Source organism: Sphaerulina musiva (genome assembly GCF_000320565.1).
Source record: "Sphaerulina musiva SO2202 unplaced genomic scaffold SEPMUscaffold_7, whole genome shotgun sequence".
Classification (NCBI taxonomy): Eukaryota; Fungi; Ascomycota; class Dothideomycetes; order Mycosphaerellales; family Mycosphaerellaceae; genus Sphaerulina; species Sphaerulina musiva.
The window spans coordinates 170191-295147 of record NW_016017389.1 but is presented as its reverse complement, the minus strand read 5'-3'; the positions used below and the strand labels follow the sequence as shown (position 1 = coordinate 295147).

Genomic DNA, 124957 nt, shown 5'->3' with positions numbered 1-124957 from the left:
GACGTAAGTAAAAGAAAAAAAAAAAAAAAAAAAAAAAAAAAAAAAAAGAAAAAGAAAAAAAAAGTCCGGTACGACTAGTTTGTTGAACTAGAACTTTCGGTACAGTATACTGTTTTGACCGGCAGAGCGTAGCGTAGTGTTTACCTAGGTAGTTACTAGAAGGTAGGTACAGTACTTTGAGACAAGAATACAGAAACACGGAAACGGGGTTACGAGAACAGACTATAGAAAAAGAAAAACAACAATAACAGAGTATCGGATCCCGTCGTCTCTTCTCCGCCGACGAAACAAACAAAAAAACGAAAATCTTTTAATACAATAAAAAATTAAAAATAAAAAATAAAAAGTGGAAAAGGAAACGGTTGTAAGCCTTAGCATCCGTTTTTTTTTCTTGTCTTTTAGGTTTTGTTTGTATAGTCGTCTTCTACCGTGTCTGCAGGATAGCTGAGTCGGCAGGATAAGGTACATGTATCTTGGAGGGAGGTAGAGGTATAATAGAGTGTATACTGTACTGTACTGTACTGTAGCGTAATACGTAATGCAGCGTAGTATAGTGTAGGTCGGTGCGGGTGCGGTATATAGTATAGTAGTGGTAGTGGTAGTACCTCCTAGCTACATCCTGTAGGAGGTAGGTATGTACAGTACTTGTGTACACGTTGCGCAGAGGTAGATGCAGAGAGTCCGTGACTCCGATACTCCGATACTCCGTCCGTCTCACTCCTCGTCCGTCACTTTCGTCCGTCTCTGTCGTCCCTACGGTTACACACGGTAAAGCCAAGTACCGAAGCCAGGGAGAGACGGATCTAAGAGGTAAAGAGAGAGAGAGACAAGAGGCAAACGGGGCTAGCCAGCTAGCCCAGCCCAGCCAGCCAGACATTTTTAGAGTTTGTGCCCAAATTCAGCATCACAGGCATTGGTCACTATTACATGTTTATGTACCGACTAGGTTAGGAGGTACCCTTGCCTTGCCTTGCCTCAGGTACTACAGTACTGTACCTCCTACCTCCAGTACCTCTACTAGGAGGTACTTTTTTCACTCACTCACACACATACAGGCAAGCGGGCAGGCGGGTGGGTTTTAAGGTTGGAACAAACGGGTGATGATGATAATGATGATGATGGTCAGCAATTCAGCAAGGAGGAAGGGAGGTAATTAAGGTAGGTCTCATCATCGGCCCTAGGAGGTAGCAGCTAGGAATAGTTGAATGAGGTACGTGGTAAACAGAGACTAGTGTACCTCTGAGATTGAAAGTGGGTGGTTGGGTGGATGATGAGAGAGATTGAGTGACGAGGGAGTTGGAGTGAGTGAGTGGCTCCAGCGGTAGGCGACGAGGCGGTAGGCGGTAGGCGCCGGGTGGGCGACTTCGACTCACTTCGAGAAGATGGGTAGTGCACCGCAGTTAGGAGGTAGAACCGGGGTGGCGTTCTCGTATCCTCCTCTCCTACTTTTCCTTAAAGTGAGTGCTGTGCTGCTGCTGCTGCTGCTACCCGCAGTGCTACTAGAAGGCACTAGGAGGTGCCTCCTACAGGAAAGTGTGGACTCTTGTCTGGGCTGGGCTGGGCTGGGCTCCTGCTCCTGCTGCTGCTGCTGGTGGGCGGATGAGTAAGGTGGATTGGCTTAGTTTAGTGTGTGGACTAAGCGCGACGGGGCATGAAGCAAGCAAGCATGATGAGAGAAGGATGGGAGCACGAGTGGGCATGCACGGAGCTCGTAACGCCCGGTAGGATTTGTGCTTCCCGCTTGGGTCTCGGTTGCAGGTAGGCGCGCACTCTCGCACTCTCCCGCACTCTCTCTCCCTCTCGCTCGCACTTGCAGGAGCAGGTGGTGCAGGTTGCAGGTTGCAGGTTGCAGGTTGTTGCAGCTTGAAGGTTTAGAGGTACCTGTAGGTTGCAGCTTGCAGGCCGGCCGGGCAGTTGCACACGACAAGAGCCAAGATCGTGGTCGCTTCCCATGCACAATTCACACCTCTAGGAGGTAGCCTGTCCCCACTATCGAGGTACACTTGTACACTACCCGCTCGGAGCCAATGATTCACGTGTGCCCCCGACTTACGAGCCAATCACAGCCACGACAAGCACGACCACCTGGGAGAGTGGCGAGTGGCGATGCTGGGAAGGCGCTTGCTCTCGAGCACTCTCTCTCACACGGCCTCTCTCGAATTCTCTCTCTCGTTCTCTTGCAGCCTAGCAGCCTGGCACCGACCCGCTGGCTAGGAATAACGCTCGCGGCCACGCTTGTAGCTGCTGCTGCCACTGCTGCTGCTCATCTCATCTTCCATCATCATGATCATCGCCAATCATCATCCATCACCCAATCATCATCCATCATCATCATCATCATCATCACCATCAGCACCAGCATCAGCACCAGCATCTTCATCATCACCACCAACCGTTGCTCACCGTCACCATCGCCATCGCCATCGCCCATCACCGTCGCCCCTCGGTACACCCGACGCCTCGTCTCCCCGCCGACAAAGCCACTGAGATGGAGGAGACTGAGACTCGGAGAGAGTGTGTGTGAGAGTGTGTGTGAGAGTGAGAGAGAGTGTGTGTGTGGGCGGCGTCGTGTCGTGGCAGCCGCCGTTGCATCCTGCCAGGCAGTGCCAGCACCAGCACCAGCACCAGCACCAGTACCAGCAGACGGCACAAGGGCCTGACAAAAGCCGTGGGACGCATGCCGTGGACGGTGGGTGGCGTTGGCCCGTCTGTGATTTGCTGGGTCCTGGGAGTACGCACGCCTCGCGACCCGTACAACTTACTCTGCACCCATGAGTGAGTGGTGGCATTAGCGCATCCTGCGAAAGCCAAGCTCGCGGCAGAAGCAGCGTTGGTGAGAAAATATAGGCGGCATGACCTGAACGTGCATGGAGCTTCACACTAGCCATGCCGCCCAGGGATCATTGCCGCTAAAGACGTGTCGCGCTTTGACAGACACCCTCCCCTGTCCTGCTGGGTGCTGCGTGCACTGGCCTCTGCCGCTCATTCAGTGGGCTGTTGCTGGCTGCTGCGGGCTGCGGGCTGCTGGCTGTGGGTTGCGGCTTGCGGGCTGCTGCTTGCCCTGGGCCATATTCCGCCTCGAAAATAATGGCTGTGATGGATCCTCTCTGATGCACCCTGGTCACTGCTGTTCGATTGCTTTAATCCTCCACCCCCCAAATACTTGCCAGGGTACGCAGCCTTTATCACAACCACTATCGCTCTGCCATTGCTGCCTTGCCCTCGACTACCTCAAACCGGACGACACAGCCTGGCACCTTAATACCCAGACCATATCAGCATCATCATCGTCACCTGCTGCACTTGCGACAACTCCGACTACTACTACTACCACCACCAACCACCACCACAACACCAACGCTCTCTTCAACTAGCCAACCACCACACACTCTCTCTCCTTCTCTCTCTTCCACCTTCCCACCACTCTCTTCCCACCAGCACTTGCTCCCTTCACCACTGTTCCCTCTTGCCCTCTAGAACCCAGCTTCCTATGAGTGTGTGCACCCTGTGAGAGAGATCCGGATCCTTTTCTGTGGCCGGGAACTTCCGTGCACTCCACCATGCTCCCCACACCTCCGGCTTCTCCCACCCCATCTGGACTATGCCGTCCCGATGACAAGATTGGGCACACGTTGGCCGGCAGCATCCAATTGACAGGAGTTCTTGGCGTGGGCGCATATGGTACGGTGTACAAGGCAAGAGACCTCGTCACCAATGCCGAGTATGCCGTCAAGGCCTTGAACAAGGTCGGTCTCGATGCCCGACAGAGGACCTTTCAGGATCGCGAGATTCAATTGCACTATGCTGCCAGCCAGCATCCCAACGTCGTTTCCTTGGTCAAGATTCTGGACTCCCCAGAATCGACCTATGTGGTGCTGGAATACTGCCCCGAAGGAGACTTGTTTTCCAAAATTACCGAGGATAGCCACTACGTAGGAGATGATTTCAAGGCCAAGCAGATTTTCCTGCAGCTCCTGTCTGCGGTCCAGCATTGTCACGCCCGAGGCATCTTCCATCGGGATCTCAAGCCTGAGAACGTGCTTGTCATGGACAATGGATGGACTGCCAAGCTGGCCGACTTTGGACTTGCCACTCAGGATCGTGTCACTTCCGACTTTGGATGCGGCTCGACATTCTACATGTCGCCAGGTGAGTGGATGCAGCTTCCTTGGCCCGTCAATGAGGCCATGATGCTAATGATTCGCAGAATGCCAAACACCCAATCCGAAGCCCAATGCCTGTTATGCATCCGCGCCCAATGATATCTGGTCCCTTGGCGTCATTCTGGTCAACCTCACTTGTGGTCGCAACCCATGGAAGAGAGCCTCCATGGACGATTCCACTTTCCGAGCTTTCATGAAAGACCGCAGCTTTCTGCAGTCCATTCTTCCCATCACCGATGATTTTAATGAGATTCTTCAGCGCATCTTTGATGTGAACCCATACCGCAGGATCGGTCTAGAGGAACTTCGCAACATGATCTTTCATTGCCCACGTTTCACCACCCAGGAGGCTTCTAATCCCACTTCGGCTCCCGCAACCCCCCCGTACAGCCCCGTGGTGGAAAAGGCCATGGACTCCATCTCCGTCAGCGCCGCCGCTGCTGCTGTGAATTCGTACGAGCCAGTTCCTCACCTGGACTTGTCTGCGCAGGCGTACCATTCGGGCACTCCAGACATGATGGCACATCCCGCCATGTTCACACCGCCAGCAACAGGCCCCTGTTCACCTCAAACGACCCATTGCGCGCCACAGCCCAAGTCTGTAGGCCCATCCATGTACCCAGGACCGTTCTTTGGCAATTTTGCCACTTTTGGCCGATGTGGTCAGATGTTTGCCAACTTCAATATGCCCACACATGCCTGGGCCTCCACTTTTTAGAGAGGTGTGACCCACCCTTGAGACCGGTTTCATTGGAATCCTACTGGGCAGCCCCGGTGGACAAACAACAATGACCGGGACACACCTGGCCGGCCATGAGAGATATTGAGAGCGCGGACCTTGCAAGCGTTTTGTTTCGAAGAAAAAAAAGGACACTGTAAAAGATACCCCAGCTGTTTTGTTTTAGCGACTGTTACCGGGAGGACAAATTTGTGTTTTCAACATCAGGAGTTTCCATCAAAAGGGGGGGAAATGTGAGCCACAGACGCAGGCCACGGCTCATCAGTCGAGCAGGATAGAAAGGAAGGTTTTTTGCTGAGCATTTACTCGGGCGTATGGGAGGACGAAGTTACACGAGACTACAGATCAATGATGGGATGTATTATGACTACCTAAAAAACCTTCTATAGCATACTTGTGTGTCTTGATACACCTTTCAGAATGTACTTGCCCGATACTGGCATGATTACATGAGAACTTATTCCACGTCTCCATCTCTCCACGTTTCACTTTTTAGACTTGTTCCGACATATTCAAGGATAGGTGGTTAGCAGCAAACATGTAGTTGCGTCGTACTCGTACCTACATGTAGTCTCGTACCTGAACTGTGGAGAAATATTGTAGATTATGTCCGATCTTGTAATGTCGTTGGCTGTTGGAAGAATTCAGGTTGAATTTTGACCTGGTTGTAGGTTTCGTATGTACTAGAGTAGAGAGAATGTAGAAATGAGAATGCAGAGATGAGGAATAGAGGAGAAGTAGAGGAGAAATAGAGGAGGAGGTAAGGCGATATTTACAGGATAAGGATAACCTTGGGAAGGAAGGAAGGAATGTTAGTGAATCAGGTACGTTGGAAATGGAAAGGGAAATGGAAGGGGAAAAGGGAAAGGATGGAAAGAAAAATATACAGTACATATATGTATAGAAGTATAGGAGGTAGTAACTGAAGTAAAAGGAACGGACCTCCTACGTACCTACCTCTCTCTTTCGGTCTCTTTCGGTCTCTCTCTCTCTCTCTCTCTCTCTCTCTTACGATCTATACAAGAATAATGTATCTATCATCTATCCATACATGTAGCTACATGTACCTTTAGGTATACATATGTACCTACCTCTCCGCGAACCCGCAAAGAAGCAAACAAAGCAAACAAATAAAGCAAACAAATAAAGCAAACAATTGAAGCAAGTACCTCCTAAGCAAGCAAACAAGTAGTACCTTCTACCTTACTACCTAACTACCTTACTGCTATACCAAGTCATGTCCTGCTCCAGCTCTATTTCAATGACTCTTTGCTGTACATGCGTATGTGGAGGAGGGTGGGCTGTTGCTATGTCATTCAGAAAAGTGGCTTGCAGATATATTGCATACATACCTGAAAAAGGTAGATCTAATGTATATGTACTTCATGTACTTTAGCGAGTCAAGTAGGCACAGGTACCTTACCTACATGTATTCTGGCAGCAGCAGAAAAGCTGATTTGACACATACCTCACACTTACTCACTCCTCCACCACCACCACCATCATTCTATTTTTCTGACCGCCTTTTCATCTCAAGTGGCAAAGCAAAGATCCGCAGTCGAGAACCACGACATTTAGCACGACAGACTGGACAAGGCAAGGCGGGAAGGAACATGTACAGTACCTAGTGTGCAATCATTGTTCCGTTATGTAACCATGTCAGGGCCCACCACGGTTTGGATAGAGAGCTCGATCCATGTGACGTGCTCGCACTATCCCTCCCTCCCTCCCTCTATCTCTCCTTCTCATCGCGCAGTGCCCGCTCCCCGTAGAACTGGGCCCTGCCCTTCTGTCCTGCCTAATTACATACAATGCCTGTTCTCCGAGCTACTTACATTCCATGCCTGTTCTCTCCGAGACGATCTCTTCGTCCTGTTCGCCCACGGGTGCCATATCTGAAGTTCGTGCTGGAGGGAAGTTGTGCAAAGAACACGTCGTGCATGCCGGGTGTGGGTAAATGCACTATCGTATTGAGCAAACTCCGCCATGAAACTGGCCGTATCTGAAGTTCATGCTGGAGGGAGTTGTGCAAAGAAAGAGTCGTGCATGCCGGGTGTGGGTAAATGCACTATCGTATTGAGCAAACTCCGCCATGAACCTGGCCGTATCTGAAGTTCGTGCTGGAGCGAAGTTGTGCAAAGAAAAAGTCGTGCATGCCGGGTGTGGGTAAATGCACTATCGTATCGAGCAAACTCCGCGATAAACCTGGCCGTGTAATCTGAGAGTAGTGGCGTACATTTCGACTGGTCTCGCGGTGACTGGTATATATCGCACAGACATGGACTCGTACCAGTCTGAGTGACATGCTACCGAGTCCCTAGCCCGCCAGTTATTGGACGACCATCGAAAGTGTATGAAGTCTTCACTGAATTATGTTTTCGGATCTCTTCCTTCAAATAGCTCGCTGCACTGCTACTGGGCGGAATCCTCTTGGCAGGGTAGCAGACGAGGATTTGGCCTTTGATGGCACAGTCTCTCGCATGCCGCTGATGAACGGGTGTCGAATCGCATCCTTGGGCTTGATGCGCTTCTCGGGGTCCAGCTGCAGACACTTGTCCAGTAGGTCGACAAAGGCGCTGTGCAACTTGAGTTGAGCCGCGTCCATCCTCTTGATATTAGCACTGAGTCTGGACTTGAGGTCTTTTCCGTTGACGCCTTGGGAGAAATGCATCGGCTTCGCCACAACGTTGCCCGTAATCTTATCCCGCTCGAGCCCGTGGAAGACGAGCTGCTCATCGAAGTAATTACCAGCCAACTGTGATTTCTTGACCAAGCGATTGGGCAGCTTGCCGCGACACTCCTGAATGACGCGGAGCATGCTGTTGTTGTTGGCGCCATTGAACAGTATGCGGCCCGTGTACAGCTCGTAGAGCGTGCATCCGATAGCCCACATGTCGATGGCATAATCAAATTCCATGCCCATGATGACCTCGGGAGCACGATAGAATCGTGACACGAGATAGGGCGTGAGTTCGGCATCTTGCTGCAGCGTAGCAGTTCCGAAATCGCAAATCTTGATCAGGTTCTTGTCGGCGCTCACGAGAATGTTATCCGGCTTCAGATCGGCATGCAGCACCTCCAAGTTCTTCATATGCAGCAGACCGAGAAACATCTGTCGCGCATAGACCTGAATCGCTTCGGGTCTGATGCCAATGTCCCTGCCGAATTTCTTCAACGTCTCGCGCAAATCCATGTCTAGTCCCTCGAATACGAGGCACAGATGTCCTTTGTGCATGAAATCTGCCAATAACCGAATGATGCACTTCTTGTCCTCCGGATCGGCCTCGTTGAGTCGGTGTAGAAACTGCATCTCCTTCTGACCAGCCTTGAACATGGTATCGTTGCGACACGCAATCTTGATGGCCACCTGCTTGCCTGTCTGCGCATCCTTGGCCCTCACCACAGTTGCAAACGTACCTTTGCCAATCTGTTGCTCCACCGCATAGCGTCCATCGAGCAACTCTCCATTGATGATACGATAGTGTCCGTCTGGGTAGTCCCAGTTGTCCAACAAGCTCTCGTCGAGCGCCTTTGCTTCCTTTGGTACACCGTGTGCTGAGGCATCCTTGACCGCAAACATATCGTCATCATCATCGTCATCGGCGAACATGTCGAAGTCATCTGATGATCTCTTCTTCACAGCCGGGGCAGTCGCCGTTTGCTGCTGTGCCTTTGTCTCAGTACCTTTCTGCTCTTGCTGCTTGTGATCCGGTCGGTCTTCGTTCACGTCTCGACTGGGATCGTAATCGGCGGCTGACTGGCCAAACTCATCACTCGGTTGCAATTGTAGAGGGTTCGCGAGGTCGGCGTCGGTGATGACATTGGGCGACGCTGGCGAAGCAGGAGAGTCGGGAAATGAGACGTCCATGGGCGTGCGGGGCGAGTTGATGGAGGATGGCGGCGACTGCGGTGCTGAGCCCTGTGCGCTGCTCTCATGATGTGGTGTGGTGGTGGCAGTCGATGGCAGGTTCGATTCGAGCGTCGACCGTAGCAAAGAGTCGTTGGCGGCTGCGGCTGCATGCTTCTTTCTGATGGCTTCGCGCTTCTTGCGACGCTCTTCGATCAGCTCTGCTTCTGACAACTGCTTGACCGGCGACGCAGCATCTTCAGCAGAGGTTCCATCCGCCGCTTCTTCTGCGCGGGTAGCGTGTGTTTTAGTATCAGTCTGCGCATGACGAGGAGTGGGGGCGGACTCGCGGTATGAAGTGGACGACGCGGTGCTTGCGCGTCTGCCAGCTTCTGATCCTGCGTTTGCCTGGACCGAGGAAGCCTTCGCAGAGGCACGATATGGAGAGCGACTGCGGTCGCGCCTGGGAGCGGCATTGGCTCTCACGAAATCGGTGCGCCCAAAGTCGCGATAAGTACCGCGCTGCTGCTGAGGGTGGTGGTGATCATCGTACAGCTTGTGTCGGCGAGAGTCACTGTTGCCTGTACCGTAGTGATCGTCCAGTCGACGTCGCTTCTCACGTCCATCATCTCTGTCCGCGCGATAGGGCGATCTGGAGCCCGAGCGGTCTCTTCTGAACGGCGACCTCGACCTCGACCGCTCGCGACCTCGACCATACCCGTTGTTGTAGTGTGCATTCGAATCAGTCATCAAGGCTCGACGGCCGGCGTAGTGCGCAGGCCGAGATGAAGACGAATGTCTGGCCGATTTGTTAACATTGGTGTTTGAGCGGTATGACGATGCGTTCGTTGTGACCTTCTCCCCGTCCACGCTGCTGATCTCACTTTCGGACGGCGACCTCGAATAGAGAGTCATCTTGTGCAGTGACGCACCCGCCGATAGTGGTGGTGTGAAAGTGTTAGCGATCTGTGCTAATCTGCTGTCTCTCGTGCTGGTGGCCCGCCGGTGGCAGAGCCAGAACCAGTATGGATGGCAATCTCACTGAAGGACTTATGTGTGCAACTCCAGCAAGCGGGGACGCTGGTGCGAGTCGAGTGAATGAAGTGGTCACGAACGCAAGATGTGTGTGTGTGTGTGTGTGTGTGAAGTTTGAGTGCAATGGGAGAGGGAGGGAGGGAGGGACCTGGAGTGAGGTAGTCCAGTGTTCTTGCTATCGGCGGGGGAAACGAAGGAACAAGGTGAAGAGGTGCCGTATCGGCGGCAGAATTCGAAGGAGTGGACCCTCGGAAGTAGCCGCGAACCGAGAGCGCGTGACATGATGAAAGACGACCCTCTCCCTTCTCCCCTTTTCCTTGTCCGCTCACTACACCTCCTTCATGTACATACCTCCTATCCGACATGTACAGGTACCCTTCTCCCTCTGCATCACTTGCAGCGCAGCACCACCACACATTCAATGCCCATCGCTTGCGGCAATGGCATGGCAGTTGACCCACCAGGTCGTCCGTTGGTATACGGAATACTCTCCCCCACGCAATGACGACGAGGCTCGGCACTCTGTCTGCGATGGTGACCATATCAAGCATAGGGCCCTTATCTTGGCCCTCACACTAAGTACTTGGTGTCACCTGCAATACAGTCAAAACTAGGTCCGGTTCAGGTCGCTCCGGCTCCGCTGCATATCTATCTGAAGAAGTGCACCCACATATGTCTGCAAGATACCCCATTCTAGAGATCGCTCTCGAGCCCGCGACGTCATGCTCGACACGATGCGTCCGATATATCTACTCTCCCTGGTTCGATCATGTCGACTTGCTGGTAATGTGCCTCCTATCTCGAACATAGGCGCGTTTCATGATCGCCCGTTATTTTGTCCAGTACCAAGTGCGAAGTACCGTCACGTATGTACATACCCAAGGTTGTAAGTATAAGACGACGTATCCAATTGTGATTCGACTCAGCATCGTTCTCCAAGTATCTCGTCGTTGTTCTTCCCAATCTCTGCTGTACAGTCCCCTCGTTGGATCAGGAATCCACATCACACTCCTTCACACTCCTTGAAAGACCGTCAAGCTTCCGAGAAGCTAGATCAAGCAATACAACTCCCAATACTACATCATGAAGGCCTCTATGATCATCTCAGCGCTTGCTGCCATCGCAGCCGCAGCTCCTTTTTCAGCACCAACAGCTTTTCCAGCCCTGAGCGGCCAACCTCCGCCGATTCCGACCGGAGGACCTCCATTTCCTCCTCTATCAAACAACGGCAGTTTTGCCCAACCCACAGGCCTAGGCCGTCCTCCAAGACCATTTGCCTCCGGCTCTCTACCACCATTCCCTAACGGCACTGCTATATTGCCTATTGGCACTGCTTCAATGCCGATGGGTACTGCTTCAATGCCTGTTGGTACTGCTCCATTACCCATCGGTACTGCTCCGTCTCTCAATAGCACTGCCCCGTTGCCTGATGGGATTGTTTCCACTGTTGCTGCAATCCCACCACGTCCTACCGACGACACTGGCTTCATGAAACGTCAGTTCGCTGGTCTGTCCGGAATTGCGTCTCCAAGTGGCTCAAGTGACTTGGGCGGCTTGGGCTCTCTTGGCTCAGGTTCAGGTCTCAGTGGATTGGGCAGCGGCACTGGTGCATCACTCCCAAGCTTCTCGATTCCAGCAGGTCTGACGGGATTTGGCACGACGGGTGCATCATTCCCAAGCTTCTCAGCGCCGGCAGGCCTTTCAGGCTTTGGCACAACAGGTTCATCAGGCTCCAGCCTAGGCTCCTCGGGCCTGTCAGGCCTTTCTGGCTCCTCTATTAGCATCAATCCCTTAGATCTCTCCAGCTCTGGTCTCGGGGCGCGTGGGTCTGACGCTGAGCCTTTGGCTTCTCTCGCTACACCAAGCAACGCTCTCTCTGCAAGCCCGCCTTCTGTAATTGAGCCCGTCAACGCTCCATTGGATGGCCCTGCTGCTGCCATCTAGTGGCGTAGCGCCTCTGTCAGGGCTGAGAGGTATTGCCGTGCCGGCTGAGGCTATCGGCAACGATGAGGCCGCAAGACTGCCTGGTGCAGAACCATCTGGACGCCTCGTTTGATGGAGCAGGGTCCATATGCATATCAGTGTATCGGCAAGGTAAACCAGCAAGGCAATACAGCTTGTACGTTCGAGGCTCGAATCAAGCAGTAGTCCTTGCCTGCGCTTACCTGCAACTATTACAAATAGGGGGAATATGTTTGCTACGCAGGACACTTAAGGTATAAATACCTGCAATTCGAGGCTGACGCTCGTTTTATATGTACTTCTTCTTCTTCTTCTCCGCGAATCTGGACTGTAGCATTAGTATCTCCATAGTATAGTCGGAATCTGCTACGCCAGACTGCCGAAAATATGTTCTTCTGAATCGAATGCTAGTACGAGCCTTTGCAATTCGCATTGCGTTTTATAACTCCCGTCGTTCAGGCAATCTCCCGAAGTACAGATGAAGATGAAGATGAAGATGAAGAAGAAGAAGATGATGATGATGATGAAAACTCGCCCTTTGTTTCACAACAGTTCGACGCGAGTTGCCTCTTCCCGCAGACCGAACCTGGAAGTCGTTCACCTAAGATTGACAGATAAGGTATATATTTCTTGGCATCCCCACTTAATTCTCTAGCGCGATAGGAGGTAGGTTAGTTCCCTGACACTGATTACCTACCTCATCGACATACTTTTCGGTATTCTTGCTCAACCTCCGCCGCATTACCCGACCAAGAACTTCCAGTGTCGTTGAGAGAGCCACATGCGATTCTGGAGTCTTATGTTCCAGGGAGGCTATGCGACTTGAATGATATTGGAAAGCATAAAATTTTCATCTCTCGGAGGCGCCAAAACATATATGCTCGCTCCCATGGAAATCCTGCAGATTTCGAGGAAGCGGTCGACCATCGTGACGACAATATATTCTGCCTGAGCTTCCAATTCGTATGTTATAGAGGCTAAGGAACCCCAAGAAAACCTCTTTTGCTTCCGGTATGGCACAATTCTCACAAAACTGTTTTTCTCATTGGCTAACGACGCTGCAGAAGATGATGCGAGGAGCTGTAGCACTCGAAAGGCTGATGAATTTGTATGCAGGAAGAGTGTGTTCTAGGTCTAATTCCATTCGTGTTTTCACTGGAGCGGAACTCGCTTTGATATCGTCTCATGACGAACTTCTTTTTAGTTGGTAAATGTAGGGTTGGGCCGGAAAAGCGCACCAGTCGCCGAATAGAATGCATCTCTCGCGACGTAAGTCATCTGATGACTTACAAACTTTCCAGATGTCCGGTTGGTGGTATGATCGCGACTTACTTGCTCCATCGGGTCAAAGACGTGATTCGTGGCGCCATAAGCTCGCCCTAGCAGACAACAGCGAAGATGTGAGCATGATCAGCCAAACGGGTTGCACCGTGGTTGGTTGATTGCCATACGCATCCAAACGAGGGTCGAGAGAGAAGAGCGGCTGTTCTAGCGTAACATTGGTCTATCTTCACCTGGGTGTACACCTGATGTCGATGAGAGTCCTCAGAGCGGCGGACCTCTTCTCGAGTCGTCTCCCCGGGCCTCCTCCGAAACGCCTGTCCCTCTAGTACCCACAGACGGCGACTTCATCACCCCCCAGCCGACCGGGGTTACCCTCCACGCCTAAGCTCAGCTCTTATGGTTATCGAGACAACGTTGGTTCAACCTCCAGTAAGTACCCGACACTCCAGAAGATAATCGCCGCATTTCGAATGGAACGACGCTCGCAGGTAATTGCATCCGTGCCGCGTCTTCGTGACCTGATATCCCAGACGACCGACGCCGGAATCATACATCTCAGAGACGAGATTATCGCTCATCGACGTGATTGGCTAGAAGAGCGACTTCGGATCCCAGAAAGATCGACCTGTTCTTCACAGAGAGTGAATGTCGAACTAGAGATACGAACGTTGGAAGACAAGCCAGGAAGTCTGTCGTGATGCAATGCCTCCGTTGTGATAGATTTCTTCCAGGTCCATCGACGAATGGTTACAACCCCGTCATACACTGACGAGGATTCCTGAAGAGTGCTCGCGGGCGGTTCAAGAAGCACGCAGCAAGAAAGCAAGCAAGCAAGGTAAGTATATACACACATATTACATATCCACAAAGAATCAAATACAACACATCAGCACCATTTTCAGCACACACACCAACCTTCAACTCACGCCATCTCCCAACCGCATCATCTGAAACCTCATCGCCGACCTCCTCTTCTTCCCTCCCATCATCACCGCCATCTGATGCGCCGCCAACACCATCGCCAAACACATCAACTCCAGCTTAGGACCCAGATCTACCATGTAGTCCAGCCGACCGATTTGCTCCAGACTGACGGCTTTTCGTAAAGGGAGATATGCTGCCAGTACCGTCTCGCGGTCGCTGGAGGTCACGAGTTCGATGTCGTTTTGCTGCATGTCGTCGTCTTCGTCGTTGGTGGGTTCGATGAGTGGTCTCCTGGTTTGGGGTGGAATGTCAATGGAGTTCATCTATCAGCTTCCTTCTTTTTTTTTCTTCGTGTGGGGGAAAGGGGGGGTTAGGGTCGGTACGAACTTTCGCCAGATATACTTGTGACCTTCATAAGTGAAGGAGAGAAGCTCGGAGGAGGAGGTTGAAGAAGAAGAGCTATTGATGGGCGTCCAAGTTTGTTTGATTCTGCTGGGGTCGCCTAGCATGACTTTACAGCTGCCGGTGCTGGGTTTGAGCTTGGCTGCTGCTACGATTGCTTCACCGTCGACTTTGGGAGTGGTGAGGATCAGGATGGGACTTCCGATCATTGGTCTGCTGGTTTGGCACCATAGCGCCGTTCGGCCTTTTTGTTGAATTTCTAGTACGTGGACGTTTTTTGGATTGCTGAGGATGTGATGTGTGGCTAGCGGTTCTTCGATGCCAATAGAGGTGGATCTTGTACGAGTGCGGAGTGCACCAGACATGCACTCTTCTGGAGAAGATTGTAGTGATACGAATGTTCTGAACATGATGGTATGAGCTTCCGACAATCATCAGTCACGCTGAGGTCTACAGGGAAAGCCATAAATGCGACCAGAGGGGCAATATGTACGTGTTTTTCCAGACTAGAACCCTGGAGCGAAGGATGTGTGTATCACCCGGCACAGGGCAGTGAGTGGAGGAAGAGGCAGTGGAAGGGTTGATCGATGCATTGGAGAGGCATGTTTCCTAAACAAGAATGGTTCCTAGAGGAGTACTACGGTAGCAGCGTGTACGCCAATCCTTTCAATCCTTTGATCCCTTTTACGCATCTTCAATAGACGCCGAGTCAGGGCTCCCCCTCAGACTCGGCGACGATTAAAATGAGAGCTGCCCTTAAACTCGGCGTTCAACAATGTACACCCGGTACAAGGGATGGAAGCAGAGGAGATACTTCGACACGACAACAAAAAAAGGAGCTGCCATTAGGAGGTACCTATTAAGAGGTAGACTCAGGGCTCGATGATGATGATGATAGATGATGCACAGCCAACACGAAGGATGGAAGCAGAGGCTGTGGAGGCGAAGTCAAGATCCTTTCGGAAAAGTCGGATACCTGTCGGAGTCAATGTGTGCCTCAGGCCTGTAGTGAGGCATGCGGGCGGCGGCACTCCCGAGATATGTTTCGACATTCGAAGTCGCCGACATCTTTCTTTCCCGCCAGTTCAGTTCGTTGTCATTCATTTCTTCCGCCATGGCGCATCGCATTGTGACGCAGGTGCTTGTACGTGATCACCAGGACGGCACGCAGGGATTCACGCTGATGTTCTCAGGTCACTGGCGCGCGAGTCTTTGGGCGAGCGTTTGGAGAGGCGTATGTCTAGAAGCTTGATGCTGGAGGCGACGACACTAACAGAAGACAGATATAAGCAGGCTTCGGCGTCGCAAGTATGAGAGACTCCTTCCCAAGGTCCATCAGCATCTTCTAATGTCGACGTAGAAGTACCAGCAAGCCATGCAAGGCAACCCCACGGCATCGAACACACTATCCTCCGCCGGCCTCACCCTCGACGAAGCATGCCGCATACTGAACGTGCCACCTCCGAAGCAGGGGCAGGCGGATTTGACCAAAGTCCACGATAATTTCAAGCGACTCTTCGACATCAATGATCCTAAAAAGGGCGGTTCATTCTATCTGCAAAGCAAAATCCTACGAGCAAGAGAGCGGTTAGAGCTGGAGGTACGTGAAGCGCAAGAGGCGGCAGAGCGTGAAGAGGAGCTGCGACGAGGTTGGCAACCGAGGATATATCGAGACTAGAGGGGTACGTACGTTGATCAGCGCTGACGGATGTGGTTACAGTCGCAGAGGCTGAGAGCGCAAAGTGCAGACACGCCACCGCCGTCAGAGCCACCGAGTAGCTGAGCTGTGAAGAGATACCCACGATAGATATGGATTGATGGCATAGCGAGGCGTTCTGGGATATTTTGGCATTTGCATTCGCGGAAGAGAACAGCATGGCGAGAGAGGGTAGTGGAAAGGGAAGGAAAAGAAAGGGGAAGGAAAGACTGGGTGGAACCATACTTCTCCGCTCATACGGTGGTCTTGCTGCGGCGGCAACGTGACTACGATGCCTTCGCCAGATCATTGCAAATGCTCAGACCTCCATTGGCTAATGAGAGTGCCGTGTATTATACCATCGGAATGTACAAAGTTGCAACCACATGACAGAAACACCGGAGCTCAGCGATCAGATGGCGAATGTGTGCAGGTATTTGAGGTGAAGTTGAGGAAAGAATGGCGGAAAGGAGGGTCCAATCCTGTCCAACAGTGCAAGGCGCGATATTGCAAACGAGATGCCACGACAACAACCACCCGACACTATCACTGACACTGAGCCTGGCACTGACCCTTCCAGCAATCAGATCTTGCTCCTATCGATGTTTGGCGACTTCAAAGACGGCTGCTGCGACCAGAGCTCTGCTTCTGATGAATCGGATACATTCTCACCACACCTCGATGATATCTTACCTATCTGGTTGGCCGCGATCATGGAATAGATCATCACAGCCACTCTGGAAACACCCTCAACTGGGGCACGTACTGCCGACTATCAATATGCTGCAGGCTGAAAAGAGGGAAACACCCAAAACCGAGGTGTTACACATCTATTTGTTATGAGTCTTACGATTGATACCATCCAATTAGCAACCCGACCCATTCGCTTGGCGGCGTGTAGTTGGCAAGTTCGGCATGGACCTCTCGACCAGATGCACATTTCATATCACAAGACATGTTCAGAGCCTCTTCTTGTTGAAATCTCCTCTGCACCACATTCGGCTGGATCGTAAAGTTCATTGAACAAAGGGGGATTGCCCACGCAAGTCAGAGTCGTGGATCGACACAGACAACATCGGTGGTCATTGGGACATATTGTTGACCATGCACAGTGCAGGTACAGACCAGTCAAGTCATACCGTGATCCTAACTAAACGTTCATCACCTTTCTGCGCTACACAGCAGAAAACGGTTAGTTAGAACTACCTCCATCGAGAGCAGCTGCAGCCATTAGCCAAACTGTGTTGGGGCTTGACTCTGATCCATAATTATTGTAATTTTCGGCAGCACTGATAGCAAGGTGCTATGCTGTGCTATGATTGCCACCTTCTACCGGGAGCGGCACTGGTGGATATGCCCTTTGCCCACTGCGCTGGGCGTGGCGTGGCGTTGCGTGTCGTAGCGGGGCAGTTTGCCCTCTCGCAAGTGAATAACTTCAATGCCGGCAGATCTTTGTGTGCTAGGAGGTAAGGGAACCGAGACCAGCCGGGCTTGGCAGTAGAGCGGAGTAAAGAGTTGAAAGGCCTGAGGCAGAAAGATGGGCATGGGGGGTGGAGCTGACAGGAAGCTACATACTCCTACCTGAGCTAAACATACGCGCTTCTTATATATGTACTTTCAGATATATTCTCCTATATAAAAAACTCCTCGTATAGGCAAGAAGGAGAGGAGAGAGAACCTCCCCTTGTTCCAATAAAACTCTTCCCAACATCATCATATTTGTATCCCTATACCCAACGACGAGAAAGTCTCTCCCTCTCTCTCGCCTCCTCGGTACGTATCACACCGAAACCTTTTCCGACGTACGATTTTTCTCAATACCTGATCTTTTTATACTCAGGTAGGTACTTAAACTTTCTTCCCAAGGAAGCGATTTAACGTAGGGCTCCCTACCTAAGGGGGAGGTACTAACAGCTTATGAATGATGTGTACATACATAAGGTACGTTCTTGTTAGTAGTGTAAATGCTCTCTCCCTCCCTCTCTGTATATGTGTTTATAGCTACAGGTAGCTACCTTGGTCCGTTGGACTTTTCGAGATTATTCCTTGTTTACATACTAGGTCTATTAAACGTGCAGGTAGGTAGGTACATGTAAATTGGTATATCGAGATACTAGGTAGATACAATCCATCATCCATCGTAACCAAAATCCTTTCATACTTCAAGAATATATAGGCTAGAGAGAACCAAAAAAGTTGTACCTATTCAAAATTCTTCACTCCTCCAGCGGGATACAATCCCGTCCATCCCGTCCGTGTAAGAAGAAGAAACAAAGCAGCCGAAAGAATTGAAGTGCCGAATGTGTAGGTCCAGCTAGGTAGGATTCCATGTTCGGCATATACAACTAAGTAAGAAAAGGTGGGGTGGGGGTGTGAGATACGGGTATGGAAGCTCCCCTCCTCCTCCTCCTCCTCCTCCTCCCCTCCTGCACCCCCTGGTTGGAACACAGCCGGGTTCACAACATCTCACCCCTGGTCAGAGAGCTTTGTTTGTTTGTTTCGGCATACCTGATTTGTTGCGTTCCGCTAATAGCAAGAGAGGGAGGGAGGGAGGGAGGGAGCAAACAAATAATAAAAATCGAATTCCCGTAGACTTTTTGTGTTTTTGTGCAAAGTGGTCACCTCACTGTCAGCCCATTTTCTTTTTTAGAAAAAGGGCCAATTGACTAGATATATCGTGTTTCCCTCCCTCCCTCTTGCTCTTCATCCTCATTCTGCTTTCATTGTCACGATTTCGCCTTGTCCTGTGCTATCACATGTACACCACCAACCATTTGAACCCCATCTAGATCTACCAAACCACTTTGTTTCTTGCACAGCACCGTAGAGTTCTCGAAGAAGACGCAACAACCATGACGACCGTCATGCAACCCGGGACCACCATCCCTCATCCTCACGACATCACTCTTCCCCGATTCGCAAAATCCACAGAAGCAACAACCTCACCCAACCAAGCCCCCGAATCTCCTCAAGCCATTGCCTCCCAATGGCTGACCGCCTTCTCCGCCATCCTCGCCTCCAACTCCACCTCGCAACTGCCCTCCGTCATCCACGAAGAAGGCTGGTGGCGCGACCAACTCGCTCTGACTTGGGATTTCCGCACCTGTCAGGGCCTGTCCAAAATCACCAACGAGCTCTTCCCGCACCATATTCGCAAAGCACATTTGCACAATTTCCAGATTGTGCCCGAGGGGAAATTCGTGCCGCACAAAATCGAGCCGCTGCCGGATTTGGAATGGGTGGAATTCATGGTTACGTTTGCGAATGATGTCGGCACGGGGAAAGGCATGATTCGGCTGGCGTGTTGTCCCACGACCCATGTGTGGAAAGCTCATATGATTTATACCGCATTGCAGACGCTGGATGCGTATCCCGAGCACATTGGTCCGTTGAGGCCCCACGGCGGCACAAATTCGCTCAAGGGTGGTGTGATTGAAGGGAATTGGTTGGAACGTCGAGAACGACAAGTGCAGTTTTTGGACGAACAACCTACTGTTCTGATCATCGGAGCGGGTCAGTCAGGTTTGAATCTGGGAGCGAGGCTGGGGGCCATGGGAGTGAGTGCGCTGATTATCGATCGGAACGAGAGGATTGGAGATAATTGGAGGAAGAGATATCGCACTCTAGTGACGCATGATCCGGTGCAGTTTACCCACATGGCGTTTATGCCGTTTCCGGCAAACTGGCCCTTGTTCACCGCCAAGGATAAGTTGGCGGATTGGTTTGAGATTTATGCGAGTGCCATGGAATTGAATGTTTGGTTGCAATCGACGATTGGCAAAGCCGAGTTTGTGGAAGATGCGCAGGAGTGGGTGGTTGATGTCGTGAGAGGCGACGGGACGGTGAGGACATTGAGACCAAGGCATGTGGTCATGTGTTCTGGACATGCGGGAGAACCGAGAATTCCCACGTTTCCCGGTCAAGATACCTTTAAAGGTGTGGTGTATCACGGTAGCCAGCACAAAGATGCCACTACGCAGGAGAATGTCGCGGGGAAGAAGGTCGTGGTGGTGGGCACCGGGAATAGCGGCCACGATATGGCGCAGAATTACTGCGAGAATGGAGCTTCAGTCACGATGCTGCAACGCAGAGGCACGTATGTGATCCAAGCAAGCAAAGGCCTGGAGATGGTTCATGCGGGCATGTATGATGACCACGGACCTCCGACGGAAGACGCAGACATTGCTTGGCAGAGTTTGCCGATCCCCGTTCAATTCGTGCTCAGTGCAGGTCTGACGGAGAAGATCAAGAGCGTCGAAAAGGAGAATATTGAAGGTTTGACCAAGGCGGGATTCAAGGTCGACTTCGGACATGACAATAGCGGCATGCATCGCAAGTACATCACCCGTGGTGGAGGATACTACATCGATGTGGGCTGCTCCCAGCTCATCGTCAATGGCAAGATCAAGGTCGTGCAGAGTCCTGATGGTATCAAAGGCTTTACAGAGCGGTCTCTTGTTTTGGCGGATGGCAGGGAGCTCGAAGCAGACATCGTCGTGCTGGCCACAGGATACGACAATATGCGGACCACTGCGCGTAAGACGCTGGGTGACAAGGTTGCAGATCGATGTAAGGATGTCTGGGATCTGGATGAAGAGGGCGAAGTGAATGCGGTATGATCTTGTCCACCTTCACCATCCATTTGAGCCCGTCGCTAACTGATCTTCAAACAGATGTGGCGTCCTTGCGGCCACCCGAAGCTGTGGTTCTTGGGAGGTGCTCTAGCCTTGTGTCGGATCTACTCCAGGTTTCTTGCCATGCAGATTGTTGCGAGTGAGAAGTCTTTGTAGATGTGCACCCGAGGTTTTGTAATTGATGGTTGTGGTTCTAGTTTTCGTCGGATAGATGTCTAGAATTGATGACAGACGGCCGAGGTGGAGTGAAGCGCAGTCTCTTCTCTTCTCCTCTCCCAGCCTCTGCCATCTGGAAATGCATGAAATATCGTTTCAAGTTGCTACCATATATGGAGGTGACACGAGGCTGTTCTCGTGCACACCTCTCTCACCACGTGTGTGTTTCTACGGCTCGTCGGCACCGGGCAAATGCTGAAGACCTTGTACGGATGCCTGACCGCACCATGTATGAAATGTAGTAAGGTCTTTCCAGCCTGAAACACATCGAGGGACTTCTGTCGGCCATTGCAAATTACTGTATCCTCCCGATGTTGTCCTCGCTTACACGAGAGAAGTGAGCCCGGAACGTCCGCTGATGAAGGGCCCGGGAATGTCTATAGCAGTAGACTTGGGCGCACGAGTGCCTGACGCCATGACCAGACGGCCATATCGATAGCAGCTGGTGGATCTGAGCCGCGTTGCGATGATGGGACTCCTGTGTCTTCGTCTCAGCCACATCAGATGGCTCCTCAAAAGACTCCATCGTGCTCGCCAGGCAGCCGCTTGACGCGCTTCTGCTCCCAATTATCCAGGTCCTTCGCTGCGAGTTTCTGTATAGCATATCAGTCACGTGCGCTGTATGTACAGTATAGATGGTGGGAGAGTGAAGATACATAATATTCCTCTGCCAGATCAATCCGCCTCTTGTCCTTGCCAATGCCCAACTCCTCGTCCTTTGTCAGCTGTCGCACCTTGCGGTCATGGCGTTCGTAGCGCAGGGCGGTGGCGGGCGTGAGGAAGAAGGAGCCGAGCAGCATGGTGGTGATGAAGGGCAGGCCGAAGAGCGCGAAGGGATGTCGGGCGAGGAGGACGCGGTAGCGGGCGGCGAAGGATGAGTCGTTGGACGAGCGGAACTTGCGAGAGGGGAAGACGGCCATGATGGTCGATTTGCAGCTGTATCGGTGTGCTATTGCACTGAACTGTTCTGGACGGACCTGGACTGTGCTGTGCTTCTAGAGGTACGGCTCGTGTGTCTGTCTGTTCGGGCCGGAGCTGTCGGGTCATGATAGACGATGGAAAGAAGGGTCGGGCCGTCCGAACTCCACAACATCTCTTGGCGGGTCGCGACGCACGTCCCTCTCCCTCTGTTTGACGCGACGCGTCGGGGCACCAACGCCACAACTCCGACTGCACTTTGTACCGCACTGCCTTCCTCCGGACTACATATACCGCATCTTCACCCACTTCCTGTCCTCATGCTGCCTCTGTCGATTCGTACCTGGACTGCCCCATCTGACAGTCTCGAGACAGAATTGTTCTAGAAGCGAGGAATGCCCCGGCACATACTCGATGCGAAATGACCTGACCAGGATAGAAAGAGCCTCACTATGGCTCGCCGACAGCATGCCACCAGCAACGGGAACCACCTCCACACTGATCCTCCACCGCCGTCCACGCTGGCGGCCCAACTTGTGCAGAATCAGACCAGACAGCCGACAAGCCAGCACCAGGAGGAGGTCGCCAGCTTTCGAGACCTCCTCCACGAGATCCTGCACAGCAATGCTGCAGCCCCGGAGACAGATGTGGGCGTGAACGCTCAGCTAGTGAACGTGGTCATCCAGGCTGGCCTCGTCCCACTCACACTGGACAATCCCTTCGCCGATTGGGATGTACTCCTTCCACAGGCAATGGACAGCGTTGCCGTCATCGAGTCTACCATCAAGCGACAGCCAGACGTTCTGCTTGCTCAAACCTCCCCTGATGGCCCGAAACTCATCTTGAGTATACTTGCTACTTTGATCGCTCTGTGTGGCAGACCCAAGTGCGAGCAGCTGGCTGTACGGCGTCTTTTGCTCTGCTCGTTGCAGTCTTTAGATACTTCCATACACTTATGGCAACATGCTCGCGCCCTCTCCGAAGTGTTGCAGCAATGTGTAGACGGTATGTCGTGCATCCGCAAGGTAAGTGAATTCTAGCTCATTTCTTTCACAGAAGTACTGTTTGCCTTGGAGGCGCTACCCGCTCATCGTACAATACTCAATCTCAGCCTACCTCCTGCACGAGGTCTTGCCAGCTTCTGGCCACGATCAGAAGACAGTATTGCATTACCTCCAGGGAGCACGGCTGTTGTCACAGAGGCAGGACGCGCATATTTCATCGCCCTAGAGCTGTGTCAGCTTTCGGCTCTTGATGCCATGTGGAGACAAGAGACATGTTTGCGCCTGCAGCGCCTGGCATATCCTCTCAAGGCACCACTGGCAAAACTAGCATTATGGGAGGCAGCTGTGCAGCAATTACTCAACCTGCCGTACCATTCGCTTTTGATATCCGCTTTCTTGGGCGATTGTGCAAGAGCGCCACCGTCGACCGCTATACAGAAGACGTTAGCTGCACGCCTGACTACTCTTCTGAGCACGCAGTTCGAGGCCGTCAAGGATACGATCATGAATGCCATGCCAGGAGTCATGTCGGAAGAAGTCTGGCAATCATTACATGAAGACCTGAAGATTGCAATCGCGATATGGCTGTCTCGTGTGGATCCAGAGGGCCGTGCTCCCGAACACATTGCTACATTTCAAGAACGGCTCCAAGCAGGTGATGCAATGACTGACAACGAGTTGCATGCCAATTTTCAACAGCTCAGCACTGCCAAGACATGTAATGGGAGGCGACCGAGACTCCGTAAAAGACGAAAGGTATCCGTAGACAAAGCGGAGTCGCGGAAGGCGGACGTGATTAGACGCACGTCTTCGCTGCTGACCGGCGTCGATGGCGAAGATCTTGCCGTTCTGCCTGATGTGGTGGTTTCGGTTTACGCAACGCTCCAACAGGAAGCTCAATGCGCTGCATGGCAATCCCTGGCTGAACTAGCAGAGTATGAGCTGAACATCACGCTACTCACAATCTCACGGCTTCTGGAGGTTGGCGAGCCCCATGAAGATAAGAGACAAAGAGTGCTGGCCATGTTAGCCATGAGAGCCTGCATTGAACGATCAGATGATGCGACATATGTCGATGTCAGAACAAGTCGCTTTGCGCAACACTGTCTCAACTCGCTTCGAAGCTCAGTGCGTGAGCTGAGGACGGCTGCTGCACAGACCGTGTCATGCCTCCTTCGAGATAGTCTGCCAGAGTCCTTGAGATTCCCAAATAGACAAGTCGTACTGGAGCACCTTCGGAGTGCGTCCACTCGCGACGTTGCCAGTGAACAGGAAACACTGGTCACAGCATGGGGTCAGGTCGCGATCTCGTGCGGCGAGAAAGAGCTCAACCTAGCATTGCTTCAGTTGGTTGAATACCTCGGCCATGGTAATGCCTATGTCTGTGCTTTGGCGTTCTCTGAACTGGAATCCATTGCGACATACAAAGGCCTTTTGCCCAAGGAGCTCTTCCAGCCGTTCTGGCGCTCTATCGCCGTCGCAGTAGTACAGGAGCTACACAATAAACCACAAAAGGCACAACAGCTTAGCGACTTGTTGAGCATGGACATCAATAGCTTCCTCCTGCTGACGCAGCGTGAGATACTGCCATTCCTGGTCTTGACCAAGAGAAAGGACGTCTTACAAAGAATTGCAAACGCACGAGGCAACGGCGCCACCATCGAGGACATATGCATGCAGCCTAGCACGAACTTGGCTGCCATTCTGGCTTTTCTGCTCTCGCAGTCTTCACATGAAGCCGAAGATTTCGCCTATTCGTGTCTCACTGAGGTTGCGCCAGAGTTGCGAAATACAGATGTAGTAACCTTGGTGGCCCAGGTGAATCCAGTTCTGGTGGCGTGCGAAATGCTCAAGCTCAGTGGTGAACAAAGTCCGGACAGAAAGTCCAGAGCGTATCAGGCGTTCCAAACGTTTGCCACCATCGCCGAGAGGCTACCTGGCCAGCGCAAAGTGCATGGGAAGGCTTCGAAAGCCGTGAGCACTTTCTTCGAAGATAAAATTCTTGGTATATTGACGTTATTCTCCCTTACGCTGGAATGTGGCACAGGAGCAGAATCCACAACGGAGAAGATACGCTGCTTGAAAGGCCTGGCGGACATGCTCGTCATTGCGAAAGGTCAACTTTCTGCCGCGCTGCCACAGATCCGTGGATGTTTACAGTCAGGTCTCGAGCAGCCAGCGCTATGTGAACTCGCGTTTGGCACGTGGCTGACCCTAATCCCATTACTGGACGAAGACGATGTCATGTCGATTGTCAATGAAACCTTTGTCCTCATCACGCGGCACTGGTCACATCTCACACTCGATACGCAGCAAAAGACGCACGAGATGCTCAGTCAGCTTGTCAAAACGCACAACACGCTGTTGCAAGAAAATAAAATGACGCTCCCATCACTGCAGGGCATACCGCTTCTGTCGAAATTCGCCGCCGAATTCGACCGGGTCAGATCGCAAGAAGACGTCGAGACCTTCTGCAAAGCATTCACGAGACGGCTGAAAGACGACAGCGATACAGTCGTGCTCCAGTCACTCGAGGAGCTGGTTCCGTTCTTAATCTCTCGCCAGACATTCATACACGAAACGGCTGCAAGCGAGCTGCCCTCGCCGGTACTTTCAGAGTTACTTTGTGCTCTCCTCGATGTTACAGTCAAGTACTCCAGTACGAAGCCAGAAGCTGCAGAATTTTGTGGTAAGGCGCTTGGCATCATTGGCTGCCTCGATCCCAATCGAGTCGAGGCGACGCGGAGGAAGGGTCATATTCTTGTCTTGTCCAATTTCGAGAACGCAGGTGAGGTAATTGATTGGATTGTCGCATTACTGCAAGACGTCCTGGTCAAATCGTTCAATTCTGTTACGAACCCCAAGGACCAAGGTTTCCTCGCATTCACCATGCAGGAGCTACTCAGGTTTTGCGAGTTCCCTCAAATTGCAGAATTGCGACCTCGCGCATCCCAGGCCCCAGAAGCTGCCGCCAAATGGTATGCCATGCCTGAGCATATCCGTACAGCTCTTACGCCCTTTTTGAGTTCCAGATACGTGGTTACCAGTAACAACCCCGTGAATCCACCAGATCGGATCTATCCTGGCTTCTCCCCCGACGCTTCTCACAGTTTTTGGCTGAGGTCCATCACCATCGACCTGTTGATTAGAGCAAAAGGCGACAATGCAAAAGCAATCTTTATGCTGTTTGTACGTATCATTCGTGCGCAGGATCTAGCGATTGCTCGCTTTCTCTTCCCGTACGCGGTGCTCAATGTGGTCATTGGAGGCACTACTACCGAAATTAAAAATCTCACAGATGAATTCATGGCTACATTGCAGGCAAATTCAGACCATGCCGCTCAAAAGGAGAATATCCGGCTTTGCAGTGAGAGCATCTTCTCGGTCCTCGACTACACATCGACTTGGCTGCGCGAGAAGCGCAAAGCGTTCAACGAGATCCGTAGTGCAGCTTACAAGACGGGGATGTCGCCCAGCGAATTTGACGAGGCCCGTGACATTGGTCAAATGGAGACAGTAGAGAATTTCCTGGCCTCTATACCCGCGGAGATCATTGCGAACCAGGCGATAGAATGCCGATCGTATGCTCGTGCACTCTTTCACTGGGAGCAATACATACGACAGGAGCGAGATCTCATTCCGACCCAAAAGATGACGAAATATCACGAGCACATGTATGATCGATTACAGGACATCTACACGCAGATCGAAGAGCCCGACGGGCTCGAGGGCATTGCCGCTCATTTGTCTCTAGTTTCGGAACAGCAACAGACCATAAACCATGCCAAAGCAGGACGTTGGACTGCTGCTCAGGCATGGTACGAGCTTCAGCTGGCAGAAGATCCCGCAGACGTTGATATCCAGCACCAAATTTTGCTATGCCAGAGGGAGACGGGACAGTATGCCACCCTTCTTCGTTACGCCAACAGCTTCCTCGATCCTGGTCAAAGTCATGATAATATGCCCGCAGCAATACAGGCACATTTGCCGTTGGCAGTCGAGGCATGTTGGATGACAGAGGACTTCGATGGCCTCAAGCGACGACTGCTCATTCGTCCCGAAGAAACCAAGGTAGATTTCAACCTGGGCATCGGCCAGGCTCTACTCTATGCCGCAGAAGACTCTGCAGTCTCCTTGCAGGACCATATTAGGAACAGCCGCACTTCCATCGTAGAAGGTCTTTCCATGGCTAGCACTGGCTCACTGCAAACATGCCATGCAGATCTGATGAAGCTGCATGTGCTTTATGAGTTAGAAGCACTTTTCGCAGTCCAGCCTTCTGACGCTTCGCGCTTGATGAAAACATTTGACAAGCGCCTGCTCGCTGTCGGAGCATATGTGCAGGATAAGCAGTATATTCTTGGTGCTCGTCGTGCTGTGATGCGACTTCTGCCAGAATCATTCAAAGAAAGGTACTCAGGCGCATCGTGGCTCACCACGGCCAGACTGGCTCGACAATCGAAGAACATCACCAGCGCCTACAATGCCGTCCTCAAGGCCTACGAATACCACGAGCGTGGGGCGAAGGTGGAAGAGGCAAGATTGTTATGGGTCGAGGGCCACCAAAGACAAGCTATACGAGCGCTAGAAGCGGCCATTGACTCTGGCGTATTGGAAGTCGAAGATCCCGATTCGAGCGTGCCTGATGCAGTCAGCGCCACGACGAATAGCATGAGCGAGATCAACGGCCACAAGCAGAGTCCGCTATTGGGCAAGGCACTGCTCCTTCTCGCCAAATGGCTCGATGCTTCTGGACAGAGCCAGACCAAGGACATGACGGACCGCTATCAATTGGCCGCTCGCCGCCATCAGCGATGGGAGAAAGGGCACTACTATCTGGGCAAGCACTATAGCAAATTGCTGGATGTGCAGAAATCGCTGCCTCGAGAGAAACAAATCGCAACGTACTTGTCTGGTGAGCTGACCAAGTTGGTCATTGATAACTCTTTACGCTCCATACCGTTCGGGAACAAGTACTGGCATGAGACTATCCCGCGAGTTCTCACTCTGTGGTTGCAGCTCGGCATGGACTCGCTGAAGGCAGCTCGCGGAGAGGACGATGCCATCTTCCAGAAGCGTAAGAAATCGCTGCAAGCGTGCAACAGGCAATTGCAGAAATACTTCGAGCGCGTCCCTCCATACGTCTTCTACCACGCGCTTCCTCAGCTGATTTCGCGAATCACTCATCCACATCCTGACGTGTGGCACCATCTGTGCAACATTCTCGTCCGGATTATATCCACACACCCAAGTCAGGCACTCTGGAGTATGCTTGCAGTGCCCAAAGCGACCGACAAGTTACGGATAGAGCGTGGCAAGGAAGTCTTGCTGAAGCTCAGAGAGCAGAAGACTCAGCCCAAACATGATGCATCACACGTAGACCTCAAAACGCTCATCGTGCACAGCCAGAGGCTTTGCGATGGACTGCTTCTTGCTTGCGAACAGCCCATTGAGGCTCGAGCGGTCCATGTCAGCTTGTCCAAGAATCTGGCATTCAAGCTCAACCTGGCCCCCAGCAATCTGGTGGTGCCTGTGGAGTCCACGTTGACCGCATCTGCTCCCGCAGCATCCAACAGTGACTCGATTCGACGGCACAAAGCGTTTACGCAAGACAAGATCACCATCCAAGCCTTTCAAGACGATGTGCTGGTCCTCAACTCACTACAGCGACCCAGAAAAATCACGGTTCGTGGCTCCGATGGCAAGCTGTATGGACTCTTGTGCAAGCCCAAGGATGATTTGCGCAAAGATCAACGTCTGATGGAATTCAACGGTATCATCAATCGTGCTCTGAAGCGCAATACGGAAAGCAGCAAGCGTCGTCTGTTTATCAAAACATATGCAGTCACACCCTTGAGCGAAGAATCCGGCTCCATCGAATGGGTCGAAGGCATCAAGCCCATGCGCGACATCCTGCTCAGCGCGTACAACGGCAAAGGCATCCGACCCAACTACAACGAGATCCGCAAAAGCCTCGAAATCGCCTCGGCATCGGAAGAAAACGCGCACATCTTCACCGAAGAAGTACTCTCCCAATTCGAGCCCGTTCTCCACGAATGGTTCACCGAAACCTACCCAGAGCCTGAAATCTGGTTCCACGCTCGTCTCCGCTACGCGCGATCCGCCGCCGTCATGTCCATTGTCGGCCACATTCTCGGCCTCGGCGACCGGCACGGCGAAAACATCCTCCTGATGGAAGACACCGGCGGAGTCTTCCACGTCGACTTCAACTGCCTCTTCGACAAAGGTCTCACTTTTGAAAAACCCGAACGTGTCCCCTTTCGCCTCACTCACAACATGGTCGACGCCATGGGTCCCTATGGCTACGAAGGCCCCTTTCGCAAATCCTCCGAATTGACCCTCGGTCTCTTGCGCCAGGAACGCGATACCCTCATGACCGTCTTGGAGACGTTTGTATACGATCCCACGGCGGATTTTGTCGGGAAAAAGAGGAGAAATACGCCTGGTGTACCGGATACTCCGGCGGAGATTTTGGAGAGTGTCAAGACGAAATTGAAGGGGCTTTTGCTCGGAGAGACGGTGCCGTTGAGTGTGGAAGGCTATGTGGATGCTCTGATTCAACAGGCGACTAGTCACTTTTTGTTGGCGAGCATGTATATTGGTAAGTTGCTGTCCAACAGTCACCCCCTTTTTTTTGCCCGCAGCTTTCTCGGACCAAGACCCCATGCTAAACTAACATTGTTCGACTTGGACAGGCTGGTGTTCATTTCTGTAGATACACCCTCCCTCACTCTCTCGTGTGAGATCCAAGCTGCATGGAACATATTTCACGACGACGACAATGATAATGATTATGCATTATGTAGGTACTAAAAATTCACTCCCCCATAAAAGCTTTGTCTCTGTTATGCCTCACACGCCCACCCACTTTCTCTGTCTCATTTCCCTTCCCTTCCCTTCCCTTCTCTTCAGACATACTCGGCGCACGAAACAGGCGAGCGCAAGTCCATGACATCTCCAATCGTCACATTCGGCACCATATCTGCCACCCACAAGACATGATTCAGCGTCGTCTCCGGCCCATCATCACCACTATAGTCCGTCCACTCGGGTCCGGGCGTAGCCCACCTATTGGCTGCGTTGAATTCCTCACTCGGTGTATTCGGTCTCCCCATTTCCATCAGACGTTCAGGCGGCCCTGACGATGTCCACTGATACCACAACCGGTCGATGTTCGCATGATGCAGAAAGAAGATGGGATCCCCCGGGGCCAGCAGGGCATCGGCCATGACCTGTCCGACACCCTCGTGTCCTGCAATGTGAAGCCAATTCTCATAACAGCCACTGGCGCCTGCCCAGTTCCGATTCCGCAAGCAGATATCAATCTCACTCTGTGCCGCACGCGCGAACTGGGTGGAGTTGAATTTCCTTCTAAGACATTCCGGAGTCGCCGGCATCCCATCGTCGTTGAAGGTCAAGGTGAGGTTGGCGAAGGGACCGTCCATCACGCAGTTGTTCTCACCGTGCCCATCACCGCCAAATCCATATCGCGGATCCCATACTTCTGCTCCTGCGAGATTTTCCACGTCCAAAGACATTTCCCAGTACCTGTCACAAAGAAAAAGGAAAAAGGTCAGCGACATCGATTCACTGAAAACAAAGACCCTCATCCCCTCCATACTACTCCTGCCTGCCTGCTTCTTCTTTGGGGACCCGGTGCACTCACGGTACGCCAAGAGTATAATTGCAATGCTGCGACAACATCATCTCATGCGCTCGCAGGTAATATCGATGCCACGGCAAAAACGCCGCGACACCATGGATCCAATTCTTGCTTTTGATATGTGTCCATTGCAGTTCTTCCCATACGGATCGTGCACCATGAATTCCGTAGCCTGGCGCTGTCTCTTGTAGACATTTCACCGCATTGAGGTATGAAAGCTTTTCTCGGTTACTCAACGCCGTCCTGTTTTGAAAAAAGTAGTTAGTTTGATTTTTGTTTCTTTTGCACTCTGCTCTCTCTCTCGCTCTCTCTCTCTCTTTCAAAAACTTCTTCTAGCTATTGCGGCTGCTGCTAGTGCTGCTGCTGCTCGTACCAAGATCGTCTCTGTACTGGTGACTGACAAGTTGTTGCAGGTTCGTACTGTCTTTTGAGATACCGTGTCGAAGGAGAGGCAGAAGCAGAAACAGAGGCAGCAGCAAATCCCAACACCAAATTCGCCACAAGCAAAATGCGATGTAGGCTTAGTGCTGCTGCTGCTGCTCCCGCTGCGGCAAACATGATGTTGCCTTTGGACTCCTCGTGTCCTTTCGGAGGACGAATAGAGAGAATAATCTCTCTTTCTCAAGAGAAGACACCTCTCCCGAGGGAAAAGAGGGAAAAAGGAAAAAAAAAGAGCAAACGAACGAGTGGCTGTGTTCCTCGAAAAAAGAAATCACCAAAAAAAGTTGCCCTCTTCCTCCCTCAACCACGCACACACACGCACAAATCCACACCTCCCCAAAGAGCAAAGAGAAACAGAGAGTAAAAAAGAAAAGGCTCCTCCCACCCCCTCTTCAAGCCCCGAGCTCACCCACCGAATTCCAGTCCAATCACAGAACTCTGTATGACCTATGTGTACAACCCATCTCGTCAGCAGCCACGAAACATAAAACCAAACACAAAAAATCCCGTCTTCTAGCTGTATAGCAATGACGCACAAGACTCTCTGAACCGTGGCCAGTAGATACCACCTAGGAGGTCGTTGTGCAACAAAACGGCAAAAAGGGCAATAATCTTTGCGTACCTCTTTAGCTGCACGGCTGGCTGGCTGAGTGTGACGCCCTCTTTCTCTCTTCTGTCTCTCTGTGACTTTTCCTCTGTCTCTCGGTTTCTCTCGGAGTCACGCGGAAAGCTACAGCTCGGTTTTGCTGACTGACTGATTGATTGACTAACTGTTACCAGCTTGTCACATACCTTTCAGTTGAATGGATGGATGAGAGAACTGGATCGGGTCGGATGCGGCGCAATATAGTTGGTTGGATAGCCGTCGTCGTTCTCGTCGTTCTCGTCGTCGGCGGCGGCGGCGGCGTGCTGATATGAGGCGTGCTGAGGTGAGATGAAGTCGTACTCGGTGATATGGCCGAGACAAAATGAATATATTTCTCTCTCTCTCTGACTGGTTGCCCGGCCGTGAATTCCGTGCCCGAAATTCCCTTTCGTGGCGGGGAGGTATACCTTTCTGTGTGATGTAGTCAAGGAAGAATGGATGGATGGATGGTCGCTGTCTTTGATTTGACTTGTGCGTTATGCGTGCGTGCGTGCGTGCGTGAGACAGCGCGAGAGAGATAAAAATCGTTTTTGTGTAAGGTACATGTACCTAGCATGTAAAGTAGAATCGCGAGAATTGGTAAGTCCCGTCTTTTTTTGTTTCTGGTTTCTGGTCGATTCGATTCGTTTCGATTCGTTCGTTTCGTTCTTACCCAACTTCTTTTCACTTGTGTTTGTTTTTGTTTTGTTCCGGGAAGGGAGGTTGATTGTTTTGTTCCGGGAAGGGAGGTTGAGTGTGGGAGTGATCTTACCTTACACTGTTTCACCTCGAAGGTACAGGTACTACCTAACCTAAGGTAGGTAACCTACTACATGTCGTGTTAAGAAGGATGAAGCCAACCAAATCAAGCATAAGGTACATACATATACTTGAAAGCAACCTAAGCAGAGCAACAAAGAATTGAGATGAATACAAGTATACAAGATTGTAGTAGAGGAGAAAAAAGGAAACTGTTCATACAATAATATCTATCCGACTTTAAAGAATCACTCAGACTCTTAGGGGGAGTAGGATGTTGGGGCTAAAGCTATCGTCGTTCAATCATCGTAGCAGAGCAGAGCAGAGCAGAGCAGGGGGGCAGACAATCTTCTTCTTTCTCTGCTGCTCGGAATATAGAAAACAAAATCGTACAAAAAAAGTTAAAAGCTGCTGCTGGCTGCTGCTGCTGATACATAGAAATTAAAATATCCTCCTCCTCCTCTTCTTCGTAACTACCTATTTCTTCTCTTCCTCCTCCTCAAAAAATGGAAAATGCGGTGACCTCGTCCGATAAGGCCTAGGACTACGCACAGCCGCACGAACAGCTAGTCAATCCTCATCAGCATAAGCGAGCTGAGAAGCCGTACGAGCAGGCGGAGGAGGACGACGAAGTTTCTCTCCCGCGGCACTCGTATTCATTTCACCCGAGACGCGAGGAGTTTCTGCAGCAAACAGCTCCTTCAATCCGGGCGTAAAAGGGGATGCAGAAGTTTCTTCGTCGGGCGTTTTGGGCCCGGATTCGTCTTCTTCGTGGCTTTGGCTGTCGCGGCTGGCGGTCGAGGGGCTGGACATGTCTGAGAGGAGGGAGCCGTGTTTGGAGTCGTGGGAGTCTGATCGGCCGGATTTATTGGGTGATGAGACGGGGGATAGGACTTCGACGTTGGCGACTTTGGGGGTGGGGGCTGTGGACTTTTCTTTGCGCTCGGCAGTCACGGCGCTGATGGTGGGCAGGTTCAGCTGGGAGACGGTGCGAAGTGGTGATTCTGCAGTGGGTGTTTGTGCAGAAGGTGATTCGTCTTCCACTGGCGTTTGCAGACCGGTCTGGAATCCGGACTCACTTGGCGAAGTTGCGCGGCTGTGTGAGGAACGTGACGTGTTGGGAGTTTGCGCTGCCGAGTAGTACGTCGATGCAGGCCGCGTCGAGAGAGACTCTGCTTTGGGAGTAGCAAGTACGGGAGTAGGCTTGGACATGCCAACGAGGTTGCCAAGCGTCTTCTCGTCCACTTGCTTAGCATCAGACTTGTTCTCGGCCTGCGCTTCGTCGTCACCAGAGTACCTATAAGGGTCGTACTCTGCATCAGGAGCCGTCTTCTTTGCCAGTTGAGTAGGAGGCACTTTGACTGCAGCACCCACAAAGCCATTCGTGTCGACGTCTTCATGCTGCTCTCCCGCTGGTACCTGGGAGAGGAGGGCGTCTGCAATGGGGTCCTGTGCAGCCTCCGCTGTCGTCGACGGCTCACCGTCAGGCTTGTCCGTAGCAGCCTTCGACATCCTGGGATTCTCGACCATGGGGCTCGTGGCCATTTCAACCATAGCTGGCTTCTCCTCGGCTGGGCTGGGTGCATCTGCAGCAGGCGTGGCTGGCTCGTTGCGAGGAGACGCGACCAGAGACCGGGACATGTGTGGGTTATCTTCCATTGGACTCGTGGCCATCTCGACCATGGCTGGCTTCTCTGCCATTGGACTCGTTCCCATTTCAGACATGACTGGTGCTTCAGCTGCTGGGCTTGTGGCACTATCAGCCATGTCCGGCTCAGCTTCACTCTCGGCTTGCGACATGAACGCATCTGCGACAGGGTCGGCTGTAGGAATCTCCGTCTGCGATTGCATGCTCTCGAAAGATGGTTCGCCTGTGGGAGACAGAGCACGCTTTGGATCGGGCGATGGCGAGCGAGCTGGCTGCTCCGACTGTACGAGGGAGTCGACGTAGGGGTCGGCATTTTCGGCCTTCGCAGGCTCCACAGTGGATGGTTGCGACTGCTCAGGTGCTGTTTCTTCTGTAGGCGAAGGAGATGGCAGACGAGGTCTGACAGTCGGGTTGTACCAAGACTCGGTGTTAGCTTCACGATTAGGTGGAGTGTCTTCGTTTGACGGCTCTTCGAACGATGGTGCACGGGAAGTGTTTCGAGACATGGGCATCCGCGACGACTGTCGTGACTCTGCGCGCGACCAGAGAGATTGCAACGCAGCTTGGTTTTCACCTGGGGTCGTCTCGGTCGCCACCCTGCGTGAAGCTGATCGTGTATCTTCATCGGTGGTGTCAACGACAGGCTCAAAGCTGCGGCGTGGCATCTCTGGGCTGGAGATAGCGACTGCTGAGCTAGGCTCGGTGGATTGGCGGTATCCCACACTGACTGCTGAGCTCGGTTCAGTGGGTTGGCGGTCTGCCACACTCACTGCGGAATCTGGCACCGACTGGTCGGGCGCGGCCCAAACAGCAGGACTGTCGGAAGTCATATCTGACAAAGTAGGAAGGTCGAGCTGCGACACTGGACGCGTAGGTACAAAGTCCGAGCCAGGCGTACGGCTCTCTTGAATATAGCCATTGTCGAACGAGTCGGTGTGCGAGAGAGGTACTCCCTGGCCTGGTGACTGCACGGGCGATACCGAAGTACTTCGAACGGGACTTCTAGGTGGAGATTGGTCTTCACCAGGAGTTGTAGGCGTGCTGTCGTTGTTGTCGTCTAGTCCTGGGCTCACGACTGGCAATGGTGGTGACTGAGGAAGCTCGTCCCAGTTGGTGGCACCCCAGTTGGGCATACCTGTCTCATTCTCGGGTGTGTCCTGTTCGTACTGCGGGCTCATGGTCTGCCACTGCCTGTCATGCACGCGAGCAGATGCAGGGCGAGACACCGAACGAGACACCGAACGAGAGATGGAGCGAGAGTCAGAGGTGTTCATGTATGCGAGTTCAGCGCCATATGGGTCAGGCGAATCTTGATGGCTGGGAACGTCCCCGACACCGATATCAGGGCTTGCATTACTCAGTGCCTGTTGGAGACGGGCAGAGGAGGGCTCCACCGAGCCATCAGCGCTCAACGCCGCAATCTGTGCGCTGTACGGTCGTGGGGAATTGGTATCGGGCATATCGGTTCCATCGTTGAATTGCCTGTTGAGCTCGTTGCGTAGCATGTCGGGATGGATTGGATCCGGGTTCACCACATCAGGAGATCGCATGCCTGTAGCGTTACCAGCAGGAGATTGCAGACGCGAGTCGTCATATTGGTAAGAATTGTGGCGAGCAGCACGGTCTGCCTCACGTGCGACAGCAGACGGAATTGGGACCAATGGAGACTGTTCATTTTCGAAGACATCTGCAGCAGCAACTTCACCAAGGCGAGTGAGCTCGCGGTGAGTGGGTGAAGGTGAGCGTGTGTGTTCCCGACGGCCTTGTTCTGCAGCTTGGGCAGCGGCTCTGACCATATCATCACCCTCAGGCGACGCTGATCGTGACCGAGAGAAAGAGCGGGAGCGGGAGCGGGAGCGAGAGGGCGAGCGAGAGGGAGACCGAGAGGGAGAACGAGAAGGAGAGCGAGAGGCCGAAGCACTGTCGTCGTCTCGTTCTGGAGGACCAGCCAGTTGAGCCAAGAGTGGCGACGGAATACGAGGAATATCGTAGTCACGTCGAGGTGGCCATTCTTCCTCATCGTCTTCGTCATCAATTCCACGAACAGGAGAGTAGTCGCGATCATCCTCGTAGTCATCGTTGTTGGTGTCGAACTCGTCGGGGAACATGGGCATACCAGCGGGGTAGAAGTCATTGCTGTTGGCTCGCTCCTTGAAGTGCTCACGCTCACCGAAACGTTGCTCGAAACGACGATCGAACTCTTCATCGTCCATGTCCACCGATGGCATACGGTCAGGACCCAGGTTGGGGCTCATAAAGTCATCGTAGTCCATGGGTGATCTGGGCAGCTCGCGTCCACGGGGTTCAGGCACGAATGCAGAGTGTTCAACAGAAGGCTGATCGTACGGCGACTGAGCACCGCCATCCGACTCGTCGACACGGTCCAGATCTGGAGATTGATAGCCCTCGGGCGACCAAGTACCTTCGATGCCGGCAGCTCCCATAGGCAGGGCCATTTGCGACGGTCGTCTCTGGGGAGGCTGAGGAATTTCTCTTCGACCTGCAGCACCAGCAAACGGCAAATGGGTATGCGCAGGAGTGTTCTCGTTGGAAGGTGGCTGCGAGCGAGAAGACCTTCGCATGGGCTGAATGGGTGAGAGAACTGGACGCCGAGCAATATCGCCACTGCCACGCTTCCCAGCAGCGTCGTATTGGGGGGACGGTTCATCTTCGTTGTCACCCCAGTCAGACATGGGCGAAGTGCCACGATCGGCCGACGAAGAGCGCTGCTGGTCGACATCACGGACCGGAATGGGGTCTACGTCAGATCCCACAGTGGTGACCGACGCAGAACGCGAAGCCAAGCCGGGAAGAGGTGATTTGGGGCTGTTCGTCTCCATGGGCGACGTTCCACGATCGTACGAAAGCGAACGAGGAGCCATGACATCGGGAGACGCCGCGCGTGGAGACCGCTCAGGCGACTCTTCTTCGTCGTTCCAGTCAGACATGGGCGATGTTCCACGATCCGCAGAGCCGTCTCTCTGTCGCTCAATGTCGCGAACAGGCAAAGCACCGGCTTCCACGACGTCGGCCTCACTCTCGCTGTCGCTTTCAATGTAGGGAGACATGGGCGATGTCGCGCGGTCCGCAGAGACAGATCGTTGCTGCTCAATGTCGCGGACGGGGTACGCTCCCGCTTCAGCGACATCAGGTTGGTCGTCATCTTCCTTGAAGTCTGACATGGGAGATGTTCCTGCATCAGCAGAGTGGGATCGTTGCTGATCGATATCGGGAGGAGAAACGATTCCCATGCCCAACATCTCGTCTTCACTCGCGTTCGACATGGGCGAAGTGCCAGCATCAGCAGACTCATAGTGAGGCGAGTCGATGTCTCGTGGGCTGAACATGGGCGCACCACTGCGGTTTGGCGATGGACTACGGACTGGCGAGGGGCTGCGGACGGGAGACTTCATCGACGCACGACGGCTTTCGTGGTATTCTTCAGGAACCACACCAGACATCATTGCCGTTGGCGAAGGTGGACGAGGAACGTACTGATCAGAGCCTGCCTTGGAGAGCGGAGGTCGCATCTCGTCGTTGAAATCCACAGGTGGCGATGGCGACGGTGACGACTGAACGCCAGCCATGAGTGCAGTGGGCGACGCATCTCGGCTCTTCTCGCGCAAGCTGCCCATCATGGGAACCGCTTGTGAAGATGCAGTGCGGGGCGAATGACTCTGATCAATGTCCACAGCCGGCAATGGCATGTGCATATTGGATGGAGGTGTGCGACCACGAGTATATGATGGACCAGCTTGTACTCCCATGTCCGTTGACGGCTCTGGCGGCTCTTCGTTGCGGTTGGCCATGTCCACGTCGATTCCCATGTGCGGCGAGGCTGATCTGAGGCGAGATTCCGATCGGGAGCGGTCATCATTGAAGGCAATTGGTGCCAGCATCTCTCGAGACATCGAACGGTTGTTGTTGTTCTGATCTGGATAATCTGGGAATGGTGTTCGGGACACCGACCTCGCTTCCTGGTTGAGATCTTCGGCTGGAGTCTCCAGTTGTGAAACGGTGCGAGATAGATGCCAATCCTCTGCACCTCGAGGGATCGATGGAGTGCGTGGATTGTCCGTCTCTTCGCCATCGGTGCCTGCTCCCATGTCGCGAGTGGGCAAGGCTGGCGAGCCGAGAGCTGTCGAAGATGCAGTGCGAGGGCCATTGTTAGGTGGCGAGTGAAGAGCTGCCGACGACTCTGAGCGAGGAGCGTTCCATTTGCTTGATTGCGGTCGTGGTGGTGATCGTCCACGCGGCGAGAACATGACCTCGTTGCTCATAGGATTGCTCGAGCTGGGGTCTGCAGTCGTTGGCAGAGGTGGCGACATTGGTTCTGACGAAAGCGGCTCCTCAGCATACTGATCTGGCGGCCCTGAAGCTGGCCGTGACATGGACCGGACTGGCGATTTGCCATCGAACTCATATGGATCTACCATTGGAGTGCCGACCTGGAGCGAGGAGTCGCGATAACCCTTGCGTGCTGGTGGTGCTGGAGCCGGCGACTGCGAGTAATCACGATCGATTGCAACCTGGGGCACATTTGACTGCAATGGTGGTGGCGATGGTGCTTTCAGAGACGAAGGAGCACGCATGAATGGCTCTGGTGGCACTCCTGGCCCTGGCGATGTGCCGCGCTCTTTCGATTCGGATGGCAACTCCCACCGGCGGACTGGAGATCGCGACGTGTCGGGCGTGACTTGGGTACCACCGTCGATAGAAGCACGAGGCCGAGGCGACAACGAACCTTCGTCGACTTGGGTCGATTTGGAGGGAGATCGAATATGCATTCCAGCGGGTGTCGTGGATCTCGGAGTATACACGACCTCCTGTCGCTTGATGGGGAATGTGGCAGATCGAGGTGTCTCGTCGGTCCAAGAGGTGTCATCGGTCTGAGTCGTGATGGATTGAGTCGAGCGCGAAGTAGGAGGAGATGGAGTCTTTGCAGCAATCTCCATGGCCTCGATCGTCCCACTGGCCAACGAGATGGACCGTGTGGCCGATAGACGGGTGGGCATGCTGGAGTTGCGTTTCGAGCTCATACCATTCATACCCACAAAATTACCATTGATAGACTTGAAGCCGGATGGCGAGAGCGGTGGTGATTGCGGTGTCGCAGGTGGCGAGATGGATTTCGGCAAAGCAACACCTTGACCTTGCGCGTCTGAGCTCCGGACGGATTGGTCTGCATCACTCTGGATCGACTCCAGGCGAGATCGAGACTCGTCGCTGTTCTCCGCTTCGGCGAGCGCGCCGAGACCAGAGGGCCTCGCTTTGCCCGTGCTGTGGACTGGGAACCGCCCGTGAGGAATGTCAGTGATGGTCACTTCGTGGTATACGTCGTTTTCATCGCGATACGCCAAATGAGCCTCCGCAGGCTGTGAGGGAGGATCGTGACTGATTTCCACTTTGTTGTTTCCCCCCGGCAGCGGTCGAAACACCAGCGCAGTAGCTTCGGGGTTGGTCTTGTCAGTGAACAAGGGCGCCATTCTCTTGCCGCTACTGCTGCCAGGCCTGTGACGCTCCAGGATGTCCGACGTGCTTTCGGAGCCGATCGATTTCATGTCAATGTCGCCAATCTGGGACGTAGTAGATTGACCATCGAATTGGCCGTTGCGTGCCACGCTTTCCACGTCGGGAAGGTCTGTTTGCTGTGTCATTTCCGTAGCGGTAATGCCTGGCGTATCCATGTCGGAGTCGTCGTCGCGGTGTCGTCGGAACACGCGCTGAGCGGCGACAGAACCGTTGGCGTAGCCTCCGTCGGCAGATCCAAGCCTGCCACTGGACAAGCGCTGCATGAAGCCCGTGACTGCTGGTGCACAGATGCAGATGATGGACAGATTGCCTTCAATGGTCGACCACAATCCGATGTAATGATAGGTCCAGGTCACGTTCATCCGCCCGTCTGCGTGTGCCACGTACGAAACCCGGACGATGGCTGCAATCGTGACCACCAGTCCCACGAAGAACAGTGCGTACACACCGAGTTTCTTCTGCGTTGCAATGTTGAGCTGGAGCAAGCTGTAGATGGGCAGCAAGAAGACGATGAAATCGTAGAGGATGTTCAGCGCGCCAAACGCGTAGAGCAAGGAATAGGAGTCAATGCATGAGCCCGTTTGGCCACCAATGTAGTTCCAGTAATGACTGACGGGAGAGCATTGGAATATGAAGGCGAAGTCGAAGGCGAGTGCAGTGAGCACCACTACTCCAATGCCAATCCAGCAAGCCAACCGGAACGCCTTGGTGATCGACTCGGCCGTCCAGATGCGGAGATAGAGGAGGATGACGGCAACTTTGGTGGCCATGACCGTGGTGATGTAGAATATCTCCCCCACGTAGATCCATTTCAGCACATTCTCAATGTCTCCGACCGAGTTGGTGTACAAGTCGGTGGCCAGACCGGAGCTGGTAGCCCGACTGATGCTGGCATCGAGCAGAATGACCAGAACCAGCGCCAAGAGCACCACCCAATCGTCCCAGCTGTATCCACTGCCATTGAGACCTCTCCATCGCGATAGCAATCTCAGCGCGACAAACACGACGGCGACGGCGAAGAAGACCCAGGTGACGGCGTATAATGTGCTTGTTTTATCGCGAACGGGTCGGTCGCACGTGGTAGCTTGGTATTGTTGACCATCTGGGATGTCCCCTGTGAGCTGAGAACCCTTATAATAGATATACACATATACCTTAGGTATATCCTTTATATTGAAAAAGATCGCGTCAACTCACCTAGTTGATCCTGCGTCGATGAACACGTGGACGAGAGGCAGGATTCGTACGATGTCCGCACCGAAGACGTGCAGAAGCACACTTGGTCTGCCTGGCAGTTGTTGGGAAGCTGTCCCAGACATGTTTGCGCACACGATGCCAGCGCATTCTGTTGAGCTTGTCGCACAGTGAGAGTCGTGGCCTGCGAGTCGGAGCCTACCGTCAAGGCCAGCAAAGGCAAGACGAGTATGCTCGAAACCCACCACATTGTTTGTCGTGGCGGCCGTAGTCGTGGATGGCCGAATAGAAGAAACACAACACAAAACGAAAACAGGACATGCAAAAAAAAAGGCGCGCGCGGAGGGTCTTCTGGCTATACACGTGCTATATTTGATGGCATCGAGATATGGCGCGCGTCTGGCGACTCATGGACCGCCAAGCAGAACAGAAACTTGAGTGAATATGCCCAATGCTTTTTTGGACCGGTGGCCCTGACAGAGAGGCAAGGCAGGCTCCGATTTGATTGTGGGTGACTGTACAAACGTAGAGTGGTGAGGTGAGCTAGGATCATACGGAGTACGGAGGTGGCATGCAGCCCCCAATGTGGTTGAAAGTGTCGATCCGTGGGCGTCTCTGACTCGGGCTCGCCGTAGCCACTGCATCACTGTGCAGTCGGTCACCACGGCGCCAGAAGCAACACGATTCAGGGCTGCTCATGCGTTGCGCCCATTGGATGGTTCCCTTGAATGGTCCCATTGTTCTCGCCTGTGGATAGGGCGTGCGGTGGTTTCTCGCATGCCAGAAGACGACAGGACAGACGATCTCGTCCGTCTGGTGGATGATGAATCGGCCTCTCGTGTCGCCGGCGAGAGGCATCGAGGCATAGGACGTCATCCATCACGATTGATCACACACTCGGGGAAGAATGCGAGGCTCCCACGGGTGGTGGGAACAGAACAGGTCGGTAGCGTAGGTAGCTCTAGAACGATGTCTGGACTTGTTGCCTGGCACTCTTTTCAGTGTACATGTAGCTAGAAGCTACCTCCTAGGAGGTAGCAGCAGCAACTCTCACTCTCACACAGCGGCATGACCGCATTGTGCTTCTTTGGAGCAATGCAACAACGTGGTAGCATTGATCGCTTGTGAGGTGAAGTCCGAAACACAGCCAGAGCGAGAAGCAGGACAAGCCTGTCCAGACAGTTCTGTACTCCTCTCGTTCCTGAAAGTCTAGTGCTAGACCGAACCATAAGACGGGCCAATGCAGACCGGCAACGCGCTCCGGACGCCTCTCAATTCCAACCACCAGCAACCAGGGCCGCCAGCCGCACTGCATGAACGCCCGATGAGAGAGCAGTTTCGATGCGAGCAGCACTCTCCGATCGTGAGATGTGTTTGCGCTGGAGCTAGGCGGGACTTTGCAAAGCTGCCAAATAATAAATCCCGATACACTCGGCGCCCTTGATTGCACGTGCCCATCGAAGACATTTTGATGTTGTTTTCTGCTGTGAGTCCTGAGTCCTGAGTCCCGACTCGAGGGAACGGGAGAGGGAGAGGAAAGGGAGAGGGAGAGGGAGAGGCTAGATACTGTCTCGGTTCTTTGTGTCCAACACCAAGGGACTCTTTGCAATTCTCATTCTCAACATATACAAATCAGAGACTGCATTGTTTCAGCGGAGTCGTCGGTGAGGTGGTCGTAGACTGGTAGACTCGTAGACTGGTAGTATTATTTCTAAAGAGCATCCTGTCGCGCGGGAGTAGATGGGTAAGGTATCTGGCGTGGTATAGAGAGCACATTCAGCGTCATGAAGTAAGTATTGTTCACTCCGGGGTCATTGCATCTGGTGTGTGTCAGTGTGTGTGATGAGGATAGTGAATGAATTGCCATCCCATCCTGTGATCCCCATGGCAGATGTTGGCGCAGATGTTGGTGGCGGGGAATGGCTGGTCACAATCTCTTCGGCGGCGTTGAACCGTTGAGTCTTGGCCAAAGAGAGAATAGTGCACAAGGAGATTGGGTGGCTCGGTCACCATCATCACCCACTGTTTCTGCCTGAGGCCTCCAGAAACTACATATATACATGTACCTACAACGAAAGTACTGATGCAATTTCCAATCGTGTTCACGATGATGACAATACAATATCCCCATGCAACAAGACGGGGATTCTCTTCTCTCCGTCTGGTACCGGGGCGGAAGAAGAAGAAGAAGAAGAAGACGGGGAAGCCAGCAGAAGAAGTACATATACATGCACTCTCCTCTCCTCGATCGACCATCAATGAACCCCGTGATCATTCAACTCTCATGGATAAGAGCATCTGTTGATCGATAATAACGCAATAGGAAATTCCAGAAGTTCCGCATACACGATCGAGAGCAAGGTAAGTACATGTACCCCCCGAATCCACGTCACAGTTCTAAGCTGTTCCTTGTCTGAACAAATCCCCTTTACTCGCCGTATGTTGCCTGCTGGTTACAGAGAATATCGTAACTAATGACACAGGACAGACAGTCGTTTTACTCTACTCATTTTCTATTCATAAATCCACTATTCAGTAGAAACAATCTCGACAAAACACACAAATCATTATAACAAGATATCTCCCCTCACTACCACCACCAAAAAAAAACAATCAAACCCATCCTTTTCTCCTCTTGCACCTCCTACCTCCTAGCCCGGTACAAGTATAAGTACAAGTACAACTACAACTACAGCTTCACCCAGTCAATTCAAAAAATCCCAGGAATAAAACGGAAATAGACGGCGACTACCTCCTACCTCCTAACATGTAATCCTACCTCCTTACCTTAACTTTAAACTCTCCCCCGCACGCGATCGATCTGTTTGTTCTTGTGAAATAAGTTCGAGGACTTGCGTGGTTCGTTCTCGATGAGCAGATCCTCGGACACGCGTGCGTGGTGTTGTCTGCTGGTATATCCTTGCATACATGAGATATCTACAAGTGAGTCCAGCCCTAGGTCGATGATCTGTGTTATGTGTAGTCCCGTCACTAAGCATGGTGTTGATCTGTGATTGATCGGAAAAATTGGGGGGTTGTATATCGTCGACGATGTTTGTTGGATTTCGTTGTAATTGAGATGCTTGCTGGGTGTGTTTATGTGTGGTATGGGTTGCACGATCGTATATGGCAGCTTGAGGTGTTGAGGGAGAGAGAGGATGATTGTACCTTGGTCTTGCGGTTTAGAGATGAGTGAGATAGATTGGTTGTGGCTGTACTGCAAAGACGAATTGAACACTGGCGTGATGGGAAACAAAAAAACCGCCTCCTTGCACTGATCGATTCCCCCATCCTCCTCCTCCTACAATTTCATCTCATCTCTGATACATTCTGCCCGCTCAGCTCCTCACATCCACTCAATCCTCCCACCTACTTCCTCTCCACCTCCTCCAACCGAATCTCCTTAATCCCCTTTTCCACATTCCCACCCTTCTCCTCATCCCCCAATTTCTCCACATCAACAGTAGTCTGGCCTCCAATGACCGCATTCTCAAATTTACTTCCTCGTTTCTCCGGGCCAACTGCAGCAGTCACTGCAATTCCCAATGCGATGATGGCCGTGGCCACACCCATGACGGGACCGTATGAGGGCACGTCTTTGCCTTGGCCGCCGGCGGGTCGAATGAGATGGGATTCGGCGATGGCGTTGACGATTTGTGCGGAGGGGCTGGAGATCATGTTTCCGAGTTGGTACTGTGGTGGGTGGGGATTTATTAGTCAGAGGTGTTTTTTTTTTCAAAGATTGTTGAGGAAAAGAGAGGGCATACTGTAAGTCCGGGGAATGAAGAGCGGAAAGCTGGTGGGGATAGCTCGTTTAGATGGATCTGTAAGAATTGATCAAGTCAGTATATATATAGACACAGAAATTGATTTTGTAGGGCAATTAAATTGCACACACTTACGGGAATTACACCCCAGGCACCTTGAATGAAGAATTGAATCATGAATCCAGATGCAGAGAGTCCTCCTAGCGATGTGGGCAAGATCCAGGCGGGGATCATTAGAGCACTCATTAATGCTGCTACGACCATGGCTCTTCGTCGGCCTACCCATTGGCTAAGATATCCAATGATGGTTCCTCCGACACATGCACCCGTTTTCATGAGAATGCTTGCGATGGAGGCATCGTGGTTGCCCATTCGTTTTTGGGTCTTCATGAAGGTTGTGTAACTGTCTTGACTGGTGTGGGAGTAGAAGTTGAACCAGGTCATTAGGACGATGCAATAACTAGAAGAAGCCGAGTGTTAGTGAATCAGTCAACCATTCCATCAGCATAATAATGGGAAGACTTCCATCCCCCAAAAAAAGAAAAGAGAAGAAGAAAAAGAAAATACTAACATGCACATCTTCCACTCCCTCGCCAACATCTGCTTCGTCTCCTTCCAAAACACCCCCGGAGAAGCACCTTTATGACCCGCAGCCTTCCTCTCTCGAAACTGTTGACTCTCCGGAAACCCGACTCGAATCAATCCCACTCCAATACTCAATCCCGCCGCAATCCAAAATACCGTCTTCCACGACTCCGTCGATCCGCCGACGCCCAAGTTGGCGCACGCCGCACACACGTAGCCGAAAGAGTAGCCTTGTTGGAGAATTCCGGACATGAGACCTCGCGCGTCTACGGGGCAGTTTTCGAGGGCCTGGGAAGTAAAATGTTAGTTAGTTGGAGATAAATGTGCTGGGTAGAAGGGAGAGGGTAGAGGTGGGAAAGGTTTTACCATGGCGATGGCGTTTCCGTAGACTCCTCCCATGAATAGACCAAAAATGGAGCGGACGGCGAGGAATTGGGAGAATGTGGTGCTGTAGATGGTTGCGATTTGTAGGACGCCGAGAATTATCATGTTCATCACCTAAAATAAGGTAACCGGGTCAAGATTAGTATTCAGTAGCAACAACCAATTAACGAAAATCCCAATGTTCATCATCAACTCTCAAGATATCAAAGCATCCATCTATACTTAATTCGGCAATAACAGTATAGTTCAACACATAACATACCATCGGCCATTTCCTCCCAAACTGATCTCCGAGTAGACCAAAAACTGCCGCTCCGACAGAACGTAGCAGCAGCGTGAGAGTAATGGCACTGGTGATGTTGGTATTGGTGGTATCGTAATAATCAGCCAGTTTGGTAGTTTGGATGCTGAGGGCGTGGAAGTCGAAGGCGTCGGCCTAGATGGAGGACAAGATATGGAGAATTGATTAGCGGGGGATTTTTTTTTTTTTTTTTTTTTTTTTTTCGAATACGGTGATGGTGATTGGAGTGTTTTTTTCTTGGTTGTTTCTCTTTTTGATGAAATGGGAGAGGGTAGGTATGCTTCTTTTCCTCTTTCTCTCTCTCTCTCTCTCTCTGTTACACAAACACACACACACGTACCGTCCACGACGCAAAGCCCACAATAAAAAACACCCAAGCCGTCGGAGTCAGCTGGGCCAGCAACGAAATGGGATTTCGAAGAGGAAGTGGTCGTTGCCATTCCGTTCGAGATTCTCCATATTCATTGGTAATTTTGACTCGTTGCTCCCACTTGAACAAATCGGAAAAGCTTTGTTTCGCCGTTGCCCAGACTCCCACGGCGATGGGTTCCGCAGGGCGACCTGTAGACTCCATGATTTTACGAGCCGCTGCAGAGAGGATCGATGTTGTTGATGTTTGATGTTGATATGAGGGAAGTATAATATCAAAATCAATAAATGTAGATGAATGGTGAGTAAAGACCAAGTAGGTACTACTACTACAACCACTACTACTACTACTTTTTCTTCTTCTTCATTGCCACTTGGGTGTGCGACATCTGGCTGCTTTGTACTTTTTTTTTGCGCGTGAGTAACGTGGGCGTACAAGGCTTGGTTCCGGTTCCTCTGCCTTGACCATGCGATGCTGCGATGATACCTAGCCGCCGTCGCCGAGACCTTGGCCATGTGACAAGCCCCCCGGGGGGACTGGAGTATGTACCCTTGCACCCTGTCGTGCCCCGCGTTGGTGAAGGAACTCAAGAGAGAGAGAGAGAAAAAAAGCAAACTTATTTTCTCGTCTCGTCTTGATGGTGTGTTTTGTCGTCTGACATCTGCATGTACAATGTACTCGAATAACGATCGATACCCGCACACGGATACTGGGGTTCCTCCATCTACCTTACTGGCCCAATTGGTCGCTTTGTCGTTTTCTTTTCTTTGCGTCTAGAAGCAAGTTCACTATTGGAACTACTTTACTGGTTGGTTGGTTGGTATGTGTGTGCGTGTGAACCAACCCTGCTCCTGGAGGAGGTAGTCTACCGCTCTCTCGAGTTACATATTTCCCTCCGCCCGCCCGTTCCATTCACTCCTTCGGTTCGAATATGCTTTCTACCCACATGCACATGGTGTCCAGGTCAAGAAGCATAAGCGGTCTTGGAAATGGGTCAAGATCGAGCTTGGCGAGGCTGGTCATTGGCTTTGAATGCTTCCCTCCTCGCTTCAGCCGCCCGTCGCACGCCTCGTCGAGTCTTAGCACCAACTTATCCTTGTGATCGCGTGTGCATGGTTTTTGGTTTTTTTACTTTAGTGTGTTTAAGAGTGAGTGAGAGTGAGAGTGAGAGTGAGAGACAGAGAGACTAGACTCCTGCTCCGTTCACTTCCGATATCTGAATAAAAAGGGGAACCATTGTTCTGGGGCCCCCATGGGGTTTGACATGTGCCGTATCCATAATTCCCCCAACAATATGTGGGTTTCATATACTGCCAACTGCTATCCGAGCATGCAACCCCGAAATGGACAGGAATAAATTCTTGGCGCGTCACGAGGTGCGCCACCGTATTCCTTCGGCTTGCTACCTTGGGGATTGCACCATTTTCCGTTGGGATTGCTTCCGAAAGGTCTGAAAGTGCGACAGGTCTCGAGTTGCCAACAAGACATAGATATTTCAGGGAAAGAGTACAACGTTCGTCAATCGCTACGAAAAAGTGGTGTTTTTCGTTGGGAATTGAGGCCTGCTCTTGGCTTCGCTTCCACCATTCCTATCGACGGGAATATACGGAGGACTCTGCGGCGGGTGAATACGGAGGGATCAAGGGCCACAGCGTGTTTTCTGTGCTGCCGCTGTTGAGCAACTTCATCCCACTATACCGTGCAATACGCGCTTGATCGATGCGTTGTCCTACTGGGTAGTAGATGATGCATTCCGAGTCATCATCGGGTTTCCCGCTTCACCCGACACCCATGGCATATCCTGCGTGGGGACTGTATCTGTCATGTCCGGCCATGAACAATCTGTCATGTCTGGGCATTCTGGGCATGAACAAAGAGACATTCGCTCCCCAATTCTGCTGCCGCAGTGTTTAGCCCCTCCTGCGTTCAACCAGCCTCGTTCTGTATCCCAAACCCACTCAGAGCGTAAAATTTTGCCTGACAAGCTGCGACGGACCTGCGCTGTGGAAAAGCAGCGGCAACCTGGGCCCATGTGCGCCCTTTTGCTCTCAAATCAAAGAGCATATCAACATCCTCGCTCGTCCACGCTCGTTCCACGGGAGCTTCACGATACCCCATTTTCGACGCTCGACGTCCGATTGATGAAAGAGGTCTCTCGGGCATTCTCGCGTGGATCTCCTTGATTGTCTTGCCCTCTTTCAAGAGATTCATGATCAGCTGATCGTCGCTGGCAGAGTAATATTCATACGTCCTTGGCTTCTTCTGGGCGCCTTGAGTGTGCCGGTGCATTGCAGCCTTGACCGTTTCATAAGACCGATTCAGCTCTCTGGCGATCTGCGCCAATTTCATGCCGGATGCGTGGAGCTCCACCATACGATCCTGCTCAGCCTGCAACCATTTTCGCCGCCGAGGTTTCGTGTAGGTGGAGGGCGGTTTATAGATGCCCAGGCGCTTCAACGCAATGATTACACTGGTCTGTGAGCGATTCAGCTTTGCCGCGATCTCTGAGAACGTCAGACCGGACGCTTGAAGCTCTCGTAGACGATCATAATCAGCCTGCGACCACAGCATTTCTTGGAGAGTTTCGCCAGGCAAGAGGATGCCTGTGCGCAGCATGTAACTTCTCACGCCGGTTGTTGAGCGACCGAACTTTTTCGCCATCTCTTGGAGACTACAGCCGGACGCCTTCAGCTCGTATAGATGATCGTACTCCTCCTGCGTCCACGAGTGAGAATGGCTTGGAGGTCTCTTACTACCTGGGCTTTCCGACTCGATTTCGGACTCGAGATGATCGCGGAACTTTGGAATATCCTGCGGACGCTCGGGCGTATAGTATCCACTTTTTGCAGCGTCGTACCTACACACCCGCGCCACATGATATGTGGTCCGGCCCATTGCGTCGGCCACCTGTCGATAAGTCTTGCCCTGGCCCAGCAATGATCGTAACTTGTCCAGTTCTTCTTGCGACCATATATGCGGTAGCGGAGCCGGTGAATCCCGAGCCCGAGACGTGCAATGAAATGGTCTCAAAGCACGAACAATCCGATGTGAAGTGAACGGGCAAGCGGTAGACTGGAGGGACAGTCTTTGTGGCGAGCTTCTGCTGCCTAGGCTATGGATGGGGATATGGACTGCTGCGTTGTCCACCACCAATCCCAGAGTCGGCCGCCACATCAGATGCTCCCCTGTTTTTTTCTCTCTCCTATTGTCTCCTATTCTGTTCCCCGCGTAGTTGCGACATTCATGTGTCCAGGTCTGATATGATGATAGGGGAAGTCTGATGGACATCGAACAAGGAGTGAATCTTTTGGTCTCTGCTTTCGCGGGCACTGGCTTCGGTTTCGCTTTCGGCTTCGATGATAACGGACGGGAGTGCGGAGCGGCCCCACTTTCCGGCAAGCGACTGCAGCTCCTCCATTTCGTTCGTCTTCTCTCGTCTCTCTCTCTGTCTCTCTCTCTCTCACACTCACTCACTCACTCACTCACTCACTCACTCACTCCCTCACTCACTCACTCACTCACTCACTCACTCACTCACTCCAAGAGACACTTGCATGGCTCACGCCTTCTCGAGCATACGGAAGCTGGTATGGCACAACATAACCCGCATCAAAGGGCTTGGCGAATGTTCTGCTTCGACAAAGAAGTATCTCTGTAGCTCTCTCTGCTTATTGCGTGCCTTCGCTAGCGCTCGCGAGAGCAGACCACCAAGTGCTGAGCGCAAAGGTCGCTCGTGGACGCAAGACGAGTTGGACCAATTATGGCAACTACACTCTGCCGGCAAGAATGTCAGAGAAATCCGTTCTAGCCTGAATACCCGTAGGTCCTGGTCGGCTATCAACGAAGTGCTACGGAGCTATCGACGATCGCCTGCTACAATCCGAATGAATCCGTGGACACGAGAAGAGGAAGATTTGCTCGTGATACGCCGTCAGCAGGGAAATACCTCCAAATCTATCGCTCACGAACTCGGCCGATCTAGAGCTAGTGTCAGCACAAAATATAGCATGATGCGCCCGCGGGAGGCAGCCCCGCAAGCCCGAAGGCGCAGGTGGACCCAAGACGAAGTAGATCGCGCGCTTGTCATGAGGGCTGAGGGCTGGACCCATTACAGCATTGCCACCGTTCTGGGCAGATCCTACGAAGCTGTAAGGCAAAATCTAGCGCGCCAATGCACAACAGATTCCGATGTCGTGAATTACAAAAGACGTTTCACATCCGCAGAAGACGAAAAGTTACGAAGCCTATGTGGAAAGCTGAGCTGCTTTCGACATGTCGCGGACGCTATGCCCGACCGCTTGTACGGGTCGTTGATGATACGCGCGAAAACGCTGGGCGTATGGAAGCCTTCCGGTAGGAGAGTTCCTTGGACTGCGTCTGAGATCGATCGTTTAAAAGAGCTCCGACGCCGGGGAGTATCCTATAAGTTGTGCGCTTCGTTATTACCGGGCAGAACAGAGGACGCCATTCGTGTCCAATTTGCAAGACTCTGACGAAGGCATCATTTGCTGTCTGCCTGTCTGCAAACGGGGAGTATGCCAGGTGACTTTCCAACTAGACTCTGAACCGTGAAACGTGAGACCTTAGATCAGCTTTCGACTAGACCCTTCCGCGATATTGGAAAAGCTGGAAAAGTATGAAGGGTATATAGTATGTCAGAGATGGGCCAGCCCTGTCAATCTGGTTCGTCCCTTGTATCACGCACCGCGACATCTGGACCAGCAGTCACACGGGAGACACTCTACCAGCAGCACACACACCACACACATCCTCCTGTTGTCCCTTCTTTTTTATCTACTTCTATCAAACCGAGTTGGAGAGTTCTGTACCGCTTCAATCTTTGCTCCGGTTCTTCCACATTCGCTAAAAGTTTCACCAGAAGCGAATCACGGACTACCTCACCAAACCTCGCCAGCTCTATTTCCAAGGTACCTAGGTAGTTTGTCCCACGTAATTCTGTCACAGCAGATCACGCGCCTATGGTTATATTTTTCAGTCATTCTAGACACCTTGTCAACAGAGAACCACGATTACGCCCTTAGCTACACTATCCCCAAAAGACCTACCTGATAGGAGGGAATGTGTCAAATCACAAGGCTCGACCTTGTCCTCTTCGTTACCTACTTACATCTATACGGAGCAATTCGATTCCTGTGAGAAGAAAGAACTCCCCCTCTATCTACTCTACAAACCAATCTGTCTCGTATGCTATTAATACAATTAGGTATGCTTAATTAGGAGCAAGGCCCTCCTCATGGGGCGTCTTCGCTACTGTAGGTAGAGTATTGAAATCCTTGCGAATACATACCTTACCCTTGGAATTGATAACGGATCGCGCCTAGTCTTAGCGGCTCTGAATATCTACATGTAGCGGGATATAATGACAAGATATTCTTTGTTTTTCCTTAGAAAAGAAAAATCGTATAGCGAAAAGATCAAATCAGAGTAAAGGAAATCATCATCTGATATTTCAATTGAATCTTCTTGATGGAAGTATTGACAAGAAAGAACCCTTTCCCCCTTTCCTAAAAAAAAAAGGAAAATAATAAAGCACAACGCCGCCGCGCAAGAGGTATCTCATCTCATCTCGTGTCATCTCATCTTCTTCTCCATCCATTGTAGCGAAATCCCTTCCGGTCCAAGCCAAAGAAGACCAAAAAAAAAGAGAAAAAAAGGAACGCCAGGCCGGTCGTCTCATCGTCATGATAATAGCATCGATCCCAATTCCTTGTCTTCTTCCTCTTCTCTTTTCTCCAATCTGTTCATTGCGAACGACGAAGATGAGGAGAAAAAAAAGAAGAAGAGGCAATAATTACTCCTCATCCTCCATATCCACATCTTCCACGCTGCCAACCATAATCCCCTCTTTCTGCTTCATCATCACCTCCTCCCCTTCCATCTCCTCATACTCGCGCTCCACCTCTTCGGCAACAAACTCCTCAAAACTCTCCAAACTGCCCTGCACGTGAATTTTGAAATCCACCACCGTCTTCAAGATGCGCTCCAATTCCGTGTGCAACTCTTCTCGCAATTCTCCACTGCGGAAACATAATTGCTCGTATTCCAAATTCACTGCCATTTCCTTTTGCTCCATCAATTGCACGTTTTCATTCAACCCTAACCGCACTTTGTTGAGTTCTTTTTCCATGCGCTCGATTTGGGCTTCGGAAGCCATGCTTTGTGCGGAGGAGATTTCGCGCGTCTTTTCGAACTCCTCTGAGGATGCGGAGACGCGATGTTTGAGGGTTTCGAGTTCGGAGTGTTTGTCCTCTAGGGCTTCGCGGGTCTTGTCCAGGATATCAATCTTGGCCATGTCTTCTTCGAGATTGGCGTTGCGACGTTCCGAAATGGATTTGCGCAATTGTTGCAGCGAGTGTTTGATTTGTTTCAGATCGGGAGTGGGGAGGAGGAGATGGGGAGCGTAGCCGTTGTTGGGATCTTGAAGGAGACGGTCGTTGGCGGAGTCAACGCTTGCGGATGCGGAGAAGTCGGGACCGGAGTTAACCTGTAGGCGCAATTCGTATTCGATTCCACTGGCATTCTGAGCCGTGGAGGGGATGACGCCGATCTGGTATCCCAGCGAGTTGTAGCGTTGTACTGTGCTTTCCAGTTCGTCTAGCTTTGAGCCTGTCTCGAGCTCTTTCTTTCCTGTGCGGTCTTTGGCTTCTTCTAAGCGGATCTGAGTGGCTTCGACCCCTTTGACCAGTCTTTCCCGCTCGGTATTCATGCGATCAATGTCTTGTACCGACAGTCCTTGATCATCCACCTTTTGCTGCAGATCATCCCGTTCTGCCTCCGCTTCTGCCATTTCTGCTTCGCATCTTTCGATCTCCTGCTGCAGTAGTTCGGCTCGGTGAGCATATTTGTCGACCTTGGCGTCCATACTGGCATTGTACTGCTCGAACTTCTGCTTGTCCTCCTCCAAGATTTTAATCGTCTCATCCAACTTCGCCAATCGTGGAGCAGACTTGCTCAGCTCATCGATCTGTTCTTGCAACTTCTTGGACTCTGCCTCCAACTCCTTCACCTGCTCTAAGTTTGCAGCATTGGCCTGTTCGAATCTAATAGCCATGGCTTCGATGTGGGGTTGAATCCTCCTCTTCGCCTCCTCTTCCTCATCATCGTCATCCTCTATCGACAGCCACTCTTTGTATGCGTTGGACAAGAAGTCGAAAGTAATGCGGTCGGCAGATACGTCAAAGCCCGCCTCAGCACATGCATCGTCCCACATTCCCGTGCTATACTGCTCCATCATCTTTGCAAGCTGCATCATCCAATACAGCAATCCCAAAAAGGTGCTCCAATTGTTGCCTCCCACAGCTGCCAGCTGACTTTTGCTGATGTTCTTCTCAAAGGGGTATCTCAACTGTTTCAGTAGAGGAGGTACCTCTGCGTCGATGTTCTTCTGAAAGCGGTATGCAGGGTCGATTTGGTGGTAGAGAAACTGGAACATCATGTTGAAGTCCTTTTGCGTGGGCGAAGTCATGGTCTTGTGGGTCAACGAGTGCTTCGTCTCCATCTCGAAGTTGCGCTGGGTCAGGAACTCCATAAGCTCCTGTCCCATCACTTGTCGAGTCTGTCCATCTCGCAGCCTTCGCGGATCGGTTGGAATGCCATTGACGGGCGGGGCAGTGGCGAAGAAAGACTGATGGGCTTGAGGCCCAAAGCCCGCCGAAGGCCGCGCGCTGTAGACGGAGCTCCTCCTCTGGGTACTCGCCTCCAATTGTATGGGATTGGCCGGGGTGGACGTCACGGGCGCAAAGCTCTTCCTGCCTCCGCCAGTGCTCTGGAAGAAGTTTTGCGTGCTCGGTCTTTGCACAGTACTGAATCCGCCCATTCCTGCCAAGTTGTCGCCCGAAGAGGATCGATGGAACATGGGCTGCGACGGGCGGCCGGGCGCGAGGGACATTCGACTTCCCGACGTCGAGCGGTGGTGTGTCGCGGTGGCGGGCACATTCTGATAGTGCGACTGACTGTTGGATCGCTTCATGGCGGAGGCGGGCATCGGTATGGCGGAGACATTGTGAGAGACGGGCGCCAGGCTCTATAGGTAGCATCATCAGCCTCTCTCTCTTTCTCTCGTGTGTGTGTGAATGTCGCATCTTACCTCCCGTGGGCGGCGCACCGAGAAGAGGCCCGGTTCTTGCGACATGGTCTGTCGGCGGGTCGAGTCCATGGTCGGGTGTGTCGTTGTGTCGCGCGTGTGCAAAAATGCGATAATGCGACACGTGCGGCGGAGTGGTGTAGTGTACCTAGTTTTAGTGTTTGGGCAAGAGTAAACAAAGGCCAGGGAAGGAGCAACCGGCTATGCAGGGATCGTCGGCAGCATCCATCCCCACTACGCTCTCGGGACGGGAGAACTCCCATGCCGATTCAGTAAGCCGAGGCCTCTCTCACTTCCGACATCTTGTGAGAGCGACAACAAGAGATACCTCCTAGTACCTGATGTAAAGAAGGAACGACTGTCTCTTGCTGCAACATCATCGTCTTTCCCTCCCGTCCCAGTGACTGTCTGTCTGCCAAGATGGTCCGCGAGGACCTGGTCGAAGGCGCCATCTCCTGTAAGTAAGCCCACCTCATTACCACCTCCACCACCACCATCACCACTTCCACCATCACCTCCACCACCACCTACACCACCACCACTTCCTCCTCCTCCTCCTCCATCCTAACACCGCTCCGCCCCCCAGTCCTCCAAGATCCCTCTGTCGCATCGGCGCCCATCGAGCAACGCGTCGCCTTTCTGCGCTCCAAGAACCTCACCCAGGAAGAAATCGACACTTCTCTCGCCCGAACAGGCCAATCGCCTTCCCCAGCCACATCGACAACCTCACAACCTCCACCACAATATCGACAACAACAGCAATACCAACAACAACCACCCTACAATAATGCCTATCAACCCTATGGGACTTGGCAACAGCCTCTCCCCGAACCTCCGCGCCGTGACTGGCGAGACTACTTCATCGCCGCGACCGTCGCTTCAGGCATTGGCTACGGCTTATATTGGACTGCCAAACGCTATGTCTACCCCTTGATCGCCCCTCCCACTCCACCTCAGCTCGAACAAGACAAAAAGAGCGTGGACGAGTCCTTTGAGAAAACATTCCAACTCCTCGAACAACTCTCCGCCGATACCGAGGAGCTCAAAAACGCCGAAGCACAGCGCAAAGAGCGACTAGACGCAGCCCTCTCGGAAGTAGAGAATGTCATTGGTCGGATGAAGCTCGCCAACGAGGAGCGCGAACAAGAGGCGAAACGCAACGCCCGAGAATTGGGCGAACTGCGAGATCTGATTCCCAAAGCCATTGAAAAGGAAAAACAGGCGCAAGAAGAGCGATTGAAAGAGTTGGGTACGGAAATGAAGAGTCTGAAAACTCTGGTGCAGAATCGCATGCGAGATGGTGTAGGCTCGACTCCCCTCCGACCTTCCACGCCGAGCTATTCATCTTCACAACAACAACCACCATCGCAAAATGGCCAAGTGCTAGGAAATGGTACTCCTGTGCAACAATCGGACGACGTTCCCTCCCCCTCCTCCTCCTCTTCTCCTGCTGCCGAAAACAGGGGAAATTCCTCGCCATATACTGCTCCCGCGAGCACTTCTTCCTCATCAACAACAAACTCGAATCCGTACCAATCCCGTTTGTTGGGAAATAGTGCGGGCAAAGCTGCGATTCCCGCGTGGCAATTAGCTGCGAAGAAGAAGTCGGAAGATGCAAAAGCTGCTGCTGCTGCGTCAAATTCCACTACTACTACCACCACCCCCACGTCAGGCACACCAGCGACGAGTGATGTAAAGGAGAGTGGGACGGTGCAGGATGCTGTTGATGGCTCGTCTGCATGATTGATCATGCGAGCATGTACTTTTAGAATTGCTTCTTTAATTACCACCACTTCCACTGCTACTGCAAGACCACCAACAACAAAATCTCCACGTCCATCATCTAGTCAAGCGTCAAGCATAAAGTGATCCTCGAGCAGACTCTTGCTGGCCACGAAACTGAATCCCCCAAAGGGATCGGCTTCCGCACTGGCATAGGGATCGTTCGAGTGAGCCAAGAGCTGGTCGTCTGCCAACTTGCCGCTGTTGCGAGACACCACGGGGCTGAGGGGAAGATCGGTGAACTCTTGCGCGAAGTTCTCGGCCAGCTCCGGATCCGTAACCACGGGCTGAATGGGCTGTTCAAGGTACACATGATTAGCGTCCAGACCATCATCATCATCACAAAGACACTTGATACTCACAGGCTCCATCTCTCTCCTCTCCAGTTTCTTCCAATCAATCTTCTTGAAGAAGCGGTGTGCCTTCAGCTCCTTGACCCCTTTACTCGTCGTGCCACCCAGACGCTTGTGTGGCTCCTTGCGCAGGAGGCGCGTCAGAATGTCTTTGGCATCTGGTCCCAGATAGTACGGAAGCTGCAGCTTTTGCTTGACAATGTTGTGCTGAATCTTTGCGTGATTGTTCCCACCGAAGGGCGGCTGACCCGTGAGCAGGTCGCATCCTATTGCTCCCAAGCCCCACCAATCAACCGAGAAATCGTATGGTTTTCCCTCCACCACTTCGGGAGCCATGTAGTCAATCGTGCCCAGGATGCTGTTGGCGCGATCGTCCTCCTCCGCCGATACCTTGGACAGACCAAAATCGGTGAGCAAGAGATGACCTTCGGCATCGAGCAGGCAGTTCTCGGGCTTCAGATCGCGGTAAATGACACGAACTTCATGATGCAGGTGCTCCAGCGCCAGTATTATCTCCGCCATGTAGAATGCAGCAACTTCTGCCGTGAACATGCCCTCCAAGGCCAGGTGCGTGAAGAGCTCGCCGCCCTGCGCATACTCCAGGATCAGGTAGAGCTTCTCCTGGTCCTGAAACGCATAGTAGAGCTTGACCACGAAAGGGTGGCGGTTGACGGATTCGAGAATGGTGCGTTCGGTGCGAGTCTGCTCGATGAGTCGCTTGTGAACCGTGAGACTGGCCTTCTTGAACTGCTTCTGTGCATATAGCTTGCCTGTGCACTGCTGCTTGACCAGGTGGACGGTGCCGAAAGCGCCTTTGCCAAGACAGCGCAGTGGTTCAAAGTCCTCGGCATGCATCTTCCGATGCATCGAGCCCGTTCGCAGCCCACCCTCCACAGCTTGGGACGCAAAGATCGGAGTGTGCGAGCCCGCCAGTGGACTGATGAAGTCAGTGTCCAGAGGAACATCATATGCTTCCATCTCGGTGCGGTCACCATCGCTGCCTGCCGAGGAAGGGGTGGCTGTCGCAATGGAAGCGTTCGACATGACGCGGGCCAGACTAGGCCTCATGCCATCCAGATTGAGAGCGTCGAGTCGCTCGCGAAGAGAGCTAATGCCACCTTGCGGAGTAGCTGGATGCAACGCGGGACTGACGGCACCAAGGCGAGGGGTGTTGACTCGAGAAAAGTCCGATTCCTCGCCATCCGTGGTCACGGGCGTTTCAAAGCCTTTGATGACATTGACAGCAGGCGCAGCAGGCATCATGGCCCTCTTCTTGTCCCTTTGGCGTTGCTTCTTGGCCTTCTTACGAATGGCTTCATGGTCGAGTTTCGGGACGGACTGGCGCTGTTCGGTCTCAGTGTCTCGTGCGGTCATCCTCGGAGTGCTGATCTGCATCGGTGGAGAGCGCTGAATGCCCAGGTCGGCATAGCTGGGCTCGATGTCCATGGCTGGCATACTCGATTTGCTCCAGCAATAGGGAATGGCAGTGCCTCAAAGTGGGCTCGTTCGTACGTCCTCGGCCGCACAGTGGGCAGCGTGCGCAGCTGTCACAGTGCGATCTGAACTATGCAGTATGCATGTGACGGTTGGCGGTGTGCAAAGGTGCGGCACTTGGGAACTTGTGTGCAGTGTGGCTCCTCAATCGAGCCTTGTATCGTTTTCGCCCAGTTTCAGGTGTCTCCTTACACTGGGCCCTGAACACCTAGCCAGTCCAACGCGGCGAAGCTGGAATCGGTGCGAGACAGTCCTGCAATGCCGCCGGGGAAGATTGCGACGAATGCGCCGGAGTCGCTCGTGGATGTGGTAGCGGTCGGAGCGGAGTAGCCCATCGACGGCGACGTGGATCTGGTGGTGCGTTTACTGAGGCCGTCAGAGGGGATCCGACGACGGGAATGATACGGCGAGTGGTGTGTTGCGGTGGTATGAGGTGTTGATGTAGGAGCGAAAGAGGACGACCTCAGCTTTCGACAGGACACAGAACCCGGAATTGAGGGTCGCGCACCGAACCGCTCAGAACTAAATTCGGTACGACACTAGGTGCATTACCTACTAGCTTACTCAGATGATCAGCCGCATCCACGGTTCACAATGATCATCCGGCGGTGGAATGCAGAGTGTTCAGCAGCGATGTGATGCATGGCTGCATGCGCGTGATGCTCACGACTACATGTATATGTAACACTGCTCTTCATTGTACGTTCTGCTTTTAGGTAGACTAATGATGGTCCGACTCGATGTAGACATACCCGAGACTACCTTAGGTATTGTTGCTCAGCCTTCGAGTGCCCACGAGGTATAGACATGTAAGATTATCCGACGGACGCAACACGAAACGCCGGGAGTTGTAGTGACCGGAGTCGAGTGCAGCACAACGGAAGATTATGCGCTGCTATCACCCTGAGCAATACAAAGCACCTGGTGGACAAAGGGGTTCCAGCAGCAGAGACGGGCAATGTGATCATGCTGAGCAGTCTCTTTGATCGAGACAGGACAGTAGTAGGTACAGGTACCTAACATGTAGTGGAGAAGCTGCTATTACAGCTTCACTGGGCTGTCATTGCTTTAGATCGCGATTCTGAGCACGGCCCGCTCTAGTTTATCCATCGGCATTGAAAGGACAGAGGAGACTAGGAGGTAGTGGCCGAAGCCAGTGCTCTCGTCTATACCCTCTCACAGTGCTCTCGTCCATCTACCTTCTCGTCTATCTTCTCAAGTAACCTGTCGATCTCTTGTGGCCTCTCTGGCTTAAACTACAGGTAGGTAGCGGGATCAGGACATGAAATGAGAAAGTTGGGTAATCTGCCAGTCTGTGCCAGAGCAGCAGCCGTAGCAACCCGTACGCTGCTACTCCGTCCTCCCGATTTGCGCCAAGCAGTTGGGCTGAAGGTTCGTTCCTAGGATTGCGGCCTCACTTGGGTCAAAGCCGTCGGGCAAGGGGTCGCAGCACGGTATGAAATAACAAGCGTTCGATCTGCTCCAACCGTCCACTGGTGCAGGGCGGAGGCTCGAGAACCAAAAGGGGAAAAGGCTCGAAGACTCGAAGGCTACCTTAAAGTGATTTAAAAAAACAAAGTGTAACTTAACGACCTTCTAGGAGGTATGGAGTATGGACTTGTGGAGGATTCACTTGGAGGCTGCTGAGTCACGGATTCAGGTTCGGCAATGAATAAGCAATCCTTGCCACTGGGTTGAAGAGAAGAAGAGCTTTGTCAGATTATTTTTTGAGAGTGGAGCGCCATTGTCCAATCGGTAAGCTTGCCGGACTCTAAGCTCGTCGGCCAGAATTTGGAGTGAGTGGATGCGGAGTCCAAACAGTCATTTAGGTATTTGGTAGTTTTTACCGACCAGCACATTTCTAATTCTTGTCTCTTCTGTCCATCCTTCTTGGTCGCCCGACACACGATCGACCTGCCCTTCAGCGTGCTGTCATTGGCACTCCAGGAGTCTTCACCGCCTTCAATCTAACCCAGCTCCTGGGGTCGCCTCTCCTCGACCGCCGCTGCCTCCGCCGCTGAAAAGTCACTACCGGCAAACAACACGCTCGACATTTCTTCGCGCAACAGCTGAGTCTCTGCACAAAGATGACCTCGCAACAGAATGGCACCGCTGCCAATGGAAAGATGGGACACACTGCGAAGCGGAGCTCAGGACGAGTAGTGCCAGCCATCCCCTTCAGCTTGATCAGGCCAGCGCACCAAGTCAAATCGCTCCCGAAGCAGCACGATGGCACTGTGAAAGCCGCTCCTGCGCTCACAGACCCGCAAACTGTATCTGAGCAGGGACAGAATGGCGGAAGCGAAGTTGAGCAGCAGGCTCGCGGTGTTGAAACGCAAGAGGCGGATCACTCAGTGAGAATCGAGCAGAAGCAGCACCAAGAGCACGAAGGGCGGGAGAAGACACGGTCGTCGACAGAGACGCCTATATCGCGAGGCAGCGCTGTCATGTCTCTGTCCAACGGAAGCACACCCGAACATGTGGCTAGCCAAGTTCTCGCGCAGCGCGATGTGCTTGCAAACGGCCAGGCGGCAGCATCCAGTCCTGCGACCACATCCAGTCCGACATCAGGACGATTTGACATGCGTCAGACCAGAGCCGAGTTACCGCCTGCCTTCATTCCGTCAGCAGTACAAGAGCTTTCCGTGTCCGCTGCGTCTTCACAGCGTCGTCCATCGAATCTGTTCCAGGGCCTCCCAATTCACCCTGGCACGAGCAACATAGTCTTTGGTGGCAACGAGTCCACAGGATCTTCGCCAGCGCCTCCTCCTGGTGCAGGTTCTGCCTTCGTGCCTCCACCAACCATGCACCATGGCCATGCCCATCATGCGTCTGTACCACATTCCCAACGCTCCCAGAATGGGAATCACGCCACGCCGTCATGTGCAGCACGACAAGTTGCTGGACCACATCGTCAGTCAACTACCCATGTGCCGTTCCATTATTCATCACGCGATAATTTCGCCCCCAATGGGCATGCGGTAGTAAACGGATACGGACCGCGGTCTCGTTCTGGCTCTCACGCCTCGTCCAGAGCTGGCGTCGAATTACAATCACCGTTGTCCAACGATGTGGATCGATCTATGGACAGCGGCAAAGTCATGTACCCCGACAGCAAGCCACTTTTCGCCAATCGACACTTTTCGCCTTCTTTCCAACAGCACATGCAGCCAGCTCCGCCGAACTTCCCACATCCCGAGATGGCAGCTGGTTTTGAGAATGCGGAGTCCATGCGAGATCATGTTCTGTCACAGTTTCAGAATCCCGCCCTGACCGATTGTAAGCTTTTGGTATTGGAGCACGATGGATCTGCGCGCTCCGAGCTCGACTGCCATAGGCTCATCCTGGCCCGCAGTCCGCGACTACTCGAAATCATCATAAACAACTCTGAGGGTCCTCATGAGAACAAGTCACAAGTGCAGGTCCAGCTCACAGGCCCCCGTGTACGCACAGGGCCTTTCGTCGATGCTGTCCGATATCTCTACGGCGGTCAACTTCCACCTTACGACCTGTACAATCTCGCACCGACCGCTTCGACAGAGGACCGAGTGGAGGTTGCCTTGCAGTACATCGCGACAGGAGCGTGGCTCAAGATTCATGCTGTAGCTCAACGTGGAGTGGAAATTGCTTCGAGCCTGTTGCAATGGGATACCATCACGCGAATTCTCGCTTTCGCTCTCGATGGTGGACTCGGCCAGGGGTGGCCGATAGAGTATGGTAGCGAGAAGATGGGCACATCTTCAAGCAATGACCATTTCGCCAAACCGGAAGCTGGTGGCTCCCCGATCCACGAACCACACTCGTCTGCTCTGCTTGGCAGTGTGCTCGAGTTTGCTGTGCACAATTTGCCCCCCAACTTCTATATGGACTCTTCTGCACCTCAGTCCGACGCGTGCCCTCGATTGCCATCCTACCCACAGCATCACGAGAGCAAGACTTCATTATCCGATCCGCGATTGAGCAAGATCCGCTTTGGAGAGATGTCCAACGAGAACGACGGTCACCAACGGCCGTCTTTTGCGACCACTATTGTTTCCAGCATCTTGCTTTCACTTCCATTCCCTCTGCTGAAGTGTCTCCTGGAGCATCCTGCCCTGGCTGGCCGTCTCGGCACCGACACTGTGGGCAGCATCATGCGTCAGGTCGTCCATGAGCGCGAGAATCGCCGACGAAAGACACTCAAGAGCCGTAATTCCAGTCGCATTGACGAGACTGCCGATTATCAGCAGGTCCAGAATCTGTACTGGGAAGAGGTTGTGGAGCCGTCCCCTCTGACACGAGCCGGCTTGCGTCTGGCACGCCGCCGAAGAGGTATTGACACACCTCCGAGCTCTGCTGATACGGATGTCGCTCAGTGAGCAATTTTGCTCGATTTCTAAAAGAAAAAAAAAACAAAGCTTTAGTTTGTGCGTCGCCATGAGTGCGATTTGTCTGTTGCATAGCAAGCGGGAGGCGTTACATGATGATGGGACGGGCTTTTTCAAGATACCTATATGCAGCGCTGCGACTGATGCTTGGATGATGAATTAGCGGCGTGCATATGGGAATGGAAAAGAGATGATATTGGAGCGTTTTGAACCACCACATGGTTCGGGAAGGGATGTTGGCGCGGCAAAAGTGTTCCAGGGCCTCGTTTGGGCTTCACATGAATGACAGGGAGGATCGCGCACAGGCTGCATTGTATGCCAATAGTAATTGCTCTGCTTTGTCTGGGCAGATGGATCAAGCTACCTCCGTTTATAGCACATCAAACCGATCAATACGGCTGATTCGGATAATGAACGGGGTTGATAATACCATCTTTACTGGTCGAAGTTCGCGCTACTGTGACATTGATGCTATAAGGTAGGCCGGTATATACGATCGCTTATACGATAACTTATACTGCCCTCGAGTTCCCCCCTTCTGCTAGATTGATGGGCACCTAGGTAGGTAGTAATATATCGCTTGGCGCTGTGCCAAGTCCATGGAAGTCCAATGACACGTGAGGTCAAAAACGAATGCTAACCTTTTCGGAAAGTGAATCTTCTCTTCCCTTTCACGACCTGTACCTGACTTCCCCTCATGAATCCCGTCCATTGGCCCCTGTTTTGACCTCAATCACGGGTGGGAGGCAGGCAGAGTGTCCGGTCCGGTCATCTGCACGCCTGAGAACATCCACTGCTGTGATCAACCTGTTTCTGCTGTGAACTTTATCAGAATGACGTACAGCTGGTTGATGTATCCACATCGAAATGGCCAGTACATCTAGTACATACCTATATGAATACCAGGTACATACCCAAGATAGGTACAGGGTATATAACAGGTAGGTCGATATTATTTTCGGAGCCTTCGAAGCAGTTGAATCTCCCTTTTTTTTCCTTTTCCTCCACACTTGGGAGACAAAGATGTCGTCGGATCAAGAGTCCTCCGAACAGCAACAGTCTCAGCAGCAGCAGCAAGACGAGCAGCAGCCAAACCTGTCTCGAGGAAATGGTCCATCAGAAGCTGAAATCAGACAAGAGTCCTCCCGAGCTGCCGAAAAGGCGCTCGCAGCACAGAATAAAGCCAACGAGCTGAAAGAAGCTGCCAAAGGAGCAGGCGATGCGGACGAGCGCCAAAAACTCATGGAGCAGGCCATCGATAAGCAGATTGAGGCAGAGTCGCTCGGCAAGACTGCAAAGTATATGCGAGGAGGTGCTTTCCAAGGCATGTGTGTCGGTGCAGGTCTGGGAACAGCACCAGGACTCACGCTGGGAACATTAACGGGCACGATCGTTGGGGGTCTCACATCTGCACTATTGGGAGGTCTGGGAGCCGGGGTGGGAGGACTCGTCGGATGGGCTCATGGGCCGTTTTGGAATGTGGGTGAAGTGCTTGGGAAAGGCATTCGAAAGGTTACGGGTGATTTGCCGAGCTGGAAGGCTACGGAGGACCAGAAGAAAAAGTTGGAAGAGATGATTGCACAGGCGAATAAAGAGGAGATGCCAGGTACGAAAGAACTTAAAAGTATGGCAAAGGATGGTTGGGACGGTGCCAAGCACCAGGGGAATTCGTGGTATCAGACTGGAGCGTCGTATATGCCTGGAAGTCGACCTGATGCTACTGGCAAGGCGCACGATGGAGCCGGGCAGTCGAATGGATCCGCCAAGCAGGATGATGAGCCAGTGCGTGCGAGTCCGGATACTGTTGAAGCTGTGAGGCAGGCTAGTACGTATTCTCATAATACTGGAAATCCTCGGCCAGATACAGCCCCTAAACCTGGAGTGACAAAGACAAACACTTCTTCGAAGCCGTCGCAAGCGGACCCGGCGCATGCACGAAAGCAACCTCGAAAACTGGAGAGACGGTCAAATGGATCCAGTCTACAACCAGAGCAACGCAAACCCCGCAAGCTCGAGGTTCGTTCGCATTAGAAGGCACTCTTTGGGTCTCGTTCATATATCATCATCAATGCCGAACAGACGATGCACATCTTCAACGACATCCATCGGACCGTCCATCTCGGCGACAGGATCGGCATCGCAGGTCTGGAAAATCCAGCCTTGTGTCGCCGGCAATGTGACATGTCGCCGCGGGCTCCACAAAGCTCATAGTTACACACTTTCGGCGCTGTGACTTGACATCCTCGTGCCACGATGTGACTGTACTCGCAACAGGCAACCGAAGAATTCGAATCTCTTATCATCGCGATACAAGTTCTAATCACCGCGTTGAAGAGTTATGAAGGTGCGTGCCATTATGGTGGTGACGCACGATTCGCTTCTTCATGAAGTTGCGTTTTTGAGGGGACTTGCATGGAGAAGGGGGAATTGGCTGTGAGTAGCAGACCTGATGATGAAGAGAAGAGTAGTGAGGATGACGAGGCGGAGGGGCAGAAGAGGAGGAGAAGAGGAGGAGGAGGAGGAGGAGGAGGAGGAGGAGGAGGAGGAGGAGGAGGAGAACAAGAGTCCTGTATCGTCTTCCAAAAGGAAAACCTGTCAGAGACATTCAGACTCGAAGGAGATGTGGAACAGTATGAGGAGATTACTGCGCAGAGCGCCACGAAGGTAGGAAAGAGGTGATGACTTTCCCGCCATTTCTCTCTTCCCCTTCCAGCTGCGTAGAAGTACAATATCTATATCAGCAGGTATCTCCTGTTTCCACCATTTCCGTCAGCTTGTCAGATGCAAGAATAGGAACTACCTAGGTACTGTAATTGTCAACTCACGAGGTGGCTGTTCTTCGGCTCAGGTAGGTTGAAGCAAAAGCAAGTCCCTGTAACAACAATAACAACAACATCAACACACTAAACTGTTGACATAACAACAGCAATAAGAGATGAGGAAGGTACGTGTAGGTAGCAAACTTCCACACATTAGCTTCGAGATGTGACTGTTCGAGTGAGTCAAACAAGAATCATAACTACAACGTCAACAACAACAACAATACTGAAGAGACGGACACAGACAAGGACACCAACAGAATCAATCAATCAACATGACATCCCCATCCACTTCCATCACCTCCACCTCCTCTGCAGGATCTGCAGTAGCAGGTGATGACATGGTTGACGCGTTGGAGAACCTTGACCTGGATCCATCATCAGCATCATCAGCATCATTACTCTTGCGCGATCGAGAGGATAGTGGCCAGAATTCTACTACTGCTATCGGCACCGATACGACGAGAGTGGTGGAATTACCTTGTGGTCATGAGATTCGGATGACGAGGGAGGAGATGGAGGAGTTGGAGAGGCGGGAGTTGGAGAGGGGGGATATGATGGACGAGGATGAGATGGACGAGGATGAAGGGTTTCGATGTGAGGAGTGTGGTGAGTTGGACTTATTTTTCCCTCTTTCTTTTTGTGTGTGTGTTCATCTTCTACGACGACGACAACAAGGAATGATGCAATGTTTACTGACTTTTCGATCTTCTTTTCTTCTTCTGTCTCTTCTCCATAGATGAGCGAGAAGCATGGAAGAGTCTCGACGGGGAATTAGACAGCCTTGAAGTCCAAGTCATCAACACGTGCGTTCTTCGACGAATTCTCCCTGTTGCAGCGGGGAGTTTTGGGCCATGGGAAGACATCTTGCCGATGATGATGCAGCAGCAGTTCGCGGAGATGTGCACGACCGCTCTGCATGCAATGGGGCAAGGGCTTCACGCCAAAGACGTTCTGATAGGAGCGCTACCAGCAGATTTGAGTGCGTGGATGGAAGACTTGAGTCTGAGGGCACTTCCTCCTCCTCCTCATCCTCCGCCGCCGGGTTGGTGGAGACAACTTTTGCAGGCCTGGATCCGGCGGAGCATCAATTTCTTGATTCGGAGGCGTTGTTGCGATGCGTTGAGCAGGTCGCCGGGGCATGCGGGTGTGCATTGGCATCTGGATGACCGTCGGATTTGGTGGACTGATCCGATGCAAATGGAGCCGATTGAGCTGTACTATGATCCCGAATAATCAATGGGAGCGGGAGCGGGATGCGTCGGATGATGTTGTGAGGAAGCTGTGGTGCTCGCTCCTGCTTTGTTTGTACACGCGCGGTGCAAGCTCACTCTCTCACTGTACTAGGTTAGGAGGTACAATACCTAGGTACCTTAACTTCACTTGCGAAATTCTGGTCAGGGGTACGCTTTGGAAGGTGGATCCAATTCTCGATGGCTCGTACCGGGTGTAGATAGGTATGCACCCAGCAAGTGCTCCATTATATCAGGTAGGTAGACGTGTGAAGCCTTGAACAATGGAAGAGAAGAAAAGGTTTCGGCGCATTCGGTGAGACGTGGAACATGGGAAAATGGGAATAGTGGGAATAGTGGGAATACCTTACCTATTCATCCTCGCCGCCTGTGCCTGATGATGATGACTACCTGACCTTATGTACAGTCACATACTGCATCTTGGGCGAGAAGAACAGGAAGTGATTTCACATCATCCCATCCATCCATACATGATACATTCGGTCGTGCAAGGGTGTCTATTATTACATTAACTGTACGGTACCTGTACCTATTGGCGGGAGGGCCCTGGTGATAAGAGTGACGCACTTTTTCATCTCTGCCCAAGGCAAGCCAGATTAGTTTCTACATACCTACCCAAGGGTACATGTATGGGCTGTATTGAATTTTGTATTGACGGGAATATTGAATGGCGGCATCTGCGGGGATTCAATGCAAAGTGGAATGCGCTGGCACGAAGCAAGTGAGTTGTAAGAGTACTACTGTACACGTCCTGCGCCGAGAGGTAGGAGGGAGAAGAATGGTAGATGTACGGTAAAAGTTGTTGATGATGGAGCGGAAAGTGGGACAACTGGGACGTCGTGAACTCTTCTCCTTCTAGAACTACCTACCTCCTTGACACTGTAGTCTGTGCCTAGAGGTATACCCGACCAGTGACCTACCTACCTACCTACCTACCTACCGACCTACCTACCTGTACCTACCTAATACCTATTACCACACTACCTGACCTGAACTGATCTGACCTGACCTTACCGACCGACCGACCAACCTACCTGACCTCGTCACTTCTACCACTTACTACCACTGCTACTACTACCTGTACTTACTACTGCACCACTCAATCCTCATTGTATGCCGTCCACCGCCGTGCTGCTTCAAGGTGCCGATTGCGCCCGCCTTTGTTCGTCGACATCACTGCTGCTCGTGACTTTCCGAAGTTGATGCGCTCGACTTCCCCATTCCAGGTAGCACGACCTCTGTGATCCCCCTCGCCCGCCTCGCGCAGCTCCGCCCTGCCTGAATCCACGCCGCGGTGCAGTGGAGCCAGCAGCAGCAGCAGCAGCAGCAGCAGCAGCAGCAGCAGCAGCAGCAGCAGCAGCAGCAGCACTAGCAACAACAGCACTACTAGCAACAGCAGCAGCAGCAGTGGTGTCGGCGCTGCGAGTTTGCGCCTGTGCAAGGACAACAACTGGTCGAGCAAGCGCTAAAAAGCGTCAGGGTACGGCCGGCCTTCATCTCTGGTTCGAACCGCTGCGCTGGGCTGAGACGACCGACTGAGACCACCGTCTGTCAAATGGACGTTGCTTCTTTGGAAACCACCCATAGACACACCCTCTCCGCCCTCAACCCGCCGCTGCCGCCCCCGCCCACCGCCGACCCGCCCGCGACCACCATTCCGAGCGAGAAGCAGCGCTATGAGAGCCAGGTAACGGCGTCGTCAGCGAGCAGCGAGCCCGTGCAGCAGCACACCCCGCGAGCGACAGCCTCGCAGCAGCACCAACAACAGTCTCCCACTACGCCGTCTGCCCACTCCAAGTACGACGACGCCTATCACCAAGCCTCGCAGTCCATCGCCTCGAGGGCGGCGTCTATGAGCATATCCACGCCCACGTTGCAGCATCACCCGGCGCGTCAGCGTTACGCGACAGACATGGACTACAATGGCAACAACCACATGGATGTGGATATGGATGCGGACCCGTTCAACCAGCAAAAGTACTCGCGTCCGCCGACCAACTCGAGTGGACTGTCCTCGCAGTATTTACCCGTACACACACAGGATGATGGCAGCAATCGGGCGCGATACTCGCCCATGAACACGTCGCCCACCGCATTTACGAGCCCTCCACAACAGCAGCAGCAGCAGCAGCAGCAACTGACGCCGAATCCCGTGCAGTACACCTCGTATACACCCCAGCAGGCCGCGCGTCAATCGCCTCATAGACAGAGCCAGAGCCAGTACGCTTCGCCCACACAGCAGGGAAGATACTATGCCTCCCCGCCTGCCTCAGTGCGAGCGCACACCAACCAATTACCGCCACTGCAATCGAACTTGCAGTCGCCGACATCCTTTTACCCACAGTCTGCTACGCAGCAGCTGAATGCCGTATTTGGCCACGACGCTCCCGAACCGGAGAAGAAGACGCCGCAGCAGCAGCAACAGCAGCAGCAGTCAGCGCACGGCAACAGCACAGTTCCGCAGTTCTCTCGAATATACAACGCTGCTGACTTGCATTGCCAAGTCAATGCGCAGCCTCCTTTTAGGAGAGCGAACCCAGAAGGTGGCTTCATCAGCCCGCTGCAAGCACTGACGACGCACCTACCGGCGACGTATCGAATATGCAACCCGGCATTTCAGTACGAATCCTCACGAAATCCGCGAAGAGTGCTCACGAAGCCGAGCAAGGGTGTCAAGAATGATGGCTACGATAATGAGGACAGTGACTACATTCTCTACGTGAACGACATCCTGGGGTCAGAAGAGACGAACCACAAGAACAGGTACTTGATTCTTGATGTGCTAGGACAAGGTACTTTCGGACAGGTGGTCAAGTGCCAAAACTTGAAGACGCAGGAAGTGGTGGCTGTGAAGGTCGTGAAGAACAAAACGGCATACTTCAACCAGAGTATGATGGAAGTGTCGGTGTTGGACCTTCTGAATGGCAGAATGGACAAGAATGATGACCACCATATTCTGCGCTTGAAGGACACCTTTATCCACCGACAGCATCTGTGCTTGGTCTTCGAGCTGCTGTCCGTGAACTTGTACGAGCTGATCAAGCAAAATCAGTTCCGAGGGCTGAGCACCACACTGGTCCGGGTGTTCGCACAGCAATTGCTCAATGGACTGTGTTTGCTCAGCAAGGCAAAGCTGATACACTGTGATCTGAAGCCAGAGAACATTCTGTTAAAAAAGTGAGTGCGCCTCCGTCCCCCCCACCCCCGTTGTTTTTTGCAAGCAGCCGCCGCTGACACATTGGTGGGTAGCCTGGAGAGCCCGATCATCAAGATTATTGATTTTGGGTCTGCCTGCGATGAACGACAAACCGTATACACGTACATCCAGTCTCGCTTTTACCGATCACCAGAAGTCTTGCTCGGTCTGCCCTACTCTGCCGCGATCGATATGTGGTCGCTGGGTTGTATCGTGGTGGAACTGTTTCTGGGTCTTCCATTGTTTCCCGGTTCGTCGGAATATAACCAAGTCTCACGAATTACGGAAATGCTGGGATTGCCGCCCACGTGGATGCTCGAAGTCGGCAAGCAGTCGGGAGAGTTTTTCGAAAAAGTACACGATGAATTTGGGCGGAGAACGTACCGACTGAAGTCGATGGAGCAGTATTCTCGGGAGCATGGTACGAAAGAGCAGCCGAGCAAGAAGTACTTTCAGCAGACACGGCTGCCAGATATCATCCGAGCGTACCCTATGCCCAGGAAGGGAATGAAGCAGAACGAGATGGAGCGAGGTATGTTTCTGCAGTGAAGAGAAAGAGAGTGCCTGAGAGCGAAGAGATTCTGACAGTGTGACAGAAATGGCCAATCGTGAGGCTTTTATCGACTTCGTCCATGGTCTCCTCAACATTAACCCACTCGAGCGATGGACGCCGCAGCAAGCACGTACGCACCCTTTCATCACACAGCAGAAGTTCACAGGGCCTTTCCAGCCACGCATGGATCTCAAGCCGACATCGCGGTCGCCCGCACCGGGTGTGCAACAGCAACAACAGGCGGAAGCTCTGTCCAGACAACGGCAACAGCAAGCGCAGGCGGCACAGGTGCAGCAAGCTGCGAATGCCGCTTATGCAAATGCTATGCATGGCATGACGCCCAGTTATCCCACCACTCCCACCGCTGCGCAACAACAACATCAACAGCAGCAGCAGCAGCAGCAGCAGGCTGCGATGTACCAGAACATGTACAGCCCGAGTCAACAGGGCGCCCCTCCACCGTATCCTTCCAACCCCCCGGTGCAATCTGCCTACGGCCAGCAAATGCCCATGATACAACAGCCGCCTCCTGTAGCCGGCATGAATCCTTATGCGCAGCAACCCCCGCAGAACCTATATGCCCAAGCTACCACTCGGGCCGGTCGGCAACGAGCGAGCACAATGGATGGAAACGGGAATGTTAATGGCATTCCCTCTGCGCTCCAACGAGTGGTGAGCCACCTGGACCCCAACCAACCTATCAGGTTGCAACCCAGTCCAGCATACTATCCACCGCCCCAAGATGGACAATCAGCAAGTGATATCGGTAGTATCGGGTCGCGACGACGAGCGAGCCGAGCTGCCGGAAACGGCAGACAAGGAACAAGTGGTCAGGAACGCAATTTTGTGAGAATGCTAGAGGACCGGACGTTGGAGGAAGGCTGGAATGGCAAAAATGCGCAGTGGCCGGGCAGCAATGTATGAGTGACACAGTGAACGAAGGGCGCTTTATGACGAGCATGACGGAAATAATCGCATGACGGACAGCAGAATGAGAGATGAAGATGGTGGGTGGGGGAACAGGTGCTGGATGGGACAGCTATCATATCGTGCTATCGCTACCTTACCGCCGAGGCAGGACCCTGATGCCACCCGCGAAAAATCTCTCCATCACCGCGACGATAGCGAAAAGACATGATGGGAAAAAAAAACCTCCATCATATTCCATCATGGACGACGTGTGCAGAGACGCATGTTCGGATTGATGCTCTGCTCTGCTCGTGCGCCCAGGAGTGGATGTGAGGTGGTGGCTATAATGTATTCTCATGCTCCATGCTCCATGCTGGCGGCGACATACCTCAGGTATATATAGTAGAACTACCTACCTACCTACCCATCATCCATGCCTGGTGAAGGAGGAAGATAAGGAGCCCGGAAGAGGAGTAGAAGGAGTAGTTTGTGGATACGATCGAGTCAAGAGACTAAAAGACAAAAGACGTGGCGGTAAACAGGCAGACAGGGGTCTGGCACATGTGATTGATTGCCAGTCAAGTCAGTCCACCACTCCACCACTCCACCACTCCACCGATACCACCACCACCAGGAGCAGCAATTCGCATTGCTCCGGAAATCTCATTCTTGGTACTTGATACTTGAGTGAGGATGGCGAAAGAAAGGCCGAGAAAAAAAAAGCAGAAGCACAGCGGATGATTATCTCTTTTTGCCCCAAGCGAATGAAAAAGCAAGAAATGGGGGAGAGGGAGGGAAAGAGAGAGAGAGAGGGAGAGAAAGAGAGAGAGAGGGAGAGAAAGAGAGAGACAGCAAGAGGAAAGAACCACCGTCAAACTTATGATTCTGGGTGTTGTATTGGTAGTATCTTGTACATGCATGCTACAGTACGCATGCTTCTCCCTCTTGTTTCCTGCTCGTCCCGCCTTGAAAGCTAGAATTTCACATGTCATCGTGTCCACTTCAAAAAGACCCGAATTCGTACATTGTGTGCTTCTGCTCTGGTACATAATCTCAGGTGATGCCACGTCCATGAAACTGACCACTTGATCGCCGCGGCGGCAGCACCACGTGCGTCTGCATACATGCTATAAATTCAGGTCTGTCCCTGCTTGGTAGTGTAGTCGTGTGAGGAGCCACCAGTATCATGGGGATGTATGCGGACCCGCTGAGCTATCTATGCTCAGCTAGACACCATCTGGTCCATCCTTCTGTTATCGCAATCGACATGATTTCGTGTTCAAGGTGCCCGTTGCACTGGAGATCCGCTCCGAGGTGTTGCCATCGGAGTGGTTTCCACCGGAGCAGTCTTCGAGGAAGCTTCGTGCACACCCAGCACTGGCGTCGGGATGGGCTTCAACGGCAATGCAACCGCAGCCTTCGGTAAAACGACTCGTGGCTTCTGTCTCGCATTCTGTGATTCAGCGAGAGTGGTCTTCGCAAAGGCTGCCTCCACACTTGATAATGTGGCAGTCGTCGAGGTTGTAGGAAGAGCATCGAGCTTGGGCTGCTCCTCGGCTGTCTGCACAGCAGAAGCCGGTCCCGGTGCCTCTACTGGCTTCGCAGTTGTTAAGGGAAGGGCCTTTTTCGCAGCCAATTTCGCAGCCTGCGCTGCTTTGGCCGCTGCGGCATTCGTGGGTGCACTCGTCACCGGTGTGACAGTTACTGGCAAGATCTCCGTCTTGAGCTCGCGATTCTTCTTGGGCTTGGGATCCGGTGCTATATGACCTGTCAACACTGCTCGGCCCTTGTCTCACTGCCGGAGATCAGCACAACTGACCTTTTTCATTCTCTTGCACATAGAATCTCCTCAGTAGCATGATGGCCTCCTCGCGGAACAAGCCTCCGTAGCACGGGAAAGTACTATCGATCCCCGGGTCCGAGTGGACGTTCATCACTCCTCCACAGCCTCCAAAACGGTCGTTCAGACAACCAAAGTAGACAGCCCGAATACCATACTGTCGAAGAGCAGATCCGCACATGATACAGGGCTCAACCGTGACGTAGAGGTCGGTCTGATGGAGGATTGATTGCGGGTGTTTCGACATGATCTCCGCGAGGGCCACGAACTCGGCATGGCGGGTGCCCTACACGTTAAGTCAGCTCCTGAAGCAACCTCAGAGGGTGGTGACCAGCGGCACGGTGGGCCCTGCAAAGCCGGGGGAAGCGTGAATCTACTGACATTCAAACTCGCATTTGTACCGTTAATGCCCCTTCCAATGATCTTTCCCTCGTGCACGAATACGCAGCCCACAGGCGTTTCGTCCGAGGCAAGTGCAAACTCCGCCATGCCGATGGCCTCGCGCATGAAGCCTTCATGATACTCGCGGTCCGGGATGGGACCGAACACCATCTTGGCGGGGGGATCGCCTGTCGTGTGTGGATGAGGCGGCCGAAGAGGTCTGATATAGTTTTCGTCGCGCTAAGTTGCTTGCTGGCGCGCACTTCTTGTCCAAGTCGTGGTTATTGGTGCTGTTGCTGTTGTGGTTGGTGTTGTTGTTGCTGATGATGAGAAAGCTGCGATGGAAAGTCAGAGATGGTGTGATGGAGCCCGGGAACAAGCAGGAAAACATTTTCACCAAAAGTCGAAGGTGCGAGGCTCCACGGGATGCGGTGGCAGTAGCGAGCGCGACATTCACCAATTCGGCACCAAGCGGCAGTCACGAAACTGGTCATGGTACAGTACATTCACCTACCTGGTTAAGGTAGTAAGTACCTTGAGGCTCCACCAGCGCGTGAAGTTGAAAATGAAGCTAAAGTGAAATGTGTAACAGTACAACTACCTAGGTAGACTTAGTTCGTGGTGGATGTGACATGTGTGGAGCCTCCGCTGGACAGCGACAGTGACAGCAGCAGCAGCAGCCAGCCATCCATATAAACAAGGAAGTGTATGCACTTTCTCTTCATCAAGACATCGCCGTGTACGCAATTAACTAATGCTACAAACTACCTCGGCAAGTCCATGCCTCAGATGTACGTACGTGCTGCAACAGCTCACAGAATAGCAAGCATTGTGAGACTTCCGCGCCGCTCTTCAACGATAGCGCGAGTTCGGATAATGATAGCCAAAGCAAATGTCACCAGCTCCTTCGCTGTCCCGATACCTCCAAGTCCCCAAACCAATCCGTGAACCGTATCCCGTGTGCCCATGTTCCAAGTCAGTTGCTTCGCACTCTGCATCGACTGACCTCAACATCTTCCCATGAAACTCCTGTACGCCCCCAAATTTCCGTCCTGCTCCTGCGTGGAGAGGTACATACTCGCGATACTTCTGGTCGCCGGCAAATCGCCACTCGTCAAAAAGAAACAGAAACGCCGTCGTGGCTAGAACGTAGCAAAAACAAGTTTAACAAAGCAAACGAGGCGCCAAGACAGCGAGTGAATAGGCTTTTAGTTCTCTCCACTCATCCATTGACAGTGGCAGGCATTAGGGACGCTGCGCCTTTGCATCATCCTATTGGGAGTGCGGGCGCCGCGGTCATAGTCGGGATCCTGCTCGTCCAGCTGGACGATGACAGGCTTCCCATTATCGTCTGATATCCAGTTGGCGTGTCCATTATCCAAGATTTGATATTGTTGGCAGTAAGGCGTCGGCGCTCCCTCCACTCGTCGCTCCTCAAGCTTGACGAGAAAGGGAAATTGTGGCAGTTGAGTCCATTGGTCCACAGGGTTAGCAACATCGCCATCACCATCACCATCATCACGTTTCGGATGGCTCTCCGGTGGCCCTGCGTCCTTTGGGCCTTGCTTAGCTGCTTCCTTGACGGAGAAAGACCATGGTGTGAACCCCGAGGCTGGACCAGTGTACGTCGCCGTGGTCATTTTGTGCGTAAGAGTTGAAGTGATGATCGGTCCGCCGGCGGGCCGCCCTGAAGGGACAAAGGTATTCGCGACACCTGGACCAGTCGAAGTGGGAGTGGCTGTGGCCAGAGCTGGCGAAGACGGCGGTGACGTAGATGGCATGACACTGCTGTTACTGGTCTGAGTCATCGATGTTGTCGTAGTGAGTGATTCGGTGACATAAATGAAGCCTTCGAGCAAAGTCTCATTCCAAACGCAGAACCAGGGCTTTTCACCGGGGAAGGCACGCTGCTTCCGGCGTTGCCATGCCTCCGGCACTGACCACTCTGGACTGTACAACGCTCGTTTGCTTTTGTCATTGCTGCTGGTCGATATCGCCGCCTCAGGCACTACAACGACTTTGTCGTAGAACTGCTGGAAGTAGAACGCTGGGCCATTTTGTTTGTCGTCTTGGTCTTGCACGGTGAGGAATTGTGCAAAGCTAGTGTTCATGAAGGACAGCTGAGCACCGTATCCAATCCTCCAATCGTATGATGCATACTGAAGGACGGCTCCGAGTCCTTGCGAGTTCGGCGGCTGATCGACAATCATGGAAAGTGCGGAGTTTGGAGAGAGATTACAGTCCCATGCGAGCTGTTGATCCTTATTCGTCAGACAATCGCACTGTGTCTCTTCAGGCTCGCCCAACGAAAGGGCGTATGTGCCTGTTGGAGGTGCGCCTGAGGTTGGTGATGCGATGATGCTAGCATCGTACAGCGAAGTGACGACTGTGACTGGAGGATTTCTGCGCATGTCAGTCAGCATGTTTTTGAACAATTCGAATAAATCCACTCACTTTCCACGCATGTGGTTACCACCAGCGACGAATCCACCAACAACGCCCCCTAGCAAAGCCGCAACAAAGGCGATGACGCAGACAACGACTAAGATCCATTGGAATGCAACTCCACGATATCCGCCCACCGCACAGAATCTCGTTTTCCGTTTCTCTTTCCATGATTTCTTCTTCCAGCACTTCTCAGCGGTGGCGGTACTTGTGCGCTCAGCTGAGTCATTCGAGGTATTCGGTCGTATGAGAGCCTGGCCAGACATGCTGGACAGTCGAGAACCCTGCCGATGGAGTGTCGACACGTCTGTCATCGATTGTGGAGCCGGTGCCGCCGATGGCTGTATCATCGTGTGCATGAGTGGCATGCTGGGATCTGTGCCAGCCACTGGCGCCCTACTAAAGAGTGCTGTAGGTGCTGTCGGCATCAATAGCGGTGCCTTCTCTGGTGCATCTTCTGGATATCGTGTGTATGGTGGAAGTTGTTCCGTATGTCCGTCTTCGCCGATCAGGTCCTGATCTTCACCATCAGGGCCTAGCCGCCGGGTGTAATTTTGTCCCAGACCAGGAAAGCCTACAGGAACCGGATTCTGTCTTATCCCAAAATCATCTGGTTCGTCCTCATCATCGTCCATATCTTCTCCCACGCCTTGCGGATACATTGCATATGGATGTGCTGGCACATTGTTGGAGTAGGAATGTCTTGCCGAGGGCGCTACTATCGTAGATTGTGTGGCATTACTCAGCGTCCGCGCCGAGATCGCGGTCTGAGGGTATATGTTGTAAGGATGACTCGGGCCAGTGCCGAATCGTGGGCTATGCGTGGGCGCAAAGTGTGAGGAGGACGTCGAAGATATTGACCTCCGTACAATGTCATCTTGTTCGAACTCTAGGCTGTGATCTCGCGGCCCATTCGGCGACGCTGAATGTTCGTCCTCGGGACTCGCAAAGGGATTTTGGTGGGCGGTCGATTTCCTTGTCGAGTTTCTGTTGACGGATGCACTCATCGCCGGTGTTATCGTCCCTGGAGCGTAGTGCGCTGATATGCTGCGAATAGGGTGGCCGTCGACCACGTCTTGGCGCCCACCCTCCCCTTCACTTCTGTCGACATTGGGCCGGAAGCCATCGGCCACGCCATCCCACTCGGAATCATCGTCGACTTCGTGCTCGTCGCCAAACACATTGGCCCGCTCCTGTGTCGGTGTCGCGTCGCCGTCCAGCAGTGACCGTCTGTGTTCCATCATCCTGGCGTCTGTCACCGGCCGAATGGCCTGCTGCGCCTCCTCGACGCCAAAACGACTCCCTCTCCGTCTCGTCCACTCGTCCCGAGGCCGTCTTCGGTCGTCACGGCGCGGCAATGTGGTACGTGCGAGTCCTGGAGGGCGAAGAAGAGTAATATAGCGAGCGTGTTGGAGGGTGGTTGTGGTTCAATTGCGTGGTGTTGTGGTGTTGTGTGTGGTGGAAGACGACTGAGATCGCGAGTGGTGGGTGTGGAGCCTTCAGACTTGAGCACAGACCTGAATCCTTTCCCTGCCTGTCAAAACTCGTGTGATAGGTTCAATAATAATGGCTCTTTCCGAACGACTCTCTTATTAATGGATAATATCAGGTACATGTATGCTGCAAAGCCCAAGGTACCGCTGCATACTGCGACTGCAGACTGCATCAGGTATTATTGCTCTTCCACGCAGATTCCGTCTTGTATTCCCGAGACACCTCTTGCACGGCGCAGTGGCGGCAACAAGCGAAGCCTGAAGCGAAGAAGTCCTTTTTCTCCTGCAACAAGAGACGCTCCACAACATGGAGGTACTTCTCCGACATCATCCCTCCCTAGCGTGTCTACACCCACTGTGCACCCGTTCACTCGCTTGGCACACACTCTCTCCCTCGAGGTATGGAGGCGACGGTCTTTTCACATCGACGGGCTGGCCTGTGGTAACCGTCCCAGTCTGGCTATATAAGGCATGTCTGTGTGTTGTACATATGGTCATAGGCAGATGATCACAAATCGGATCCTGTTCAGCCCGGCCTCGGCTTATGAATATTCTAGGAGGTAGTAGAGCCCCCCTTTTCTTTCCTGTATGGACGCCAGCAAGACCCCGCGATTGATGGCATGAAGTTTACTTTACTCTTGGCTACCTTATGTACCGTAGGTATCGACACGCTCAATCATCAAACCGTGTACATCAATCAGCTCACGACTCTGGGCGACGCTGTACTTGCTTATATGCATATATGCTATGCAATCTGTGCATGGTGTGTGTGTTGGTGTGTGTCTGTGTTGAAGGCTCACCATCACTACTACTTCATCTCCATACGACAGCCATCGGGGACCACACAGCACGTTTCATCTTCATCTGGGATCTTTTCGAACAGTTCTGTAAAACACCGTCCGTAAAGCAGCGAACGTCCTTTCACAGGATACTGTCGCTGAGACAGAGGCTCAGATTATAACATCAAACACTCGTCACTTTCGTGCATTTGGTTCGTGAGAAGTGGTTTGACAGTTCTTCCGAATATCTACAGTCGGTACGGACTAGTCACAGAGTCAATGCCAAATTGGTATCTAATGCCTGTTCTAAACGCCCTCAATGCCCCACGCGCGAATGTTTCACGCCCTTCTTGTATCACATCTATTGCTTAATCTCGTACTTCCTGCGGAACATGTCATCAACCTCAGTAAGATAATAGGTACCTGGTGCAATGGTGTCGATGCTTCCTTGAGGCTTGTAGTTGCTCTTGAGGTGAGCCTTCTCGCGGAGGTTACAGAACTCCTCGTAGGTCTCTGGAGATACAACCCGACGGCCGTCAAGCTTCTTTTGCAGGTCAAGCTTCTCAGCAATCTCTTGAGTGCTGCCATTGACCTTGAGCGCGAATAGGGAAGACGCAAGACCAGATCCGTAGGAGAAGATTCCGAGGCGCTTGCCTTGCAGATCATCCGAGGAGACGTTGCTGAGCAAGGATACGAGCGAGGCATATACAGATGCGCAGTACATGTTTCCACACTGCGTGGGGACCTGGATGGCTGGCTGCACACGCGCAGCGAAGCGCTTCTTGGCCAAAGTCACAAACGTCTTCTCCACAGTCTTGTCCGATATCGATTGCTCGTATGTCAGACCCTTGATTTCTGCGGGGACTTCCTTGAAGATTTCCGCTTCTGGATTTGCCAGGTAATCATTGTACAGCAATCTTGCGTAGCTCTTCGAGACCAACTTGCAAGTCGGGGCGTGGAAGGCCATGTAGTCGAAACGATCCAAAGGTGTTTCCAGCTCTTTCACGCCATTTGCATGACCGTTTGCCTTGCTCTTCAACTGCTTCTCGCGAGCGTTGTACGCCTTGTAGCAAGCGTCAACTGCTTCAGTGTAGCACTTGATGGAATAGTGGCCATCCACGATGGGGTACTCGCTGGTCAAATCGGCCTTGTAAAAGTCGTATGCGTGCTTGACGTAGCTCCCACGCTGGCCTGGCTCGAATGCGATTGGGGCGTCTGGTCCGATGAGCATGGCAATACAGCCAGCGCCGCCAGTGGGTCTGGCGTTGCCCTTCTTGTACAGCGCGATATCTCCAGCAACGACAATCGCGTCACGTCCGTCCCATGCAGAAGATTCCACCCAGGCGACGGTGTTGAAGAGGGCATTTGTGCCTCCGTAGCAGGCGTTGACCGTATCTACACCCTCAATGTTGGTATTGCCAGAGGGCTCAAAGAGCTGCATCAGCACCGTCTTGCACGACTTGGACTTGTCCAAAAGCGTCTCCGTGCCAACTTCGAGTCGGCCAATCGAGTTGGGGTCTATGTTGTACTTTTTCATGAGCGAGGAAACTGCGGTCAAGGCGAACGAGTAGATGTCTTCTCGGTCGTCGCAGAAGCTCATCTTGGTCTGTCCGAGACCAATGGTATATTTTCCGGCGCTAACGCCATCGAACTTCTCAAGCTCTGCTTGATCGACACACTGCATGTAGCACTGTCAGCGTGTTGTCTGCCGGACAGACGGAATCTTGGATGCGACAGGTGCTAGCCTCAGAGTGCTCAGAGCGAGGAGAGGATTCCAATGGCTCTGCCTGCATCGCCCTGTATCGATGTGTGCCCACGACGTACCTGACTAGGGAAGTAGAGCTCAATGGCCTTGATGCCAACGTTCTGAGGTCGGTCCGCCATGTTGAATCCGCTGTATGGAAGGTGTGGTGTGGTCGCGTGCGGAAGCGTGCGAGGAGACTCGAATAATGCGGTGTGGAGAGAATTCAATCGTGGAGGGTCGGTCTGCTAGTTTTTGGTACTCGGGGCGGTCGGAGGGTACAACAAAGGATTTTTCTTGTAGCTCAACTTGTTACGATTGTTCACGTTGGACACGGAGCGAGAGGAGGGGGAAAACAGTGAGGTGTGTATGAATGAGAGAAATTCAGGGCATGATATCTACAGTCAGGTAGTTTTAATTGCGATTGCGCGTGTACAAGTACCTGGATCGTGCACGCACGATGCAGGGTGACCAGGGTCCAAATCGAACCATCCTCAACGTACGATTTTGCTTGGAAGAGGGCGCACGCATGAACAGTTTAGTTTTAGTGTCTCCTAGGCGACGGTACCTCCTAATCCCACCATGCTTAGTCACAGGGACTTGTTTATAACGTCCATACAGATGATATATCATATAGTACATGCAGCCCGTCTAGGGAGGAGGATACCTGGTGTAGTCCCCCATGCCACTCGCATGACTCGTACCAGACTGTTCGTACTTCTCCTGGATAGGTTGATATCAGATGACATCCTTATCCTTTCCACAAGGACGATAACGACCCTTGCCCAAGACAACAAGCACCGCTTAGCCAGACGTTGTTTGTTGCTGTATACAAGGTCCGAACTGTTTCCACACCCACAAGAAGCTGGCTTAGCGTGTCGTTTGCCTTTGCGATGCGATTTATCACGCGGTACGATCAGATCCGTAGAGCACGGAATGATGACATATTTACAGAGGACAAAGTCAAACAAGACGAGATCCAGATATGTACATACATGAGAGAATTGGACGTCAAATTTGGGTCATGTAGATGGTGGAACATACATGTAGTCGCCATCATATCCCTCCTCTTACACGACTAGACAGCGTAGCAACGCAAAACGAAATAAAAAAATAAAATAAAAAGGAACCTCTCTCCTCCCCATCGAACGCACCCTGAATCATCGGCTTTGCCTCGAGTCTCCCCCCAATAGCACTCCTCCTTCTCCTCCTCCTCCCCCTCCAACTCCCTCCTCTCCCTCCTCCTCGCAAACACCCGTGTTTTCCATTAGGTAAGGTAAAAGTCTCACATGTCTCCACCTTTTCTCCCACTGCATATCTATCAAATTAATGCTAGGAGGTTACCTTACCTTATGCTGCGTGCGCAGAAGCCACCTGATGCATCATGATAGGTACCAAATGATGATGATGATGATGATGATAACCCACAAAATGATTCAACCCAAGCTGGGGAAAAAAACAAAAGGAAACTGGAAATATACCTTAATCATGTTCCAAGGGAAATAACTACATCATCATCATCATCATCATCATCAGACGAGACATTTTGGCAATATTGGGATGAGGGAGTGGTGTAAGGTAGGCAGCAATAAACGGTCACAGCAAGAATCGGCTGGACTCGACACGGAATTCAAGAAAAAGTCTCCTTGGTTCCTGTACACTAGGACTGTCGATTTGCTATACAAGCTACATGTCTCAAACTACATGCATACCTACAATAGGGTGGAAAATAGCGGCGTCGTTAATGCATCATCACATAGACCAAGTGTCGCGTTTAGTAGCCTGTCGGCTTTTCTTCAGACTTTGCAAGTGCCGCATCGACCAATTTGGGGAAGTTTGGCGTGCCAAACCCAGTCACAGCATCCCATCCAGCTTGCGCAGGGAATCCGTCCGTGTCACAACCGAAGCTAGAACCAGAAAGGACGTCGGTCAAGGCCTTATAAGCACCAGAGTACAACCACGGGTTCAGGAAACCAAGAGTAGGCTTCCCTTCAGCCAACAGGGCATCGTTGACCAGCGAGATGATCGCAGCGACTGTAGGCGAAGATGCAGAGGTACCCCCGATAGTGATAATGTCTCCGTTCCACACAATGGCGTCACGGTTTGACTGGGCGGAAATATCTGGGTAACCTCGGCCGGTCTTGTTGTAAAGTCCATCGTGAAGTCCCTTCAAGCTGTCAATGTAGGCCTGGACGGTCGCGTTCTGATACTCTGGTGCCGGAAAGTAGTTGCTGAAGCCTCCGCCGGAAGCGAAACGTTGAACGGCAACTTCGGGCTCGAAACCTTGAGTTCCGCCCACGGTTGTCACCCAAGGGCAAGACTATCAAGAATGTCAGCTTCTGGTTCCTGTGATGACGAGATTTGATTTTGACTTACAGCTGGGAAAGACGGCAAGAACATCTCAGTTTTCTTTCCATCATTACTGAAGCATGTGCCGTCGCTGCCCACACCAGAGTCGCCAGAAGAGAAGAAGAGCGAGATACCTCTCGCTCCAAGCTGGGCAAAGCTAGAACAAGCTCTCTCTGCATACGATTGCGGCACAGTCTGCTCATCATCGCCGTAACTGGTGCTGATGACCTGTGGCAAATCGTCGCGATCCAGAATAGAGTCGAGCCAGACGAGGTACGGCTCATTCGTGTCGGTAGGAGTGTTGATATCTGGAATGAATGGAGGGCTGCCGCCAGTCTGCCACACTTCGAGAGGTGTTGGATATGCTATTGAGATCATGTTCTCTGAGTCGAGAACAGCCTCCTCGTTCTTGCCTGCTCTCACTTGAGCATCAGTATATGGACCTTGGTCGTTGTTACCGTCAGCAACAGTGGTGATGTTGAACGAGTCCGCTGCCTGTTTACGTGTTAATCATGAACTCGTGGTCCCAGCGCAGAAACTGAAAAGAAAAAAAGAGCATACCGAAACAGCTTCGGGTCTGAAGTTCTGGAGGGCCTTCTTAATGTCTTGGCGGTAGCTCGTCTCGTTGAGGTAATTGGTGTGGCCCATTTTGTTCTTGCCCGGCACCTGAGGCTTGTAGTCGTAGGTTCCGTAGAGCGTCCGCTTGCAGTCCGGAGTAGTGAAAGAAATGTTACAGATTTCGCTGATAGGGCCTGCTCCGGAGCCTCTATAGGCTGGCGGCGGAGCGAAAGCCTTCTTTCCTTCATTCTGCCACCAAGAGTCGGAATACTGGATGGTGTCCCGTTGCAGGGACGTAGCTCCGTGGGAGGTTGCCTTTGTGCGGAAGAACGAGTTGGTTGGCTGCACCACGTCGATGTGCTCGTGTAGGTGTCGAGGAAGGGACCACTCCGGGGCTCTCGCTAACGTCGACCCATCCTCGTGCTCAAAGACCGAGTACGAAGTCTGCAGGAGCTCTTCTGCCTTCTCGATGGGAACCAGGACGTGGATGGTGTCCTTTGCAGCGTTGTGCACGCCTTGAATGCCATGCTCCTCCAACCAGCTCTTGACCAAATCCTGGGTCTCCTGTGAGGGACGGACAATGTCCGCAATCTCGGCTGCCGTGAGATGTTGTCCGTAACGAGCGTGCGATGGGTCCGACACTTGGAGCAGATGCTCCTCGATAGCACCCTGATTCTGCTGCTTCAAGCCGATGGTGAGGTGCACTCGGTCAGACTTGCCTGCCTCGCCCACTCTGGTCCAGCCTCTTGGCACGGGATGGTATTCCTTGACAGCGTACGACGAGCGCGGGCTCTTTGGCAGAGCATATGCAGCGGAGATGGTGCCAAAGGCACACACAATGCTGGTGAAGAGCATGTTGGGGGGCAGGAACTAGGGAGTGCCCTACTACTGCTGCTCGAACCTGAAAATGATGAATGGCTCTGGGTGCACACTCCAAAAGGAGAGCGGCTGCCACATTTTGTATCCATGGTACCTGCTTCGTTGCATTGCAAATGCGCACGCTAGCGCAGGACGGTGGATATGGGTAGTGCCTTGCAGCTCTCAGCTACGTGACTTCTTGTTCCGCCGTTGGTAACGATTCGTAGCGGGTCCAAGTAAGGCACTGGAGTGCGAATCTCAATGAAGCAGGAGGAGGGTGCGCTGCTGCCGACCGTATCAGATCGCTCGCGGAGAACGGCGACTGGTCCATAGGAGGTAGTGCGCCTCCCTTCTCGCCGTCCATGGATTTCTGTGATGTCTGTGACTTCGCTTGTCGCTGTTGCCGGCGGGGCAGCACATGATCACCATCATCGTCCTCCTCCATCCTCCATCAGCCTGCCACTCGAAATCCAGATGCGGCAGGTGATAGGCACGTCGGCGGACTGTTTGCACAACAACTGGTTGATGGGGTGAAGTGGAGCGCAGCAGGTCGGAGCTTGATACTGTGCCTGGCTAGGCTTGTGCGAGCTTATCTTCCTGCAGTGTGTTCTAGTTTGGATACTAGTGGCTTGACGGGATGCTTAGCAAGACGGTGTGCTTACTAAGGTAATCGTGAACTGCAGTACCTCCACAAGGTACTGTACTACCGGTACCTACCTAGGTAGGTACATATCTGTACCTTCACTGCATCCACCTCCAAGTCGATTCTTGGGCGCCTTTTGAGGGCAGTGAGAGCAGAGGGCGAGAGTGTTTCTGCATCCCGTTGTCTATCCATATCTGGTCGAAGCCTGATAACCATGTGGCAGTAGTCAATGCAATGGATTTAGTCAAATGGTCAATGGAAGAATACCTGAGGTGATGAGAAGTTGATAACTTCTGTGTGGACCTCTTTCCTTATTGAGCTTTAGGTCAAAGCCTATTTTACAGATGGCGGCTTGGCAAACTCACCATGACGCCATTTACCATCGCCTCCCGCAATTCCACCTCGCTAGGTACGGAGGTACATGTAGGTTCAGGTTGGAGTCCATTTCAGCATACATCTTGTACAAAGTAGGAAGGTAAGCTATATCATCACATGCCCACCATCTGCCGGTCCCGACTACCACGAATGAGCCGCTCCGTAGGCATGTTCTCCCCTTTCCCACCTCTTTGCAGATGAAACATAATTCATCTATTCCTCCCCCAACGAGACTGAATCTACCTCCTAACGTGAAGTGCGTAGTACCAGACCGCTGCCCGCCAATGCCAACAAGCCACACTGGTACCTTAGTTCTAGAACCACCGCGGCAAGAGTCGTGACGCGGCGCATCTAAACTTGACATGGGTCGCCGCCAACAAAGGCCTCACAATCCGCCTTGTTGGGTCCAGCACACACTCCGGCACAGCAGCATTCTTGTTTATCGGGCCCATACTGTCTTGCTGCAGTGATTTTTGATCCGGGGTAATCTTTTGCCCACATGTCGACACAGAACGTCAGACATCCATCGTCCGAGGTTACAGAGCAGTCGCACAATTTGGGAGGCGATGCTGTAATATTGTTTGCTAGGCAGTGAGGATCGAAAACGCCTGTAAAAGGGTTCGTAGCGTCCGCGCAAGGTTTTTGGCAGTCGTCGTCGGTCTTGCACTGTCAGGTTTTGTTAGTCGGGTCGCTCGTATCTTATTGACTTGGGCACTTACTTCTGCATTGATGAACTCCGAAGTTACAAGTCTAGAGCCGAAGGCCGCGGCTAGCAAGACGTACTGCGAGAGAAGCATGATGTCTGGATACAGTCTTGGGGGATGTCGATGGAGTAAAGCTAACCTTCTGGTATGATTTTGGGGGAGATTCTCGAAGAAGGGGAATCCGCACGTCTCTTATGAAGATTGCTTGATTGTGTCTAAATCTACCAACGCCAATTTTCTGGGTAAGAGGTCAGACAAGGAACAGACGTTGGTGTTGTTCATCAATTTCTTTTGGCTTTCGCCGAGCAGTTCCCCAGCCAAATCCGTAGGACAATTCCCCATGTTGATCCCCTCATTCCCCTGTATGCCATCTTCCCGGGTCCGCCACCCCTCAGGATCAGGTGATTATGATCAATTGCAGACAATGCAAATTGCAGAGCATGATTACATGTATTTGCTTTCCCAAGGACTCAAGGACCCAAGACATGAAAATCTACGGAGCATGCTGGAACCACATGTACCAACAGGATGCAAGTGTATAAAGCCTATAAGGTATTGAATGTATCGCACCGGGTCACCGACGAGAGTTATTTGTCCGACACCAACCTGGAACCTTGGTGAAGTATCGTGGAAACATAAGGCTACCACAGCGGCACAGCCTACCAGCACATGTACCCACGGCCAAATTTCTGGCATCCAGCCCTGTAAATCATGCCATGCGTGCTCTATAAATAAGCATAGGTAATGTATAATTTATGACCAGCTAGGAGGTGCCCAAGCCTAGGCTGACATGAAAACCAACCGCACTTTCCCAAGGGCCCTGGATGAGGTAAGAGAGAACATCCGTCCGTCCGACCTGCTAGACATAGGCTACCTATATTGGAACTCTCGGGCGCAGGGCCAACGCGTCTACAAGACTACAAGACTACAAGTACTTGCCAGATCACGGACCTCAAGTTTGCGTTTCACAGAAGCGCCTAGAACATCAGCATTCGCGAATCGCAGGCCCCTCACCCCGGCGGAGAAAGGAGACATGAGTGCCAGCCGCCAGGTAGAGGTGTCGATACTCTGGCCGGGTAACTCTACGCGGACGACGGTTTCGACGATGTATTGTAGGGTCAGGACTTCTTCCTAGGGCCTGACTCAGGGGCTGTTCAATAGCCTCTAACCGCAGGTGCCGCAGTTACTGCGACATGCTTTTCAATGTGGTTTTCGATAGTAGAAATGCGGCAGTCAATGCGACAGTCAATGCGATTTTCGAAACGCGACCGGCAATGTACCTCTGTAGCCGTATTAATAGTCGCAGTGCGAAATGTTCGACGGATTACCTTATTAGGTAAACCGAGACGCCAAGACGCAATGCGACGACTGCGATTGAGTTGAGTACAGTTCGACTGGACTTTAGACAACTCTATAGACTGTAGCAACTGCGGTTGGTGTTCAATAGCTTCATTAACTGCCGCATTCCGGCGTTAGTACGTTCAATAGACCAGAATCACTGCGAAAGCAACTGCGGTTGGAGGCTATTGAACAGCCCCTGAGACGTTAGTCTGATATGCCTTGGCTGTGCCTACTGCCTATATGCAGATCTTGCATGCCACGTGGTAGGGAAAAGCGTGTTCCAGTCTGTCTGCGGGTTTCTTGTCCCAGTGAAAACATAAGGTAGTCTTCCTCTCGCTTGTTCAGAATCGCAGTCACGAGTATGAGGCCTGCAGATCGACCAGGACTGCGAGCCATAGTGCTGTGTCCGACGCGCTGGCCCAAATTGATGGCAGTCGACTTGCCAGTAGAACGCCAGCTTTAACAGTACATGTACACAACGCGGGGGCCAGAGAAGCATCGACGCCTCCGGGGCTCCGCATGGAGTGATCAGTGTGAGAGATGGAGTTCGCGTGCGTTCCGCTGCGCGCCGTCGAACGGGCGAACAGGACCGGAAGGCCCGAGAAACCGGTGGGTTCGACCGAGCAGACCTCGAGACTTGATGCCAAAAATATTTCGCCCAAGACGCTGTTCGTGGCTTTGATTGGCGAGGAGCTATCTTCGTACTCTGTAGAGTCTGAGGAGTCGTCAAATTAAGATGGAGGTTGACGCCGTGCGCGAAGAATTACTAGTAGAAAACCTTATACACCGGTTATACTTAGCACGGCCGTTAAAAATACATTGCGAGCGACATAGATAATAAGGTACTATGTAGTAACTATCAGAAGATGGAGGTAAGATACGTGCGCCCCTTGGGAGCCCTCCGATACGTGTAACTTTAAAATTCCTGCGCCCGCTGCCTCTTACGTTAAGTTACCGCCTTCAACCTGGCAATGTTCCGTTCTCACTCCTGCGCGTCTACGTGCTCTTCAACCTTCAGCACCATTCCAGGCGAGGCGTAGTCCATTCTGCGCCAAACCAACTTGATGTTAGAGACGTGAAAGTCATTATTCTCCTATATGAACAAGGTGGCTCCGTCGACGGCGTGATATCCAGGCGGATTGGTAAAATCTGTCCTCCTAGCGGTAGTATTACCGGATCATTGGGAAACGTAGTTCCCTAGGACTAGGAGTAGCAGACTTTCTATGTTCTGCATCTTCTTATACAAGACCGGTCTTCTCTCTGCAGAACATTACAACGATCCTCATCAAGCAGTGCTTGGTCCTTGTGGAGATCCGTTCAAGTTGCAGTCAGCGACAGCTGGATCCATAGCGCATGGTTCGACGAAGAGGATCTTTAACCTCAGCAGGAAAGACAACCTTTCACGATCTCTTCTCCTTCTGCTAGGCGTATGTTGGAAGGACCGCAAGGGCTCGCGATGCCGTCTGATGAGTGTAAAGTACCTACAGACAAAAGGAGTCGCCTTGTCATTTTGTCAGATTTGTCATCTCGTCAAGCATCTCCTGGCGTGTCGATCGGATGATCCGGCTGTGCCCTGACAGACAGAAAGCAGGCATTTCGCATTTATTACTCATCTCCTGCAACGGGCGATTCTTCTCTGCAGTAAGCCATTCATTGGCATTGATCAGGAGCCAACAGCGACCTTGAAGCACCGCTTTCGAGGGACGAGCCTGAAAGTCGGGTGGCAAGGGAAGGATCGAATGGAGCCGCCGCTCCGGCGCTAATAGAACTACACCTATAAGGTATTCTGGATGGTCTTGTTTACCTACTCACGTGCCGTCCGCATACATATCACCCGCCTTCGCCGCGCGCCCATGTTAGTCAGAATAGCTGACTAAAGTGCGAACTCCAAGTCCAACGACTCTCGAAGGTGAGTGCCGTGCTACACCTGTGAGCAGTTACAGCGCTTCTGCAGACGCCGCCATGACGCGCATCGCCGGACTGGAGGACGCATGGCGCGATGGATTGCTGACCGCGAATAGACTCAGGCACGACTATCGCGGCCGCCAGCGACGATACCATACACTCGTGGAAAGAGAAGGGCTGTGAGGAAACCAGGCACGCACGCCGTCTGTCATAAGAGCTTAGAGCAGGGCGCGGACGAAAGAGCGTCCCTCAGTATACCGCGCAAGCAGCGCAAGGAAGCAAGCCATTATGCAGCGGTCTCAGGTAAGCGTGTTGTTTTGGGCCTAGCATAGCTCTGCGTAAAGTGCTCGGAATGCTGACTGAGGGCTCTCTGACAGGAGATGAATACGGACATGAGTACGTCGTCTTGATCCTAGCCTCGTCCCCTCACACATACACCATGCTGACTACTGCTTAGGCCTGCGAGAGCAGCTTCTCGCCGAGGCTGGCAATAGCAGTGCTCCTTCACCATATCCAGCAGCTCCTGCGCCCGCGCAGGGCCCGAGCAATCCATATCCGCAGTCCGACCACAGTCCCAGTCCTCACGAGCATCAGATCGACCCCAACGTCTCCAGTGGGCAGCTACAGTACTCTATGAGCGGAGATGCGCAGATGGAAAGCGCGGACGGGAAACGCAAGCGCGAGTTGTCAACAAGCAAGAGAGCGGCGCAGAACAGAGCAGCACAGGTACGAATTATCATTTGGCGCACTCGTGTCGCGCACACCATCCGGCAGGCGTGCCCGTGATCAAGGTGCAGATGCAGATGGCGAGCTGCGGTTTGCAAGGCCAATTGGTCCTCTATGGTCACAATCTTGACCTGAGACGCACGCCTGTCGAACATGCTTGTCACATTCAACATATGCTAATGGATCTCCTAGCGGGCCTTCCGACAACGTAAGGAGGGTTATATTAAAAAACTCGAAGAGCAAGTCAAGGATTTCCAGGCCATGGAGCACAACTACAAGGCCCTGCAGAACGAGAACTACTCCTTGCGCGAATACATCCTCAGTCTGCAGTCCAAGCTCCTTGAGAATCAAGCTGAATTTCCTCCTGCGCCAACACATGCAAACGTATCGAGCGCGCCTTCACAGCAATATCGAGGAGAATCATCGTACGAACAGCAGCCACGAGAGGAACAGCAAGCTCCGCCCCCTGCACCTGTAGTCGCGCACGAGGACCAGGACTATCAGCGACACGATGGGATCAGTCAGCTGCACCAGGCGGCCATTGCACAGGAAGCGCGAGCTTCTCCGTATGGACTGGCAAGCGAGTATCCCAGTAGACAGCCGGATGCTAAGAATTGATGAGATGTTGCGCGCGCGATAATGCTGTTGAATTCGGATGCCAGGTGGCGGGGTTTGGGCGCATTATAGGAAGAAGACTGCTAGAGACAGCACAGCTATTGCCATGCGCTCAACATCAACCTACCGAAGCTTGTTAGTTCTCAATTCATGTTAAAAGAGGTCACGAAGACCTTGCGAAGGACAACGACATACTTCACAGCTGAACCTTGGTCTCCTTCTAGACTTGACAGCGGAAAATGTCTACTTGTGATGAGGTGTTGCTAATAGTGTTATATAGCAAGCCGATCGCAGCTGTGCCCTCACTTTGCCGCCTGAAACCGAGCTGTCCAGTGCGTCGATTATGATATCCCAAGTCTGGAGCGCTACAGTGATACCGGCACCTCGCTTGGTATTCTGGGCATCGAAGCGTAAATTCCTCCAGCCCAATAGGTGTGACATGTGCGCGTTTCTGGAAGCTGCCGATCTCGATGTGGCCGCGGGTACCTGTATCTACCCATACAGCAATCTCCAAACTACCCGCCGCAGAGCATGGTAACATGTGGAAGCGTAGAATTTACGTTTGTCCGTTCAACGCATTCTGGGACTCTCACAAAAGCCGACGTCATTGCGCTAAGCTCTAGCGTGATTCCGAAGCTGTAAGTGAAATTGACCCTTTGGACCGGAACTCGGCCCGCATTGTTTGCTCGGGCACGATCACATTCAACAGCTATATACTATAGACCAAAATTAGATAGGCGAGAAAACATGTGAATAAGGCTTATAAAACTGTTGTATGCCTGGGGGCCTGTGCCGTAACGGGAAGCCTGATTCGAGAGATAGGTGAATTAAGTTGTGAGCGTACCACAGCTTTACTTCCGAATCATCAACACCACAACATCGCCAGTGTCCAGGAGTCCCCTCTGCTTTTGCCAATATCACCTTTGCCAACACGAACCATTCAGAATCGTTTGCTAACGTACTTTCCCCAGATCATCACGGCGCCCCATGGCCTTGGGATTGAGCCTGTGGGCGGGCGCCCAAAGCGCATACTCTGGCGTGAAAGCGGCTTACTTAAACGCTAAGAACGGACCAGAGTTCAACCTCGAGTCGTACAATGAGGCGCGTAAAGACCCTTGCTACCTTGAACCAGATTGCTTCGAGGAAGATTGGACTGCTATCGAAAAGCCGAAGAAGAAAGGTCGAATTAAGGTCAGACTCAGCTTACTACTCTCCTCACTACTTCACACTCACTGATATCTTCTCTTACAGTCCTCATTGCGATTATCACTAGCAGAAGGCGGTGGAGAAGCAGAAGACGACGCTGACGCTAACGATGACGAAGAGGAGGAGGAGGAGGAGGAGGAGGAGGATACCACCTTGAAATTCGAGCCATACATGATCCAAAACACGCGTAACTTCGAGCAGCTTCGTTTAAAAGCCACACGCACCGCCGTCCGCACCGCGAGCGAAGCCGCAGATGTCTCACTCATCTACGTGAAATGGGCTCTAAAATTCGCCGCGCTCGAAGCCGCACACGACATTGGCTTCCTAGCGAATTGCCAAACCGCTACAGACGCGGTGAATGCTGTCAAAGCACGCTTTCCCGTTCTCGAAGATATCCAACGAGCATATCATCTCGGCGCAAACAATTCTTCTTCCTCTTCGCAGCAGTGGTCGCCAGAGGAGAGGTTATCGGCAATGAGAGCGTTTCACTCGGAAGCTGGACTCAGACTTTCGAATGATGGGAGAGTGGCAGGTCAGTGGGATGATGGCTCCATTGTTTCTGCCATGACTGCGCAGCCACTCTACGATCCCGAGACTGGTGCGGAGGTTGAGTTGGTTTTCGAGCGTGTGATTCCCAGGGGTGATGCTACGGCGTTCAAGATACAGCATCAGGCACCGAAGCAGACGAAGGGACTCGTTGACTCTGAAAACCAGCAATTGATGGCATTTTCCGACGATGATGACAATGGTCCATTCCTGCCAGAGGGGGCATCACAACATCGCCACGGCTACATCAATCCCAGATCCCATCAAGTCACAGAAAAATTCAAAATCGACGACGACGACGACGACGACGACGCCAATGTTGTAACTGACGAGATGACATTCCCTCAAAAAGCACCACCCCATCATCATCATAACCTCTCAACTCCCTCCTCTCCATTCCATCCAAGCCGCACCAACAGCAACCCGAACAGTACTCATCTCCCTGCCACCTTCAACTTCCTCTCGCCCTATCGCCAAGACCATGATGATGAAGAAGAAGAAGAAGAAGAAGAAGAAGAAGAAGACGATTCCTTCCATTCCCAGTCTCAGACTCCATACGAGTACCATCATCATCATCATCATCATAATCCATGATCCACGATCAGAAGTACGAAATTCTTTTCCTCTGAGAAGTTTCAGAAAATTCAAGCGACAAATGCTGCACACTCTTCAAGGGAGGACGTTGTGGCCAGGGCGAGATTGAAGGGGGGTAAAGGGGGAGGGAAAATCATAAAAATCGACAAATTGACCCGGGGGAGCGGAGTTGAGATGGGAAGAGCGCTTGCTTGCTTATTTGCCTTACCTCTGAGAGAGATGAACGGACAGATAGATGGACAGACAGAGACAGACAGACAGACAGAGACAGGCTGCGAGCATGCGCTTACAATAATGAGAAAGGATACGGGATTCGAAAAGAAAAAGTGGCAGTCGAATCGTCTAGTTATCATCACAACTACGACTGTTGCCTTGCAATGTTGACTCCCTTTCCCCTCATAATCTACTTATACTCCTCTCTGAGAACCCATTTCGCTCTCATCCTTCCACCCTTCTCCATGACAGCAATCTTCTTCAACATTTCGGAAAACTCGGCCGTCCTTTTCGGACTGTTATTACAATACCGATTGAAATGGTCCACCAACATTTGCGAGTAGACTGCTCCACCATGCGATGAAATGTAGTCCCGAATGAGTGTCATGAAATCGAGACCTTGAGGTAGATTCCGATCGTCATTCGCAGCACGCCGCCCACCTCGCGTAGCAGTACCTATATTACCATCGCGTGAGGATGTCGTCGCCATAGTGGTGTTGGAAGCGTTGGCCTGTCGATGTTGGAGATTGGCGAGGACGGAGGACGAAGAAGGTCCGCCGCGACCTCGAGATGACATGCCACCTCGCATGCTACCGCCGCCGCGTCTGGGAGGAGGTGAGTCAGGTCGACCAGCAGTGCCTACTTGTCCAGTCCACGTTGGTATGCCGGCAGGAAGACTTCTCGCAATTTCAGCAGCGCGTTTGAGTTCTCGTGCGGCTTCGTCTGCGATCTTCTTGGCTTCTTTTCTGATCATTTCAGGATCAGCACGGGGAGCTCTGCGGCCGCTGACAATAGCTTCGTGGTCTTGCGCGCCTTGAACTCCGGCGCGGGCGAAGATGCCGGAGAGAACACGATCAGAGGAAGATTGGTCCGCTCCTTCGGACTTGTTGTTCTTGTTGTGTTCGTCCTTGTCGCCTCGGAAATCCTCCTGTCGAGAGACACCTGCAAAATCGTTGATGGCGACGCGCTCCGTCTCCTTCTGCTTCTCGTCTTCATCTGGCGGAGTGGGCAGGCTGTTACCGCGCTTCAGCTTGACTTCTGTGCCTTTGAAGATGGTGCCGGTCTCTGTTTGGCCATCTACGGATTCGCCAAGGGTGAAGAGATCGTGCAAATCCTTGAGCTGGAAGTTTTGACGCTGCTTGGGATCACGCAAAATCTTGTTGGTAAGGAAGAGTTTAAAAAGCTGGCGATGGTAGATCTTCTCCTCAATCGTGCCTGCAGTCATGAGACGATAAATTTCGACTTCTCGCTTTTGGCCAAGTCTCCAGGCCCTTTCACGAGCTTGTACGTCTGTAGATGGATTCCAGTCGGGATCATAGATGATGATGCGATTCGCACCCGTCAGATTCACACCGAGCCCGCCGACCTTGGTCGTGAGGAGAAAGACGTGCAGATCAGGATCGTGATTGAACTCATTCACCAAGTCCTGCCGATGCTTAATATCAGTAGTGCCATCCATGCGTCGATAGTTTATGCCAGACATGCTTCCAATGAAGCGTTCGAGGATGTCCAGCATGATGCGGTGTTGCGCGAAGAGCAGTGTTTTGTGCCCCTTGTCCTTCCATATCTTCAGCAGTTCTTTCACCACTTGCATCTTGCCCGACTTGGTCCCGATCCCATATTCGTACCCTGCTTTTTTCGATAAAGTCTTGTGCTCGACAAGATCGGGGTGGTTGCAGATCTTGCGCAAGATGTCGATGCCATACAGCGCCTGGCGCTTCCCATTCATGATCGACTTCATGTCTTCTGAGTCCAAGAACCACTGGTATGCATCGCGCTGTAACTTTGTCAATTTGCAGAACAGAACGCGCTCAATCTTCTTCGGCAGATCGGTGGCAACATCCGCTTTGAATCTCTGCAGAAGATACGGCGATATTGCGTCTTTCAACGTCTCCGCACATTTCATGGCTGTCTCCACCTGTAAATTTGAAGCATTGGCATATCCTCCTTGCTTGATTGGTATAGCAAACTGGTTCTTGAAGTTGACCAGTGTTCCCAGACGCATGGGAAATACGAAGTCGAATAGCGTCCAGAGCTCTTCAAGGTTATTCTGCATCGGCGTGCCCGAAAGAATGACTCGATTATGTGTCATAATCTCTTTGCAGAAGATGGTGATTTCTGCGTTCGGGTTGCGGATCTTGTGACCTTCGTCAAGGACACAGTACTCCCAATTCACCGGCAGTAACTGATCCGCGTAGTTCACGAGTCCGGCATATGTTGTCACAAGCACATGCCCATCTTGGACCACTCGATCAATTACATTCCTGACCGATGGGTTCGGCCGGCCTCTCGACTTCTTGCGCCGATCGTCGTCCAGGTCGTCCTCGAAGCGTGCTTCTCGCTTGACATCAAGCATGCCGCTCCCCGAAGAATGCAGGATGGTGACACGGAGCGGGGGCCACCAACGGTGAAACTCATCCACCCATTGCTTGAGCAAGGTCGCCGGGCAGAGCACGATGATGGGTTTCGTGATCTTGCCCGAGTAATGCAGCCCGGCTAGGAAGGAGATAACTTGGCAAGTCTTCCCTAGTCCCATTTCATCTCCCACAATGCCACCAACCTGTTGCGAGTACAGCTCCCACAACCATTGTACTCCGGTTTTTTGGTAGTCGAAGAGCGAGGGGTACACGTCGCCGGGCACGCGAAAGCCGCCGTCAAACTCAGCATCAGGCCGAGTCGGATGAGGCATCTCCCACTCAGGTCGGGTCTCTTCGATCTCGTCCAGTGGCGATGTCACCTCGCCCTCCGCCTTCACAACATCGGCATCGACGGTGGTATCATTCTCTTCCGAGCCATCGCCAGTCGGTTTCTTGTGCCGTCGTCTCGCAGCACTCCTTCGCTGAGTCCAGCTCTGCAACCGTGCTTGATACACTTCCTCATTACCGTCGTCCACTCCTGCAAAGTCTTCTTGCCCATCCACGACGCGGACCGCCTTCCGCTTGCCCTTTCCTTTCCGCTTGACTCCGGGAGTGTCAAGAGGAAAGTCGCCCTCGGCTGCCTCATCCTGCGGCTCTTCTTCATCTGCCGATTGGCCTACTGCTGCCAGTCCGTCCTCGTTCACGTCTGGCACGAACGCGTCAGAGTCATCTGCTGTCGACGCCACATCTGGAGATGGGCCTCGCATCTGCCTCCTTGATTGTAACCGTCTCCTCTTCGCAGGCCGCTCCCTTGCATCTTCCTCATCCTGTAGTCTACGAGCCAATGCAGCATCGTCTTCAGTGTCCTCGGCTGTGCTCGCCGCTGCACTATTGTCATCCTGCTCGAATCCAGGAGCTAGCAGATTTCGATGAGACTTGGGCCCAGACTGTGATTGTTCCAGAATCTCGGCTTCCGCCTCCTCCTCTTCTTCCTCAATCTGACCCTCCTCTTCGGCATTCAGCAGAACTTCACCCAGGCTGGACGAGGTTCGCAGCAGTCTTTGGCCCAGCTTAGAGAAGGGCGTGATCTTTCCAGTTCGGATGAGGAATTCGCGTTGACTCTCACCGGGCATGCGCTTGTTATTGGTATCCTCGAGCAAGGTCTCCCCATCCTGTTCCTCATTCAGCTGTTCGCGTATACGATTCTGGATCTGTGCAAGGTCATTATCCAGGTTGGCGATTAGTGCTTTATAGTGCTCAATCTCTGCTCTATACTTGTTTTTCGTAGCAGAACCTGCTGGTTTAGCAAGATTCTTTTCAGCTAATTTTAACGCTACTTGCATGCGAGTCTTCTCCTTCTGGGTCTTGTCTAGCCGTTTCTGCTCCCTCTCCAATGTCTGCTCGGCGAGAGCCTGGTCGGCTTGTTGGCCAATATCCCTTTCCAGGTCTGCTTGATCGCGCACACCGGCGCCGAGCGCAGCTAGACGAGCAGCCTCGTCATCCTCGAGGTCTGGTTCTCCCTTGTTCGTATCATTACCGGCATCGATGTCCTCGGGCTGGGAGACGATGTCGGTCGCTTGCATCTCACTCGTGTCGCCATCCGATAGCGGGTCGATGACGGTGCGCGGTTGACTGGGAGAAGACATAGTCTTGATGGGATTGGATATAAGCAGGTGGTGCAGTTCATGCGACGGAGAGTAGGAAAGCAAAGAGATTGTCAGAAGCGGTACTCATGGTGGCAGGCGTAGTATGTAGGATCCAATGGCGATGTGCCGCCGGTCTTTCTGAAGTGAAAGCAGTTTGGGAGGGTACATGTAGGTCGGTAGGTCGTGATGCAGATAGCAGCAAGGATGTCGAGTGAAGTGAAAGTGCTTCTCTGAACAAAGAGACGCGAGGCATGCGCGACTGATGTCATCGTCAGCGGCGCGCACATCCTAGAACAGGGCAGGTACAGGTACTCAGGTATAGCACTCGTGTTTGGTAGATGTAGGCATCAACTCGTGCTCAACAACTCGCCTCCAGTCTGATTCTCGCCACTTCGACCATCTGCGTGTTGAAGAGCACAGTTGTCTTGCAGCAGCCCAGAGAGAGCAGCCATGGCCAGCCTTCCCGCTCGACAGCCCTCATCGCGGAGAGCGTCTTCGCAGCGCTCGGAAGAGCCACTAGAACCCTCCCAAGCACCCGAGTCGCCTCTCCACTCCCACCCCCACTCCAACTCCCCATCGCCCTCCCATCGCTCGCCCTCACAACAGTCGCGCGAATCTCGCTCCCCGGCCCGCTCGCGATCGGAGGATTCGGACACCATCTTCGTACACAGCGCAGAGCACACGGCCGACGCGGAAGGCCAGGCCGAGGAACCGCGGGACATGGCCTCGCCTCAGTCCAGGAACGAAGAGGATCGCAAAAAATGCTGGATATGCATTTCAGATGAGACCGAAGACACGCCAGACACTGCGCCATGGCGAGATCCATGTCCATGCGCCTTGGTTGCGCACGAAGACTGCCTCCTCGACTGGATAGCAGACGTGGAAGCGCCCAGGAATAGGGCAGGTAGAGGCATAGGCCCGCCCAAGATCGAATGCCCTCAGTGCAAGGCGGACATACGGCTATCCCGGCCAAGAGACTACCTTGTTGATGCAGTCAACACCTTGCAAAGACTAGGCGATACTGCTGTGATACCCGTCAGCGTCTTCGCCCTCGCCGGTGCTATGCAACATTTGAGTGCGGTGTTTGGGACCCACGCCATATACGCCGTGTTCGGCGCTGAAGACAGCTATAGAATCCTGCAGCCTTTGTTCGACATGACCGAGAGGGTGCCTCTAGAGGTGTCCGCTAGAGATCCAGGACAGGTGATGGAGCTGATGTCCAACTTTGTGTTGGAACGAGCGCGCAATTGGAGACTCCTCTTCGGCCTTCCACTGATCGCACCAGTGCTAATTCTGTCGCGGACGTCACTTGCAGATAGCGTGCTACCAGTCCTACCGATGGTCTTCTGTGCTTCACAAGCACAATTTTCTGGCGTCTCTCCAGACTTTGCGACGTGGCCTCCTTCTGCAGGCTTTGCGTTTGCGTCCCTACCATATGTCCGATCACTCTACAAAGCTTGCTACAAGACGGTCTGGGCAAAAAAGGAAGAACAGTGGCGCGAAGCGATAAAGCCACGAGTGAGTCAGCAAAATGAGGAAGATGCTGCCGCTAATAACGGGCAGAATCCGGCAGAAGTAGCTCTTGAAGGGGAAAACATCTTCGAGATACGGATAGATCACAATGTTTGGGACGAGGGTGATTGGGACGAAGAAGAAGAGCGACTGGTCCAGCAAGCGGCCGACAGACAGCCTGCTGCCGTGCCACATGATATGATAGCAGGAGGTCAAGACCAGGGAGGAATCGGTGGCCATGCACAGGCAGAGCGACCACTACGAAACCTACCACCAGAGGGAGGCTTTCCACGAGCAGACGAGGCCGCCGCCGCCGCACCCGCACCCGTGATACGAGATGGCCGAATACTGAATGGGGCTGAGCAGGAGCAGCAAGACGCACCAGCACCAGCACCAGCACCAGACCAACCGAACAACGGCAATGGTCGTCGCCTCTCGCTCTCGGTCAATCATGCGCTACAAAGCGTGGTCGGCGCCTTGTTCTTCCCCACCATCGCCGGTCTCGCGGGAGAAGCCCTCAAGCTCGTCTTACCACACACATGGGTGGCCGAACCACCTCCCTCGTTACTCTTTTGGAATCGAAGACCTAAGGGCTTTCTGCAAAATAAGTGGGCTCGAAGTCTGGTGGGAGGTTGTCTCGTTGTAGTCTGCAAGGACGCGCTGTTGCTCTACGTGAAGTGGAGAATGGCGCAGATGCACAAGAGCAGACGGGTGCTTGATTTTGACAGGAGCAAGGGAAGGGGACCCCTCCGATCTTCTTCTCCTTCTTCTGGATGAGGTGATTCGTTGCTAGCTATGCGAACTTTTACAGATGGAAAACAGCGAGGTGTTGGGGGCGTTCCAATCATTGCTTTTCATTGGGAGACTGGTCACCATGAGGATGACCAAAGCCCGTCAGTAGGTAAGGTAGCTCTCTCACTATGCTACATGGTCAGGCATGCGTATACATATGGCTAGTACCTCACGACCGGCTCGACAAGTCCACGGGGTAATCCGTAGTCTCAATATTTTCCGGAAACTCCAGCCCATTCTGCTTCCTCACCTCATCCATCGTCTTCATAATCACCAAACTCTCCTCCAGCCCCTCATACCGACCTTCCTTTCTCCCATCTCGCAACGCATACGCACACTCATCCGCCTCATAAAACATGCCATGTCCCACTCCCTCAGCCTCCCAACCACTCCTATCGCCAAACCCATTCGACCACCCCGAACCTTTTCCCGGACCCGGCATATCAAACGTCTTCTCCTCCACCGTCCCATCACTCAGCAACAACCTCGTCTTCGTAGGCCGATACGCCGGATGAAAGACTTGAATTTCCCCTTTTTCTCCTTGCACTCGAATGGCAGGTCCCGCCGTCCCTTTCCCATCAGGATCCGCAGAAATCGGCATTCCCGTCGTAGCAATTCCGTGCGCAGAAGTCCCATCTGCACGAGGGAAAGTCAAAATCATAGACGTCAATTCATCGGCGCCGGTTTTGTATTTTCGTGATGTGGAAACTACACTGGGAGCTGGCTGGGGAGCGGGTTGTGTGTGGTAGAGAGTTTGAAACACCCAAGTGAGAGCGTAGATTCCTAAATCGAGGAGTGCGCCGCCCGCGAGCGCGAGGTTTACCATGCGGTGGTTGTCGGGGAAGGTGGTTGCTGGTGGGGCGCCGATGCTGAGGTCTGCGAAGGCGCGGTGTACGGGGCCGAGTTTGCCTGAGGTGATGGTTTCGCGGACGTAGATGGAGAGGGGGAAGTAGCGGGTCCAAACCTGCAGTGGTGGTGGGATCATGAATTAGTCAAAATTCGTTTCTTAAGGTACCAGGTTATATAGGTATCCATCATATCGGAATTTCGATGAAGAAATGGGACGGCTACCCAGGTAGGTATGGATAGAACTTACCGCCTCCATAAGAAAAAGATTCTTCTCCTTAGCAATCTTAATCAAAATCTCCAACTGCTTCGCATTCGTCGTAAAAGCCTTTTCACATAGAACATTCTTTCCCGCTTCCAACGCAAGCCTCGAATTCTGATAATGATGACTATGCGGCGTCGCCACATACACAATATCCACATTCGGATCCTGCACCAACTCTTCATAGGATCCATATGCTTTTGCCGACTCGGGCGCTCGCACTTCTTTCAAAAAGGCTTGAGCCCGATCGGCAGAGGACGAGGAGGCGGCGGCGACGACGACATGTTCAATGTCGTTGACTCCTCTGGTTTCGGGGTTTGGCCAGAGATCTCGTGCAAAGGATTCGGCTATGCCTCCTGTTGCGAGGATTCCCCATTTGAGCTGGAATTTTTTCGACATTGCGGGGTGCGTGCGGTAGGAAGGAGAATGAATAATCGGTTAGGTAAGGTAGTGTTCGGTTTGGGCGAGAGTGAGTTCTACTGAGTTGTGGTGTCAATGGACAACAAATCAATCAATGGATGTATCTGAGATCACAAACGAGGTGGGTTTTTTTCAGATGAGGAGAAAGGTGAGGAGTTCGAGTTGAGAAGAGAATCGTTAAAAGCTTCAGTCATGGAATTATTATGACCCAACAACGGCGGGCGGCCAACGATGGAGGTAGAGCTGTTTGCCTATCTCGTCGCTTATTAATATCGAAAAACATGATGAAATGTCGTCGGAGCATGTACTAGTAGGAGGTATTACAAGGTGACTACCAAGACCGCTAACATAAAGGATGGGGTCTAGCGTTCCTTCCTTGTACCCCACACACACATGGAAAGAATCGACACGACAATTTGACGTATCGAAAATCTGAAACTTGCAACAGATTCGCTAAGACACAATACCACTCACGATATCTGTCAGCGAAAAACTCTACACCAAAAGGGATAGACAACTGGAAGAAGAAAACAACTGCCCAGTCTGGAATCATGGTCGAATAATCATACAGGTACAGTACACGTACATACCGCCACTCTTGGAGGGAGGTGATGTCAAGCGGGGTTATTAAGCCCGGAGAGCTTCCGTGAAGTGGGGGGCGGCCAGTCGCCCGTGGGGTTTTCGTACCAAACTGCCAAGCTGCCAAAGGCCCCTTCGACAATTGCCGGAATTCTGCCTTGCCTTCTGGAAAGTCTCCCACAACATCTGGAGAGTGGCTAGGAGGTACATGTAGTCTCATAGAAGGCAGTACATGTATCAATCACAGGAAAAGGGAGCTGAGCTCGAGGACGAAGTCGATATCCACTGCTGTGGAAGCAAATACAGTGAAAGAGTAGGAGGTACCTATGAACATTGGCCTTGATTGCAGCCTGGAGAAGCTGGGATTGTGGTTGATATTAGACGCAAACGAGGAGTTCGCTCTCTAGGCAACAAAAGGAAATCTAATGCAGCCCGCTAAACCTGTCTGTACCCGCACGCCCAAAAACCTGGTATCGTGTTGTTGTATGTCCTGGAACCTGTAGACTGAACTCCGCTGGCGCCTGTCGCTATGATGAATAATTCGTAAAGATCGTGGTCAAAATATACACTCATGCAGGCTATGCAATAAAGTGATTCATATGTCCTGGAACTCGCAGTCGACACTTTTCGCAATCCGCTCGAAATCCCATGCTAAAGCCGCCCCTCTTGTTGCTGGTCGCGGCAGGCGTTGTCCTTACAGGGGAGTTGCCACTGCTGAGAGCGCCACTTCGTTGGCGCTGCTTTCTGACAATAATATGGTTAGAACCCCACTCCATTGGCTCCGAGTCAATGGCAGAGTCGAGTTCTGCATTAGGTCCAGTATGGGTGAGATTGGGCCTCGCTGGGTGTATGGAAATGCGAGGCACGGTGGCATCGTTCTCAGCCATGTCTACGTCGCTAACACTGAGCATACTAAGCTGCGATCCGGCTGCCTCGGCTGCCGAAGGTGGAGTTGGTACTTCGTCTTCGTCGATGGGGGAGGGCACTTCGAGAAGGTCCGAGCTGGCCGAGAATTCTTGCTGGTGGCGTCGCCGGACGTGTTGCTTAAATCCAGTTCGTACGCGATCTGGGCTCGCGCCTGGCCGCATCGGTACCATCGGTGTTGGTACGCGATTCACCTGCAGTCTTTGGCCCAAGACAGCGGAAGTTGCAGCACGAGCTCGGGGCAAGGGCTCCTCTTCTGGCGATTGAGAGAAAGTGCCGTCGTCCATATCCATGTCCATGTCGTCGTCCATGTAGATATCTGGAGGGCTGCCCGGTTCAGACTTGACGGACGAGGTGTCTGCATCGCTATCATAGCCTGCAGGATCTCTCGCTCTCGTGGGCGTGCTGAGGACGGAGTCGTTGAACCATTTTCCGCTGTCGGCAGAGGCCTCCGTGGTGGCGCGGGCCCTCTATTGTCCACAGTCAGAGAGAAAGAAGGTCACTCGAGCCACTCGAGGGTGCGATATTTCTCAGATTTTCTCACCTTGCCAAAAGGCACGTCATCCGCTCTGAACTGGTCACTTTCGCTGTCTGCACGCGAGCGCTTCTTCCTCGAGAGCTCGATCATGGCTAATGACGGGAGTGACGAGCCGACAGAAGGCTAAGCTGCGGAGGGCATGATGATTGTTGTTGTGAGGAAAGGTGGCATGTCCGCAAGATGGAGCAGAATGGGAGAATGAATAGCGCCGGGCCCGGCAACGGACGTAACTACACAGGAACAGTGCTCGGGTGAAGGACGAGGCACTTGCCACCACGACGACGACAACAACAACAGAAGAGTTAAAAGTTGAGCGAGAGAAAGATCTCAGGGACACTAAGGTACCAAAACTACCTCGTAGGAGGCAACACTAACACTTTCCAGTTGCTCCCTCTCCCCTCCCGTCCGGCTGTGTGGTTGTGGTTGATCAAGTGGGGGGCGCTTTGGCTTTTGCAGGCATTTCGGCGGACTGGCTCCCGAGCCTGCGGTCCCGTTCTCCGTCCACCGTGAGTTGACACCGTCCATGCTTCTGTCAAGCTCTATCTTCTTTTCTTCTTCTTCTTCTTTTCCTTCTCGGAGGTACCTGTACTTCATCTCCATGTCTTGGATCTGCACCGGATAGAACAGACTTCACTCACACCGACATGAATATTCACTATCCACCACCCACCATCCACCACCATCTACCCTGTACCCACTACGGTATATACTCTGCACAGTATGATGAACCCTGATCATTCATGTCGTCAACTGCCCGGATGTCGCTACGGCCCTCTTTGCTGTTGCCATATCAACTGTCTTCGAATCAGTTGTCCTAGTTCCAACTTCCAGGCATACCTTAACCCGTTACTGCCAACGTCTTTCTGGACCAGGGATACATGTCTCCCCGTGACAGACTGACAGTATACATCTACCTTATCCATACCTACCTACTTACTACTACCTACTTTACTACTGCTAACTACTACGGACATGCTGCTCTATCTCTTATTGTGTATCTGCCACGCGGCCTACGAGCCAACAGCACTTCCATGCTGTACTAGCACAGACTACCGCGAGTCTTATGGTAAAGCTTCGAACTGTTGGTGCTGACGTTCTGTGCGTTTCAGTCGATGAGCTCCGGCTCCCCAGCTCTACACCCAAGTTGCAAACTCTGACTGCGTGTCGCGGCTTCATTCCTGCACGACCAACATTGAAGCCTCCATATCCTGGTCAATCCTCGCGGACGTCATCTCCCACGCGTCTCAGCACACCTGATCAATGGAGATATACATAGGTCGCCCATTTATCCTCTTGCTTTCTGCCCACGTACTCTTGTTCAAGTGATCTGGCCTACTAATCAGTAGTACTACTTCGTGACACGAGCTGCCATTTTCCCGCGCCTAGAGCATCATGGTACCAGAGAACAAAGACTGTCTGGACATCGCGATCATCGGGGCCGGTATTGCTGGGTTGGCAGCAGCGTTATGTCTCTGTCGTGCGGGCCATCAAGTTACTCTCTATGAGCGCTCCGAATTCAAGAATGAAGTTGGCGCTGCCATCAACATGCCTCCACAGGCTATACGATTGCTGCGGCAATGGTATGTCGCTCGCCCCGATTCTACCACAAGGGCTCATCAGTATGTGGACGAGGCATGCGGTACTCCTCTAAGGGGAACTCGCAGACTAGACGCGGAGACTTTGCAAGTTCTACTAAGCTCCAGCTACGACACTGACGAGGAAACTTATGGTGCCTCATTCTCCACCTATCATCGTGCAGACCTGCACTCTGCCTTGCGCGTACGCGCCGAGAGTGCTGGTGCAAAGGTTGTTCTCGGGAAAATGGCAGTCAAGCTCAACTGTGAGGCTGGCGAGTTTGTGGTCGTAGACTCTCACAGCAGGACGGGAAAGGAAGTCGTCAAAAAGGATCTTATCGTGCTAGCAGATGGAGTCCACAGCATGTTTGGCGCGCATGTCACGGGCACGCAGATACCTCTGCATGAAACAGGACGATCAGCATTTCGCAGCTTAATCCCCATGGATAAACTCCTCTCCGATCCTGAAGCAAGCAAGCTGTTTCAACAAGGCGGACATCTCGATCTGACGGGATGCACACATCCCAAAACTGGAGTCTTTCTCGTCACATATCCCTGCCGCAGTGGCGAGGTCATGAATATTGCCATCTTCACCCGTATGCAGCCCGAGAGCCGTCGATTGAGCGACTGGGACTCTCCAGCCACAATCGAACAAGCCTTGAATGGGCTTGAAGGCTTTCACCCTTCCTTCAAAGCAATGATCCGGTGCGCAGATGACATGCGAGTATATACAGTCTTACACCGCGATCCTCTACCCAACTACGTCAAAGGGCGAGTGGTGTTGATTGGAGACGCCGCACACCCTATGCTCCCCACGCTCGCAGCCGGAGGTTCCACTTCGCTTGAAGATGCTGCCGCCCTGGAAGTCCTTCTCCACGGTCTGAAGCCAGATGAGCCAGCCAAACTCGCAGATCGATTACGCCTATGGGAGGCCCTGAGACTGCCACGAGATGTCACCACGCAAGTTCTCAGCAAGACAATGGTACAGCCAAAACCTGCAACTGCGTTCGCGAGCGAGGTCAGACACGTCTATTCTGGATATTTGCCCGATGTCGCTCTTGCGGGCAATATCAAACCCACGAGGGACTTTATGTCTTATTATGATGCGTACGAGGAGTCGAGAAAGGCGCTGGAGTGGGCTGAACGAGATGGAGGATTTGCAGAGGAAAATCTGATGGCAGTCATGCAAGAGAGAGGCGTGATCAGGCATTTCGGTGGTCCCTCCTCTGACTCTCCTACCACGGCCACCGCATAGGGATGATGGAACTGTGTCGTTTTTGCTATCTTCACTTTCATAACTGCTTCATGAGCGTCGGTTATTTTCCAGTCCACAATGTGTGTGTCTTTGAAAAAGTATGTACCTAACTTCATAATCCTAATTCGTAGCGGAATGGCCACATGCAAGTTGAAAAGTGTGGTAGGCATCTGGTGTTCAATGCTTGTAAATGCCCAGTATGGGATTCATAAGGTATGGAAGTGAAAGCTGCAGCCCGATTTCGTAATGATCTCTCGGTATCCCGTCTATGCTATATAAGGAATGGCTGGTATGCGACTCCACTCCATCCCTGCTCCCGGTCCTACGGTATTTCCGCGCCGTCTCCAGACAGCAACATGACATTGACGAAACAGAGAGTGATGCCTCGGCCACGACACTGCTATTACTGCTGAGCTGGAGGCACCAACAATCCACTCCTCCCATCCCATCTAGTCGCTGTTGCAGGATAGGATACGTAGATTGACGGACGACAACCGAGTGCGCTCCGTAAGCAGCACCGCACCGCACCGCACCGCTGATCGACAGCTCCAACGCCTCGACAGTCGCTCTCACACGTCCCGCACCCTCCGACCATACAACCCGACGGAGTAGACATACACCACACCCGAACCAAATTCTCCCTCACTCATCTCGAAGTAACACTGGCCACCACACGCTAGGGCGGTGAAGCCCACCCAGGCGCCGTCGACATGGCCGCCGCCGTCTCCGGCATGTTCAATAGGGGCATGGGCCCGTCCAGCAAGGACAATACCATGCGCGGTCTCGTCTCCTTCATCGCCGACCTACGAAATGCCCGAGCACGCGAACTCGAAGAAAAGCGAATCAACAAGGAATTGGCCAACATCCGCCAGAAGTTCAAAGGCGGCAACCTCTCGGGCTACGACAAGAAGAAGTATGTCTGCAAGTTGCTGTACATTTACATTCTGGGCTGGAATGTCGACTTTGGACACCTCGAGGCTGTCAACCTGATTTCCGCGACCAAGTACTCGGAAAAGCAGATTGGCTATCTGGCTGTGACGCTCTTCCTGTACGAGGGACATGAACTGCTACACTTGGTCGTGAATAGCATTCGAAAAGATCTGGCAGATCATAATGAGCTGAACAATTGCCTGGCGCTGCACGCGATTGCGAACGTGGGCGGGAAAGAGATGGGTGAGGCACTTTGTGTGGAAGTGCATCGGCTGTTAATCTCCCCAGCGAGTAAACCTTTTGTGAAAAAGAAGGCTGCTCTGACACTCTTGAGACTATACCGCAAAGTCCCCACGATCGTTCAACCCGAGTGGGCGGAGAGGATCATTGCGATCATGGACGATCCGGATCTGGGCGTTGCGTTGAGTGTCACGAGTTTGGTCATGACGCTGGCACAGGACGATCCAGAGAGCTACAAGGGAAGCTATGTGAAAGCTGCGCAAAGATTGAGAAAGCTAGTTGTGGAGCAGGACTACGCGGGCGACTATGTCTACTACAAGGTGCCGTGTCCGTGGTTACAAGTCAAGCTGCTGCGACTGCTGCAGTACTTTCCGCCTTCCGAGGACTCGCATGTCAGACAGCTCATGCGAGAATCCCTGCAGGTTGTTCTGGATAATGCCATGGAGAGTCCGAAGAATGTGCAGCAGAATAACGCACAGAATGCAGTACTGTTCGAAGCGATCAATTTGATCATCCATTTGGACACCGAGCGAGACCTGATGGTGCAGATCTCGACCAAGCTGGGAAAGTTCATTGGGAGCAGAGAGACAAATGTCAGGTATCTCGGGCTCGAAGCCATGACACACTTGTCCGTGAGAGCGGAGAACCTGGACCCTATCAAGAAGCACCAGGATATCATCATCGGATCATTACGAGATCGAGACATTACAGTGCGACGGCAGGGGCTCGATCTACTCTACAGCATGTGTGACTCGACGAACTCGCAGAAGATCGTGCACGAACTGCTGAAATACTTGCAGTCTGCGGACTATGCGATACGAGAAGAGATGGTGCTCAAGATCGCCATTCTGACCGAGAAATATGCAACGGATGTCAAATGGTACGTGGACATCTCGATGCGGCTGATTGCAATGGCTGGAGATCATGTGAGTGATGAGGTCTGGCAACGAATCATCCAGATCGTGACGAACAACGACGAACTGCAAGTCTATGCGGCACAGAATATCCTGCAGTACTGCAAAGCCGACCACTGCCACGAGACGCTCGTCAAGATTGGCAGCTACATCCTGGGCGAGTTTGGACATTTGATTGCAGATACAAAGTCATGCAGTCCGATCGAGCAATTCCTCGCACTTCAAGCCAAGTTTGGATCATGTTCGCCTGTCACACGAGCCATGATTCTGTCGGCATTCTTCAAATTTGTCAACCTGTTTCCTGAAATCCGGCCTCAGTTACTCTCTGCTTTCAGGACATATAGTCACTCGTTGGACTCTGAACTGCAACAACGTGCGTGTGAGTACTTGACCATATCGACCATGCCATCAGACGACCTGTTGCGAACGATATGCGATGAGATGCCTGCATTCCCGGAGCGAGCCTCTGCTCTGCTTTCTCGACTGGACAAGAAATCTAGCGCAGCCGGCGATAAACGAACATGGGCCATCACCGGCAAAGATGCCGCTCCTGGCCTTGATAGAAGTGCTACACTGAAGAGGAACTTCTCCAACTCCGCAGTGACCACTCTCAACGGAGCAAATGGCACCACCAACGGCGCGAACGGCGCGTACAAGAATGGCGCGGTGAAGACGCCCATCGATGAGCTCGCTGGGCTGGACTTGACGAGTGGAAGCACTAATCTCGCATCCGCAGCACATCTGTCACCGGGTTGGGAGGAAGGCTATAACAGACTGCTCATGCGCTCCGAAGGCCTCCTCTACGAAGATGCTCAACTACAGGTGGGCTGCAGAACAGAGTACCGTGCCGAAGTGGGCTGCGTGATTCTGTACTTTACCAACAAATCTCCTGCGCCGATGCAGTCATTCACAACCACGATCGACAACCCATCGACAGAGCAACTCAAGACGGAAACGAAAAACCTTCCCGAGACAAAAGTTCACACCGGCGAACAAACGAGCCAAATGATCATTTTCACAGCCCATGGTGTATTCACCGAGTCTCCTACCATACGAGTATCATACATGGCGGGATCTTTACAAGCAGTCACATTGAAACTGCCTGTGGCGCTGCACAAATACATGGACGCTGCTGTGTTATCTTCCGATGACTTCTTCAAGAGATGGAAACAAATCGGTGGCGCACCGAGAGAAAGTCAGAAGATTTTCAAAGCCTATGATATTTCTACGGATTCGACGAAACGATCACTGACGGGACTGAAATGGGGTGTTCTCGATGGAGTCGATCCCAACACCAAGAACTTTGTCGGAGCAACAGTTCTGCATACTGCTGGCGGTAAATTTGGGTGTTTGTTAAGATTGGAACCCAACCATGAGAACAAGGTACGTCGTCTCGAACCAACCCACCACTCCTCCCTTCACGCTTTTCTTTCCCGTCGACATTGAGACTCCGCGCTAATAACATGACCTTTGTTTTTTTCCTTTCTCGCAGATGTATCGCCTCACAATCCGAGCTACAGACGAAGCTGTTCCCCCGGTTTTGATGAAGATGATGGAAGAGAGACTCAGGGAGCCCTTTCCCATGTAATTTTGTCGCAAATCATCACAAAACTTCTTCATTCGCCCTTCATGGGCCAAACGGACGCGGAACGTCCACTTTGCAGTAGGTAGGTATGTAGGTAGATAGGTAGTAGTAGTAGTAGTACGCTAATATTTCCAAAGTCTCAAAAAGAGTCTACCAGAAATCAGAAGAAGATTGACTGCACAATTGTACGATAAATTAAAAAAAATCCAATACCACATAGTGACTTTGTCTTGCACTAGAAGAAGACACCTGCAGACATTCATTCATTCATACATCATGTCCTAGAACAAACAAGGTACCTACCTACGAGTAAGGCTAGAGGAGAACGAGACCAATTTTCGAGCAGAAAGAATTTCTTCACTTTCCTTTTTCAAAAGGAAAGAGCCCCCTCCCCGTCCCCCTTCGTTTTTCGATTGTCCTTTTAGCTTCTAAGTTTCGTAAGTTGTTAGGAAAGAGTAAGGTAGATAGATCAGGTAGTTACCTACCTTACCTACCTGAAATTTACATGTGACGACTTGCGTCTATGTATGTACTTGTGTGTATGGATCTCGGGGTTATCTCGGGGGTTTGAAGCGGCTGGGATGGTTGACGACGACGACGACGAGGGGCGGAAACAGCAAGCAAAGCAGGCCAGGCCGCCAGGGCTGTTTTCTTTTACGTGCCTTGTTGAAATACTATTTTGCTTTCTGTCCACACGCATACGCACACACGCACACACACGCACACTATGCTAAAGGTAGGCGCACTAAAAAACGACTCAACTCTTGTGGTATCATTGTGCAGTCGCTAAATCAAAAACAAAGATGCCAACTTCGTTTCTCCTCCTTACGCTTCGATTCTTCCTCTTCTTCTTCTCCCATGGACATCTTGCTCGGAACAGTGTAGCGCCCGAAAGTCCATTCCTCCCCCGCCCCATTCGCCTCTTTCCTCACTTGTCCAGTCCCAAAGCAGAAAAAAAAAACGCCGGTCGACTTTCCGTTGTTCTCGTCATATCATATTTGTACATGAAAAAAAGGCTAGCCACTGGCATGATGGGCACTCCACCCGACGGCAAGAGTCCCGCCCGTCTTTCTCAGAATGATGTACACTTGGAATGCAAAAAGAAAAAAAAAGGTGTGGCCGTGTATCTATTGTTGCTGGTGTTGCTGATCTCGGAATAAAGTTGATTCGTGGGCATCATCAAAACATACCGCCATCCATGGGAGAGGCGACGGCACGATCCGGCCTTCTGGTCAGTTCAGGAGAAGCGGCAGCGGAACGTGAGCCGCTATACTGTGGCATGACTGAAGACTGTTCAAATGCCGGCATTCGCATGACGTTGCCAGGAAGGACTTGAGCCTCGCGTTTGGGCGATGTTTGTGTCAAGAGATTGGGATCAGATCGAGTGGTTACCGGAACTGTTGTCTCTTGCGATTCCTTGGATCCAAGACCAAACATCTTGCGTGTGCCGCGACGGCGGGGATTGATTGGAGGAATGGGCGGCGCATCTTCTCTGCCATTCTGCAGAGACGCTCCTGGCGGCAAGTCCACGGTATCGACGTTAGAAGTCGATGAGATGAGCGTCGGCTCTGAGATGTCGTACTTTGTGATTGTTCGCTTGCGCAAGCCTGTGCCGCGGGCGGGAAATGGCACTCCAGCAGAGAATGCTGACGGGCTAATGGCTGGACTGGATCCGGAAAGAGGCGGCGTCGGGTTCTCGGAATATGCGTTCGCGACTGGCACGGGACGACCTGGGGTATAGATGTTAGGTGTAAGACTCGATGGCGTTGCTGCTGGAGTAGGACCACTACTGCCTAGCTGAGTGTCGACAGGCTGCAGCGTGCGGCCAGTCCTATGCTCAAAGTAGGTTTGCATGCCTGTGCGACAGCCATCGCTGGATCTATCGGAACCGGGTAAACCAGGCGAAACGTCTGGCGTGAACTCGTGAGCGGTGGAACTCGAGCCACGGCCCTCAACCATGGCCTTCTCGAGATCATCACGGAACGGCCCAGTACGACTGCGCGAGCTACCAGTGGCGGCCGAATTCGAGCGACTGCGGTTCCGGCCATTCATCTGAGCAACCGATCGACTAGATGCAAGTTGACGCTCGCGAGGGACGTCGCTGTTGTCGCTCTCCTGGAAGCCGTCTGGAGGCCCAGTTTTGAAAGCAGGGTGCTGTGACCTAGGTGGCATAGGCAATCTCGCGGTGGAGGAGTCGGCACGAGGTCGTGTCGTGTCGGGACTGCGCTCATTTCGTGCCCTGGTAGAAGGATGATCGCGCATATGTGCGAGCGACTCTCTACTAGTCTTCGCTCGCAACGCGCCGAATGCTCGTAGACCGTTGCTACCTGATGTCGCGATTGACAATGGTGGCGGCACTGGGCTGTTAGATCTGGAACCATTGTTCACGTCGACAACGCTTCGAAGATTCTCCTTGACGGCTTCCCTCCGAGCAGCCAGCTCTCTCGAGAACGCATCGCGCCCTTCCTGTGTCGCTATACTGGCGTCCCTCGTGTGTTGCCCGCGCAGCTCTTGTTGCCACGATGGCGCATCATCGTCTGCAACTGAAAGCTCAGAGTTGTCGCGATTTCGGTTCTGGCGAGGATTGGATCCCGTATCCTGGGAACCTAGAACATTCGATTGATTCATTGCGTCTGTCGAGCTCGTATCGCTCTGGTCGAAATGAGCGCGGTCCATCAAACTGCGGGTCTCGTCAAGATCCCAAGGGTTAGAAGCTGTGTAATGTGAATCGCGCAATGACGCCGCTGGATCGAGCGAAGCCGCAGCTGCTTCCAGCGACTCTGACTTGCTACAATTCCACGGCATGTTGGGCAAATTCGAAGGGGCAGTTTCGGTCGTTTTGGGCTCATCCGCCGGATAAATGGACGACTCGTTGCTCTTCTGGCGCAGATGGTGCATCATTCCGTTGATGCCACCGACCGCCTCTGCTCCAGGCAGCGTAGGCGAATCCAGCGCCTTTGGAATCTGCTCACCTCCTCTCGATGCGGTATCCGTCTGTGATGGTGGCGCAGTTGCATTTCTCGGGGACCTCGGGCCCTCCTCTTCTTCTTCACACTCTTCAGTCAGGCTCGCAGGAGACTTACGTTGTCTCATTGCCGGATGCTCAGATACAGAAGGGAGTATAGTAGGCTGCCACTTGCTCTGGTAGCCACCATAGCCATATTCTGGCTGATTGAAAGACTGAGCGATCTGCGACTCTTCTTCCTCATCTTCATCATCACTTGCGCTGATGTTGCCGAAGAAAGTGCGATGCGTGTCTGGCAGAGGAGATTTGCTCGCAGGGGGAGGCGAGACCTTTGTCGGGAACTTGCTCACCGCCTTCTGGAAGACGTCGTATGCATGACTACCCTCATGCTTACGAGATGCAGCTTCAGCTCCTGCTCGAGCTGACGAGTTGTGAGAGCCTCGGGACTGGTTGTCTTGTGCCTCGTTGTACGCATTGATGCGTTGCTGTAGCGCAGATTGAGACTGCGCTTTGCTCTTTAAAGCAGCATTGGAAGCAGATCGTTGGAGCTGTTTTTGGCGTTCGAGGTATTGTTGCTCGTCAAAGGCGAACGCCGGTTTGTTGAACGCACCCATTGCAGTTGCTTTGCCACGATCAGCGGGCTCCAGTGCCTGTGCCAATACACTGGCTTCGTCCTGGTAACCGTCCACTGGCGACTGCGGTCCACTTGGAAGTGGACTAGACGTTGCTGAGTTGGCGCGCCTGATCGATCCAAGTGTAGACAGTGGATTGGGGGACATCAACTGCGGCGACTGAGACCTGAAGGCAAAACTGGGCGATTGCGATCGCTCTTGCAGATTGCCAGCACTCTTAGTGCTGTGCAAGAACGGCGGCACGTTTTTGCCGCTCATCGCACGTTGGCGTTGGATCGAGTTCAGCCGACTCAGTGCTGTACTCTGCTGTTCCTGGAGATGCTGGTCCAGTCCTTGCTCATACAGCCTCTTCGGTTTAGTATTCACTCTGTCCGGCATGGGTGTCATAGCGGGCGCGAGGGTCATGACGCCCGTCGGTGCATGCGCCGGCGACGGTGCTGCACTCGCTAGAGTCTGCGAAGCGACCGAAGTCGCAGCAGTTGATGACCGTGCAATTGAACGCGCATCCGAGGATGTGGTCGATCGCTTTCTGTCATATGAAGACAAAGAAGGCGAGTGACAGAGATCCTTGGCCGAATCGTTTGGCAGGGAATGCTGCCCATCATCATCATCCTGCAAGTCCAGCTCGGCCTTGTCCAACCCGAATTCGAACATTTGACTGTCATCTGAGCTCCGCGGAAGCTCACTTGCATCATGTTCTCTTTCTCTTTGCCGGTATCTCTGGAAAGCTGACATGCCGACATCATCATCGTACATGACCTTTCCGAGGCTTTTAGTAGAGTTTGCTCCACTACCTGCGATCTTGTAGATCTTCTGGCGACCACCAAACAAAATGTTGCCCTCTCCAGGTCGGGACCTCTGCATAATGCTGCCGCCCTGGGCATCGACTTCACTGCTATAGCCATCCTCAGATACGGTAGAATCTGCGCGGCTGCTGCTTGCCTGAGCGAATGGAGGCCGGATGGATCCATGGACTGATGAGACCTCCGCAATATCAGAAAGTCCAGTGGGATGGCAGCCGAAGTCTCCCAGGCGCGAACGCCTCCTAGGGTGTAATACGCTATCGTCGCTGGCCTTTCCTAGAAGTGAGTTGGGGTCGTCTTGCTCGCGTAGCATACTGAACCGTGTCGACAGACTCGGCATCAGTAAGCTTGTTCGAAAATCGTCAGTCGACGGTAGCGCAATGGACACGTCGAGTTCTGGGCGAGGTGCTGGCTCGGGCTTCTTGTTCTTCTTCCACCTGCTGGCTCCGGACTTCTTCGGCGCGGGGGATGGAAGGGGCGGCTGCGAGAGCGCTCTGAGCGCGTCGTCGTTTGAGACCGGGCCATCGATGGCCTTTTTCTTCAAAAGTTTGTTCATTGTGGTGCTGAAGAAGTCAGCAGAGCTCCTTGAGTTGTACGTCTGCGTCCACCACGCCGCACCGTCCATGGAGGGCAGCCAGCAATGTGCGAAGGTTTTACTTACAAAACGAGTGTGGTTGAGTTTTGGTGGAGGTGTATGAGCGTGTACCCACCGCCAATGCTGGTACGACCTCACTCACGCACACGACGAGTCACCAACCTGCTTGCGTGCGGCGAGTCTGTATCGCAGTATAGGCCGACTGCGGGCTGCTCAACGTCCTTCAACAGCAGCAGCAGGCAGAGAAAGCTGTGCGCCGGCTGGTCCTCCGATGCGTGATGTCGCTAGCTTCCAAATTCTCCAACTGAGCATTGCCAATGGGGGTGGTGCAAAGGCGCGAGAGTTCCGACGCTGGCAGTGTTGTACTCGACAGCGCAGGCGCTGGTTGGAGTAGGGGAGGCGGCGGTGGAGCGCACGCTGCAGGTACCCGTGCTCTCGTGCTCTGGTGCTGCAGTCCGGAGAGTGAGTGGAATGCTGCCTCTCCAAACAAGCAGGGTTTCGAGGATGCGTGTGGTGTCGGGGACGGGAATCGTGCAGCCGGCGTGTGTGGTCGGCGCTGGGCGGAGTGTTGGAGCGGAGTCGTTGGTGCGTGTGTGTGAGTGTGTGTTTCCAGGCGGCAGCGCGTGCGTGCGTGCGTGTGTGAGTGAGTGTGTGAGTGTGTTTGAATGAATGCGTGGTTGAAGAGGTTGGATGTGTGCTCCCCAAGGACGCGCAAAGAAAGCAGGAAGATCTTGGGGCAGAGTGAGACCGGCAAAAGTGCTCCGATGGTACCTGATTTTAATCTCCACGCGACCTTCTTGCCGTGTAGGACACCAGTCGTGCAGTGCCCGTCGCGATTAATATGTCGATGAAGCCGAGATGAAGTTGCGCGATGGGCGAGAAAGATGGAGGCGGTGGTAGTAGTGGTGGTGGTGGTGGTGAAGCCGTACGTGAACCGAATTCGACAGCGCTGGCATCCGATGTCTCCTCCTGCTACCTCTTCCCAGTTGCGCGCAGGTTTCATACAAACTGTGATACAGACGGGAGTAGTGCGGGTGTGCGGGTGGAGCCCGAGTCGACTAGTGGGCAAAAACTAAAAAACATGCGAGACCAGGGGAGGGGCCATGCAAGGAACGCGCCTGCCACCCGTCACCCGAGCGAATCAAGCTTTTCCTCGACGCCCCCATCTTCTCACCTTCTTCCACTCTGCTGGGGCGGAACGCCGTTCGTTCGTATATACCTCCTAACAACACCACCGGACGTCATGAAGTCATGGTCGCCATGGACGGGGAGATTGTGCCGTCGTGTACATGCAGGTAGATACTGTACACCGTCCTCTCTGAATACATGTACGGGCATGTAGCTAATACCATGCCATCGTGTCGCCAATGCATCATCGTCGTCTACCTACATGTACCTACTGTATGTAGGTACAGGTAGGTACCCGACTCTGCTCTGCTGTGCGAGATGCCTGAGGCAAGGGAGTGGTGCCAATCGAAAACACTACCTGGCACTGAAGGTCCCTTATTCCGCCCACAGGGGGTGTCAACTCGCCCCGAATGATGTGTGAACATGCAGCTAGCTTCCTCCGGCACCTGAGAAGCGACTCCTGTCGCAGCCTGGTAGTCATACATACTAGGTACCTGGTAAGAGGTAGGTAGCATTCTTACTTGAAAAGGTACTTCTCTAGTCCGTGGCCACTCTGTGTGCTTCACGAGGCACTCCGCCATCGGCCGGGGGCCAAGCCGCCGACTGAGACAGCCAACAACAAAAATCGCAGCTCCGTTGCTCTTTGCTCTTCACTATCTGAAACTCTGGTGATCTCCGACATATAAATCACATTCGAATGCAAGGCCCAGAACAGATCCAGCAAAGCACTCGGAACATACACGAGGCGTCGCCCATGTGAATGGGCTCCAGCTCCTTACCTTACCTCGAGCGCACCGGATGCCGGGCAACATAGCTCCTTTGCACGTCGCACGTTTCAAGAAGGCCTGTTCGTCCATTGCGAAAAGTGATCGCTACAGGTATGTTGCGTATCTACCTTGGTGCTTTTTGAGCTGTCCCCATCGCGCGCCTCTCTCCTGATTGTCCAAATGCGCGCGGATCCGGTGCCACGCTCATTAATTAATCAATAATCTGTGCTGCGTGCCACAGTGCTCCGCGTTGCCAGTGCGCCGGATATGAGCATCTTCCGGCATCATATAGTGCTCGAGCTCAGGTGCTTTCATCGATCGAGCTGTACGCCGCCGCTCCAACCCACTGTTGGAGGGTACCTACTCAACATAGTGATGAGCTCTTTTCCCACGAAATTTGGATCGCTGTTGACAGAACCTAGTCTGCACGACATCAAATTCAACCCAAACGCAGGAATAGCACGAGCAGGCAGAAGTCCTATTGGAACCTTTAAGACAGGTCAACGAACCTGTTCTGCTTCATTTTGAATCATTCCCTTCCTCGTGTTTACTGTAGTAGGTATGTAGGTAGGCGATCCAAACGCCGCAACGTTGTGGTGAGCATCGCCAACGAGGTTCGACAAGGTCACAGCTCAACTGGCTCCGACTGCCAAGGATATTCTGACCAGTGCGTCTTGTGCGCCAGTGTCCAGACTGGCGAGAACAATATACACGTCTTCTCTGTGCGGAAACCATGCGTGCTGTCGCAAGACTAGGAGGGGTCCTGCGAGCATGGCCCAGCAAGTCACACTGCTGGCGTGGCATTCCCGGCTGGCGCGGACGTTTCATTTGTCTAACGCGAGCCTGCTTGGTTCGGGATTGACGTTGATGCAGACTTCACAAGCGCATTAGTTGTGCGTTTGTCTTCCAGAGCTGCCGCGGCCCGAAGGTGCCCGACTGCAGCCACAGATCGTATGAAAGCTACCTCCTAAGAGGTGCCTCCCCTCCAGCGCAGAAGCCACAGAGGGGGAGCTGCCTCCTGGAGCGCAAGGCTGATGGCTGATAGCTGATAGACCCCCGTCTCGGTCTAGCTCGACGGCGTACTAATCTTTAGGTACGCGAGTATGAGAGCCAGTCGAATGACAGCTTTGGACAACATGATGATGATGATAATGAACCTCCTGAAGCCGACCGAAGTTGCGTTCTTCTTGAGCAAGCTGCGGACTCCTGAGAGGGCAGTTTGTTGAGCGTTTGTCCTACCTCCTAATAAGAGCAGACCTACTGTAGACTAAAGGAACCTAGGATAAGTCCTATCGAGCAACCAACCAACCACATTGCGCCTCTGCAAAGTTTCCGACGATCCACGGTCACGGGTTCGGCGACGAGTCCGACAAGATCTGCACTCATGATTGTTTTTATTTGGTGACATTCTTGCGCCTAGGGCCGACTCTTCGCCTTTCAGAACTCTTTTTCTTTCCCCTCATCACACTGTCCGTGGTAGCCGACTCACTTGGCACGCAGCATTTCTGTCAGCTCCATGGTACTACGTAACGAGTATCGGTCCCGCAAACGACGGCAACAGGATATTACCTCGTGAACCGACGAGAAGCCAGAGCGCAGCTCGCAGAATCTGTTGTTGCTCCTCTCACTGCCGCCTGAGCTGCTAGGTAGTCGACCTCTTCTTGTACCTCCCTCGTGCCACCCTATACTTTTCATGCTTCTAGACACGCTTTTCAGAACAAGGAACTGGTCACTTGGGCCTTGAACAGGGAGCAAATACCAACGCCGCACTTGAATGCGACACCCGGTTGTCACGATTTGCCATCATGGCTAAAGTCGATCTTGTCAAGAAAATGTTATCAAGCGGCGCCGATTTTCAACGTAGGTGGGGATGTTCTCCACTATGCCGCCGAACGGGAGGACACAGCTTGTGTCGCAATACGTACCTCCTAGCGGTGGTGCTTGCCAAAGCTCCACGGATAAGACTGCTGCTGAAACACAGTGGACAGCCCCATGGCCTCAGACATGATGGCATTTGCGCAGGAGGGGTCGATTGATGGGACTTGGAGCCATCGCGCTATACAAGGCTGGATATTGTATCCGAGCTTCTTCAACCTGGTGCTAATGCTGACATTGAAAGTACAGTACGCTGGGCAGGACGGCCGAGATATTCGCCGAAGAGCCAGGCAATAGAGCTGCTTTTGCACTATTGAGTGAAGTCCGATCGGCAAGATTTGTTGGTGACCGCATCATAAGGTAAGAACAAGACGATTTGAAATTGAGAGAGAGGGTTGGAAAGTGCTAGAGCAACTCCAAAGACGAAGCACCTGCGACTTGGCTTGCTACGGACAGTGGTTCGCGCGAAGTATGAATGGACGTTATTTGCGCTGACGCAGAGGGATACGTACCTTACTGTGTCGTTGACACATTGTACGTTACAGATACATGTACCTGTGGTCCGTGGAAAGGGGAGTTTGTGCCAAGAAATGCTGACCAGCTTACATAAGTCAGGCACACATGTGCCCAGCGACAGCTCAGGTACCTTACCTGTAGGATGTATCCGGAGGTAGTACCTAGTAGATTACGTGACAGGCTGACAGCTTTTGCAATGCAACATTCACAGCCACCGACCACATTGCAACCAACACGCAGGCTACGATCGCTCCCCCAATGTCGGCTGTGCAGAACGCTATATATGTGGATTCTCTGAATTCTACTCCTCAGCGGCCTCGGCCGTTTCCAGAGCATTACAAGGGATGCCTCCATTGGTACGAGCAACGTCGATTCTGCCTATTGAGTAGGTAATACACTGATCGTAGGGCTTCCGAGTATTCGGAAAGGTACGTTGTTACCATCATTGATTCGCTACTAGTACTGTGTTACTGATTTACTTTTGGCAGAGCGCGGTTGCTGACAGGATTATTCGTGATAGGTAATGTTTGACAAGTTCGCTGATCCAGGCCTGACTAGGTATTCGTATCGTGAAGGCTTTTGCCGGAGGCATACACCAGGTCAACCGCTGTGCCTTGAGGCATCGGCTTGCTTATGTGCTGGATCAACAGGGGATTCCTACAGTACCCGGGCTTTCATAGGTTGTGGCGAGCTCCAGCGCTACTAAGCAGTGGCCCACTTTTGTTGAAGAGCACTCCAATGCATCAAGAGTCTGTACGATACCGATCATTACCTGACCGATGTACCAAGCAGCTTGCAATACCCCGCTGAGGAATACTCAAAGAAGCTCGCGTAGTGTACGATTATCAAGGGCAAAAGTAAATATAGGGCATTGGCAAGCAGTTGAAAAAGGCTATATAGGCAGCCTAGCATATACGAGAATCAAACTTGCAGACCTAGAGTATATCCGCAGGATGCTGGCATGGAGAGACCGGCGATCATTATGAACCAGGTTATTACTATAGAAATAGGGCATATATAAGTTGCCTAGTACCGATGCCCTTCTAGCTTGACTACGGCTCTGAAGCGAACAAGACATCGAGCACTAATCTTCTTTTTTATTTGTCTAGCTATAGCTATGTAGGAGGAGTTGTACTACTATAGAGCCTATAACAGAATCGAACTGTTGTATACCGCTCTCTCCTTTCGTCCGCTCTATATAGTATAAGGTGTCTAGTAATCCTACCCGCGTATAGAGGGCCGGCCCTAACCTACCTAATTCTTGAATATAATTAGAGTCTAACTAACTTACTCTACTATATTAGGGTCGAAGTCTATAGCTGAGCTATTAGGAGACGCTAGTCCGGTTTCGTAATTATATAGCTCTAGTGCGATATATATTAGCCCTCTTAATAATCTTATTTTTAGAGCCTCCTCTCCCTATAACCTCCTAAACATTACCTTACTTCCGCGTTTCCCTTCGTATTTAGGGGAGATACAGGCTACTCTATCGATAGCGATATATCGGATTACCTAGTTTCGGTAATATATAACCGCTATATTAGGTCTCTAGAGTTACAGTTCCGTACCGAAGGAGTAGGTAAGGTACGACTTCTATAGGTACTAGACCGTAGTTTAGTAGAGGACCGTCTATCGATATCGGTCGGCGTTGTTCGCTTTCCTATAGGTAGAGAACGGGCTAACTGCTATTAGGATTATAAGTTTAGCCTTTGTTCGTAGTCGTAGTATTTCTACTTCTAGATCTATCGCCGCTCTTCTCTAAATTCTTAGTATTTTATCCTATACTGCCTATACTACTTCGTAGTAGATCTAGATATATAGGATCGATAGGTCGTAGTTATCTTATAGACATCTCTTCCGGTTAGGCTCTAGCTATTCTAGTCGCTCGCCCGTCTTTACTTTTATATAGATTATTCGCTAGAGAAGGTCGCCTGCCTTTAGTATTTCTAGCTTCGTTTAGTATACTTCCTATATAAGTACGTCGGGTACGAGTCGTCCTATAATAGTCTAGTAGGCGTACTTTATTCTATCGATTCGGTACGCGAAGTCTATATCCTTTAGCCTATTTTAGAGGAGTATCTCGTATACTGCTCGAAAGCTGATTTATATAGCCTATAGGCCTTTGTTCTTAGTACTTCCCTTACCTATCTCCTAGAAGCGGATATTCGTCTTATAGGTATAGGTGTTTTCCTATCCTATAGCGGGCGTCGTCCGGAGTGCTTCCTTCTAGGGCTCTAGGAGCGAGTCGAGAAGGAGGGCGATCCTACTTCTAATATTGTCTCTCTATATCTTTCTGTAAATATATATAGGGATCTTAGGTTCTATTGTTTTAGGGTCTACTAGGTTACCTAATACGTATGCCCCGGCTTCCTATAGGAGGGTCTACCTGTCTAAGTTCTATCGCCTTACGCCTAATCCTCCCCTACCCCTAATTAGCGGATAGTACTACGGGTTCGTATTTAGGGCGTCGGCTCTTATCCTCGGTTCGAGTATCTAGACTACTTTCGAGTCTCGCGATTTATATATATTATATATTCGGCGCTATTCTGTCTACTAGTAACCGACGTATATTAGTACATAGTATATCTGTAAGGAGAACGCTTAGATCTAGGGGCTGTCTACCGTATTATAGAGGATCTAGCTATTTAAGCAGAATAGGATTATATCGCGGCTAAGTGCCGCCTAGAGGAGGCTTAGTTACGCTACCGCCCTTACGATTGTTGCCGCTATTCCGGCGTTTACGATACTCTTAATATCTATATACCCGATACCTCCTTAATTACGCGGTATATATACGTAGAAGTCTTTCTCGAGAGTCTTGCCTTTAGCGTCCTAGACTAGTCTGTAGTACGCTCTTTTAAGTTTAAATCTTACTTCGTACGGGATTAGGATAAAGCGTAGGGCGTATCTCGGTAGGGATATTATAAGCGAGTTCGCTATAAGGACCCTCCCTTTAATTAATAGGTAGAACCTAGCCTATTCTTTCCCGACCTTCGTAAATTTCTTAATTATCTTCTCCTAGTATCGCTATAGCTACTATATATTACGGATGCCTAGCGGGATTCTAAGGTGCTCGTATAGGTTATTATCCGATACTATCTTTATACCCGGGAGTTGAACGGTTAAGGGTTCGCTAATCTTTATAAGGTATAACTTTATCGTATTGACCTTTGCCCCTAATGCTTTGCTATAAGTATCTAGGATTTCTATCGCGGCGTCGGCCTTAGCCTAGTTGCGTAGTATAATCGCGGTGTCGTCGGCAAACATTAGTACTTTAATATAGCGCCCTCCTATTCTAATTCCCTTAATTCGGCTGTCTTTAATAATTAATTAGACAAGGCCTTTAATTACCGCGACAAAGAGGAGGCAGCTAATCGGGTTACCTTATCGTATACCGGACTTAATTTCGAACGCATTACTTAGGTAGCTATTAATAAATACCTTAATTCTTGCCTCCTTATATAAGGTCTTTAGCTATTCGATGAATTCTTCCGGTATACTAAGTATCGCTAGTATCTCCTATATAAAGTCGTAGTCGACTCTGTCGTATACCTTTTCTTAGTCTAGGAAGAGTATATAGCAGCCTCCCTAGCGGGTCGGTACTAGAGGCTCTCCTTAGACGTTGTACCTTATTAAATATATTGATATTATAGCTTGGACAGCGCGTACGTTGTCGTCAATAAGTCGGTTAGGTAGGAAGGTATATTAGTAGTCTCCGATAACTTCGTCGAGGCTTTGTACTAGGCGTTATATTAGAATCTCTGTATAGATCTTATAGTCTATATTTATTAACGATAGCGGACGGTAGTTCTTTAGGTCTGTTCTTTTACCTTTGTTTTTAAAGAGTACCGTTAGAATACCGTTCGTCTAATCTCTTAGTAGGTTGCCTGTTACTTAGATGCTTTAGAAGAGATATAGTAAGTGCTGGATTACTAGTATATCTTCCGGCTTAAAGTTCGTAACCTCCGGTTTTATAAGGTTTTCCGGTAGTTTGGTTATTGCCTTATACAGCTCGCTAACTAGCCTATCTTCTCCGGGGGACTTCCTAATAGCCGTCCGTCGAATTAATAAGAGTATTTCCTACCTTATAATCGCCTTAGTTAAGGTTATTGCAGTCCGGTTACTTAGTCTTACCGTTACTATCTTAAGGACAGTCTCTTATACTTAACGCTCCGTCGGTTTAATATCGTAAAGTTCTAAGTAGAACCGAACGGCTACCTAGAGTAGGTCTTACGAGTCTGTCTTCTCTTCTCCGTTATAGTCTACTAGCGCCTCGATTACTTAGTTAGAGTATTGTTTGTTACGTAGGTAGAACTACCGGTTAGGTTTCTTATTAAGTAGTATATGTTTCGCTAGGGCGTTGTAGGTATACTACAGTTATTGCGCTTCCGCTAGGTTATCTTCCTATACCGTAATCGCTTTAATCTTGTTCTCTAAGCCTAAGCTTATATCCGGTAGGTTCCGTACTACTGCCTCTGTTCTCTTATTAATTAGGCGCTGCCTTTTCTGTCTGATGTTGCCTTAGAGCTTTCGTCTATTACGGGTTTGTATTATAGCTAGGGCCCTTAACGCTTCCTTTAGCTTTATCTTAAACAGTAGCTATTGCCCGTCTTTAATTAGGAATTTACCTAGTAGGTTACTATAGTCCTCGGTATACCTCTTCTAGTAGAGTATTAAAGGGTTTATTCGCTAGCGGCCTAGGCCTCTAGCTACCTGTTCCTCCTTATCTAGTAGGGTCGAGACCGGCCTATAGTTAGGTAGGTAGCCTTTAGGCTTAATGTCCTATCGTCTTGTTCGATATATCTAATCGTTACGGATATAGATTCTATCGAGTCTCGAGATTCCCTTTAAGTATATATAGTACGTATAGTCTCGGGTTTCTAGGTATTGCGTTCGCTATCTATCCGTATAGGACAGGTCTAGGTTATTACTAGCTAGCGAGGTTAAGAGCTTACTATAGCCTTCTATTGCCTATATCGGGTCCGTTCGGTCGGAGGCTCTATTAATTCGTTCGATCGTAATATTCTAATCCCCGGCGATAATATCGTACAGTTAGAGTAGTTGTCGTTCTTAGAGCGACGCTAATACGAGATCGTACTATCGGCGTCGTTCTTCTCTCTAGGCTAGTATATAGGTTGTCGCTACTTAGAGGGGTACCTCTTTGCTTACGACTTTGTATACTAGGAGTCTACTATAGGCGTCTTTATAGACCTTAGGATTAGTATCCTATTTGGTCGTTCGGTCGTTAATTAATATACTAACCCCTCTACGGTTAGGTCCCTTATAGTTTAGGTACCTTATTTGACGCAGCGGTTTAGCGTTGTGTTCCGCTTAGTTATTAGTTAGGTTAGTGTCTTATAGGAGTGCGATGTCCTATCCTCTACTTATTATTATATTATAGATATCTCTAAATCGGGCAGGATTAGAAATTGAATTTATATTGACTAATACTATATAAATACTACTGTTTATATTTATTAGAAAAGGTAGGAGGGTTCGTTTAGTAGTAGTCTCTCCGGTAGGAGGTCTTGCTCTAATACTTTGTACGGGATTAGGCCTATATCTAGGTATAATACTACGAGGTATCCTCGCTTTATATATAGATTATATTCCCCCTTATCCTTTACTGCCCTAAAGACGGCCTTAAAAGACCCTACGTACGAAATACTAGGTTTTGGCGCGAGTAGGACCGAAAAGGTTCGGTACTTAATTAGTTTCTCGAATATATATATTACGTTCCGTCTTATAGCCGTACCTTGCTCCGAGAGCGTAGTACCTAGCTAGAACTTTACGGAGTTGTCGCGAATATACGTAATCTTAGCGATTTGTACGGTTACTATTGCGAAAGGATAGCTACTAATTTGGTTATATATAAATACTTGCGGGCCTAACGGTCGGTAGATCTTAATCGAGATCGGTTTTAACTACCCTCGTTTAGTTTAGACTATTAGAGGTTTAGCGAGCGAGTTTCGGGCTACTATAACTACTATCTTTTCTAATCGGCATTCTATTACCTATTTACCGGATCCGCGTTTGCCGGTAAGTCGGAAGCTAACAATATCTACTTTTTGTTAGATAAACTTAGCGGTAAAGAGGAGGTTAGTAACGTCTCTATCGGTAATAACGTCTCTGTTCTTATCTATTCTGTCTTCCTGTAATAGTTCTGTAAGCGTAAGGGTATACGTAACAGAGGTCCAAGGTATAAAAGGTATAAACAATATACGGCTTGCTAACTGAGGCATAATAACTCTGCCCTTCCTTCCTAGAGGAGGGCCCTCGCTATATATACAAGCTATTCTATTGTCTACTCCTCGCTACCGGCACCGCCTCCTCTTAGGCAGCAGCCGATAACCGGTTCCCTTAGGAACCCTCTTGATTTAGAACGTCTCCGATCGGTAGGGCATCCCTTCTATACCGGATCGCCGGGGGTCCGCGAGGGCTTCCCGTCCTGCGCGGTACGCCCCGCCTACCTCGCCGGGGGTTCGCTAGGGCTTCTCTGCCCTAGCGTATTACAGACGCCCCCTCTTAGGGCTAATGTCCCTAGTAGCGATAGGTTATTAGTCCCCTACGTATTCGCCCTACGAACGGGGGTAGACGTCTGCTCTTATCTAGGTGCCGCGTAGAGCTAGCGCATACCTACGGAATGTCTATGCCTTAGCATTAGTAAACATTGTATACAAATTCCCTCTTATGTTCGCGCTGTCGTAAAGCGTCGCTAAGAATATTTGCTTATAGTCGCGTCGCGAATTCCGTAGGTAGTAGTCGGGAGTGCGCGGTAGTGTCGCTATAGAGATAGAATATTTTAATAGGTTCGTCGCGCGTTCTACGATCCTCTTATTCCTTTCCTATTAACAACCTTCTACGTACTAACATCCTTATCCGCCTGCAGCTCTATTACTACTACCGTATCTAGATAGCTACACTTCTACTTCTCGTTCTTCGTTTACTCTTTGCAGCCCCGCCTCGTCCCTTAGTTTCCCTCCCCGGCTCCGCCGCTTTATTAGGCCCCTCCGACTATTATAGCGTTTACCCGGGGGTACGTAACG

At 52.1% G+C, this 124957-nt stretch overlaps 37 protein-coding genes across 37 annotated transcripts; 18 read left to right on the top strand and 19 right to left on the bottom strand.

Annotated features, from left to right (window-relative positions):
• The first annotated feature begins 3238 nt into the window (after nucleotides 1–3238).
• SEPMUDRAFT_150092 (kinase-like protein) lies at nucleotides 3239–5723 on the top strand. Its single transcript, XM_016905958.1, has 2 exons — nucleotides 3239–4149; nucleotides 4208–5723. The coding sequence occupies exons 1-2, from the start codon at nucleotides 3561–3563 to the stop codon at nucleotides 4879–4881; spliced, it is 1263 nt and encodes a 420-aa protein (XP_016759185.1). The 5' UTR covers nucleotides 3239–3560; the 3' UTR covers nucleotides 4882–5723.
• An 803-nt stretch (nucleotides 5724–6526) lies between these two features.
• Nucleotides 6527–9901, bottom strand: SEPMUDRAFT_150091 (kinase-like protein). Its single transcript, XM_016905957.1, has one exon. It carries the CDS (start codon nucleotides 9662–9664, stop codon nucleotides 7295–7297), a length of 2370 nt encoding a protein of 789 aa, XP_016759184.1. The 5' UTR covers nucleotides 9665–9901; the 3' UTR covers nucleotides 6527–7294.
• Nucleotides 9902–10868: 967 nt separating this feature from the next.
• On the top strand, nucleotides 10869–12162 carry SEPMUDRAFT_150090 (uncharacterized protein). Its single transcript, XM_016905956.1, has one exon. The coding sequence runs from the start codon at nucleotides 10880–10882 to the stop codon at nucleotides 11726–11728; it is 849 nt and encodes a 282-aa protein (XP_016759183.1). The 5' UTR covers nucleotides 10869–10879; the 3' UTR covers nucleotides 11729–12162.
• Nucleotides 12163–13398: 1236 nt separating this feature from the next.
• On the bottom strand, nucleotides 13399–14971 carry SEPMUDRAFT_150089 (uncharacterized protein). The gene is made up of 2 exons (XM_016905955.1): nucleotides 14342–14971; nucleotides 13399–14245 (listed from the first exon to the last, which is right to left on the bottom strand). The coding sequence occupies exons 1-2, from the start codon at nucleotides 14764–14766 to the stop codon at nucleotides 13948–13950; spliced, it is 723 nt and encodes a 240-aa protein (XP_016759182.1). The 5' UTR covers nucleotides 14767–14971; the 3' UTR covers nucleotides 13399–13947.
• A 184-nt stretch (nucleotides 14972–15155) lies between these two features.
• SEPMUDRAFT_126665 (cochaperone Pam16) lies at nucleotides 15156–17017 on the top strand. Its single transcript, XM_016902091.1, has 4 exons — nucleotides 15156–15500; nucleotides 15550–15590; nucleotides 15640–15664; nucleotides 15717–17017. The coding sequence occupies exons 1-4, from the start codon at nucleotides 15471–15473 to the stop codon at nucleotides 16032–16034; spliced, it is 414 nt and encodes a 137-aa protein (XP_016759181.1). The 5' UTR covers nucleotides 15156–15470; the 3' UTR covers nucleotides 16035–17017.
• A 1642-nt stretch (nucleotides 17018–18659) lies between these two features.
• SEPMUDRAFT_150082 (FAD/NAD(P)-binding domain-containing protein) lies at nucleotides 18660–21898 on the top strand. Its single transcript, XM_016905954.1, has 3 exons — nucleotides 18660–20665; nucleotides 20726–21495; nucleotides 21559–21898. The coding sequence occupies exons 1-2, from the start codon at nucleotides 18905–18907 to the stop codon at nucleotides 20840–20842; spliced, it is 1878 nt and encodes a 625-aa protein (XP_016759179.1). The 5' UTR covers nucleotides 18660–18904; the 3' UTR covers nucleotides 20843–21495; nucleotides 21559–21898.
• SEPMUDRAFT_47242 (cytochrome c oxidase assembly protein COX16, mitochondrial) lies at nucleotides 21415–21822 on the bottom strand (the record flags this gene model as incomplete). The annotated part of the gene is made up of 2 exons (XM_016909028.1): nucleotides 21415–21495; nucleotides 21559–21822. 2 exons carry the CDS (start codon nucleotides 21820–21822, stop codon nucleotides 21415–21417), a joined length of 345 nt encoding a protein of 114 aa, XP_016759180.1.
• A 1775-nt stretch (nucleotides 21899–23673) lies between the features above and the next one.
• On the top strand, nucleotides 23674–29670 carry SEPMUDRAFT_88251 (phosphatidylinositol 3 and 4-kinase). Its single transcript, XM_016910468.1, has 2 exons — nucleotides 23674–29446; nucleotides 29541–29670. The coding sequence occupies exons 1-2, from the start codon at nucleotides 23848–23850 to the stop codon at nucleotides 29558–29560; spliced, it is 5619 nt and encodes a 1872-aa protein (XP_016759178.1). The 5' UTR covers nucleotides 23674–23847; the 3' UTR covers nucleotides 29561–29670.
• Nucleotides 29671–29753: 83 nt separating this feature from the next.
• SEPMUDRAFT_157186 (Di-copper centre-containing protein) lies at nucleotides 29754–31066 on the bottom strand (the record flags this gene model as incomplete). The annotated part of the gene is made up of 3 exons (XM_016907723.1): nucleotides 29754–30393; nucleotides 30512–30751; nucleotides 30882–31066. 3 exons carry the CDS (start codon nucleotides 31064–31066, stop codon nucleotides 29754–29756), a joined length of 1065 nt encoding a protein of 354 aa, XP_016759177.1.
• An 8698-nt stretch (nucleotides 31067–39764) lies between these two features.
• On the bottom strand, nucleotides 39765–40957 carry SEPMUDRAFT_48267 (uncharacterized protein; the record flags this gene model as incomplete). The annotated part of the gene is made up of 2 exons (XM_016909062.1): nucleotides 39765–40615; nucleotides 40711–40957. Coding segments are annotated over 2 exons (1098 nt in total), but the record flags the coding sequence as incomplete, so codon positions are not given.
• A 299-nt stretch (nucleotides 40958–41256) lies between these two features.
• Nucleotides 41257–41565, bottom strand: SEPMUDRAFT_118364 (uncharacterized protein; the record flags this gene model as incomplete). Its single annotated transcript, XM_016901426.1, has 1 exon — nucleotides 41257–41565. The coding sequence occupies one exon, from the start codon at nucleotides 41563–41565 to the stop codon at nucleotides 41257–41259; it is 309 nt and encodes a 102-aa protein (XP_016759175.1).
• A 2315-nt stretch (nucleotides 41566–43880) lies between these two features.
• Nucleotides 43881–46656, bottom strand: SEPMUDRAFT_150078 (MFS general substrate transporter). Its single transcript, XM_016905953.1, has 7 exons — nucleotides 46085–46656; nucleotides 45706–45879; nucleotides 45426–45557; nucleotides 45046–45347; nucleotides 44610–44934; nucleotides 44475–44531; nucleotides 43881–44400 (listed from the first exon to the last, which is right to left on the bottom strand). Exons 1-7 carry the CDS (start codon nucleotides 46316–46318, stop codon nucleotides 44077–44079), a joined length of 1548 nt encoding a protein of 515 aa, XP_016759174.1. The 5' UTR covers nucleotides 46319–46656; the 3' UTR covers nucleotides 43881–44076.
• A 1384-nt stretch (nucleotides 46657–48040) lies between these two features.
• Nucleotides 48041–49009, bottom strand: SEPMUDRAFT_118362 (uncharacterized protein; the record flags this gene model as incomplete). Its single annotated transcript, XM_016901425.1, has 1 exon — nucleotides 48041–49009. The coding sequence occupies one exon, from the start codon at nucleotides 49007–49009 to the stop codon at nucleotides 48041–48043; it is 969 nt and encodes a 322-aa protein (XP_016759173.1).
• Nucleotides 49010–49613: 604 nt separating this feature from the next.
• SEPMUDRAFT_150076 (uncharacterized protein) lies at nucleotides 49614–51272 on the top strand. The gene has a single exon (XM_016905952.1). The coding sequence runs from the start codon at nucleotides 49669–49671 to the stop codon at nucleotides 50605–50607; it is 939 nt and encodes a 312-aa protein (XP_016759172.1). The 5' UTR covers nucleotides 49614–49668; the 3' UTR covers nucleotides 50608–51272.
• Nucleotides 51273–51658: 386 nt separating this feature from the next.
• SEPMUDRAFT_134276 (Ndc80_HEC-domain-containing protein) lies at nucleotides 51659–54314 on the bottom strand. Its single transcript, XM_016902630.1, has 2 exons — nucleotides 54222–54314; nucleotides 51659–54158 (listed from the first exon to the last, which is right to left on the bottom strand). Exons 1-2 carry the CDS (start codon nucleotides 54288–54290, stop codon nucleotides 51927–51929), a joined length of 2301 nt encoding a protein of 766 aa, XP_016759171.1. The 5' UTR covers nucleotides 54291–54314; the 3' UTR covers nucleotides 51659–51926.
• Nucleotides 54315–54575: 261 nt separating this feature from the next.
• Nucleotides 54576–58268, bottom strand: SEPMUDRAFT_150074 (kinase-like protein). Its single transcript, XM_016905951.1, has 3 exons — nucleotides 56363–58268; nucleotides 54805–56296; nucleotides 54576–54675 (listed from the first exon to the last, which is right to left on the bottom strand). Exons 1-2 carry the CDS (start codon nucleotides 57806–57808, stop codon nucleotides 56066–56068), a joined length of 1677 nt encoding a protein of 558 aa, XP_016759169.1. The 5' UTR covers nucleotides 57809–58268; the 3' UTR covers nucleotides 54576–54675; nucleotides 54805–56065.
• SEPMUDRAFT_142548 (Pex14_N-domain-containing protein) lies at nucleotides 54639–55961 on the top strand (the record flags this gene model as incomplete). The annotated part of the gene is made up of 2 exons (XM_016903005.1): nucleotides 54639–54675; nucleotides 54805–55961. The coding sequence occupies 2 exons, from the start codon at nucleotides 54639–54641 to the stop codon at nucleotides 55959–55961; spliced, it is 1194 nt and encodes a 397-aa protein (XP_016759170.1).
• Nucleotides 58269–59835: 1567 nt separating the features above from the next.
• Nucleotides 59836–62613, top strand: SEPMUDRAFT_150073 (uncharacterized protein). The gene has a single exon (XM_016905950.1). It carries the CDS (start codon nucleotides 59935–59937, stop codon nucleotides 62203–62205), a length of 2271 nt encoding a protein of 756 aa, XP_016759168.1. The 5' UTR covers nucleotides 59836–59934; the 3' UTR covers nucleotides 62206–62613.
• A 624-nt stretch (nucleotides 62614–63237) lies between these two features.
• On the top strand, nucleotides 63238–65052 carry SEPMUDRAFT_164633 (uncharacterized protein; the record flags this gene model as incomplete). The annotated part of the gene is made up of 1 exon (XM_016908123.1): nucleotides 63238–65052. One exon carries the CDS (start codon nucleotides 63238–63240, stop codon nucleotides 64243–64245), a length of 1008 nt encoding a protein of 335 aa, XP_016759167.1. The 3' UTR covers nucleotides 64246–65052.
• A 768-nt stretch (nucleotides 65053–65820) lies between these two features.
• SEPMUDRAFT_126652 (uncharacterized protein) lies at nucleotides 65821–66565 on the top strand. The gene is made up of 2 exons (XM_016902090.1): nucleotides 65821–66401; nucleotides 66474–66565. Exon 1 carries the CDS (start codon nucleotides 65907–65909, stop codon nucleotides 66267–66269), a length of 363 nt encoding a protein of 120 aa, XP_016759166.1. The 5' UTR covers nucleotides 65821–65906; the 3' UTR covers nucleotides 66270–66401; nucleotides 66474–66565.
• Nucleotides 66566–68222: 1657 nt separating this feature from the next.
• Nucleotides 68223–70959, top strand: SEPMUDRAFT_47419 (kinase-like protein; the record flags this gene model as incomplete). Its single annotated transcript, XM_016909033.1, has 3 exons — nucleotides 68223–69463; nucleotides 69536–70014; nucleotides 70079–70959. The coding sequence occupies 3 exons, from the start codon at nucleotides 68223–68225 to the stop codon at nucleotides 70957–70959; spliced, it is 2601 nt and encodes an 866-aa protein (XP_016759165.1).
• A 1672-nt stretch (nucleotides 70960–72631) lies between these two features.
• On the bottom strand, nucleotides 72632–73336 carry SEPMUDRAFT_26873 (tRNA specific adenosine deaminase; the record flags this gene model as incomplete). Its single annotated transcript, XM_016908419.1, has 3 exons — nucleotides 72632–72702; nucleotides 72764–73070; nucleotides 73166–73336. Coding segments are annotated over 3 exons (549 nt in total), but the record flags the coding sequence as incomplete, so codon positions are not given.
• Nucleotides 73337–73793: 457 nt separating this feature from the next.
• Nucleotides 73794–77522, bottom strand: SEPMUDRAFT_150070 (uncharacterized protein). The gene is made up of 2 exons (XM_016905949.1): nucleotides 75620–77522; nucleotides 73794–75568 (listed from the first exon to the last, which is right to left on the bottom strand). Exons 1-2 carry the CDS (start codon nucleotides 76852–76854, stop codon nucleotides 74374–74376), a joined length of 2430 nt encoding a protein of 809 aa, XP_016759163.1. The 5' UTR covers nucleotides 76855–77522; the 3' UTR covers nucleotides 73794–74373.
• A 578-nt stretch (nucleotides 77523–78100) lies between these two features.
• On the bottom strand, nucleotides 78101–79943 carry SEPMUDRAFT_150069 (hydroxymethylglutaryl-CoA synthase). Its single transcript, XM_016905948.1, has 2 exons — nucleotides 79707–79943; nucleotides 78101–79560 (listed from the first exon to the last, which is right to left on the bottom strand). Exons 1-2 carry the CDS (start codon nucleotides 79764–79766, stop codon nucleotides 78244–78246), a joined length of 1377 nt encoding a protein of 458 aa, XP_016759162.1. The 5' UTR covers nucleotides 79767–79943; the 3' UTR covers nucleotides 78101–78243.
• Nucleotides 79944–81271: 1328 nt separating this feature from the next.
• On the bottom strand, nucleotides 81272–83589 carry SEPMUDRAFT_88216 (tripeptidyl-peptidase 1 precursor). Its single transcript, XM_016910467.1, has 3 exons — nucleotides 82534–83589; nucleotides 82000–82467; nucleotides 81272–81943 (listed from the first exon to the last, which is right to left on the bottom strand). The coding sequence occupies exons 1-3, from the start codon at nucleotides 83383–83385 to the stop codon at nucleotides 81398–81400; spliced, it is 1866 nt and encodes a 621-aa protein (XP_016759161.1). The 5' UTR covers nucleotides 83386–83589; the 3' UTR covers nucleotides 81272–81397.
• Nucleotides 83590–84454: 865 nt separating this feature from the next.
• On the bottom strand, nucleotides 84455–85261 carry SEPMUDRAFT_150067 (uncharacterized protein). The gene is made up of 2 exons (XM_016905947.1): nucleotides 85126–85261; nucleotides 84455–85072 (listed from the first exon to the last, which is right to left on the bottom strand). Exons 1-2 carry the CDS (start codon nucleotides 85201–85203, stop codon nucleotides 84758–84760), a joined length of 393 nt encoding a protein of 130 aa, XP_016759160.1. The 5' UTR covers nucleotides 85204–85261; the 3' UTR covers nucleotides 84455–84757.
• A 2945-nt stretch (nucleotides 85262–88206) lies between these two features.
• Nucleotides 88207–90209, top strand: SEPMUDRAFT_150066 (uncharacterized protein). The gene is made up of 5 exons (XM_016905946.1): nucleotides 88207–88360; nucleotides 88473–88659; nucleotides 88734–88752; nucleotides 88814–89082; nucleotides 89275–90209. Exons 2-5 carry the CDS (start codon nucleotides 88645–88647, stop codon nucleotides 89698–89700), a joined length of 729 nt encoding a protein of 242 aa, XP_016759159.1. The 5' UTR covers nucleotides 88207–88360; nucleotides 88473–88644; the 3' UTR covers nucleotides 89701–90209.
• Nucleotides 90210–90684: 475 nt separating this feature from the next.
• SEPMUDRAFT_118347 (uncharacterized protein) lies at nucleotides 90685–92043 on the top strand (the record flags this gene model as incomplete). The annotated part of the gene is made up of 2 exons (XM_016901424.1): nucleotides 90685–90888; nucleotides 90949–92043. The coding sequence occupies 2 exons, from the start codon at nucleotides 90685–90687 to the stop codon at nucleotides 92041–92043; spliced, it is 1299 nt and encodes a 432-aa protein (XP_016759158.1).
• Nucleotides 92044–92375: 332 nt separating this feature from the next.
• On the bottom strand, nucleotides 92376–96412 carry SEPMUDRAFT_150065 (SNF2_N-domain-containing protein). Its single transcript, XM_016905945.1, has one exon. It carries the CDS (start codon nucleotides 96257–96259, stop codon nucleotides 92447–92449), a length of 3813 nt encoding a protein of 1270 aa, XP_016759157.1. The 5' UTR covers nucleotides 96260–96412; the 3' UTR covers nucleotides 92376–92446.
• Nucleotides 96413–96709: 297 nt separating this feature from the next.
• Nucleotides 96710–98548, top strand: SEPMUDRAFT_47984 (uncharacterized protein; the record flags this gene model as incomplete). Its single annotated transcript, XM_016909049.1, has 2 exons — nucleotides 96710–97982; nucleotides 98067–98548. 2 exons carry the CDS (start codon nucleotides 96710–96712, stop codon nucleotides 98546–98548), a joined length of 1755 nt encoding a protein of 584 aa, XP_016759156.1.
• Nucleotides 96743–100223, bottom strand: SEPMUDRAFT_68253 (dimeric dihydrodiol dehydrogenase). The gene is made up of 2 exons (XM_016909815.1): nucleotides 99660–100223; nucleotides 96743–99527 (listed from the first exon to the last, which is right to left on the bottom strand). The coding sequence occupies exons 1-2, from the start codon at nucleotides 100068–100070 to the stop codon at nucleotides 98733–98735; spliced, it is 1206 nt and encodes a 401-aa protein (XP_016759155.1). The 5' UTR covers nucleotides 100071–100223; the 3' UTR covers nucleotides 96743–98732.
• A 784-nt stretch (nucleotides 100224–101007) lies between these two features.
• Nucleotides 101008–102296, bottom strand: SEPMUDRAFT_150064 (uncharacterized protein). Its single transcript, XM_016905944.1, has 2 exons — nucleotides 102139–102296; nucleotides 101008–102064 (listed from the first exon to the last, which is right to left on the bottom strand). Exons 1-2 carry the CDS (start codon nucleotides 102220–102222, stop codon nucleotides 101249–101251), a joined length of 900 nt encoding a protein of 299 aa, XP_016759154.1. The 5' UTR covers nucleotides 102223–102296; the 3' UTR covers nucleotides 101008–101248.
• A 1381-nt stretch (nucleotides 102297–103677) lies between these two features.
• Nucleotides 103678–104961, top strand: SEPMUDRAFT_142532 (FAD/NAD(P)-binding domain-containing protein; the record flags this gene model as incomplete). Its single annotated transcript, XM_016903004.1, has 2 exons — nucleotides 103678–104733; nucleotides 104821–104961. The coding sequence occupies 2 exons, from the start codon at nucleotides 103678–103680 to the stop codon at nucleotides 104959–104961; spliced, it is 1197 nt and encodes a 398-aa protein (XP_016759153.1).
• A 428-nt stretch (nucleotides 104962–105389) lies between these two features.
• On the top strand, nucleotides 105390–108877 carry SEPMUDRAFT_150062 (Adaptor protein complex AP-2 alpha subunit). The gene is made up of 3 exons (XM_016905943.1): nucleotides 105390–108428; nucleotides 108538–108712; nucleotides 108768–108877. The coding sequence occupies exons 1-2, from the start codon at nucleotides 105672–105674 to the stop codon at nucleotides 108631–108633; spliced, it is 2853 nt and encodes a 950-aa protein (XP_016759152.1). The 5' UTR covers nucleotides 105390–105671; the 3' UTR covers nucleotides 108634–108712; nucleotides 108768–108877.
• Nucleotides 108878–109311: 434 nt separating this feature from the next.
• On the bottom strand, nucleotides 109312–114342 carry SEPMUDRAFT_150061 (uncharacterized protein). The gene is made up of 2 exons (XM_016905942.1): nucleotides 113692–114342; nucleotides 109312–113593 (listed from the first exon to the last, which is right to left on the bottom strand). Exon 2 carries the CDS (start codon nucleotides 113584–113586, stop codon nucleotides 109810–109812), a length of 3777 nt encoding a protein of 1258 aa, XP_016759151.1. The 5' UTR covers nucleotides 113587–113593; nucleotides 113692–114342; the 3' UTR covers nucleotides 109312–109809.
• Nucleotides 114343–117325: 2983 nt separating this feature from the next.
• Nucleotides 117326–117692, top strand: SEPMUDRAFT_118339 (uncharacterized protein; the record flags this gene model as incomplete). The annotated part of the gene is made up of 2 exons (XM_016901423.1): nucleotides 117326–117380; nucleotides 117502–117692. 2 exons carry the CDS (start codon nucleotides 117326–117328, stop codon nucleotides 117690–117692), a joined length of 246 nt encoding a protein of 81 aa, XP_016759150.1.
• On the top strand, nucleotides 117502–118714 carry SEPMUDRAFT_134259 (uncharacterized protein). The gene is made up of 3 exons (XM_016902629.1): nucleotides 117502–117929; nucleotides 118004–118296; nucleotides 118432–118714. The coding sequence occupies exon 3, from the start codon at nucleotides 118435–118437 to the stop codon at nucleotides 118615–118617; it is 183 nt and encodes a 60-aa protein (XP_016759149.1). The 5' UTR covers nucleotides 117502–117929; nucleotides 118004–118296; nucleotides 118432–118434; the 3' UTR covers nucleotides 118618–118714.
• The last annotated feature ends 6243 nt before the right edge of the window (nucleotides 118715–124957 follow it).

Excerpts from the sequence above, each read along its gene's own strand:
- SEPMUDRAFT_150076 (XM_016905952.1), top strand. The coding sequence starts at position 49,669 with ATGGCTCACGCCTTCTCGAGCATACGGAAGCTGGTATGGCACAACATA.
- SEPMUDRAFT_88251 (XM_016910468.1), top strand. The coding sequence starts at position 23,848 with ATGTTAGCCATGAGAGCCTGCATTGAACGATCAGATGATGCGACATAT. Across the intron at positions 29,447-29,540 it reads GTTGGCGAGCATGTATATTG|GCTGGTGTTCATTTCTGTAG; the intron begins GTAAGTTGCTGT and ends CGACTTGGACAG.
- SEPMUDRAFT_150089 (XM_016905955.1), bottom strand. The coding sequence starts at position 14,766 with ATGTTCAGAACATTCGTATCACTACAATCTTCTCCAGAAGAGTGCATG. Across the intron at positions 14,246-14,341 it reads CACAAGTATATCTGGCGAAA|GAGACCACTCATCGAACCCA; the intron begins GTTCGTACCGAC and ends ACCCCAAACCAG.
- SEPMUDRAFT_150074 (XM_016905951.1), bottom strand. The coding sequence starts at position 57,808 with ATGCCAGCCATGGACATCGAGCCCAGCTATGCCGACCTGGGCATTCAG. Across the intron at positions 56,297-56,362 it reads AGAGGAGAGAGATGGAGCCT|CCCATTCAGCCCGTGGTTAC; the intron begins GTGAGTATCAAG and ends TACCTTGAACAG.
- SEPMUDRAFT_150092 (XM_016905958.1), top strand. The coding sequence starts at position 3,561 with ATGCTCCCCACACCTCCGGCTTCTCCCACCCCATCTGGACTATGCCGT. Across the intron at positions 4,150-4,207 it reads GACATTCTACATGTCGCCAG|AATGCCAAACACCCAATCCG; the intron begins GTGAGTGGATGC and ends AATGATTCGCAG.
- SEPMUDRAFT_88216 (XM_016910467.1), bottom strand. The coding sequence starts at position 83,385 with ATGCTCTTCACCAGCATTGTGTGTGCCTTTGGCACCATCTCCGCTGCA. Across the intron at positions 82,468-82,533 it reads TCAGACCCGAAGCTGTTTCG|GCAGCGGACTCGTTCAACAT; the intron begins GTATGCTCTTTT and ends ACACGTAAACAG. Across the intron at positions 81,944-81,999 it reads TCTTGCCGTCTTTCCCAGCT|TCTTGCCCTTGGGTGACAAC; the intron begins GTAAGTCAAAAT and ends CATTCTTGATAG.
- SEPMUDRAFT_126652 (XM_016902090.1), top strand. The coding sequence starts at position 65,907 with ATGATGATGCAGCAGCAGTTCGCGGAGATGTGCACGACCGCTCTGCAT.
- SEPMUDRAFT_150082 (XM_016905954.1), top strand. The coding sequence starts at position 18,905 with ATGACGACCGTCATGCAACCCGGGACCACCATCCCTCATCCTCACGAC. Across the intron at positions 20,666-20,725 it reads AAGAGGGCGAAGTGAATGCG|ATGTGGCGTCCTTGCGGCCA; the intron begins GTATGATCTTGT and ends ATCTTCAAACAG.
- SEPMUDRAFT_150069 (XM_016905948.1), bottom strand. The coding sequence starts at position 79,766 with ATGGCGGACCGACCTCAGAACGTTGGCATCAAGGCCATTGAGCTCTAC. Across the intron at positions 79,561-79,706 it reads AGCTCTACTTCCCTAGTCAG|TGTGTCGATCAAGCAGAGCT; the intron begins GTACGTCGTGGG and ends TGCTACATGCAG.
- SEPMUDRAFT_150066 (XM_016905946.1), top strand. Across the intron at positions 89,083-89,274 it reads CGCAGAACAGAGCAGCACAG|CGGGCCTTCCGACAACGTAA; the intron begins GTACGAATTATC and ends TGGATCTCCTAG.
- SEPMUDRAFT_150061 (XM_016905942.1), bottom strand. The coding sequence starts at position 113,586 with ATGAACAAACTTTTGAAGAAAAAGGCCATCGATGGCCCGGTCTCAAAC.
- SEPMUDRAFT_150078 (XM_016905953.1), bottom strand. The coding sequence starts at position 46,318 with ATGGAGTCTACAGGTCGCCCTGCGGAACCCATCGCCGTGGGAGTCTGG. Across the intron at positions 45,880-46,084 it reads TGGGCTTTGCGTCGTGGACG|GCCGACGCCTTCGACTTCCA; the intron begins GTACGTGTGTGT and ends TCCTCCATCTAG. Across the intron at positions 45,348-45,425 it reads ACGGAAACGCCATCGCCATG|GCCCTCGAAAACTGCCCCGT; the intron begins GTAAAACCTTTC and ends TTTACTTCCCAG.
- SEPMUDRAFT_150091 (XM_016905957.1), bottom strand. The coding sequence starts at position 9,664 with ATGACTCTCTATTCGAGGTCGCCGTCCGAAAGTGAGATCAGCAGCGTG.
- SEPMUDRAFT_150067 (XM_016905947.1), bottom strand. The coding sequence starts at position 85,203 with ATGCTTCTCTCGCAGTACGTCTTGCTAGCCGCGGCCTTCGGCTCTAGA. Across the intron at positions 85,073-85,125 it reads CGGAGTTCATCAATGCAGAA|TGCAAGACCGACGACGACTG; the intron begins GTAAGTGCCCAA and ends AAAACCTGACAG.
- SEPMUDRAFT_150062 (XM_016905943.1), top strand. The coding sequence starts at position 105,672 with ATGGCCGCCGCCGTCTCCGGCATGTTCAATAGGGGCATGGGCCCGTCC. Across the intron at positions 108,429-108,537 it reads AACCCAACCATGAGAACAAG|ATGTATCGCCTCACAATCCG; the intron begins GTACGTCGTCTC and ends CCTTTCTCGCAG.
- SEPMUDRAFT_150064 (XM_016905944.1), bottom strand. The coding sequence starts at position 102,222 with ATGATCGAGCTCTCGAGGAAGAAGCGCTCGCGTGCAGACAGCGAAAGT. Across the intron at positions 102,065-102,138 it reads ATGACGTGCCTTTTGGCAAG|AGGGCCCGCGCCACCACGGA; the intron begins GTGAGAAAATCT and ends TGTGGACAATAG.
- SEPMUDRAFT_126665 (XM_016902091.1), top strand. The coding sequence starts at position 15,471 with ATGGCGCATCGCATTGTGACGCAGGTGCTT. Across the intron at positions 15,501-15,549 it reads GCATTGTGACGCAGGTGCTT|GTCACTGGCGCGCGAGTCTT; the intron begins GTACGTGATCAC and ends TGATGTTCTCAG. Across the intron at positions 15,591-15,639 it reads GGGCGAGCGTTTGGAGAGGC|ATATAAGCAGGCTTCGGCGT; the intron begins GTATGTCTAGAA and ends AACAGAAGACAG.
- SEPMUDRAFT_134276 (XM_016902630.1), bottom strand. The coding sequence starts at position 54,290 with ATGGACTCGACCCGCCGACAGACCATGTCGCAAGAACCGGGCCTCTTC. Across the intron at positions 54,159-54,221 it reads CGGTGCGCCGCCCACGGGAG|AGCCTGGCGCCCGTCTCTCA; the intron begins GTAAGATGCGAC and ends TGCTACCTATAG.
- SEPMUDRAFT_150065 (XM_016905945.1), bottom strand. The coding sequence starts at position 96,259 with ATGTCTTCTCCCAGTCAACCGCGCACCGTCATCGACCCGCTATCGGAT.
- SEPMUDRAFT_150090 (XM_016905956.1), top strand. The coding sequence starts at position 10,880 with ATGATCATCTCAGCGCTTGCTGCCATCGCAGCCGCAGCTCCTTTTTCA.
- SEPMUDRAFT_150070 (XM_016905949.1), bottom strand. The coding sequence starts at position 76,854 with ATGATGGAACACAGACGGTCACTGCTGGACGGCGACGCGACACCGACA. Across the intron at positions 75,569-75,619 it reads GGTAACCACATGCGTGGAAA|AAATCCTCCAGTCACAGTCG; the intron begins GTGAGTGGATTT and ends TGACATGCGCAG.
- SEPMUDRAFT_134259 (XM_016902629.1), top strand. The coding sequence starts at position 118,435 with ATGTTTGACAAGTTCGCTGATCCAGGCCTGACTAGGTATTCGTATCGT.
- SEPMUDRAFT_68253 (XM_016909815.1), bottom strand. The coding sequence starts at position 100,070 with ATGTCGAAAAAATTCCAGCTCAAATGGGGAATCCTCGCAACAGGAGGC. Across the intron at positions 99,528-99,659 it reads ATCTTTTTCTTATGGAGGCG|GTTTGGACCCGCTACTTCCC; the intron begins GTAAGTTCTATC and ends CCACCACTGCAG.
- SEPMUDRAFT_150073 (XM_016905950.1), top strand. The coding sequence starts at position 59,935 with ATGACCTCGCAACAGAATGGCACCGCTGCCAATGGAAAGATGGGACAC.